This window comes from Lonchura striata, chromosome 4A (genome assembly GCF_050655825.1).
Source record: "Lonchura striata isolate lonStrDom1 chromosome 4A, ASM5065582v1, whole genome shotgun sequence".
NCBI lineage: Eukaryota > Metazoa > Chordata > Aves > Passeriformes > Estrildidae > Lonchura > Lonchura striata.
The window spans coordinates 6,418,647-6,544,184 of record NC_140742.1 but is presented as its reverse complement, the minus strand read 5'-3'; the positions used below and the strand labels follow the sequence as shown (position 1 = coordinate 6,544,184).

Here is a 125,538-nt window from a genome sequence, read left to right as displayed (position 1 = left end):
AACAGCCCTCGGAGACTGGCCCGAGTTCCTGCTGCGCTCCTTTTCTGGCGCTGCCTAGAGTGGGGTCTGCCCGGGCGGCTGTCTGCGATGTCGGCTGCTAGTACCTGTTATCATAGAGAAGGCAGGAAAAGCAATAGGGACCCGAGTGCATTCCCTTTCTGCCCCCTCGTTCCACCCCCAAACCCATTTGTGGGTTTTAGTTGTTGTTGTGTAGGAAGTTTCCTTTAGAAAGTTTCCTATTCTGCACTGCAGGGAAATTTTCTGTCTGTGAAGAAGTCTGTGTTGAGAAAGAAGCCTCTTGAGAGACTATTCCAAGATAAACACATACTAAGGGCACACACTTTCACAGTTCTGTCACTTCAAGAAATATCTGTGTTATAAAACCCTCTCTGGAGATGTGCTGGAAGGGATATATTACATGAGAAAAATGTACTCTAATTCACGTGAAGCTATTTTGATCTCTTTCATGTCACAGGTTCAGTCCTGCAAACAGCTACTTAAAGAGTTAAATAAATTGAAGTCTTTAGAAAGCGAGAGCGCAGCGCATCTCAATCACACAGACTATCTTGGAAGGTCAAAAGATTTTTAAAAACTATGAAGAAATATGAGGAATACTGTATTTGTCACCTGGTACTCTGTGGTCTGATCTTTGTTTTCTCTTTGCATACAAGATTTGACAAGTTGTGAAATTTTGGGAATGACATCTCCTCTGTCTCTAAACAACCCGAACAAGTACTTTTGAATGTAAGATATATAAAAGACATTTTCGGAAAATGAAAGAGTATCGCCCTCCCCCCCCCCCAGAAATCCGATTTGCCTTTAAAAAGACAAAATAAAGCAGCCAGTCCCCTCCTTCCCTTCCTTCTTCCCGCCTGCCCTCCTGCCCCCCTTGCCTCTCCACACACATTCGTGGAGTATTCCAAACTATGCAGTCCCTCCCCATCAGCTCTTGTTCTCCTAGGAAATACCTCAGGAGGCATTTCCTGTAAGCAAAAGGTACCACTGGGACAGACTAATTTAAGGCTGCAGTCAAGACTAGTGCTTGTTAGTGCTTTTCAACCATATTTTTCCATGCCTAGTGTCCACAGTCTCAATATGGCTCTGCTTACTGTTGTAGCAACAATACAATAATTTAAATGGCACAGCCTTTTCCAATGGGTTCCCATGGATAATATTTCTTGATCTTTTCTTTCCGAAGTACCTCTTTCCTAATCTGTGAGCAGAAAATGTTTCATCTGCAGCTGTAATTTCCTCTGAATTCTGAGTTTAACAACACTCATTATACTAGATAAAAATGCTTTAGAGCCTCTAACCTTATTACATGCCCACTGGTAGTTGAGTGGACTTCAGCTGTGTTCCTTTATTTCCACTGCATGGGCAAGTGGAGTCAGGGTGTCTGTGTGCCAGAGATCAGAAAAATATCAGGAACAATGCTAAAAACTTTCTCCTAAAGTTTTTAGCAAACTTAAACAGAGAATCATCTTCCCTCCTCTTTGCCTCCTGCCCAAGAAACATCCATGAATGATCAGTTTCTGAAGAACAGCGAGTCTTCATAAAAAAAGAATCATAAATAGCCCAGTGTGTTTTCAAGTTATTTTTTATGGTATCACAGCAGCCATGTAGGGAATCAGATATGGGGAAAGGAAATAGTTGTATCGGGCTGGGGTACAAATACTCAGGCACTCTTTCCAAGGGGCAGAATTAGTGCTGTGGAATTTAGAAAGGTCATCTCTGCTTATGTTGGCTTTGCCTGCTCGTGTTTGACTTTGTTGCTCCACTCCATCATCTGTGTATCTTTCTGAATCACTGCAATGCTGGGTTTGTTTGTTGTTTTTTTTTTTTTTCTTTTTGAAATCTGAATACACATCAAGCATGTTTTAAAGCTACAACTGCTCCTAGCCAGCTAAATTGGCTGCAAGCCTGGATATTATAGGGAGGAATTCAGTCTTGGAAATCTGACAGCATCAGTGGTCTTTAGGTCCCTGGTGTCTTTCAAAGGGGCCCTGAATATCACTGCTCCACTGAAACAGCCTTTTCTAGCAGGTAAGCCCATTAGTAAACAGATCAAAACCAATTTGTTACAACTCTTAGAATTAAAAACTCTTAGAGTTATAGCTCTTAGACTTAAAAAAACCTTATTAAAAAAAGTACTCAGCACCCTCCAAAAAAATAAAACCCCAACAGTTTGGAATTTGTTTTCAAAAGGGCATTAAAAATAAATTCCTTGACAACTGTTATTCCAAATCCCTAGCTTTGGAGAAATGCAAACTGTTCATTATCCCATGGGAGGCCTCATAGAGGGACCCAATTCCACACCTCTGGCTCCATCTACATTAGAAAATGAAGAACAAGCCAAGGGATTCCGTTCCATTGCAATTGTTTCCTTTGCTAGTTATGGATTTGTTTCAGAACATAGTGCAAGCAGGGAATGGCTTGGAAAGCTCTGCTTGTTTATGGGACAGGGCTGGAAACTTTGCTGCTGTCAGATCTCCATGACGCTGCTGTGAAAGCAGCAGTGATGAGGTCTCTGTCTGACAGAGCCACTCAGACAGAGCAGGGCTGAACAGAAGGAAAACATTTATAACCAATAGGAATATCTTGTTTTATTTTTTGGACTTATTACTTGATAGTGAAGAGAAACTATTTGAAAGAGACTGCCAACGCACAGGATCAACAAATAATTTCCCCATGCTTCTGGTTTGTTTTGCACACTACAGTGCTGCAAACACATAGTGTGACTCAGGGTTTGCCATGCTGCTGACACTGCTACCTGTGCATGTAATGCTCTGATGTCCAGTGGCCCTAATTACAGGAACAAATGTGGGAACTAGCTAAGACACTTCATCAAGTCTGGCCTTGCACTGTCAGTGAGGTGAAACCAGGGAGGACCCTCCTTTTCTAACCCTAACCCTAACACCCTAATCCTAATGCTTCAAGCACTACATCATGGGCTGCATCTGACAGCAGGGGATTGGGTTACTGGGGCATGGGTTAGACCTGTAAAAAAAAAATCTGTGTTCCTGTGCCATGACTTGGATGGTAACTTTGATATGTGAAGGCCAGCCCATGACATCCTCCCTACACAATGTCATTTAACACAGTTGTCCAGGCTTAATCTTGTTCTCAAGCCAAAGGTTGAGCTGGCCCCTTCTATAGAAGTAATACATTCTATAGTCATTGTGACCTCCTCTCCCTGATTTACATGGTGTTTCCTTTTGCAAGGCTTGCTGGCATCCTGTTTGCCTGGTTCTTTTGTGTGTTGTAGCTTCATTCTGGGCTGAAAATGTCATCAGCTTCTACACAATGATCAGGCATGTCTGAAGAGCATGAAGGCTACTAAAAGGAATATGTTTCTAAATGGCAGATACTAAGTTTTCTTTCCTCCTTCATAGCAAAAAGTCAGTTTTATGACAGGATTTCTTGCCACAGTCCTCTGAACCCCCATATCAGGTATGCATTTCCCAGGACACTGTTGCCAGTCATTGCCCTTTCTTACCCTCAGCCTTAGGACCCTTACCTCTCATGGCTGACTTGCTGCTTTGTGAAAGGTTTTTTTCCCAATTAGCAATATGTTCCCTCACTGCCTGCCTAGTATTCATTTGAGTGGGGTGACACATAGTTTTGCTGCTAGGTCAGGCAAAAAATGTATTTACAACACACACAGGTTGTCCCACAGGTACAGCCTTCCTCTCCCCCCCAGCTCGGGGCTGTGCTCCTGTTTGCAATACAAACACACAGCGTGTCTTGTTGCAGGATTAGAAAACACCTCACTCCTGTTTTGGTCAAAGTTATTTGGCCAAAGTGTTGCTGCTTTTGTGAGCTCATCTTTTGCATTTCCATGCGCACAAGGCCAGCCAGTTCCAGTGGGGTTAAACCATCATTTAGTTGTAAATACCCATGCAAAAATCCACAATCCACTGAAATTGGTGGGTTAACTCCTTGGTTGCCCCCTGTTCTCCTATATCAATGGAACTTTAATCACATGAATAAACCCAGTGAGACTGGGCCATGATTTAATCAATGTGATAATTAGGTTTTGTCTTGCTTCTGTTTCAAAGTCATGCAGACTCAGAGGAGAAAGCCTCTGGATTAGCAAAGCTGTATTTTCCAAACAGTTTTGCGGAGATGTGGGAGGGACCGGAAAGGGAAAGAGCTGGAGAACAGGTCTTTAGATCTTTAATAGTAATGGCATGAGGAAGGCTCTCTTCCCGTGCCTGTTCTTGTCATTGCCTGCCTGGAAATATCTTGACACAAAGCTGGTTTGAAAGGGCAGGAATGTCTATTTGCATTGGGACTGCTTAATCATAGGTAGAATAGAAGATTAGAACTCAGGGCTTGATTCCCAGCTGAAAAGAGCACCTTCCCAGCTCTCTGCTCTCATACAATGGGTCTTGTTGAGGCAGATGAAAGGCTGGAGTTCCCTGGATGCTGCTGGGAGACCTGTGACTTCCTTTTTTTCCTTGAACAAAGGCCAGGTCACCTGAGAATTCTGCTTTGTGACGCTGATGTTGAAGTCTTCTTCATGCAAACTACCCCAGCAGAAACACTGAAGCAGCAATGACTTGTCCCATATAGTGATGGAGAAGTCTTGGTAAGATCCATTACAAAATTCTAACAGAGCACACTCAGGGGAAACTTTCAAGCACTGGTAATAATTTCCCTCCAGGTTCCACCCTCCTGTCTACTGCAATATAACATCATTGCAGCTGGAGATTTAGTGCTGTTGGATTAAGTCCAGGTTTCAGACCTGGTCCTGAACTCTGTCTTTCATCTCTCCTTGGTAGAGGCCTGTTGAAAAAAGCACAGCCTCAGTATTGCTGCAGATGGGAGGATTGCACAGTGGGGGCTTGGGCTTGTTTCTTTTCACTTTCCTTGAACTTGAAAATACCTATTGGAATTCCATACCAACAAAACAACTTTTCTTAAGAGGGACCAAGCATGGGAAATATGAGGTCAAATACTCGATGGAAGCAAACTCAGGATGACAGCAAATGTTCCAGTGTGACCTGACCTTGGTGGTGTCTGGCATCTGCTGTAACAGTACACTGAAACAGGGTCACTTCAAGAGAAAACACCCTAAATTTTGGCAGGCTCAGGGAGCCTTTTCTATGGCCCTATGTGACAAAGCTTTTGAAATATAGTTTAAACAGGTGATTAAAGCTGTGTATTTTCTGAAGTAGTTTAAAAGGAGTTGCTGTGGTTGTTAGAGTACACTGTATCTCCTCAAAGACAGTTTGTTTAGCTCCCATCAGATGCTGTCAGTGCCCAAGAGAGGCTGGAATCAAAGGTGTGGATGTTCAGCAGCTGCTGAAAACCCGAGTTTGCTAAAAAGGGGCTTTTGTTGCTCTGTGTCTGTCCTTCAAGGGCTGGGGGGCAGGTGAAAGTCCCAAGCCCTAAGTGCTCGCTGAGGGCCCCAGCTACCATCAGTGCACATTGCACTGGCTGTGAAGTCACCCACAATTTTATCTTGCAGTTCAGTCATGTCACAGAGCTGCTCCTCATCATTAATGGACATTAGAGCTCCTCCCTATGCCCACATCAGCTTGTGGTTGCTGGTTCTTTGTGACTGGCCATTTATGGGAAAATATGTGCTTTTGAGAGTATGAGTTTTTGCCATCTGCCTATGCAGACAAGGTTGTTCTTCTTGCCAGCTTCCAGCCTTAGTCCTGTGTACATGATTTAACCTTTGGAGAAGGAGGTAATCAGTGCATCCAACGTGTGTTTGGAGAGGAATGCACAGCAGCTTGTGAAAATGATCTACTGCATGTGTTGAGCATCAAGAATGTCAGCAGGCAGAGCACGGAAAGCTCTGCAGGGGCAGCCCACAGCTCTTTGCAGTCATTGCTGAGAGCAGCTCTGAGCAACAACCATCAAACAGCCACGGCTGTGAGGAGCACAATGTTCATCCTGGAAAACTGGACCCCCAGGAGCACCTTCCTTCCTGTTTTAAATGGATTAACTATGAGGAACACAGCAAAGTTCAGATGGCTTACCTAAAAATTATTTTAACCTGAAATAAGAGAAATAAGACCTGGGAATAATCCCCCAGTCTGGGATCCAAGATCAGGAACTCCACAGGAGACATCTGTACTGCACGGCACAGGTTACAGCTGATGGGTTGAGTTCACTGCCTGTGAACTCACAGGGCTGGGGCACCTGTGAGCTAAACTGAGCTGTGAGATAGACTGACGTGTGAGATAGACTGAGCTGTGAGATAGACTGAGCTGTGAGCTAAACTGAGCTGTGAGATAGACTGAACTGTGAGATAAAGAACACCAAGAGGTTGACCATGGCTGCAGACCCCGCATCTCCCAAGTGCAGCACAAATGAGTTAATGTGAGACACATCATGTGTGTTTGTAACTGCATGGCTGCAGCATGTGTTTTTGGATGGGTGTGTTTACAGATGTTTTTGGCCCACTTAAAATATCCTTGGCAAGAGGCAGTTCCGTGAATCTGAACCAAGCCAAACACACCTCTGAGGTCATTACTGCCATGAGATCACCACCTAGGCACAGTGCTCAGGTCTTCTGAAGGCTCCTTTTGTCTTTTTTTTAAACATTTTGTTCTCCTATTTGAAGCTGATCCAGGGCAATTACTATCCACCAAAGGAACAAACTGAAGCCCTTTACAAACCAGAGCCCAACAGCAGGGCGTGGAGATGGCATGCAGGGGCTAAGACAAAGTGTCTGTGGCTGTGGTCTGATTCTTCAGAAGGACTCAAACTCATGAAATCAGTGTACATATCAGATTACTATGATCCTCTGGAATTTTTGAGCACAGCCTCCCATTAGGTCACTATTTCTATGTTTTCACTTTCTGAAGGATATTTATGAACAAGCTTGATTTTTTTTTCCCCTCTACTTTGTCTTCAAACCTGTTAATTTTATTTATCAACCTCTTTGGCCCATGCTTTTCAGAAACATGGCTTAGAGAGGGGTCTGATTTCAAATGTCACTGGCTAACACCTAAGGGTGTTGGGGGTCAGCTGCATCTTGGTCTAAGCCATGTGGGTCAGGCAGTCTCCAAACAAAGCCTTTTTTTTTTTTTTTTTTTTTTTTAAAGAAGAAGCAAAAACTTGAACTGCAAAATGTTGAAAGTATAGGGAGGAGTATAGTTGGAAGGCTACTGCAATGAAGGATGAAGCTTTTGTTTTCCCTGTGGTAACACTGATATGAGTGAATACTTTTTGTAAGAAGAAGATGGCTCAGTGACTCAAAAATCAGGAGAAACATTTCTGGAGAGGTTGTTCTCTAATGACCCCCAGACCCAACACTACAGCAACTCTGAAACCTCTCTGTGTGCTCAAGGGAGCTTTGAAAAGATGCTGTTTGTTTGCTTGATGGGATGGACAGCTCTTGCTGAACCTTAGCAAGATACCTTACCCAGACCCTTCTACCACAGTTTTTCTTCCTCAGACAAGGACATTAGATATAGAGGATTAACAGGGTGAAATAAGGGTGTAATTGATGGGGTTGAAAAGGTGGTCAGAGCATCTGGGATGGAGCATTCAGTTTGGCAGCATGGAGCAGGCGCTGCATCCTTCTCCATGCCACCCACAGCCGTTCTGCCTCTCGTCTCATCTTTGCAATCCTCTCACACACAGCCATACACAGCCTCTTTTGTCTCCTTCCCTCTCCCTCGACACCACCCACACACCCACACATCCACTCTCTCTCAAATACTTTCTTCTGCTCTGGTTTTCATGCAGATGCCTCTCCTCTGGACCCTGTCTTGCACAACATCCCCTCCTGCCTGGCACTAACACCCTCCCTCTCCAGACCATATGCAGAGCAGAGGCATTTCCTTCCATTGTCATTGCAGCCCCTGCAGCCCCACCCAGCTCCCGTCTATTCCCTGCAATAACACATTTGGAGTGGAAGTAATCCTGCTCAGAGCAGCCACACAGACAACACAGGAGGGCTGTCTTCACCCCAGATTGCTTCTACTTGTAGACTACTACTTCCTGCCTGTGGTCCCAGAGGAAGAGGCTAACTCAGGCTTGGATACGTGGTGGTGAGATGCTCAAAGGCTGTTCAAAGGCTGTGAGAATGTTTGCAAAGCACCTCTGTGCTCTGCTCTGAAAGAACAAACCTGGCACAGGCCTCTTCAACAAGGAGTTCTCCAGCAGATCCTGGGATATCCACCCGGTCTGCAAAAATGTGTGAGCATGATGGGGATCAGAATGACATGGCAATGTCTTTATGGGTGGTAAAAACACTTTATCTCCTTGTTGAGAGTGTTGGCAAAAGGGCTGGAGAGGACCAGTGATGACCATCTGAGATCAGCAGATAATGTGTTTTTCATGCTCAAAATAAGCAAAACTATCTCTTTACAGCCCCTCCCATCTCATATAAAGATATATTTAGGTTCAATTGTAAAATGCTTCACAACTCTTGGGTGAAAATTTTAAAGTGCCAAGTACCACACTGCTGCAATTATCAGTTTGGCTCGCTGTTAAAGATGCTGTGATGTGCATTCTTATTAGAGAGGGGAACCTTATCATGAGGATGAACTCATGTCAATCTTTTCTTTTGGTGTGCTGGGTTCCAGACTTTCCTTCCATCTGACATATGGGTTTTATTGTTCAGCTGGCTTTCTTCTTGCACAAACATCCTGGCTGAAGCACATGGAAAGGGAGAAGGGCAGACTTTCCTCTCTGTATATGTCTGAGCTTTTCTGTCTTCTTGCTATGTGGTCCCAGGAACACAGGGAGGTCCCTGCATACTTGGAAGCTCTTTATTTCCCAGCTTCCAAGGCCAGATGACACATTCTGGTGTCTTGTGGCTCTTTTACCTCTAGGCTCTGAATTAGTTACAAACAGAGCTGAGATGCCCTCACCAAGGCACTGTGCACTAAGGAACATCTTATTGGTAACCACCGTGGGAGTAGAGCAAGTTGCAGCAGGAAAAAAGGCAGAGGCAAGGCACTTTTCTTGCACTGATCTTGGCAGAGGGTGCTGTGCTCATCACCTGTGCACGAGACCTGGTACCCTGCACCTTGGCACAGCACAAGTCATGGGTTTGTTGGCCACACCCAAGTTCATTGCACTGCATCTAAGTGCACAGGTGCCTTCCACTGGGCTTTGGACTTGGTGCTTTGTGCTTTTGTTAGAAAAACAAATAGTCAGATGATCTTAGCTGGTTTTAGCATCACCTTTATTATTAAACAGTTTATTATTGTCTGGATTTATATTGACTGTTATACTTTACATAAGCACAAGTCACAAGTGGTCCCTCATAATCTCATGTAAAGAGAGGAGTAGAAGAGTCAATAGAAGAGTCAGGAGTAGAAGACCCAGAGTTCACTCATGGACATGCCTCCTCTCATTAGTTTTGGGAAAAATGCTGCAAACCATGTATGACTGAGAAAGTGAACTTGTAGTGTATATGTGGATTAGGTTTCTGCTAAAGTGCAGGAAGTAGAAGAAGGTATCCACTTGTCAGCACAAGATCTTGTCTGAGATTGTGAAGTTATAAATGATTTTTTTTAGATGACAATAAGATACATGATCTACAGGGAACAAAAATTCTTATCTTTCAGTCAAACCCTGCAATGTTTTATGATTATGTTTATGTTCATTTTCCTGAAATGAAAACAGCAGGATGGCCAAGGCCCAGGGAGATGAAATGCTGGAGAATGGGAGCAAAGGAGCCAGGATGCACTGCTGGGGTAGCACTGCTCCCCCTGGGCTGTGGGGAGGGCACCCTGGGCTGTGCTTGGCCATGGGTACAGCACGCATGTGCCCCTGCCTGCCCACAGTGACTCCAGTGGCCAGTCCTCCCTGAAAGAGCTTATTGAACATCTAGGTGGGAGAGCACAAAGGAGGCATGGAAGTGAGTGCAGTGAAGCCAGGCTTTCAGTTTTCCACCTTTTAAAGGATGAAAACATCAGGGAAGGTGTCACAAGTCAATTTGCTTTGGCAGAGAAAGGGGGAAAGAAACCCTGTGGGCTGGCTGGGGGCCAGAGGATTTGTGCTGGCCACAGCCAGGGTGATGCTGTGCCCAGGAACAGAGCAAGGTCTGTGTGTGGGGCTGCTGACCCAGCTCTGAGCACTGGGGAGGGCTGAAGGTTCTGTGGGGTGAGGGCAAGGATGCACCAGCTGAAGGCATCATCTGAGGTCCTGGCCTGTGTCCTGCTGTCCTGCAGGGAATTCCTTTCCATACTCCAGGATGTGTGTGTGCCAGCCCCTGTGTGTTTGTGTGTGTATGTGTTGGAATAGGCGTGGAGGAGAAAAAAAAAGCCACCATTCAACTAAATAACCAAAAATAAAATAAATAGCATTAACCTTTACCTTCCTAGCTTCTTCTGCCCATCTGGACAAAGGAACGCTCTGAGGGATGAGCAAAGGAAGATCCCATCCCTCCAAGCAGGGAAGCACACAGGCTTCTTTGCATGGAAGTTTTTCGGGACACCTCAGTTTGTGTCTGTCTCACTCTATTAATTTCCACACTCTGGACAGTCCTGAAGGAGCCTGAACACCAAACTTGCTGACCTGGAGGAGAGTCAAGGTTTTAATCTAAACTGGAAGTGAAAGGTGCATCTGTTCAGGCTCTTTAATCAGTAAAGTATGATCATGGTGTTGAGAGTTCAGTCCATGTCAAACCCTCCCCACCTCACACCTCCAGCAATAATTCCGCCTCTGCTCACTGACACATCTGTTTGCAGCTGATTTTATTTTGGTAGGGTGATGGAGACCAAAACAGAAAACAGGACAGATCTTATTTTAAAAGGACATGGAAATCCTGCTGTCATCTAACAAGCTGTATCTATCTCCTAACCTGTAGTTCTTGTTTTTGAGTCCTACATATGGAAATTGTTACTCGGAGTTATTACAAATAATTACTTTGTGACACTGGAATTCCTGGGCCGGGTATCACGCCCATGCTGGGCTCCCTCTGACATGCTGGACTGTGCTGGCTGGACTGGGGCAGGAGCAGGCTGCTGGCTGCAGCCCGTGCTTGCTGCTCTGAGAAATGGGCTGTGTGCAGGAGAGTTATTCACAGCGCTCTGAACTGGGTGGAGGAGCTTTGCAAAACTGTCTCGCCCTTAGAAGAATCACCAGGACCAGATCAGCCAAAGTGCCATCAAAGTGTTTCCCTCAACTGCGCCCTGCCTTGGACAGCTGCTTATTGAGGAGGCAAAAATCCCTTGTAGGAAAATGACAAATGTTTAGAAACAGTCCCAGTCTCCTTCCAACAACTAAGTAATTTTCCTGTGACCTCACTCCTTCTGTAAAAGTGCATGTAAAAGTTCCAAGATTTTAATCTTACTCTCTAACACCATTGTCCTGTGCTTCCAAAGGTGGAGGAGCTTAGAGAGCTCTCCAGGAAGTCAGAAATCCTCAAAATATTTCTACTAAGATGCAGCAATGCCCACATACAAAAGTTTGCCATCATTCCTCCTTGGTCCTGATGGGAAATAAAAACCCATCCTTGTGTGAGCCCTGGGACACCGTGGGGCACAGGTTGTGTGCTCAGAGAATGAGGCTCGTGAGCCACATCACAGAGTTGGTGATGTGACACTCGTGTGACACCCTCCCTCAACACACTGGCATTTGGACAGAATGAGCAGCTCTTCTGCTGTCCGTGTTCCCAAGGATTTTATGGGATCATTGTGAGACACTGTATAGTTAATAGACATAGTTAGGAATAAAACAATCTCAGAAATTGATTTTTGTGACTCTCATGACATATAAACAAAGAAAACAACATAATTGTTTCTGTTTTCTTGTTTGCACAAAGGCCAAAGCATTTCGGAAATTAAACAAAATGAAAACAAAACAAAAAGTTAAAAACCAACAAATGAAACCTATTGTATGTTTCTTTTTCTTTTTCTATTTTTTTTTTCTAATTAACCTTGGGTAGCTTGAAATTAAGTTCTTAAAACATATGAAGCTACTGTCTTTTGACTTCTTGCATTTTTTCAGGTTTTCTGGACAAATAAACGGGGTACAGGGGCTTTGCTTGCTGGAAATATTGGGGGCATTTGGTCTGAACAAATGTTCCTAGTTTGCTCAATATTGCTGATTCTTTCTGCCCATTTTCACCAGGAAACCGTTGCTTGCTGATAAAGGAGGGAAACAGGAGAAAAGAGAAATAAACTCCAGGGACTTTGGCTTCCTTTGGCCTTTAGGACTTTGGCTGGAGATGCTCATCACCTCGGCAAGGAGAGCTCACACAGAATTCTGGGGAAGAAATGGCAAGGAGGGGACAGCAGAGCCCAGGAGCTCTGTCAGGAGCAAGGCTGGTCCAAGGGACGAGGTGATGTGAGGATCTCTCTGAAACTCTCAATCCCTGAGTCGTGTCAGGAGAAAGACCTGATGGCAGCAAGTGTGGGGTGTGGGGGCACTGGCAAAGGGGAAACTGCTGAGAAGAAGCAGTTTTTATTGTTTTGCTGGTTAAAGCTCATCAATTGGCTCACGCTGGCAGCCAAGGCTGGGAAGGGCCAATATTGCCTGAGGAGCTGCTGGGGAACACTGGAAGGAAACTGTGATGAGAGAACGACAGGAACAGGGGGTGGTGGTGAGCAGGTGTGAGCAGGATGGTGTGAGCAGTGGGTGTGAGCAGTGGGTGTGAGGAACTGCACACTGCTGCTGGACTCAGCTCTCTGCCTTCTGGCCTTGCTCTCAGCAATGTCTACAAGGACTGTGAGAGCCATATCCAGTCCCTCTTCCAGCAGGAAGGAGCTGGGGGGGAAATGTGGCTTGTGAGGATGTGCAAAAGTTTCAAAAGACAAAATATATTGAGTTTTGTGCCTTCTCTCTATGGGGCAGTTTAATCCATCAGGGGCTCATTGAAGGGAGCAAAATTAAGATGAGATCTCATCTGCTCAAGGAATGAAGAAAGTGGAATTTCTCCTGAGCTTTACCCAGTACTTTACCAACCTCCTGCTTCACCACAGCCCTCATTAATATTCTGGTCTCAGCTCGAAGGCCTGGACACAGAGGACAGCTCTGCATGGGCAGAGGTGTCCCTCATCCTTGTAGGACCAGGGCTCAACTGCACATTTTGCCAGACAGCATTTCTCTGAACCCTTGGACTGCTGGCACTTCCTGACCTGTGAAACAAGAGCTGGGAGATGTTGTGTAACTCCTGCCTTTGACTTACACGAAACATCCCCTGCAGTCAGGCTCCCACCCACAGCTGGAGGTGCAGGCACACCCTCCCGACACCATCAGCCAACAGGTCGGAAAATCACACCCCCAGGCTTTTAAAATGTTTTTAATTTTTTGTGGGTTTCCCCCCTTCCTTCTTTGCAGTAGTGCCACACGCTTCCTAGGATAGGAATTAGTTGGAGAAAAAACGATGGTGGAGACAGGCAAGCAGAAACATCTGTCAGCCAAATGGTTACCCAGAACCAAAGTTCCAATTTTCAGACCATGAATGGCACTTTTTGTCTCTGCCAGAGGGTGAGTCTGGGTGAGTGCCCAGCAGCCAAACAAGAACTGAACAGAGAAAGCATCAGCCCAGTCAGTAATACAGGAAAAGGAGGAATTTTTGTGGAATCTTCACTCTTTCCTGCTGGTTTCCTGCTTGCTACATGTGAGCCACAGAGACATCTTTTGTATTGCAAAGTAAAGCACAGCAGTGATTCTGGGATGACCAGACTAGGAAAAATAGCCCATGGATAACCCACTGCCATTAACCTGACTTCAACTTTTGTTGTGATGTGCAAGTCAGCTAAAAACTGCTCGGATTTCTCAGGTGTATTCATTGGTCAAAGTTCTCATTCTCTTTATTTTCTCATTCCTTTGGTAGGAGCCTGGCAGCCACCCAGCATCAGGGAAGATGGTCACACTGGAAGACACTGCTGTGACCAGACCTATCAATGTCACACACGCACCAAGCAGCTCCAAGCTCCACACCTGCAAAGGTTTTCCCTCTCATGGTCATAAGAGTTTCTATTTATTGATGTATGCTAACCTATGTGTCTATTAATTCAGGAAAATGTTTATCTGGAGATCTCCCAAACCTTTTTTTTTTTTTTTTTTTTTTTTTTTTTTTGGTGCAAGGACTAGTAGAAACCTTTCACATGAGTTTCCTGCTGTTGAGGATAGAAATAAATCTGGACATTCACTAAGAAGTTTCTTTCATTTTGTTTTAGACTTGGTTTGGCAGTGAGGTGGTGTGATTTATGGTGAACACCACATCCAGCACAAGGCTGCTGTAAGCTATGTGAGTGTGTGTTTTTATAAAGAGATTATATTTATCTCAAAACCAGAAGGCTGGTGGGGGAAACTTTCCCAGGGTCCTTAACAGTATCTTGCACAGAAAGAAGGGAAAAACCCAACATAAAACCTTACAAAAAATATCATACTGCAGTTTTGGAATTGCTTCTGCTACCAAAGCTTGACCTACCCAAGAATAAAACTCAGAATAAATGACTCTGCTTTTGAAAGAAATGTTTGCTTTCTTTTGAAAAAAAAAACCAAAAAAAACAGTCCATGCCCCATCCCAAGGCAACTGGCTTAAAAGCAAGTGCCAGAGAGATGGGAGCCTCAGAGATAATACACTAACCAACCCTCTGTTATCATGGCTCAAACATGATTAATTAATGTGGAACTTCTTGTAATAATATTAGTCTGGTGACCTCATTTGTTATACATGTTGCTGCCATTAGAATTCCAATACATCACCTAAAAGATACAGAGCTCACAGCCATCTGTGCTGTACCTGCTTGTGAGGTTCTCTGCATCTCCTCCTCTGCAATTGCTGCCCAGTTCTTTTCCCCTGGTAGCTGAAGCTTTCAAAAGAAATCTGCTGGCAGTAATTTGGGTGGTTTAGGTTTCAGGACCAGTCCAATGTCCCAGCATGTTCAGACTTTGTTTTGGTGCTGCTCCACTCACTAAGAAATCCTCACTTTGTTCAATTTGTCGTTATTGAGTTTCAGTATTAACTTTTATTTGTCCTCTTTCCCATCACCCTCATCGAGTCTTTCCTCTTTATCCATCTTCTTCACTTAATTCTCTCACCTGACAGACACTGGGGTTCTGCTGACCTTCCTTCTGCCACAGCATGGCTCCCATCTTAGCCTGATTATTAGAAAAAGCTGGAAGTATTAAATCAGTTTAAAACTCTTTTTACTTCACCAAATGTATGTGGACAAATCACAGCTCAGTCAGATGTTGCTGAGCTTGGATCTTCTGCTCAGGGGTTTAGGCTAACAATCAATTTTCAGCGCAGGAGTCACTAAAATTCCCTCCATGCTGTTCAGCTCTCATACAATCAAAGTTTGTCAGGTACTTAGAGTCAGATTAATGCTCTTTCCTTGAGTTTGAGCCTTGCTCCTAGAAGCTCCCCACTTGCCTGTGCATTGCCCAAGCCAGCAGGTGCAGAAGATCCCTGTGGGGATGGATGCCCAGCACTGGAGATGAGCCAGCCTGGTGGGGGCAGGCACAGGGCTGCTTGATAACTCATGAGATCCAAATGCAGACTCTGCAATCCCCTACCTGAGCTACCCTGATCACTTTGCAGGTCTGCACTATGAGGTTAACACATGGGGACTTCAGAGCAGTTACAAAACTTCTTTGGTGTCTGCACAATTAAATGTGTTATTAACAATCCATTTCTTTGTTCTCCCAAGGACATTTTGTCCCCTTCTATCAATGTACTTTGCAAACATCACTTAATACATTTCCCTTGGCTTCATTTTATGTCATTCTTCTTCATATTAACTTGTATCTGAAACTAGTGGGATGCAACTGTGCAAAAGGATACTTAAGATTGAAACCTAGTAAGAAAAATGCCCTAACAGCAAGATTTGTAAAACCTTGGCAGCACTTCCCAGCATGAAGGGATGGAAGCCCTACCACTTAAATCATGTTAGTCTGGGCTTGGTCTGCAGCTCAGGAATGTGCTGCAGAGAACCAACTTCTGCTAGGCCAAAGTACCTTTCCATGCATACTACTACTCCCACTTCAGATGTGAGGCTTGGAAGAGGTGCCATGGAGTACAGGCAGCACTTTGTAGCCTTCCAGTTTGATTTTCTTCTGCTCTCGCTTTTCATCAAAAGTCTCTGGAATAACTGATAGGTAGAAACATCTAAGAAATCATGAAATAATGTAAAGCTCACTGAGAACAAATAATAATTCAGGGAAGGACAGCAGAAAAGGCAGTCTCTTGGCAGTGGCCATCTCATTGGAACAGTCTCAGCCTAGCTGAGCCAGGTGTGTTCATTAGGAAGGTCAGGTGCTGATTAGTGCACCCGAGCTGGGAGCTGCCTGTGGCAGAGGATGTGATCTCAGGCTGGAAACACAAATAGTTTTAAACAGAGAGTAAATAACAAAAATGGTGGGGAGGACTGTCAGAACAGAAAACTTGCAGAGGGTGAAGTGTGTTGGATCAATTACTGACTATGAGCAATATCTGCTGTGCCCAAGAGAAGAAAATGAGCTGTTTAAGAGATTCTAATGTACTTCAGAACACATTAGAAGTCTTTATTCTCAAATGCTTTTCTTTTAACTTAAAGACCTTGAGATGTTTTTGACTACTTTTCCATGGAAAGGTGGACCACCTTGATTTTAGGACTAATCCACACTGATTCCTTCCTGATCCCAGTACTGCTCCCATAGTATTTGTATTCTGTACAAATAGCAGGAGCAAAGAAGCTTGCTGGGCATTTGAAGAACAACCAAGGCAGCTCTTCAAAACCATATTATCAGTGCATGCAGCCCTGATCCCAGTTGCTTTAGTACTCACAATCTCTAAGAGTGGTACCAAATGCTATCTGTGATGCTGTCACTCTCCTTGGAGAAAAGCCTCCTCCTGTTGTCCAGGTGCCAATCCTCTGCTTGCTACAGAGCCAGCACATCCATTGCATCCCATTTCTGCCTGAACGCCTACATAGTGTGCAACACTTTGTTCATGTTCCTCTTTAGAACACAACCTTCATAGTAGAACTGATTTTGTGATTATTTATATAAAAATAGAAATATTACAGAGCTCGAATTATGGTATTCCAGCTGGTGGTCACTGAATAAGAAGAAATAGGGCAGTGTTGGAAGGACCAAGGTTTCCTGATGCTATGGGATATCCCCATTGGCAGAGCAGTGTATAAACTGCATATCTCCCAAATCACAGCCCTCCAGCTTCCATTGATTCTCAAGCTGTGGCTATGCTATGAACAAAACATTCTCAGCTTAAGAGCTTCAGCACTGGACCAGTGCTATCCTACTTAACTGTTAGCTCACACCCTGGTACTATTTTAGCCTTTGCTAAATGGCTCATAAATGATGCCTGAACACTGTTTGGACAACATCATAAATCAGGAACAATTGCCAATAGGTAGCATGGGCAAGAGTACTGTTCCACACTATGCAAACACTGCTCAGATGAACTGCAGCACAGGATGTGTTTTCTTTCATGTGTTTGTGCTGATTGGCACCGGCTGGACCATGGCCAACGGAGGGCACCAGGCTGTGGGGCTGACTCTGTGATCCAGGCTCCTCAGGGCACAGCTGCGGGCTGCAGGTTAGGAGGGAAGAAGCTTTTCTGTTGGAAGAAAAGCACTCCTTTAAAGACAGGAATGAAAGAAAATGGGAAGCAGTCCCACTGTGCCACTTTAGCCTTTATTGCACCTTGTCGAACTTTGTTCCAAATGCATTTAAATTTGGTGTAGAGCTGAAATGCAGAAGGTTTTAGGGTGTTTGTGTTTTTCAAGTTCTTCCTGAGACAAAGAGTTTTCACTGCAGTGGACTCACTAGGACCTCTCTTCTCACCAGACAGGCAGCTTGCCTGGTGCCACTGCTGGCAAGGTCTGGGACAGGCATGGTCTAATCAGATGCTGTCAGTGTGTGGCAAGCTCAAGAGAGTCTAAAGCCAGGACTTTGAGAGAAGTGAAATGCTCCCAATCTTTTTTTATGAGCTAAAAAAAAATTGAAGAAAACAAACTTGCTTTCAAGCTATTGTCACACTGTACATGTGGGGAACTGTGTGTGTGTGTCTGTGTAAACTGAGAAAAGGTTTAAGAGACAGAAAACCCCAAATTCTCAGGTCACATGAAATAAGAAATACTTTTTATCTTTCCCATGGGCACATGATGCAAAAGGTTAAGAACTGAGGGCTGAAAGGAAAAAGTATCTGAAATATGCATTTACTTTATTCTTCCCATGTTTTTGCAAGTGAAAAATGTTACATATGTAAAACTGGAGAGCCCTCTCACTTCATCAAATAAATGAAAGGAAATGTGAAAAGGAACATGCCACACTCAGTATGCATATATACTTTTATTTATCTCCCAAAGATGGATTAAAGCAAAAAAATGTGTCCTTGAGTAAAGAAACAAAATGTTTCATTCCCTAAGAAAATGACATTGCAAACCACATTTTCATAAACAAATTGCACCAGTAACAGTGTGACTTGGGAGCTGCTCAAAGGGGAAGAATGACCTCTGTGTAGCTGTGAGCAGGAACACTGGTGGGAGCCAGAGCCCTGCAGAGATGCACAGGGAGCTCTGCCTCTGCTGGAGGAGTGAAGCACACTGGCATGGCCACACTGCTAGAGAGCAGGCACTGATATTTTGTCTGCATCAGCCTTGGCTCTCCCCACCACATGGTCATAGGAACTCCAACTCCCACTGCAAAGTGCAGGTACTCCTGATGATTCAACTCAGGTGTTCTTGAAAAGCAATAATGTCTCCTTTTTGGCCCCTGCTCCACTGTGCTTCTCAATTGCCATCACTCTTCCCAGCGCATGCAAACCTGGTATCTCTGCTCTTCCTGAGGCTGGTTCCCCTTCCTCAGGATGTGAGCTGCCTGCGGGTCAGCTCAGTTCCTCATCTCCTTTCGCATCCTCTCGGGCCTGGCACAGGCCCCTTTCCTGTAGGACATTCCAGTGGTGAGTACTCACTTGCACCCTGAACAATGCCACATGCACACACCCAGTGCTGGTGGTGAGATGCAGTCTTGTCACTCACCCATCCCTTTTGTTCCTCAAGTTTCCTCTCTCAAGGCATTAGTAGCACGAAACTCATTACAACGCTCATCCCAACTGGAAACACCTGCAAAACCTGAGGGACCGTAACTGCTCGATAGCAAGGAAGAACTTCGCTGGGTCAGGCTGAAGGATGCAAAGTTAGACCAGTGGGGGAAAGATGGTCATTGTGATCCTGTGCAGAGGCATGAGGCGCCCTGTGCCCAGGAATCAGCTCATGGCGGGTGTTTGCCATCAGCTGTGTGCACACATACCCAGAAACGCTTAGGGACAGTCTCTGAGCACACACAGCTTGGCAGCAGTGCTGGGACAGTGATGGAGATGGCCGGCAGAGCAGTGGGAGCTTGGTTACAGTCTGGGGCTGACAAGAACCAGGTTCTTGCCATTACTGACAATCGCAAGCCCTGCAGATTTTTTTTTTTGTTGTTGTTGTTTTTCAACCGGGTCCCAGCAGAAAGCTGTGGCTGACACAGCGATATCGAGGGTCACAGCAGGGCTGTCAAGAAGGCAATTCCCAAGGAATTCTGCGGCGCCGCAGCTCTCCGCAGTAACTGAGCGGGACTGCCCGGCGCTGACTGCGAATGAGCCTCCGGGCCCGTCAGCCGGCTTGGGCTTTATTTGCAGCATTTTTACACGGATTTTAAAAATAAAACCCGTCCCCCCCCACACCCCGGCTGAAAGTCGTCCTTGTCCCTTTCTGACCAGGAGCCCTCTCCCTGGAGAGCCCAGGACCGCCAAGAATGTTCCCACGCAGCCGCCACGGCACCGCCCGCCGCGGAACGCGGGGCTCTGCGGCCGCCGGGGCGCGGCTCCTTCGGGGCGGCCGCAGCGAGGGGCCGGGGCCGGACTGGGCCGGGCCGGGGCCGGAGCCGAGGACGGGCCGGGGCCGGACTGCGCCGGGCCGGGGCTGGAGCCGAGGAGGGGCCGGGGCCGGACTGGGCCGGGGCGGGGCTGGAGCCGAGGAGGGGCCGGGGCCGGACCGGGCCGGGGCGGGGCTGGAGCCGAGGAGGGGCCGGGGCCGGACTGGGCCGGGCCGGGGCTGGAGCCGAAGCTGGAGCCGGGCCGGGCGGGGAGCGGGCGGCAGCGACACCTGACGGCCGCGGGTGGCGGCGCGGGCGGCGGGGCCGCTCCGCAGCCCCGGCCCCTCCGCAGCCCCGGCCGCTCCGCAGCTCTGGGCCCCTCCGCAGCCCCGGCCCCTCCGCAGCCCCGGCCGCTCCGCAGCTCTGGGCCCCTCCGCAGCCCCGGCCGCTCCGCAGCCCCGGCCCCTCCGCAGCCCCGGCCCCTCCGCAGCCCCGGCCGCTCCGCAGCCCCGGCCCCTCCGCAGCCCCGGCCCCTCCGCAGCCCCGGCCCCTCCGCAGCCCCGGCCGCTCCGCAGCCCCGGCCCCTCCGCAGCCCCGGCCGCTCCGCAGCCCCGGCCCCTCCGCAGCCCCGGCCCCTCCGCAGCCCCGGCCGCTCCGCAGCTCCGGGCCCCTCCGCAGCTCCGGGCCCCTCGGCCCCTGCGGGCCTTGCCCCGAGCAAAAGCCGCTCCGTGCTGGGGGAGCCCGGCCCGGTGTGGTCCCGAGAGGAGGCTCTGCGAGGGGCAGTTCATTCTTCCCTGCAACCTCCCGGGACAGCGCCGCTGTACCCAGTGCGCCGGTCGCTTTGGGAGCGTCTCTCACTGTGTGTCTCTTTGCACTAGTCACGCTAAAATTGACTTTGTATCTACTAAAAAGTTTTAAATCCTTAATATAACACATACTTCTGATACACAACAGGACAGCTTTTAAACGCCACGTGTCTTTGTAGCCTGCCCAAATCCCGGCTGAGGCTATCCCAACAGGACACTGCTGGGACAGCTGTGTCCCTGCCCAGCCTGCCCATCGGGCTGGGTGTTTACCTGCCTCGAGTTATCCTGTCTGCTCCAGGTTTAAGATTCAACCTTCACATTTGCTCAGCCTTTGACAGAAAGCCACGAGAACAGCTGTGTCCCTGCCAGCCCATCCGACCAGCCCTGCAGGCAGATGGATGGCCTGACTCCTTGCCTGTGGGCATTTCAGCGGATAATCAGTGCTCTGACAGTAACACCTCACGCAGGCCATGTGCTCTGATGGGCAATTTCTTGTCTTTCTTGGTGCCAAGTGTAAGTTCACTGTCTGGATATAGGTGGGGTGCTGCTTAAAATAGACCTTATATGCCTTGTTGTATTAGTGCAATGTTCCATAAGCTGCTTTGGAAAGACACATTCGTGTCTACATTTGAACTTTTCAGTCTGAGTGTTGTTAAAGCTCATTCACATCCTGGGATAAGATTAAGCCATCAGGGTCAATAAAACCTCTTTCCTTCCATGCATTTCCATGCTCTTGCCTGAAGGGATCTCTGATTCATACCTGAGTGAGCAAAGGATGTGAAGCAACTCAGCTGCTTTGGGAAGGGGGAGAAATTCCCAACTGCTACAGGCTGGCCTTTCAGCCTGCATCACTGCTCTAGGCTGTCACATGAGGCACTTCAGAGGAAAGAGGTGTGCTGGTAGAATTTCACTGGAGTGGAAAACACCCTGAAATGTCTCAAAAGCTCCAACACAGGAGGGAAGATGTGATGAAAATAGATAATGGGTGTTGGAGAGAGCCCTGGTCTGTTTGGTGTCTCTATCCCAGTTCAGCTATAGTGTGAAGGCGTATGACTTAATGAATAATCTCTTAAGAGTCCAAAAGAAAAGAAAAGGCCGCCCAAGTTATGAGGGCTGTGGCCTTCTCTCAAACTACAGTTTTCCTCTTGGGAAGGGTGAGCAGCCTTGCAGCAGCCACAGCAATGCTTATGAAAATCAGGGTTCCCACTTTTGCAAACTTGTTGGCAGTTGTACCAACCCACACAATTCTGTTTTGACTTTTCTTGTGCCACTCTGAAGAGGTCTAATGAAGCAGGCCATCCTGCTGTGAAAGATGTTTTTTCACATTGTCTGTGAACCTCTTCTGTGTCCCAAATGGGGAGGCTTGATGTAATGATTACGAGGTGGCCTAGCAGCATGATACCTCATGTACTGAGAGACAGAGATGTGTTGTACAGAAACCCACTTTTGTTCTGTTATGATGGCTTTTGAGAAGCACTTCATTGCCACAGAGAAAGTGGCTAATGCAAACCCAACTGTCACTGTTGAGCAACACAGCAGGCGAGCTGGGAGCCGGAGCCCCGCGGTCACGTACTTCCCTTTGACAGTGACTCTGCAAGCAGAGGCAGCGGTGTCGAAATGCCCTCTGTGCTCTAAAAGGGGGGTGAGCGATAACTGCACATCTGCCTCCTCCCAGAAGTCCAGACTGAAGGGTCTGACAGTGGTCATTGCTCAAGGGACATCTCTGTGACAATGCAGCAGTTGCCTGTAGAGTGGAGGACAGATAAACACATCAGCTTGGCATTTAGGTGCTCTTGGTATGTTGGCCCCATGCTGTTCCTGCAGTCAGCTCTGAGGCTTGAAGAGCAGAACATGTGGCTAGGATCAGAGTAGGGGCTGGCTGACCCAGCACTCTATCACTTGGGGTTCTCCAGCAGCAAATGCTAAAGAAAGAATGGAAAGACTGGGAAACTGCTATCTCTCTAGCTGCAGTCCCAGTTTCCAGTTATCTGTGACTTAGGAGCCTTTAGAAGTGGTATCTCCAAACATGGAAGGCCTGATGTGGTTTTCTTTCCTGACTGCCAATTGCTTTTGCCAGCACTGCCACTTCAGCATTGGGAGGGCAGTCTGAGAGCACCACTGCAGCTTTTCCTGCTGTATTCCCATGTGGGAGAGAGCCTGGCATGGCACAGACACTGTGGTTGCAGAGCAGGAGCATGCAGGTTCACCATAGGCCTTTGCCTGCCATGCCTTGTAGCCATCACCAGTGGTTTGGGCCCAAGATATTAATTTGGTAGGATCTCCAGAAAGTGGCAGCAGAGAAACTTCAGGTTTCTGAAAGTAATATGCAGAGAAAAAAAAAAAATTAGTAACTGCATATTCAGTAAAAGACAGTGATGCGTGTCAGAAGCACAGTTGCTCTCTCTGCCTTCATTGTCTGTGAAAAAGAATTGGCACAATCCTGTCTTTGACAACTTAAATGCTTGTTAAGTTTTTTTAATGAAAAAAGCCTCAATACATACATGAATCCATGGTTGTCTTTTTAGAATTCTAGGGTTGGATTTTGTTCTCAGAAGTAACTGTATTGATACCAGCAGTGAATAAAGCAGCTCCATAGCTCATGATTTCTTTAAGAGAGAAAGTCTATCAATCTTTCAGACCTAGAATAAGACTTTACTCATTATCTAGCCATGTAATAAAATTACTGCAAGAAAAAAGATAGTCCTTTGAGGAGGAAATATAGAAAATATAGCTTTATTTTTCGATGATGCACTAGAATTAAGGAAATCAGGGAATTAAGGTGGCTGCAATAGAACTTTATTTTGAAGCAAAATCTCTAGACAAGGTTACTTAGCACCTATAAACAGAGATCTGGTCTCAACTGAACAGGTATGCCAGATCTCGGGGAAAAAAAAGAAAGTCTGTTTTTCCTCCACTCATATAGAAATCCAAGTGTACTCATTAAAATTAAATAAGAATAAATTGAAGCTACCTAAAATTACTTGACTTCTGGCTGGTGCTATTTTTCTACTTCTTAAGGATTAAATATCAACACTACTACTCTTCCTTGAATGCTATTCTTAACAGTGTATGAGGTACAGGATGTCTTCTGGGTCATTCAGTAGCTGTGACAGTTAGTGGGGTTTTCTTATCTCTCACTGTCCATCTGAAAACCAGCTTTGAACCTCTTGATTGGTGTCTGCCTTTCCCCCCACTCCCCGCCTCTGTCTCTCTTTCTCATTCTTTCCCCCCTTAACCCAAGGTCTAAAACAAATGTGCCAAACACATAATCAGGCATGAACAGAAATATCCGCTGTTTGCTGGAGCTCAGCCTCTGACTCTTGTTGCTGTGCACCTGCCAGAAAAGAGGGCAGGAAGGGAGGATGGCACTGACAGCAAAACTTGGAGGTCCCCATACTGTGTTGATTTGTTTTTCTTTCTGAACGAGGTGAAGAATGGAAATGGGAACAAGATGCTCACACAACTCAAAGCTCAGGCTGGCCAACAAGGCATGGTTCAGTGAGTTTTGTTGACAAGACGGACTTAATTCTGGATGCTGCTGGCTAGCAGAACTGGATTGACTGAGCAAACGGAAGTGGAACACAGTCGTTGATGACTGGAGTTGGGCCTAACTTGGTAACACACAGCTTTAATTCCCTCATCAAAAAGAGTATATTGGCTTTGAAGATGTTTCTGCAAGGAGCTGTTCAAATGTAAAGTTTCCTGGTGTGCTGTGAAGGCATGCTGACCAGGGGCCAGATTCTCCAATCACCTAGCCTTGGCTAAGTCAATTTGGATCACAGAAACATAGAAAATGAAGAGTTGAAAGGAACCTTAAAGATCATCCAGTCCCAACTCCCCCTGCCATGAGCAGGGACACCTTCCATTAGACCAGCTCGCTAAAGGCCTTCTCCAGCCTGGCCTTGAACTGTGACAGGGTTGGGGCTTTCACAACTTCCCTAGGCAATTTTTTCCAGTATCTCCCCACCTTTACAGTAAATAATTTCTTCCTAATATCCAGCCTAAATTTCCTCTCTTTCAATTTGCACCCATTACTCCTTGTCCTGACACTACAGTTCCTAATGAAGAGTCTTTCTCCAGCTTCTGGTATTTGTAGGCTCTTCAAATACTGAAGTTGCTATAAGGTCTTCACAAACCTTCTCTTCTGTGGGCTGAACAGTCTGAATTATTTTCCCTGTCTTTGTCAAGGTGGTGCTCCAGTCCTCTTATCAACTTTGTGGATCTGCTCTGCACTTGCTCCAAGAATTCCATGTCCTTTTTTGTTTCATGTCTGCGTGGATTGATCTGCACAGAGCAGCACAGGAATTAAATGAGTCTCAGTTTTTCCATGTCCAGTACAAACCTGCTAATCCTTCATGTTCTACTTTATGGCAGGTAAAAAGTACAAGAATTTGAGGCTGAAGTGTGAGAGAATTTGCTGCATGCTAATCAAATGGATGCATATTTTTTCAAGTGATTTTCCAAGAAAATTTGGGGACCAGTATGCAGAAGCCTCTGAAACATTATTTGATGGATATCTGTGATGCCCACAGCTTCTCTACCTCCTTTCTTCCTCTTCCCAGAGCAAGCTACAGAGCTGCATGCACTGCAAGTGCACTGAAAACAGTCCTTCATTGGGAAATGAGTGTGATTTCAAGGCTGTTGCACAGAGTGGGGCAGTGTGGTGACATCTGCAAAGTATAGAAGAAATCAGCTTCGCTGAGAGCCTTTCACCTTGGATATTACTGTGGGCCCACAGGACTGGGCTGGAGACAGGTGCAGGCAAAGCAGTGTGGCCTGGCTGGGGCAAGATGCTTGGTCTCCCACTGCCCCAGCTGATGAGTAGCAGGTTTCTGGTGCCATGTTGGCTAGAAGGCCTTCATGGACTCAAGCTCATGCTGGCTTGCATAAAAAACTACACAGACTACATGAACAGACCTATTTCTTGCAGCCAGTTAAAACCAAAGTAAAAACAGAACAAAACCACCCAGACCTGTCCATTCCTCTTTTACTGTATATTTTAAAACACAGGCAAATGAAAGAGGAACTGGACAGTAACTGTATTCCTCATTATCTGACTTTTCCTCAGGCACAAGGAATGGGTTTGACTGTTAGCAGGCTGGCTGGTCTTACTATGTCTGCACAGGGTCTCAGGAGTACCTCGTGTGTGCTCCCAGGGGGCTCAGTTACTTGGAGGCATAAATAAGTGCTTTCCAGATTAGGGGTTTGGTCAGAGCTGCAGAAACATGAAGTCTGTGGTTGCAGTCCTGGAATGCTGATAACGTAACTGAAAGCTGCTGGACTAGGGCAGGCCCAGCCACCAGCACTGGAGGGTGTCTGTGGGGTTTGGCTGAAGAGCCAGACAGCAGTGGGGAGGCAAAACTGGAAAGGAAGAGCTGCAGCTGAATGCTAGGAGTGAGAGGACCAATCCTACAAGAGGGATGTCCCTCAAATGTCCATCACACCATCAGGGCTAGCTGATGGTGCAGACACAAAACAATGTATTTTTAATGAATCCTGGCCTTACAAAATATACTGTGTATCATACTGGTCTAGAAAGATGAGGAATGCCTCTAAAATTCCTGGGTTTGCTTGAATTCATTTTGGTCTTGTGTGGCTAGCCTGTGCTGTTGGCATGGGCAAATGCAGCTTGCTGATCTCTGTCCCCACAGCTGTGCTGGCCAGCTGGGGTTCTGGCCAGGCTGGATGAAAACAGCACTGAGTCTAGGTGCCATCTCAGACTGCCCATACTGAGGGAGAGGAGAAACGGTTGGACTTGCTTTGGTTACAACTCTGAGCTATACACTGGTGTTTACTTTTATGTGCAGGCATTGTGGATGCCCCAGAGACCAGGACGGGACCTCAGGGGACACCAGAGGGTGTGTGGAGGGACCAGCAGCAGCTCCTTGGTCAGGTGCTGGAACTGGGAAATCAAAACCTGTCTGCTCGTGTGAGTGTGAGGGAACAGAAGAGCTGAGGCACAGCCATGAGTTCAAAAGCGAGGTGAGCCTTGTGGGGCAGCTTTTGGAACAAAACCTCCTGCAATGGCTGGAGCCCTGAGAACAGAACTCTGCTTCCCTGCGCCTCACTCAGACTCCTCTCAGGGTAAGAGATCCACCCTGGGCGTGAGCCTGTGTCCAGAGCTGGTTTGTTTGTGCCATTCTGTTCTGTTCTGTTTGTGCCCTCACAGCCTGGCTCCTCAGCAGCCAGGGCAAGTCAGGGGAGCCTGAGCACTGTGGGATGGAGGTGGCTGGACTGGGGACAGTTGGTGTGGCTGCTCACAGCTTTCCTGGGGCCCTTCCCTGTGCTGCCAGTGGCTGGCTCAGCTGCAGGTCTGTGTGCCCAGCCCTGTGTGCCCAGCCCTGTGTGCCCAGCCTTGTGTGCTCTGTGTGCCCAGCTATGTGTGCCCGGCTCTGTGTGCTCTGTGTGCCCGGCCCCTGAGGCGTCGTGGCCGCCCTGGGCACTCGCCCTCACCCCGCTCGTGAGCCTCGTGCCGCGCGGCAGGATGGGGAGAGCTGCTTTCACAACCTGGACGTGTTGTCACTCACATCCAGACATTTCCTGTTATCTAACCTCAGCCTTATCTTCCCCATTCGCAGCTTCCTCTTGAAGGAGGAGCAGCCCCTTCAAAACCGAGCTGTGTGCCCGGGCTGAGCCCCCACCGCGCTCCCGCGCCACCCCCGCTGCGGCCCCGGCCCGGCTGCCGTGGCTCTGGATGGCCCCACCATGGTAGGTGCCAGGTCCCCGTCCTGCCCACAGCAAGGGGGCTGGGGACAGGGGAGGATGTGTCCTTTGGGGTTCATCTGTTTCTCCCTCAGGAGGTCCCAAAGGCCTGTGGGTGTTGGACGCTGAAAGGTGTGGGGCAATTCCTGGCAATGAAGAAAGCTGTCCTCCCGCCGCATTTTACACCTCGAACTTCGAGGGGTTTTAATCCTCCTTGGGCTTGGGCTGCCTCCCTTCGGTACTGGGGTTGTGTCTGCCTAAGCCAGAGGGGCTTTTTGGTGCCTCCTTTCAGGGATGAGGTGGCATTTGGCTGGGTGTGCTTGGGGAAGGCAGGCTCGGGGATGGAATGCCACTGGTCCCAGCAAGGGAGCACTGCGCCCTGGATCATAGCTCCTTGATGAAGGTGAATTATGATTAGCAGTGATATGTAGCTCTACTCAGCAGCAGGGTGCATGTGTGTGTGCTCCCTCAGCTCACAGACACACACATGCTGCCCGTGAGCCGCTGGCATTTTGATCTAAATTAATCATAGATGAGGCAGCTCTCAATGAACAGAAGAGGGTGTGGGATGGAGGAGTGTGTAATCTGGGAGAGACCCTGTCCCAGTGGTGTGTGAGTGTGCTCGTCAGCTCCATTTCTCACTGTCCTTATGGTTTCAGTAGAGCAGATGAAAACTTACTGCACTTACCCTCTTCCCCTCTTTGTGTGTCTGGGGACGGGGACAGAGCTCAGTGTGCAGGGACAGGAGCTGTGGGGCTCAGGGGAGTGCAGGGACTGTGGGAGCATGTGAGGGTGACCTGAAGGTAATGGGGGCATTATCAGGCCCTTCCTGGGGGCTTTGAAGTGACCCAGCGTTTGTCTGGCAAAGCTCCTTGCAGTGTCTGCAGGGCTGGGAGCATAGGAAGGTCAAATATGGAGCAGAACAGCATCCGGTGGAAGCCTGCCATAGGCAAAGCCTTATTTGTATCTGTTATGACAAAGGCTTCCAGCTCCTAGCAGAAGCACAACCCAAGGTTTCAGCTGGCCAGGGGTTCAGCAGACCCTGTTGCCACCGATCTATGGGGACGCTTGCTTTCAATTCAGGCTATGATTTGTGTTTCACCAAGGGGAGAACAGAGATGACCTTGATTCCAGTTCAAATCCTGCATAATGAATGCATACCTTGAAATGTCTGCAGCCTGCATTCTAGGGCTCTGCTACTCAGCATGTGAAAACCACACAGTCACACTTCCATACATGCTGTTATTAGGTTTAGACTTGAATCTATGCAATAATCTTACTTTTCATTTATTTTCATTGCAAGTTGCAAAACAGTCTGAAGCCCTGTAAAAATACCTGAGCGATGACATGCAGCCTGGAGGGGACTTTTTGTGAATTTGGTAAGGGACTGACTTAAGAATGCAGCAAGAAAAATTTTTTTTTTTTGGCCTTCAGAGTATGCAGTAGATTGCTCAGTTTTATAACTGAGCTTTTACTTGGGACTACCCACTTCAGCTTGAAACCAGAAGCTCTGACAATGACAAATCCATTCACATCAGATATGATCTCTACGGGTAGAGTTGCAAGTTTCATTCCCATCTGCTGATAGAATTATCTCCATTGTGTCCCCATCCCTTATCTGTCCCTCACAGCAACATTTTATGTGGCTGTTTTTCCCCTCAGAAAGCCACAACAGGGGATTATTTTAAGCTTCAATTGCAGAAGCAGTGCTGCCTTGTTTTCTTCTTCCCCCTCCAAGGCCACATCTGTTAGACATCAGCACTGAAGCTGAAGGCAATAGAGTAATTGATACCTATTGAAGAGCCTGCTTAGTCTTTCTCTAGTGGCTTTCTCATATTTTGGTATGGCTTAGAGTCCTTTGGAGGATCACAGGTCCACACATACTCCAGCAGGCTGATCTTAAATCAGCTTATTGACATAGTTTTCTTATCTTCATGAAGTGCATATGCTGATTTTATCCACTGCCACATCATCTGCCATAGCTGAACTGCATTTGGAATGAGGAGGCAGAACACAGAACTGGTCACTATCTACATTGCACCCAAGGCGAAGGTGGAGACAGGGGAATGCCAGAATTGCAAAGCCTGGGTAGTCACTCAGTCTAGAAACAGATTTTACCTTTAAAGCTGTAGCTGTTATCTTGCTCTTAAGTCTTACTCCACTCTCTTCTGGGTTTGGAGACCTGTATTTGCTATGCTTTCATCTGAAAAAAACCTTTTCCTTTCCAGGTATGTTTCTGTATGTGATATTAGATGTAATTCTATGATCATCTGTGTAAAATAGAGTCATGGAAGTTAGAGGTAGAAATGGTTGATGAATTGCCCACTGTATGATATTCTTAATTTACTTAATTTAATTCTACTTTAGCGGCTTTGATGGTCTACCTTAAAAAATATAATTAAAAACATTTCAGTCTTTATTTTGATACTAAAAATAGCATTACTACTTTCTCACAAACTGGTGATACTGGTCATGTGAGATTAAAATCCATGGACTGGTAAGGAAGCTAAAACACCATGCTAAAAACTTAGCTATATCTGGACATGTCCACAGAGAGTATGAATGACATAAATAGTCTTGTGCAGAATGAGTGTGTAACTTAGGAGCCAGGATGGATTTTTTTTGGGAGGGTTGTACGGTATCAGAATTTCAAATCTGTTTTTAGACTGAATTTCTAAACAGTCAGCATCTGAGAAGGACACAGAACAGAGTAATACTGTACAATATCTTCACTTGTGTATGTTTTTTATTTCGTTTTCTTTAGGTGCATTTCTGCATTTCTTGTACACTCTTGTTAAAAGAACAAGGGAATAACACTATATTTTGTATTTGTGCAAGAATTGTGTGTGTGTGTGTGTGTGTGTGTGAATATGGTGTTCACCCTTAAAGGCTGGATTATGCCAGCGTTTGGAGGTGGAAAGCTCCACTTATTGCAGGAAAGGCTTTCTCTGCTAGAAATGAAGCAGAAGGGTTCATTTGTCAACAGAAGAGAAAGTTTCACTTCACTTCTGAAGAAGTTCATTGTTTCCCTATGTGGAGTTTGGTTTTCTTTCAGCATCATAATCTCTAGAGTATTCTGCCAAATGGAGGAGCCTCCAACAGAGTCAGTGATCAACCCCTGTGTGTATGCCCAGGGGCAGAGTTGTGCTTCTTTTCCTGACTCTTGAATTAATAGAGTGGATATTTTCCTCAGCAGAAGGCAGTGTCTGCTGGTGTGGTTCTCTGTCACCCCAAAAAGAGTGCAGGAGGGGGAAATATGGGAGGATAAATGATGCATTTTGCTAACTGGAAAAAGCCTTTGAAGTTAACAACAGCTGCTGTGCTTCTTTTCCCTGTGTGTGCCCAGGCTGGCGTCCAGCGAGGACTCTGTGACCCGGGAGCTGCAGTGTGGCACTGCGTGTATTTGACAAGCTGAGTCCGACACTCAGTGTGCAGAGTGTCAGTTTGTCAAATACCCCAAGTGAGGCACTGCTGAGCAACGCGACGCCGAGGGTGCAGCCCCTTCCTCCTGCTCTGGCAGGAGCCTTCCTCTGCAGGCTCAGCACTTCTCCAGAAACCCACCGAGGTGCTGAGCAGCCCATCCCATTGTTCCAGAACACCTGGCTGATGCTGTGCTGCCAGGTTTCCCTTCCACCCTGGTTTTGGAAGTATCTGTCGGGGTATCCCTCCCAACATTTAATCAGAGCAGAAGTGGTGCTGGTGCAACTTCTCTATCAGGGAATTGTGCCCTGGGTCCTTGTTATTTGCATCCAAATGCAATGCTGTTCTCTTACACAGCATTAACTAGCCAGCTGTGAATTAAGCTCAGTTAACAAGAATCCTGGCAACTATAATCACAACATCATGGGTGAAAGCAGCATTATCCATAATAAAGAATCTTGCATTTGGACATGTAGTAATCTTTTTTATATGGAGTACAAACTAATGAGGATGCTCATTAACTTTCCTCTGGCCCATTAGCCTGTGAAAAATGTATGTTTGCTCAATCTGTTTTAAATTAGGCCATGGAGTCCATTGCCCTTCCTGGGAGCCTTGCTGTTTGGAGAAGACTTCTTGTCTCTGCATGGTTATTCCTAGTCAGCACTTACAGCAAGGTTGCCTACTCTGCTATTTAATGAAAGTAATTCCCTCTAAATCATCCTGCTTGAAGATGTAATGATTGCTAAGTGTTTTCAGTAACTGACTTGTAGAATTTCAGATATGTCAGGGTAGGGAAATGAGAGGGGCAGCATTGAGCCCAATTTGACAAATCAAACTCTGAAAGCATTTGACATGGAAAACTCAAAAATAAAAAAAAAATCCCAAGACTCTACTGACTAGTTCTAGGACAGTAGCACCAGCAAATTTTGCAATATTTGAGAATATTAATAAACTGAAATATTTAACTTTTGGGCTTTTTGTTGCAACTATTTCTTAGCAAATATTTTGAAGAAGCTGGAGATTCTACAAAGCTGGAACCCATGAATGTGTATCATTGCCTAAGCAAATTGTGTTCTGCTTTTTGACTAGATTGTGCACTTCTGGACAAACATGATCCACAAGTGGTCCAGAAATGGCCCTACTCCGTATGACTCACACTCCCATGGTCTCTCTCAGGCACCTCCTCATGACTCACAGACATCACCATGATCTTTATCATGGAGGTTAGCTTCAAAAGAGAGCAAGGTCTATGATTTCAAGCTTTGCTTTGTCCCCAGTGGATCCTCCACGAAGCACACAGCCATGTCAGCCCCAAGCCTTGCTGTCACTCAAACCTCAAGGTTTCAACATACCCAAACTCCTTTGCACCACAGCTGGCCAAGGGTTTGTTTATGCCCTTCATTCTTGTTTTCTCACGCCTTTCCAATTTTTGCTTCCAGTAGTTTGCCCTCTGTTTTATAGATGACTCTCCCTTTCAGCTCCCAGATCCTTCCGGATGACTGCGGTGAAGGGGAAGAAAGTAAACCCCTTTCTCTCTTACAAAAACAAGCATCAAATGCAGTGGGACAAATTTCTCTGGGACTTCATCTCCCACCTCCCTGCTCCAAAGTATGGTACAAACCCAGCAGGTGTAAAAGCCATCAGGTCCCCTCCATGGGACAGGCACTGCAAGGGAAACTGTGAATCTCATGACACTCTGCTGGCCACTCAAGATGGTGTGTTTTTGGGAGGCAGTGTCCTTTCAGGGCAGAAGCTGAGCTTTTCCTTCCGTTCTGGAGCAGAGCTCAGCAGATGAGCACATTGCAAGCAAAGGAGAAGTTTTCTGGTTTGATGCAACAGAGCAGAACCCTCTGTGGCTTTCAGAAGAAAAATGTTCCGTTGCCAAGAGGTTTTACTAGAAACATGGAAAACATGCTAAAAGTAAAATAAAGAAATAATCACACACTTGTTACCCAGGGAAAAACACCTCAGCACTGGAGACAGGCTTCTAATGTCTTACTGTTCTGCTACTTGTGACCAAAGTCCTGTTGCTGCCCTAACTAGAGGAGTACATGGGGGCTGGTCCATCTGCTCTCCCCTTCTTAACTCCTGTTGCCTTCTTCCTCTGTAGTTTCTCCCAGGCTTCATTTCTTCCAAGGAAGGTGCCCAGACCTTGTCAGAGCAGATCAGTGCTGGGAGGAACCACAAGATGCAAAAACCATGGTGTTACATAGTCAATGAGTGAACCTGGAGCTCAGAATTTTTAACAGCAAGAAAACTTGCAGAAAAAAACAAAGCTAATTGAAAATTAATGAGGATTATATTTGGGAGGGGGGGGTCGGGAGAGGGGGAAGGAGAGTGCCATGTCATGTGTTTTGGGCCTAGATTTGCTGAGGTAAGGATGGGGAAGCTGAGAAATTTTCAGTTCTCTTCCCACCCAGCACTGACCTTGCACCATATGCTACTGCCCTGCGTGAGCATGGCTGCAGCTCTCCATTCCCCTCAACTCCTTTGTTCTGTACCACCCCTGGAACTGCTGATGCCAGCAGCTTCTGCAGCATGGTGTCTTCAGGGCTGGCTGCCATGAGTCCCACAGGGACAGACTGGATCCAGACTTTGCCTCCCTGGAGGGCAGCCTGACACCCAGCACAGCCCTCCCTGCATGGCTATCACAATGCTAGTGAAGCCCCCACAATACAGGCAGGAGATTTTTTTCTCTGATCTTTCCCACCTCACATCCTGCAATTCAGAGGTGTAAAGCTAAAAGTGGCTCTACAAAGCACTCAAGCACTCAAAGTGACCCTGCTGTTAGGCTGCTGACCCAAGAAGAGATGACCCATGGCAGCAGAGATGAGCCTTGTGGGTGAAGTCAGGGCCAAGCAGGAGGGTGTGTGTGACCTGAGCTCAGCTGCTTCCCCATGCTTTCCTTGCTGCACCCACTGATAGAAAAAAGCCAGTAATTCTTACCAATTTGGTTTGATAAAGCCAGGAGGCATTCCTCCTCCTCCCTGCCAAGCCTGCAGGACAAAAGGATGCTGGCTGGAGGCACAGAGAGGTCAGAACTGACAGCAGCACTGCAGTACAGGCAAGATACAAACAATTAACATTGATGAGGCAAATCAGACTGCTGAGTGACAGTGTACTGTAGGGAATGCACTGCAGCTGAAGGCAGGAATTGCATCCATGTTGCATGGCCAGCATTAGTAATCACACAGGTTCACTTACATCCCCCAGAGTAAACTGGTGTCCATCTGTTGTATTCAGAGAGGTTCCTTACTCAATCATTATCCAAATGCCTCAAAATTCTCTCTATTTTATCAAGCTTCTGGCCCCCATACCATAAAAATTAAATTCCAGCATTTCTTTTAACATCAGTTCTTATTTTCCAGGAGAAAACTAGTGGGTGATAGTTCAAAGACTCATTCCCTCTCTCTCTGAGCACTGAGCTCCAGTCTGATAGCAAAAATGGCATTCCTGGGACATCAACCTCCCCTCTGTGGTCCCTTTACCATGCTGTAGCAAAAAAAAGAGAAAGACTCAAGCACAGGCAGGATGTATAACCAGTATTTGCTGAGCTACAAAAGCCAGAGGATCTCCATTTCCAGCACAATCCTGGTTCCTTGCAGCCTGGGATGTCTTAACAGGAATACACATGGGAGAGTATCCCTTGCTAGTGTTCCTGACCGGCAGCATTGCACCAACTACTCCTGGATTTACAGGCTAAAGAATTTCATGTTCTCACTCCTTCAGATCCTCTCTTCCTGGGTCCTTCAGGTTGCTCAGAAACAACTTGCTCTGTAGAAGTGGGTAGACAAACTGTTGGCTGGGGGATCCTGCTCCTGCAGGCAGGGCCTGGTCTGCCAAAGACCAAAAGGTTTTGCAGCTCCTCTGGGCAAAAGCAAACAGTGAGAGCAGAACAGAGGGACAACAGGAGGAGGAGTTTCCTTCTGCTAAGTTCATCAGTACCTGCAGCCCTGCATGGCTGCTTATGTGGAAAAGCTGGTACCCTACTAAAATCCTCCTGCTTCATACTGAGATTCCATTGCAGTCACAAGGTTCTCATACTCAAGGCTTTTCCTGTCTTTCACGGTGATCTTTTCAGTGCTAGAGCACATTTCCTCCCGTAGGCACTTAACAGGGACTTCCACCTCAGGGTGCAGCAGGGCGACCTCTGCAGTGCTGCGGCTGGGACAAGAGAGACACGAGTGAGAGGGACGATTAAAGCAGATGGCACTTCATCTACATCTTACAGACAAGAGCTACCACACAGTCTGTGGAACAGCAAAATTCATACTATTCTAGTGAGGATATGTGGGGCTCTGAAAGACACTAGAAAGTGATGTTAAAAGAATTACACAAAAAGAAGCATTGGTTAATACTAGTCCTATAAACTCTCATGGCATTATCTTGTTATACTCTAAAATTACCAGCAGACAGTCCAGCCTTTAGAAAGTAAATACTAGGAATATTTGTGACAAATTGCTACAGATTGCTATGGTGTGTATCTGAGTAGGAAAGCAGTATGAAGGTGTTGAAGACTAAGATGAGTTCGGGGCAGATGTGTTTGTATAATCATATGCTAATATGATTACTTTGCAAAGTAATACTTGGCCAAGCACTAAGACATGTTTCTTATGGAGAAAGGCAAGTGTAGAGGGAACTTAAAGGAAGAGCTGAAAATTTCTGAATTTTGCTTTGCTAAATAATGGCAAGAATTTCCCACAGAGAACAGGTATCCCATAGCATGTGACAAGCACAGCAAAACACCCAGAGTATCTTTCTGTTTTTCTACCATATTAAAAAACAGTCTGGCTATCTCCTGTGATCAGGTCCTCATGTTGCTAACTAAACTGCCAAGGTGTTCAGATCCTCTCCCTATAAGGCAAATAAGTCTTTGCTTTTCACTGAGCAAAGAGGCTTTTTAGGAGCAGATACCAGTACAGTGCCCTCAGTCTTAGTACCCTAAGTAGAAAATTGCACTTACAAAGCAACTTCATAGAGAGGTTCTGAAAAGAAAAAGGAAAAATAATCTAAGATATGCAGTGACTTGTTTTACGTGTCACAGAGCAAAACCCAGCTTCCAGGTGTTCCCACGTTTAGGGAATAACCCTCCCACGGGTTTCTCTCTGAAAGGGATCAACCTGGGATGGAGTGATGGGGATGGGAGTGATGGGGATGGGAATGATGGGGATGAGAGTGACAGGGATGGGAATGATGGGGATGGGAGTGATGGGGATGAGAGTGACAGGGATGGGAATGATGGGGATGGGAGTGATGGGGATGGGAGTGACGGGGATGGGAGTGATGGGGATGGGAATGATGGGGATGGGAGTGACGGGGATGGGAGTGACGGGGATGGGAGTGACGAGGATGGGACTCTCCCCCGCCTGCCACCTCGGACCGGGCCCTCCACCGCCCGCCCTCCCGCCCCATCCCATCCCCTCCTCCTGGGCTGCCCCTGGGTTTGGGGCTGCTCACCGTCCTTCCGCCGCCGCCGCCGGCCCCAGCACAGCCCCGCCGCCAGCAGCGCGCCCAGCGCGGCGCCGCCCAGCGCGGCCGGCAGCCCCAGCAGCAGCGGGGACGGGGCGAGCCGCGGGGAACCTGCGGGGGGACAGCGCTGTCACTGCGGCCGGGGGACACGGCGCCAGTGCCCCGCTGCTTCGGACGGCCTTTAAGTCCTAACCGAGAAGGGGCCGAGGCCACCTGGGGGTTCAGCCGCTTCCCGGCAGTCACAGAATGCCGGGATGGTTTAGCTTGGAAGAGGTCGCAAAGCCCATCTCGTTCCACGCCCTGCCGTGGGCAGGGTCTCCTTCCACCAACCAGGCTGCTCCAAGCGCCGCCTAACCTGGCCTTGGACACTTCCAGGGGTGGGGCATCCCTGCGTGAAAACAAGCAGCAAACTTCAGGCTGCAAATGTCCCCGCCAACAGGCGTGTGGGCGGGAGTCAGGAGCGCAGCTCCTGCCTGGATAATGCCTAGTATTTGGCATGCCAAAGTTTGTTCCCTGCAGCCGTATCTGCCACAAGCACAGCCACCAGATATGGAGCTGGTCTGGGCTGATGTTTGCCACCCTGCCCTCGCCAGTGCAAATCTGGTATTTTCCAGCATGAGACTCCACTCACCTGTGCCTGTGAAAGGCCCCACTGGAGCAGTATCCCTCCTGGAGACCTGTGTCGTTGGGACTGGATCTGTTAGTGGAGAATGGTGGATGCATTGCAGTCCCACTGGGAAAATGGGGTCTGCTCTGCCAGCCTAGACTCACCCATTATCCTGTGTGTGTCTTGCCATCAGGCCTGGGGCAGCATTTGGCACTCATGCTCCCCTCCCTGACCTTCACCCCACAGGTTCCTGGCAGCCCTGGCTGATACAATGCATCATTCCCAGCACAGCCTGGGAATGCTTTGGCTTTGCCCTCCTAGCACTTCCCTAGATTTCCAGAGGACACCTTCACTCTCTCTTTCCTATGGTGACTCCCTGGCTGGCCTGGGGGGCTTTGCCATCAGCAGCACCATAAACTTCATGAGGTGTGGAGGCCTGTGCCAGGTCTCTTGCCCCAGAAAACCTCCCTTTGAAGCTCTGCAGCCTCAACAGTTCAGGTCCCAGATGGACACAGACAATATTTTCTTGTCCCATCATCTGGCAAATTCTCAAGCAGGGGGGTTACCAGCCTCTGGTGTTGCCTCTGGGTAACAATCCAGACACAATTCATACACAGCATAGGTGCTTGATCTGGCTGTGGAAGAGCAAACTCCCTGCCTCTGTCTCCTCCTGCCACAGAGGTGAATAACCCTGGCCTGGGCACTCACCTGTCACTGTGTGCTCCATGTCACCACTGTCTTCCTGATCGGTGGTTGAGAGGTGTCCATCCGTGGTTCCCCTGCTCGTCTGCAAGGCCGCTGTTGTGGCGGGCAGACCTGCAAGGTTAGAGGGAGGGAGAGGCTTACACAGGGGTTTGACCACCATGGTGATGCTGCTGTGGTCCAGAATTCCCCACAGGTGGGAGCAGGAGGAAGCAGCCCCCTCCCAGCTGACAGCAGGGGGATGCTGTGCCAGCAGAGTCAGGCAGCACCTGCAGCACTGAGCCCTGTTCCCCTGCTGCTCCCTCCCGTGTGGGACTGCTGGGAAAAGCACCACAGGGCTTCAGCCAGAGCTCTGTCCTGGGAGCTCAGCGAGCTCTGCCTCTTTCACAGGCCACTGTGTGGTGCCTGTGCTTGGCTCTGCCCTCAGGGGCATCACAGCTGTGCTGAGCCAGTAACCAGGCAAGGAGAGCTGCAAGTTTTCCACCAGGCACCCCTCCTGGAATTGTTTAGACTGAAAAATACCCGTGAGGCCTTTGAGTCCAACCTGTCACACACCAGTGCTGCAGAGCCTGGCGGTGTCAGAGCCTGGCGGTGTCAGAGCCTGGCGTGTGTGGGCTGCAGTGTGTCTCAGTGTGTCTCCTGAGACACGCAGCTGGTGGTGGGGAGCAAAGGCCAGTCTGGTTTGTTCTGCCACTGAATTACCACTCACTTGTTCCTTGTTCTCAAAATAAAGCCCCGACCGACTCCTTGTCTAAACTTGCTGACCTGCGGCAGGCAGCCTTACAGGGAGAACTTCAGAAAACCCACAGAGGAATAAATAAAAAGGAATGTTTGAAGTAGAAATCCTCTTTTGCATCAGAAAAGAGCAGTTCCTGAAAGAGGACGAAACGGACCGGAGGAAATAGAGAAGGACACAGAGCGGAGCCAGCGGGGAGGGCTGTGTGCGAGTGCTGAAGGCGTTTGGCATTTCCTTCTTCGCGGGCAGGGAAGGAGGATGCTGCTGTTTGCCCTGCAGAGGGATTTCTCCGGGGGCCGTGCCGCGGCTCTCACCTGTCACCGTCAGCTGCACAGCATCGCTGCGCTGCACGGCGCCGGCCCCGGCCCTGTTCTGCGCCTCGCAGAAGTACGTGCCGCTGTCCGAGGGCCGCAGGCTGGGCCAGGCCAGCTCAGCCCCGCTGCTCAGGAGCTCGGCCGTGCCCGCCGCGGCGCCGCGGAACCAGCGGTAGCTGATGGGAGGGGACCCGCCGGCCTCGCAGGTCAGGCTGGCGCTGGCCCCGGCCGGCAGCGTCAGCCCCGGCTCCGCAGCTCGGATGATGGGCTTGGTGGCTGCCACTGGAAGACAAAGCACAGGGGCCCAGGTCACGGAGGGCTGGCTCTGCTGGGGACGGTCCCCCCGGCACAGCAGTTCTCGCTCTTGCTGTCGGTGCCTTCCCGGAGGAAGGAGCTCGGCTCCCACATCACCTCCCTGCGCAGGCTGAGCTCAGGTAACCTGCGTGTTAATCCCGGTTACACCAGCTGTGCCACCATTGCTGCCGCCCTTTCACAAAATCCTGCTCTCTGGGGTGGGTGGCTCCTTGCAGAAAGAGTTTTTTCTAGCACACAATGAGGATGCTCGGGAAGGGGAGAAGGCAGACTTGGCTCACACAGCCCCCACTTGCTGAACCACAGAGCTATTGGTTGCCTGCACAGAACCAGACCTGGGTATTATCTCAAACATCATGGGTTCAACTAGCCCATCAATAGATCCAGCTTGAGGTTTACATTAACTGGCTCCCTTCCCCAGTTCATTCCTACCCCTCCATGTGTTGAGAAGGTTAACCAACACAGCAAGGGAGGCAGATGCTTCAACCCCCAGCCTAGTGTGGTGTGAAAGACTATTCGCACCAACACTGGTCCCCCCTACCTTGTTGTGGTTTAACCTGGCTGCGCAAGAGCAGGACTTTACTGCTGGATTTACCTTTGACAACTTTAACTGTAGTGGTCACCTCTTTTGTTATCAAGCTGTTATCTGTAGACCTCCAGGTGATTTGACAAGTGTAGTGTCCACTGTCAAGCATTTCGAGGTTCTGAATGAGGAGTGAGGCATCCCCTGGGCTGTGCTTTGGGACACTGACTCGGCCTCGGAATTTAGACAGCAAGATGTGGTCACCAGAGCTGTCCCTCCGGAAGACAGTAGCGATGCTGGAGTCCCGCTCCACGCTCCATCGGAGCGTTTGCTGCGTGAAACCTTCTGAAGGCACATAGGTACATGGTAGAGTGGCGGATCCCATCCATGTGCCCGTGACCTGGTGGACACTGGACAGATCCAGGTGGGCTGTGGGGAACAGCAGTGGAAGGGAAGAAATCAGAATGCAGCAGAGGAGGGAAACCCCCTCTGGATAGACAGGACTCACCGGGCAGTAGGTGCCAGCATGAGGCCAGGTCTCAGATGTGCTGTAACCACAGCACTAAGCCAGCCCACATCATCAAGCATGGGGAAGTGAACAGCTGCCTTGACCTCATGTCTATTTTTATTGTGTTTCTCTCTGGGCACTTGCCAATTCTTAATTCTTTCTCAGTACAAACAGTCTCCTTGTGAGCAGGAACGTTTAGGGATTTTCCCTGCAGTACTGAACCTGAAATAGGAATGGTGGACCAAAGCCTATCCTTTTGTTTTAGCCTTGGGAAACTTCAGACCTGACCCAGATCAGCACCCTGCCAAGTGTCCAAGTAGGCACAGGAGAAGAGTGGGAAGATTTTCTCCACACATTCTTCCAGTTTCTCCAGCTGCCTGCCCATGGTTCCCACATCTCCTCTGGGAAGAGCCTCTTGTAAGTAACAAATCACCTGAATTTCATTTTACTCGGCTCATCTCTCCCAATACCCCTTATTCTTCCCCCCCTTCCATCCCTGGAAAGACACTGGTTATATTCAGCAGCTTTAGCTCACAAGAAGTTGGTTGAAAGGCAGATCCCTGTAATCTGCAAAGCCATGACAAAATGGGGAATATACTTCAACCCAATTTTCTAAATGTCAGGAACAATCCTGTGCTTTTGTATACAACTTGTAAGAACAGTTTTCTCTTATTTCCCAAAACTATCCTCTGCTGCTGCCAGTGTCCTACATGCCCTGAGAAAGGCTATATTCACTCAAGGGAATAGAAATTGAAGCCAAGGTTCCAGTCCCAGCTTTCCTGATGCAACCATAGATTCACTAAGTAAGAGAGACCAAGAGGAATCAAATGTGCCGGCACCTGGTCTCACAACTCTTCTTCTTCCCAGGGCCATGCTAACAGAACAATGAGGATAAGTTATTAAATTTAGAATGCATATTCCATCTTCACCAAGACTGTTTTCAGAGCTGGACACCACAGTGAGTCCCAAAAAACTGTATTCTGCCCTTGCCGTGGGGCAGTGAAGCTGACTCTCCCAATACTGCCCCATTTGCTGCACTCTTGAAACCCACCTCGTTGTATCTGATGCCAAAGGAAATTCTCACGAATTCTCAGGCTCTGTGGTTAATACAATAAGCTAAAGACTTTCTAATTGACTTGTCAATTAACAAAAAAAAGATGCTATTAATTCAAAAGATTTTTGCTATCCTCTTAGTACTCTAATTTTTTCTTATACATTGAAGCATTTACTCACCGTTGCAGCTGATGAAAGTCATCACAAACACCACTATCCGCTCAACTTCTCCCATTCTCCCAGAAGTGCAGGTTTGTCCTTTCCCCAAGAGACTCCCACCCTCCTGAGACCAGATTGCAAGTGAAGAACACTTCCCTTTATTCTGTCCTTTGTCATCAAGGATCCTCTTTCTGAAACATCACGAGTCCATTTCACTGCTGAGTTAGGTGAAGGGTGAAGGAAGGAGAAAGGCTGTATGGATCTTTCCAGTCCCATTCGCCATCCCCATCCACTTCTCTTGATGCAGCCCAGGACCCAGCTGCCTTTTTGAACTGCAAGTATCCATTGCCAGGTCATGTTGAGCATCACAGACTCTCTCAGCTCACATTTCTGCTGCAATAGTCCAGTTCATGGGCAAAAGTCATGTTCTGAAGGCACACGCTGTGTTTGCCAAGGAGGTGACTTCTGACTGGCAGCCAAGGGACATTCAGAGTGTGCACTATAGGGTATCTTTAAAAGTACTTCCAAGAATTATCTAGGTGTGATACACAGGAGTAGTGCTTACAATTATTACCAGAAAGAGAAGGATTTACAGAAATATAAGAAACATGTATAAAAGCAAATCTACTGATCTAGTGAATTCTGTTACAGGGGTTGAATGGTAGAGCAACTTTTTGGGATTTATTCAATAGCCATGCCTTAGTATATGGTTCTGCTGCACCAGGAAAACAGAATCTTTTGCAGATGTGTCTGAGGGGCAGGGAGTTGTTTTCTACTGGGACTGGGAGAGAAAGGTAAATGGGATGGTTTTGCCACAGCCTTGTCCCATCACAACAAATACCTGTCTGCATGGGCTGAAACATTCACCTTGCAGCTGAACCCATCTCTGGAAGTGCTGCTCCATGTCAGTGACAGTTTATTCCCTCTCTGCTAGGGTAAGGAGAGCTGGAAATTATCTTCATTTTCCCAGAGTCAGTAAGCTATGAGAAGTCATAGATCTCATTTCAATCCCAGGTAGAGGCATGCCCACCCGTGGGGCCCTTGCTGACTGTGATTCCAAGTTCCACCCTGCTGATCGCTGTGGTGGAACTTGTCTGGAGCAAAAAATAAATGTTGTGCTGCAAGACCTGTTGCAACAAATTCATCCAGGACTCTGAGAGCCCTGTACCAGCTGCCATCCTGCTGAGGAAGATGATGGAGGCAGCCACACCCATTCTTGCAAAGCATATCTATGTAAGACATTGAAACTTGATTTTTTGCTGCCTTTTCTTCTTGACATCTTTGCTGCAGCTGCCAATGGGGTATCAGTGCACATGGCCTGTATCCATCTGCCCATGCTGCCCCTGAGAAGATTTTGGCAATGTTGAGTCTTGCCTAAAAGCAAGCAAGCAAACAGAAAAGTGCTTGTCAAAGTTGCTAGCTGTGTCACTCAAAGTGGGAAATGTGTCCACTTTCACAGAGGTGATTAAAACCCAACCCTTTCCACACCCTGATCCATGACTGGCAGTAAAGCCTTGTCCCAAACAGTCTCCTACACAAAAGAGTTTAAGAGAAGCTGGGTTTTGGGGAACACACCCTGAAAGAAGTTGAAAACCCAAACGAAAACTGCTGATAGGATTATTTTTTGAACCGGACATGCAAGACTTCCTGAGGCTCTAATTATGCAGGATTAAAAAAAAAAAAAAAAAAAAGCAGCACTATTTAACTAAAGCAGACATGAATAACTGTAGTTCCCCAAATGTGATGTACATGACATCTTTCTCTCCCTGGACACAGACACAGCTCCCTGAGTCACACAGCCCATTTCTTCCTTACTGAAAGGACTTCTCATAGTTTTGTATCTGAACAAAAGAAGAAAAATCCTTCGAAGTCTCAGACATGTTGGCTAGTGACCTGGTTTATTAAAATGCAGTATTTTATTCCAGTATCTCTGCTCTGGGTTGAACTTGCTGCTCTCTCCCATGCTGCACACTGCAGCCTGTCTCCCCAGGTACCCACCTTCCTCCCACACACAGGACAGGACCCTCTCTCAAGTGTAATTTCTTCAGGTACCACAGCTCAGGCGCTCTTTGTTTTGCCATTTCTGCTACTCATCTTGGGCTAACTACAGGTGCAGAGTAAAGTCCCCATGTCCCCAAACCTGAGCACAGATGGTCACTCAGACCCTGTTCATAGGGACCAGCTTTGCTGAGCCTACATCTTACATTCATCTTCTGACAAAGTTTGCCAGTGGCCAGAGAAGTTGCTACCATTTTTTCTGGTGATAAATAAGATCCTCAGCATTCAAGGATATGAAATTCAGTACCCAACTATGAGCAAATGACCAAAAAGTAGATAACATAAGAAGAAAGGCCTTAAAGTGCTCTTTTTCAAACATATGCACTCAAAAAAACCCCAATTTTTACTTGAGACTTTATTGTTTAGTCCAGCCATAGCTAACTCATGGATCTGACTCAACAGAGTGTATTTTACTAAGTACTTTTTGGATGTCCCTCAGAAACTGATTGTGTGACCTCCCCCCAGCCATTCACACCACAGTGCTGTCACATCAGATAGTCACTCATCAAAACATAATCTTGTTCCACTTAGAGAAATTAGTGTAAATCAGCATTTTCCCTTAAAGCATGTGTGACAGAAACATGATGTACAAGTGCTCTCTCTGAAACACTCACTTCCCTTCCCAGGATTTTCCAGGTCAATGACATTAGTTCTGGGTTGCTCTTATCTTGGCCAAATCCCTGTAAACAGCTCCTGATTCCAAGAAAGTGACCCATGTGTACGATGTCTTCTGAGTTCCTGTTTCTTTCCTGGTGCTGCAGGTGGGCTGCAAGCCCCCAGGCCATCAGAGCAGTACAGATGTCCCTTACCTGCAGCCACCACACACATCACTGCTGGTGCCCTCTGGAGTCTCAGCACCATCTGATGCTGGCTTTTTCCAGACTGCCCAGTTCCTCCTCTCAGTGCTCTGCAGAGGCTGACTGAGCTCTGGGTTTGCTAAACAAAACTGCTGGTCCGAGATGATCTGCTGTGACTTCAGCTCATCCTCTGCCACTGCCCAGGGTGCACAGCAGCTGCTCTTCTGCCCAGGTACACCCTAGACCAAGTCAGGACCTGGACCTTGTCCAGCTGTCCCACAGTGCAAGCAGACACAAAACACATGGAGAACGTAATTCATGGATTTATTTTGAGTTTCATGAGCTTGCCTTACAACAGCTGTATTTAATATCATCAGCTCCTGGTGCTGGCTGTCCAGCCAGGATAACATTGCTGTTTAACCACATTGGGAGGGCTGCACTGCCCATGACTTTGTAGTGCAGCTGGTACTGAGTGGTTTTGGGGCAAGCTGTGGGATTCCTTGCAGCCCTTACCCATGGGGTTTCAGCAGTGAGAGCTCAGACCCCAGGGTGACTGACCACCCTGTCCCTCAGTGGGGCACCCTTTGTATCTCTGCCTTCTCTCAGTGTTCCTCTGGTCACATCAGACCTCTTGGATGAGGAGCACTGCAGGTCATTCCAGGTGGCCATATTCGCCCTTCAGTGGCCACAGCAGTCAGGCTGAGCTCAGTTGGATGGGCTGTGCTCCAGCACCTGCAGCGTTTCCTTCCTGCCTCCTCTGACCCCACACATGCAGAAACACTCACACCTGTTTTCTCCACATCTGCAATAAGCTGCATGTACATGTTGGCAGTTTTCTCCATGACAGCACCAGTAGCTGCCATGTATTCCCATTTCGTTCAGAAATCAAGATGTCCCAGCCCTTGATTTTTAAGTACATTCTTAACAAAGAGAAATAGAACTTGTAGCACAGGAGAAACTATAAGGTCACTGATAAGTGCCTGGACAGTGTGCCTGGTAGTTTGTGCATTCTGATTAACTTTTTAGTCATTAATTCCTATAATTTCCATTAGACCTCTGGCTCTCAGCCCTGGGTGAGCAGCACAGTGTTCCACATTTATTTCTGTGTTGCATACAAAGAAGTACTCTTCCTTGCCCTTTGAAAGTGCTACCAGATAATTATCACTAATTTCTGCATCCTTTTCAGAGAAACTGAAACAAATAGCCCCTTCACCTTTTCAGCCCTGACCCCCATAGGCACTCTGCTCATTTGTTTCTTCTTTTTCCAAGAGATGGTTTGCACAGATGTGGTTTTGTACTGATAATTATTCTTTACAATGTTTCTCAGTAACTTTTCTTGCTCTGCTAAACCCAAGATGAGGCCAACATGCACACATAAGGTAGCAACATTCCATGGGCTTTACAGTACCACAGTCATGTTTTTTGACTGGAATATCTTTCCATGAGCACCTTGCACTCCCTATGAATTCTGGTGAGTTTTGAGCTGATGCTCAGAGACCTGCAGAGGCAGAGCTGTCCTGAGTGTGAGCAGCACAGCTGGGGGCCCATTAATCCTGTGCCTATGATACCAGTGTCTTGCTCATCTCTTGGGTCACTCCCTCTGTTTTACATCTGCCTGCATGGCCTTTAGTGGGATACAGAGGATTGCCCTGTTCATTATAAAAAGGTCCCTCCATAACTCTGCTTAATGGATTTACTCAGGCCAGTAGAAATTATTCATAACTTACTCTTCAGGCCTTTTAAGCTGGGAGGAAAGTACTTCTTGAGTATCTAGTGAGGGGCTGTGAGTGGCTTGCTGGCATTCCAAAATGAGCCAGTTGTGCAGAAATGCACACCAGAAAATATATGAGGCATGTGTAAACAATCCTACCCCAAACTTATGGAAAAGTACCTAATTCCTTTTAAATATCCATCATTCATGTGAAGAGAGGATAGAGATCACAAGCTCAGAAAGAATGTGCCGGGTTGCAGTACCAGAAGCAGCCAGAGCTGTGGCCAGTGTACCCAGACCTTGCTGCAGTGCTGTGGAGAGGGATGAAGGGCACCACAAGGACAGCAGGGGACATTTCTGCTTCCTCTAGTGTGGCAGGTTCCTGAGTTTCTCTTGGCTTTAATCTGCCTTTCAGTGTTTCTGTAAAATCTCTCTTAAATCTGTGCAGCATCAGGTGGGCAGGAGAGGAGCCATCGATGCCCAAGTCAACCACATCCTGCCCTGCTCACCCACAGGGATGGGGATGCTGAGCAGCCCTCCGTGCTGGCTCTCCTCCCACCACACAAAGGAAACACTGGTTCTTTTGGCCAGATAAAGCAGTAAGTTCAGTGCACTGCTCCTAGCCTGGGACCTGCCTGCTGCAGCATTCAAAGGGCTTTCTTGGATAGAGGTGGTGAAAGGGAATCAAGGAAAACAAAATCAGAAATTCTACACAGCAGTCTGTAACTGAAGTTCCTGCATTTTCACTGCAGGGACTGTCAAGAGAGAGCAACCACTGCTTGTCCAACCCAGGGTCAAAAAGGAAAATAAATATGTATTTTGTCTGGGTAAAGGTGCTCCTCAGGACTGGTATCCGCAGAGCATTGTTGGTTTTCAGGAAGTGTCCCCTACTTCATACTCAGACTCCTGGGGGTTTGCAACAGAGTCAGACACATTATTTACTTCTTCAGGGACTTTGTTTTCTCCAAGCTCTATCACATAGCTGTTTTCAGTGGCAGAGATGGGTTCCTCATAATGACCTGTGCTTGAAGAAGCTGCTGCTTTCATGTTATGGCTGAAATAATAATAATAAAAAAAGAATAGCAACTAGAGTAAACAAAGCATCTCCAACCATCAGAATTTTGACAGTATTATGGTCTGACTCAAACCCATGTAAACTTGGGCCACTGGACTATGACAATATTCTGAAGGAGAGGATTTTGTCCTTTGCCTTCTGGTGGCAGAAAAACCTTGGGCATTGTAGCAGCATCACTTCCAGCCCTGAGGAATTTTCCAGGGAGAGGCAGCAAAGGGCATACAAGCAATTAAAAGATTACCACAATTTCTTGCACTGGCACAGTGAGATAAGTGCTGAAGAGAAATATTTATAAAAAGTATTGGAGGAAGGGTAAATTGAGAACTGAAAGCAGTCCACATCCACTGTCTGGCTTATGGTATCTAATATTTTTTAAAGGAAGATAGGTCCTCTGAGGATAAATGTCATCATAGCATTTGTTCCCTTGCTCAAGAGTTCAAATGTTACTTAAACTGCTGCCTTACACAGTGCTGGGGAAGCCTAGCACTGGGATGCTGGCACATCCCACTGCAATACTCAAGTCAGCAGCACTTTGCACCTAGAGAAGTGGCTCTCCTTCTATGTTTTGACCAGATTATCAGGCTTTCCAGTAAAACTTCCACAGGTTACAGTTAGATCAGGATGTGAAACCTGAGTTTAGAAATAGCTATAACTTCCTTCCTAGCTATGGTTAGAAGCAAATTCAGCCAGGGATGTTTTGAGGATAAATCAGAGTATAATTAATGGTCTCTAGAAGGGGAGTTCCTTCCCTTTGCACTTGAAGAAACACTGGGAATTTAGCCTATAAAAAACACAGAGAATTTAGCCTTGGCAATCATCTTCAGTAGCCCACCCTGGGCTTAGGAGTCAAATAAGCAATGCTTGCTCACTTCTACAATTCTGACATTGCCATGAAAAAGATCTTCCTTCCCACATTCTTTTTTGCCATGGAACGCCCAAAAGCCATCCTACAATGTGATGCTGAGCTAACTGTGAACCTCTTCACCCAGACTGCTTAAGGGGGTTTTCATTATGACAGCTAATAGCAGTGCCTTTTATTTTTGCTCTGATACATCCCCCCAGGAGTCATCAATGTGCCAGATAAAGGATTATACTCACAATTTTACATCATAGACTTGAGCTGGAAAAGAAAAAAGATATTTGTATCAATAACTTGCATTTAAATTCTTAAAAAAAAGAAATTCTTTATCTTCTTGGTTTAAGAAAATGACCTCTGAAGAGAGAACAAAAATAACAGCCTTGGATATCATGTCAGGTGGGTGATGACTCAGTTTCCCAGGATTCAGTCCAAGAAAACAAAACCAACCCAGCTATCACACAACTGGGTTATTTTGACCCAATGTCAAAGATAAAGTTGAAGCTAGAAACTAGAACTCCCCAGTTTCCCTATTCATTAGAAGTTCAATAAAGAACAGTTTTGAAAGTGACTATTCTGGATGCCTTTAAAAAAATAAGGATAAAAATAAGAAAAATGGCAAAAGAACTATTTGACAATTTTATTATTAATCGGTAGCATGGAGTCATAAGAAGCTCATTAGGATAACAAAGGAGAAAATGAAGTTCTGTGGGATCTCAAACCCCACAGCACGCCTGTGTGCTCCCTGCACTGCCAGTGAGGAGGGGCCTCCCAGGAACTCTTGGTCAAGGGGATTTCTGGCGGCAGTGCAGGAGAGACAGAGGCATTCAGTGAATGGATCCTGTGACCAAAGACCAGAGAGGAAACAAATTCATATGGAATAGGGAGAACTGACAACGACCTCTTCCCTTCTGGGTGCCAACTACAGGAACTACTGAACAGCAACTGGTGCCAAAGGCACTTCCCAGCAGCAGGACAGGATGAACCCTCTGCCAGAGACTTTAAAGATTTGGAACAATGAGCCTGGCCAAGCAGGAGAGTCTGAGCCCTGGGATGTCTGTGAGGAACAGTGAGAAACAACCATCCCAAAACTCTTTGGCAGAGCAAGCCACACACCTTGGGATGGGCTGCAGGGCAGGGGCTGAGCTGAGCTGCCCCAGGAGCCAGTAGAGGGATGAGAGGGGGCAGCTGAGGAGCACCAGGGCCACTGCTGCCCCAACCCCATGGCTGGTACCTGGAAGACCCTCCTGACTGCAAGGACTTCTCTGCCTCTTTGGACCTCCCACCATCTGTGTCATCTACTGCCTGCACAATGCAGGTGCCAGAGCTGCAGCTGGGGGCTGCAAGCTCTGCTCCAGGCCCCAAAACCCATCAAAGGAAAAGCCATGCTGGGCAAGTGCAAAACATTCAGGTTCTCCAGAACATTCTACTCACCGTCTTTGGGCTTTCTAAGGCAAGTGATAAGAGAGATGACAAGGAAAACCACAGCACCACACACCACAGCAATCAGGATGACCATGTACAGGGACAATCCAGTCCTCTGGGAATCTAAAGCAATACAAGAGAGGATTTTCAGACAGAGGAGTCCTCCTGGGCAACAGCAACAGCAGGAACATGACATTTACCATGTCACTGAGGACAGTAACAGCCAGCCCTGCCTGAGCATGTGGGGCTGTGTCCCCACAGAGCCTTGGTCCTGTGGCTCTGAGTGGGTGTTGTGTGACCCAGCACTGTGTACACCTCACCAAGGGACCACAGCTGTGCAGACAGTGTCCATCTCATGCTGAGGTGACTAGGGATGTGAGCTAGGCAGGGTAATTGCACTGCATATCAGGAAATGAAGCTTTCCATTCCGGGGTGCTGCTCAGTTCTGTTTGGAAAGTGTCTAAACCTGTCCCAATGCTGCAAAGCTGGAGAATGTGTAGATCTGCTTGAGGCACACACTGAGGCTTTTCTGCTGTTTCACTTTTGACAGTCAAAGATAAAAATGGACCGACTGCTCAGGAACACAGCAACACATTAATGTGTGCCCCATATATCAACTTTTCTTTGTCATTCTTCCATAAAAACATCCAGAGCCTTTTGAAGCGTCACCAGGAATTGTATGGGTCCTTTGAGAACAGATCTTAATGCAATTTGCAGCTAAAAAGGCAGAATACTCATTTTTACTACAGAGCATCTGGTTTGAGTCCTTAACCTTCTTCTCAGCTTGGTTTTGCTCTTACTTACCACGAATTGTTTCATTCTTCCCTGGACGTCCAACACCACTCTCAGGAGTTGTTGCTGTTATGAGCAGATCTGGAAAACAAACATAAGTTAAAGTCTGACAGTGTATTTCCAGCCCTCATTTTAGCACTAGGAGATCTGGGATTCGAGCTGCAGGATCAGAAGAGAACGCCTCCAGCCCCTCTACAAAGCAGTGAAAACAGGAAAACTGCAGAAATGAGCACTATATATATGCTATATTATAGGGAGAGTCCATGTAGTACCATATAGTTACTGGCTGGATACTATATATAGTATAAATACATACAAACAAACTACATAGACACACAGCAGGTACCTGTGTGCATTTGTATGTCTGTGCACACACACCTGCAGTAGTGGTGGGGCCCCATGGAGTCCAGGAGATTCCTGAGGTACCTCCAGACACCAGCTCTGTTTGAAGCTTTTCTGCAAGAACAATCAACACCTGTCAGCATCTTCCCTCAGCTTCCAGTGACTGACACCAGCTTCCACAATACCCATGTGATTGCTGGGGCACCATAAATCCAAAAGAGGTATAATCCAACCATAGAAAGTTTCTGCATGCAGACCTGCTCTAGTCCAGGCAAAAATCCCCACATCCCACAAAAAACAAATGGGAAACCACAAGCCCTCCCTCAAAACTGCTGTTCCTGGTCAAGTATGTGTTTTCAGTAGGGTCTGAGGAAGCTTTTGCATCCCTTGTGTCTGCTACAGGAGACACCAGATCTGCCTCCCCTAAGCAGCCTCCACTCAGGATCAGATAACAAGCAAAAAAACCCTTTAGAGAAGAACCAAACCCAGAACATCCCATCACATATGAACTGCAATTTAGGAAATAGCAATTTCAGCAGTCCTAAGACATGTACGATTCTCTTCTACAAAGAGCAACATATAAACCCTCTGTTGACTGGAAACTGAGGGAAGGAAGATGTTTCAGAACCATCTGAGTTAAAACCTGAGGCATATGGTCTGAAGTTCAGTAATGTTAAAACTCTGTTCCCCAGCAATAAAACCACTTCCAAGCACAGGCATCACACGGCCCCAACACCCCATCCTTGCCAGCAGCTGTCACAGCTCTTACACTGACCAGTGGTTGAGTGGTGTCCCTCTGTGGTTCCCCTGCTCATCTGCAAGGCCGCTGTTGTGGCGGGCAGATCTGCAAGGTTAGAGGGAGGAGAGGCTTACACAGGGGTTTGACCACCATGGTGATGCTGCTGTGGTCCAGAATTCCCCACAGGTGGGAGCAGGAGGAAGCAGCCCCCTCCCAGCTGACAGCAGGGGGATGCTGTGCCAGCAGAGTCAGGCAGCACCTGCAGCACTGAGCCCTGTTCCCCTGCTGCTCCCTCCCGTGTGGGACTGCTGGGAAAAGCACCACAGGGCTTCAGCCAGAGCTCTGTCCTGGGAGCTCAGCGAGCTCTGCCTCTTTCACAGGCCACTGTGTGGTGCCTGTGCTTGGCTCTGCCCTCAGGGGCATCACAGCTGTGCTGAGCCAGTAACCAGGCAAGGAGAGATGCAAGTTTTCCACCAGGCACCCCTCATGGAATTGTTTAGACTGAAAAATACCCGTGAGGCCTTTGAGTCCAACCTGTCCCACACCAGTGCTGCAGAGCCTGGTGGTGTCAGAGCCTGGCGGTGTCAGAGGTGCAGTGTGTCTCAGTGTGTCTCCTGAGACACGCAGCTGGTGGTGGGGAGCAAAGGCCAGTCTGGTTTGTTCTGCCACTGAATTACCACTCACTTGTTCCCTGTTCTCAAAATAAAGCCCCGACTCCTTGTCTAAACTTGCTGACCTGCGGCAGGCAGCCTTACAGGGAGAACTTCAGAAAACCCACAGAGGAATAAATAAAAAGGAATGTTTGAAGTAGAAATCCTCTTTTGCATCAGAAAAGAGCAGTTCCTGAAAGAGGAGGAAACGGACCGGAGGAAATAGAGAAGGACACAGAGCGGAGCCAGCGGGGAGGGCTGTGTGCGAGTGCTGAAGGCGTTTGGCATTTCCTTCTTCGCGGGCAGGGAAGGAGGATGCTGCTGTTTGCCCTGCAGAGGGATTTCTCCGGGGGCCGTGCCGCGGCTCTCACCTGTCACCGTCAGCTGCACAGCATCGCTGCGCTGCACGGCGCCGGCCCCGGCCCTGTTCTGCGCCTCGCAGAAGTACGTGCCGCTGTCCGAGGGCCGCAGGCTGGGCCAGGCCAGCTCAGCCCCGCTGCTCAGGAGCTCGGCCGTGCCCGCCGCGGCGCCGCGGAACCAGCGGTAGCTGATGGGAGGGGACCCGCCGGCCTCGCAGGTCAGGCTGGCGCTGGCCCCGGCCGGCAGCGTCAGCCCCGGCTCCGCAGCTCGGATGATGGGCTTGGTGGCTGCCACTGGAAGACAAAGCACAGGGGCCCAGGTCACGGAGGGCTGGCTCTGCTGGGGACGGTCCCCCCGGCACAGCAGTTCTCGCTCTTGCTGTCGGTGCCTTCCCGGAGGAAGGAGCTCGTCTCCCACATCACCTCCCTGCACAGGCTGAGCTGAGCTGCGCCGCACATGGGTCCTGCAGCCTCTGTAAACCTCCCACACCGGGCAGACAGAGTGCAAACACGTGCTGGTGAGGTTTAGTCAAAGAACAGCAATGCAGTATCCCCACTGTTGCCTGCCACTGGGAAACACTGACCCTTTGGCTACAGATGGAGCCTGGGGTGAACTGGTCCTTGAGGAGCCACAGGTCCTCCCCGAGCTGCAGGGTGCTGTGTCCTGGGTAGAATTTCTCTCTGACCTATTTGCTGTTTCTTGCTGGAGGCTGAAATTGTTCAGAAAAAAGCTTCTGCGTGCAAGCACACAGTCACTGCCTACCTGCTCTAATTCCCAAAAGCCTTCCCTTCCTGAACAGCCTCCTTCATCGATTTACCTTTAACAACCTCCAAACTGGTGGTGATCTCCTTTGCTATCAAGCTGTTGTTGCTGTCTCTCCAGGTGACCTGGCAGGTGTAGGTCCCTCTGTCAGAGATCTCCAGGCTCAGGATGAGGAGAGACACATTTCCTGGGGCATCCTTTGGGATGCTGACTCTGTTCCTGTACTCAGACAGGAGAACATGGTCCCCGGCGTCATCCCTCCGAAAGATGGTGCCTGAACCCTTGTTATGTACCACAGTCCAGGTGAGGGTTTGCTGCACAAGGTCCTCCACTGGCACATAGGCACAAGGCAGAGTGATAGACTCCTTCCAGACCCCCTTGACCTCACTGGGGCCACTCAGGTCCAGAAAAGCTGCAGAAAGAAAGGAAGATGAAAGTTAAGCCACAGAACAGCCAGGGTGAAGGCAGGTCACAGGTGGTGAAGCCATGGCAAGAGCATTGGCAAAGAGAACCCACCAGGTGAGAAACACAGCAGTGGGGAGTGTGAGGGTTGGGCTGCTCAGGGGTGGGTTATCCAAAAATCAGTGTGGCATGAAGACGGGAGGTGGCTGATGGCCAGGGTGCAGCCTGATGCTTTCCTGCCACCACCAGCACTGAGTAGAGCACAGGATCAGAGTTATTGGATAACTTAGGCTTGATGCAGCCAATGTCTGCTCCAGACATCCCCTTGGGGCTTCTGAGGAACAGCAAAGACTTCCCTCCTCCACTGCCAATTTTGTTTTTCTGAAACACACCATTCTCTCAGCCTAAGCCAAACACGAAAAACTTAAACCACTGGGTAAAGAAACTGAAAACTCTTTTCCTGTAAAAATTGCCATTGTCCCAGTACATTTCTCTCACTCTGAGGACTAAACACTTCCCAAAACAGAGTCACCCCTGCCAAGCACACGCAGACACTGCAGGGCAGGGGCTGTGCCCAGCCCAGACTCACCGCTGCAGTGGAGAAGGGAACCCAGGAGCACGGCTGCTCGCAGCACCTTTCCCATCCTTCCTTCACGGCTGCCCCCTCTCCAGCCGGACTGACCCGCTTTTCCCAAGCTGGGGTAAATCAGGAACACTTCCCTGCCTGGGTTCACTCTGTCACCAAGCATCCGGGACAACGGCTGGTGGTTTTTCCTTCCTCTTTATCAGAAAACAAGTCTCTCAGAGACCACTGGCAGAGGCGTGGGCAGACCGGAAATCCTAAGGAAGGGTGCAAAGAGGAAAGTGTAAAAATTACTTCTGTGTTATTTGGTATTTTCTGCTGAGTACGTTTGTCCCCCTTCTGTTTTTTAATTTTTTTTCCTTTATTTCTTTTGATTCCTAGGCAACCATTTCTTCATCTTTTCAGCCTCGTGTTGCTTGCTGACAAATGAGCTTTACCATGCAATTACACACACACAGGTCTGAGAGAAAACTCACAAGGAGTTGAACCGCTTAGGTCCTCATAATTCACTTTCTCACTGGCTTCTATGAAACCCACCACTTTGCTTTAAGTTAAGGTTCATGAAACCCCTTAAATCTTTACATTACCAGTGCAAGACTGGTGATTGTTGTAGGCCTCTTCCAACTGAAATATTCTATATCACTCTATCATATCTAAGAGAGGATGAATTCAAGTATACAAACCTAAAGTAAAAAATTTCCCAAGAGTCGCAGATACCTACAACCCTCCTTTATCTCACAGACAGATCCTCCCTTCTCACAAAGCAATTTAGCTGCTTGGTTTAATTGATTAATTGTTTTCAATTACAAGCCCTAATTGGGGCCATACATTCCTCTGGTGCCTTCAGACTACTTGGGAACAGGTGAACATGGAAATGCCCAGAGAGAAAAAGAGAAACTTGTCACAGTAGAAAATCTTTGAGACCATGAAATAATGGTTTCTTTACTGTAATGATATATTACTATTCATTTAATGTGATAGTTAATCTCCATAATTCAATAACTGAGCACTAGTTTTGTCTAAGAGAAGTATCTGTTTTCTACTGAAATATCCCTTTCAAGGGATTTTACTGCCTTTTGCTGTTTTCTTCTGCTCCAGTAAAAGAATCTCTTCTGCTTCCTTGCATCCAGTTGAACTGAAATGAGCCTTTGCTGTTGTTACACTCAAATTCAACATCCTGTCCTCAAATACAAGTAATCAGACTAATTCAATGCAGCCAACCAAATCCCAGTCCCTGGTGTGGACACAGCCCTCCTGTAGTGCCAGTGAGACATGGTTTGGGTCTGTAGTGGCACAGCGGGATCCTCCCTTGTGGACCTGTATTCCTCCATCAGACATTTCCCATGAGATGCCACTCCAGCCTGCAGCCACTGGACAGGGAGAAGCAGCAGAAGCTGCTGTGGGCTGCAGTGTTCAGGCACTTCTTGGTTTTATGAAGGAAAAGGCCACGTTAAGTAAGGTCAAATAATTTGAACTCCTTTGCTGGGAACAGAGCTTGCTGGAGGAGGGTAGAAGCCTATGTTGTCTGGAACTAAGTAGAAGACACTGGTTTGGCTGGGGTAGGGTTGTCTTCACAGTAGCTAATATGGGGTTATGTTTTGCATTTGTGCTGAGCACAAGGTTGACAATATAGAGATGTTTTTGTTATTGTTGATCAGTGTTTACATGGAGCCAAGGCCACACTGGTGAGGGGGCTGGGGGTACAGGGGAGATGGAGAGGGGACACAGCAAGGACAGGTGACCCCAACTGACCCTGCCACATGACATCACACTCGGTGTAGAAAGCTGGGGGGGGAGGAGGAGGGAGATTTGGAGTGATGGTGTTCATCTTCCCAAGTCACCATTACCCATGATGGGCTCTGCTCTCCCGGAGGTGGCTGAACACCTGCCTGCCCCTGGGAAGCAATGAATGAATCCTTTGTTTTTCCTTGCTTGTGTGCCAGCTTTTGCTTTCACGATTAATGTGTCTTTATCTCAACCCAAGAATTTTCCAGCTTTTACCTTTCCAATTCTCTCCACAGTCCCACTGATGGGAGAGTGAGCGAGTGGCTGCGTGTGAAAACACAATAGGAACCAACCAGGAAGCTGAAACTCAAACTGTGTGACTAAAAAAGGTGTGTAGGTATTTTTCATGTATTTACATTTACCCTGTTGGCTGGGGGAACAGTGGCTGGATAAGCTTTACCCTTTAGAAAATGCAGTGCCAGGCACCTGTAGCTAAGGTGACTGTGGCAGCAACCCCTTGGTTCTGCTTTGGGCATCTGTGATACCATCATGCTGCTTTTCAAAACGAGAATCTTGTTTTAGGAGACAGCAAAACATTCTGAGCATGGATGGATGAGGTGGCATCACACAGCCCAGAAGAAAACAGAGCAAAATCAGTCTTTCTTGTATTCTGGAAAGCTGTTAGCAAGTATAGAGTAGGTATGAACTGATGGCAAGGCTCCCACGGTTGGTGTGAGGAGGGCTGGGCTGGAACAGTGCAAAAGATCTGAAAGGAGCATGCAAGAGGAACTTGGCACTTTCTCAGTCTGCACTCGCCGTGCCTGGGAGCGTTCTGTGGATTCCTTGCACACAAATGATAAGGGAGAGCAATCTTTCCTCCCCAGACACAGAGTGATAAAGCTGAGGAGCCAGGCAGCAGCCATGTGTGCTGATGCTGAAGGAAGGAAGCTGCTGCTACAGCGAGGCCCTGCGGTCATGGGTAACAAACTGGTGACAGTAGCCCCACCCAGGCTGGCACATGGGGGCTCAGTGCCTGGCCACTGGCCCTTGGGCACAGGCTGGGCAGGAGGTGCACTGGGCTGCAGATTCAGCCAGCTTGTCATAGTCTGTCCATAGCTCCACATGCCAACTCCACTGCCGTGGCCTTGTCCTTATCCTGAAGAGCAGCATGTTCTGTAGAAAGATCCTTTTTCTTGGCAGTGGAAATGATCAACAGTTCCTTACTTCTAGGAAAATCTCACAAAACCTGTAATGCTTGTGGTGCCAGTTACCCTGGGCACGGTCTGCACAGGGGTGCCAGATCTGGGGTCTGCCTGATGCTACAGATGATCTGGGCTGTTCCATTTCCTTATGTTATCTCCAGTGAATATTTTAATCCACACCTTATGGAGCCGAGGGCCTTTCCTACTGGGGGTCTATGGAGAACATGTGCACTACATCTGGTGTTATTTTTAGTATACATGGTATTTTGAGCTTTCACATCAACTCTTTTGAAAAACCAGTCCCAGGTGCTGTTCTCCCACGCTCTGGAAACAGACACCAGCTGCATCATGAGACCACACTCCAAGTGCATGAAAAAGTCTTAATTCTGCAAAAAATCGGTAAACAGGTTTGGGAAACATTGACACAGACAGGAACACACACAAAGAATGTACAAGAAACACAGTAATCTTTTTGCAATTCTTGAGTTTAATTACTTCAGCATGTGGGTTTTTTTGTTATTCAGTCTTCCCCTTTCCATTGCAATCTTTCTTAGGAAAGTTGCACAAATACTTTTCCCGGACCTGTACATAAATCAGACACACAGCTATACAAACTTTTTTTTTTTTTTTTGCAATTTTTCTAAGCCTTGGTTTCTTAACTTCTTAAGAGAGAAAGTGTATTAAAAACCCATGATGCACTCAGACCCAATACCTGACAGTGAGCTGCGCTGAGGGGAGATGACTCTGAGACAGAGGAACATGACACTAATCCACCACAGAAATTACAGTCCAGCCAGCGTGGGGAGTCAGAGGCACAGAACTCACAAAGAACTCTGTTGTCTGCATGGTGCTGTCAACCAGCACACCAGAAAAGCCTGTTTTTCACCGATTCACTCTTGGCAAAACTGTAGCCTTTGGGAAGGAATTAACAAACCAAACCTGACCTGCGACAGATGCAACATGCTTACCTCCCCCTCTCCCTTCAGCTCATGAAAACTTGAGACTATTCAGCCCTTGACCTAAACAAGTCAGTGAAAGAGACTCTGAAGGCTTGAATAAGACAAACTTGGCAAAAAGCAATTCAAAAGATGGAAATGAGAAGGGTCATGTGGTAAGAACAGGTACAGAAGCACAGAAATAAAATGACTCTGAAGGTGTTACACACTCAGGAGCAGGACCTTCCTCTGCAACTCAGAGACTGGACAGTGAAGCACAAATCCAATGAAGTTGGGCCAGTACAGGTAACATGCATTATCTAGCAGGCTTCAGAATATCTACCTTGGATGCTCGAACATAAAAGAGCTCAGCACTTATTATTTCAGGAACGTAAGAGAGAACAAAGCCTGCAGGTAGCCTGAATTCCTAAAACTGGAAAAAATGTAAAGTAACTGTGCTGGCAGGAAATATCAGGTGGTATTATCCAAGGGGGTTTCTACCTGCATCCAAGCCTTTTGCAGCCCCAGCAGTTTGCTGTCACTTCAGCACATAGCAGGTTTGTGTGGGCTGGTGAAGCTGTGACATGCTTGGTACCAGCACACAACTTGCTGCTCCACTGGCACCAGGGCTGGGTTCCACAGTGCAGCTGTTCAGAGAACTTGGGAAACAGTGCCAAAAGAAACTTTGGGGAACAACTTTTTGGTGAAGTAGACACTTGTTTATGTAATTCATTGTCAAAAGACTCAGATGCATCTGGTTGATTTGGCTTTAAGATTCCACGGGCAGAAACTGCAGCGTGAAACCCGGTGTCCATAGAGGGGCAGGGAACAACAGCTGCTACCAGCTCAGAGACACCTTAATGTGAGTCAGTGCAAGGCACTCCAGGGCTCCCCTTCTCATTTTAGGGACAGCTGCTAGCCTTTGCTAAACATGAATCAGTCCTACTGACTATCTCCAAGGACACATGACCTGTGAACTGGGGGCAGGTTACCCCGGAACTGCCATGCAATGTGCATGAGAAATCAGCACTACACAGGAGGGCAAGCACTTCCTACCACAACTCCTACAATCCAGGGCAATGGATGTGTGCTAGCATGTTAAAAAATAATACTCCACAGTTAAATGTCATTTTCCATAGGAAAAATGTTCCCTAAACCTAGGAGCAAATCTAGGAGTATGAAAGTAATCTAAGCAGATGCAAACAATCGTAGCCAGTAACAATCAAAAAAGAAATCTCAAATTAAAAACAAAATGTAAAAACAATTTCAAAAAGTAGGCAAGCCACCTATTGAAGCAGACTCTCCAAAGAGTAAAACCCAGGTTTAAAATATTACACACCACATTACTATCCAGCTAATAAAAACAAACACCACCCCCCAACAAAAAAACCCAGCCAAACTTTACAAACAGGATACAAACGGATTTCCTCTTGCATTAAGAATATTGGATAAAAAGTTATGGAATACACTGTGGTATGTTTACAGGGTTGTTGTTCTTCCCCTCTGTCTGGTGCCTTCACTCCACCAGCTCTTGTTGTTGTTGAGCTTGTGTTCAGTTCTCCCTGCTTGCAGCAAGAGAACTTCCATTTGTCTGTGCAGAGCAGGGTCCCCAGGAAGCAGGTGAGGACCAAGCTCACATTTTTGCTGCTCCACTCCTTTGGTGATTATTCCATAGCACTAAGCTGGTTACAGATGTTCTATGAGTTCAAGAAATTTCTATCTCAGAGGCCTCATCTATGAAGTTAGCAACAGGACTGAGAAGCAGGAGTGGAAACAGTTTATACTCTCCATTTCCATCTTCTGGCAGGAGAGGTGGATCACCCATTCCCAAAGTGTCCAAAGGCTCGGCTTGGGCTGCTGGAGCTGCAAGTGGCACAACAGCTCCACTGGCTGATGGAGGCTGGAGAGCAGGTTTTTCCTCCAGGGCAGGCAGCAGAAAGTCTTTTGGATCATCTGCCTTCCCTGCAGCTTCACCTGAAGGCAGCTCTTCAAATAAGGAAAGCAGAGGGTTGGCCCTGTACTGGATCAGCTGCATATCTGAGGGAAAAACAAACAGTTCAAACTGCTTCACTGACTGAAGGCTCTTATTCAAGGCAAAGACACATGGAGATGTTGCTTCAAACTTGGTGCACTACAGGAAAGCCCAAGGTGGGCTGGGACAAACCCTACACCCCACAGCTGTCAGAGTGAAGCCAATGCCCCAGTGCCTGCAAATATCAGTGCCTGAAGCCCACTCCAAGCCCCTGACTCTCACAGCATGCAATAGCAGCACTGCATGGAAACCTGAGCAGCTCTGGGGGATCACAGCCTGTGTAGGAGGTAGTGCCACAAGGGCCTTTGCAGTTTTGCTTCCCACTGTGGCACTCATGTCACGTTTCCATGTGAAAAGGGACACAGGATGGGACCCGTGTTTTCTGTGTGAAGAACCTCAGGCCACAGGATAGGCCTTTAAAGACTGAGGCACAGCTTCAAGATCAGTGAAACATCACAGTCTTCACAAAAAGCTTAAGTCCAGACCAAACAAGGAGAGTTAGCTATAGGCTACAACAATTCCATTTCAATACACAGTTTTCAAAGAGAGTGGAGCTGCCACAGAGCTCAGTGTTCCTTCCTGCCCACCTTTGCTTCCTGCTGTTTCCCTCTCACTTGCTCCCAAACCTTCAGTGCTCTCTGCCAAGTTTGCCATCTGAAACAAAGCAGACAGAGTTAAGACAGAATGTTTAACAACAAAATGGAAATCTTTACTGACTGGTTAACAGAATTAGATGTGAAAGGAGGAGGAAAGAGAGATGGAGCAATTGAGCAGTGAGCCTGTCATTGTACATGAAGGCCTGCACACAGGAGCTTTCAGAAGGAGGCACAGTGAAATACAGACAACTTACTAAACAAAACAAACTTCTGACTAACAAATACTTGTTCTACCTTCCAAACCAAAAGCTTTATTATAATAGGTCTTGTTGGAATAACAGTTAAATATGATTTCATAATGTAATTGAATTCTGCAGGCACTGCTTAAACACAGATGCATTTTACATCAGTTGTAGTCAAAGCTCTTCTTACTGGGAAATCCTAGTTTAAATATTATTTCAGGACTACAACAAAAATAACACTTGCAAGAGTGTTTTTTTAATAGTATGAATCAATGTTAGGAACTGGACCAAGAGAATAAGTTTGTGCTGAACTTCTGTGTATCTTCTGAGGAAATCCCATAGAGACATGTTCAGAACAACTACAGTATATTGCACTACAATTTTCGTTTAGTACTTTTCCTTTAGTCTTCAGATAGGCATTCCAAGCGTATGACTGCACTAGGAATGTAGGACTGGAAATTATCTTGAGATCCCTCCTAAATTTTGACATGCCAACATTGATAACTGAAACCCTGGAGTCAGCTGGAGGAGATGAACCAGCAGTGTCACCCTGTGCCATCAACCCTGTTCCCACCCTTGAGCTGCATCAAGCAAGGTTCAACTCCCAGCATCACACTTGCCCTCCCCATCACAGAAGTAAATCTTACTCTTACATTTTCAATACCAGCAGGAGTTTCCATCAAGTTCATATCCAGGGCTGGCAGCTCCGGATTAAATGTCTGAAAATAAAACCAGATCATATGTGAACCAATAAAGTTCTTGAAATAAAACTGCAGAGGGCTCCTGAGAGGACTGCAGGCCCCAGTGAGCTGCTCCTTCCACTGAAGCATGGGGACAGTGGCACCTCCATGGGCTGTCAGCTGGGAGCTTCAAGCTGTGGCAGTAAACTGAGGTCACAGAAGGAGAAAAGGCTACCCTATTTCCCAGTGATTCCAGGAATACAGCTAAGTTTCACTCGGTATCATCCAGTTAAATCAAATACAAGGATGTATGTCAGGATGTGATGGTATGTGATTAGGCTTCAGGAGAAGTGAGGCAAATGTTTTCCTTTCCCCCCCCCCCACTTCTTCTCTGTACAACAGGAATCCTGTATGACCTAGAAAGACTCCCAGTACTACCCTGTACACTGAATACCTACAAATCATTCTATTTGTAACTACTTGCTTTCCAAGATGTTCCTGACTCTTACCCATTACAACATGAGATAAACTAGCAGCATTTCATGACACAGCCTGAGCAGTATTTCTCAGAAATAGTGAGAAGACACTCACGTCGCTGAATGCTTCGGCACCAAAGTTGTACTGCTTCCCTGACAGCATTGTTTGGAGCTCTTCAAGGCTGGCATCGATGCAGTTCAGAAAATCCTGAATTTCCTCTCTAAAAAGACAAAATTACATAGCACTGTAAGGTACAGTTGGCAGGCAGGGCCTCCTCTTGCCCCAAAGGGCAGGTTGCCTACAATGCAGTATAGCCACATGGATGAAATCACATTCCTGTATCACCTTTCACTCAAGTTCTTTGAGGTACAGGTACAAGAGAAAACTACCTGAACAGCAAGCACAACTACAGCTACCAGGTCAAAAAGCAATTCCTCCTTTCATACCTACTTCCTCCCTCATTTGAGTATCTGGTGAATGTTCTCAGATCTAAGCCTGTACACCAGTATCTGTTTAAACAAAGGTCTGATGGCTTTGCCCTGGGACAATGAATGATAAGCAAAGGGCTGGAAATAATCTGGGCCTGAAGGAACTCTACCTACTTTGAAACATCAGCTTGTTGCCAAACTGGACATGTTTCCAGGGAGAGTGGGAAGGACATGAGGGACAGTGAAGAACCTGAGAAGGCAGTGTGGGCAGGCACAGTGCCCACACTTCATGTCTTGCTGTGCCATGAGTCCCCAGCACTGAGGAGCAGGCAGTTCCCAGGCACTGCCCCACATCCTGCTGTGCAGGAGGGAAGATAGAGCAGGGCCTTCAGACCATGAGTGCTGGGACACCACCCCAGACCCTCCAACCTGCTGCTGACCACAGCAGAAGAGCTGTAGGAGCAAGCGTTAAAGCTTTGTCCTTGAAACAGCTCTCCTGTGCAGCCACAGTGGGGCAGGAACCCACAGCCTGCACCCCTGATCCAGGGCTGTGTGATCTGACAGAGCACACAAGAAACAGCTTTGTACAAATGAGGGGCAGAGAAGGGAAGAACAGTGAGATGACCACCAGGACAATACACATCCAGGTCCCAGGAACAAAGTGCCCACAATGCCAGCCCGAGCTCAGTGCCTGGCACCTGCTGCTTGGCAGCACCTGGCAGTGACAGCAGTGGGCTGATGGGGCACACTGACAGATGCACCAGCAGTCAGGCACACGTTACCATGAAGGTGACAGAGACCTTGCCCTTTTTCAATATGTGATGCCAACGCTTGACTTTTTTAAGCCCTGGTAACAGGTGCAGAGAATTTACTTCAATGATAATTCAAAAGCAGATTCCCTATGTTCTGCCAAACAACACAGAACTCTGACAGCATCCCACGAGGTGACAACAGTAAACACTTTTCAGAAACAAGTTAATACCTGTCCAGCAAAGGATCATTTTGGTTTCCAGGGTTGTTCTCATTCAAGATGGAGTCAATTACTGACACGGGGTCCTCTGGAGCATTTGGCTGTGCAGTGTGGAGCTCCACAGCAGCCGTGCCTATTTCGCTGGATTTGGTGACATCGTTTACAGCAACTGATGGGACAGGCTCTGCACAACTTAACTCACTTGGCTGTGATACTTGACAAAGAGGTAAGCCAGGATCTAGAGCTGCCTGTGGCTCTCTAAAATGTGACCCAAACAGAAACATCACATAGGAGAATTTATCAACTGCATTACTATTCATTTCAGGTTTAGTATCTCAAATCTTAATAAGATTAGGCCAGTCAAGGATTCAAGTAACAAACTGGTCTTTAGAAAAAGCAGCAAAGTGGCAGATGAAGAATCTCTTACTACAACTTGTACAGAAAGCATAAAAGCTGTATAACTCAACACCTTTTTCCTGGGCAAAAAGCAGCAATATAATATACAGGAACTAGGCAGGAGGGAAACTCTTAACAGATAGACTCTGGAAAGAAAAATATTCCTAATCAGTCCATATTTTACTCTGGGCATTAACAATTAAATGGGTTTTCAGTAAAATCTGTTGCCACACAGAGAATGCCTTCCCTAGGATATGCTTAGTGAGAGCAGTATTGAAACTGGAGATACAACTATACACTTTGATTTGTTAGCAATCTATATACATTTTGGATTATTAGAAACCTATGTATGCATTCAGGTCCCTGTTCAGTTGAAAAGTCAAGTATGTGTTCATTTGCTGAACAGACAGAAAAGCCTCAGCAAATTAAACCTGCAATGCCTATCAGCCTGTCAGGCCTCCAGGGACTCCAGAAGACACATGAGCTTTGACAATGACCAAAGCTACATGCTGCAGAAGGAAAGCCTACAACAGTCCTGTCATGCACAAATGGACATTCAGAGACACCTTCTGTTTCCCAGAATCCAGATGGATTGCCAACATTAACATAACTACCCAGTTATTAGCCCAGGGATAAATACTTCATATACTCTGGACATACCTGGCTCTGCCACTTGTGTGTGCCACAGCAAGGAGGCCATTGGTGGCATTTTCCAGGGTGTCAGTGATATCTCGGATTATCAGACCTGTACCATTTCCATCCTCTTCAGCTGCACTATGTTCAGAAAAAGCCATCTGCAGACACAGCACAGAATGAGTAAACCACAGGCTCCGACCTTTTCTCATACTGAAGCCCACTCTCCTTGCAGCTTCTCTTTCCTGTTCACATTTCATCTGAGACCAGTTGCACTGATTTGCATGATTTTACAGCCAGCGTGTTGCTCTTAAGCTGCCCATTACAAAAGGGAGAGCATTTGATTACCAGCTTAGGGTATTTGTAGCTGTAAGGAAGACTGATATCACTGTGTATCATCCTGTCCAACCCACTGCCTCTGTCCCTGGGAAGACTTACAGCTTGGCCACTCTCCACAGGGATGCGGACATACTGGCGACTGTACTTGGAGGGTGAAGCACCTGCAGCATCTGTGAGAGACCTGAGACAAAGCACAGCTTTAGTTCATCCTGCCTGCCAGAGGGAAGAGCTGCAGCAGTGCCAAGGACAGGCAGTAATGGTCATCATTCTTGCCCTCCCAAGAAGTCTGGCTTTTAGGGAAAAAAGTGTGTGTCAGGAAGGGTACTGCAGGCAGCCTGTCCTACACACATACTGTGGTTTGGAGGACACATGCACATTTTGAGATTTACCATTTCTGATAACTGTGCCCTCTGGAATTGAAAATTTATAGAATATTACCTTCCCACCCATTTTAGTGATAAGGAGGAAATACTTGTTTTGTGTTTGACTGACCTTCCATCAGCTTTCTCAAGTTTGAATATGCAAGTGATAAAAATACCTGTCACACAATAGAAACTGATTTATCCCTACAATTTACATCTGACTGGTCTGGGACCTATCAAATAATTACCTTTTTCTTTTGACCCCAACAATATAATTTCCTCGCATCAAACTTAGTATAAATTGAAGAATCTAAAAGGAAAGACAAGAGAAAGCCAAAACCAAATGGTCAGCATAGCAATCCTAATATTAAATTCTTAATTCAGATTTTACTATAAAATTATATAGTTACATGACAGAAATTAACAGAAGTTTAAAAAAACCATTTGCAATTGTATTTTAAAGAACAAAGCAAGAGTTACAAACTGCATAGAAAAATTAGCCCACTTGCACAGTTGTTTTTTTTTTTTTTTTAAATACAATATAGCAGCACAAATCACTAGAGGATTCCAGACCAGAAACAGCTGAGGAATAAACCAGAGAAAATTTTTTTCCAGTGTGCAGACTCCTACAGTTTATACATTCCAAATTCACTTCTCAAGTGATCTAAGTGTATCCTGGTCCAAGATCTTTCACAGACTCCATTCCATGTGCCTGCAATCTCTCAAGTTCTGGGCTCCTGTTACCATGCACTGTCTCCACACACTGACATCCTACTATGACTTTTCCTTAGTGCTTTGCTCGTGGTTCTTTACTGTGCTACTTCTGGGACACTCAGGAACTGTGAACATTTTCTTTATGCTGTATTAATACAGCCTGTTCAGCTCTGTGTCATTTGTCATTCTACATAAGCAAAGAATGCCATGAAGTATCACAGAGGCAGGAATAAGGATGGTAGCACTGAAGATGCTGCAATGGTACCTTAGACAGCAGCTTCTGTTGTTGACTGTGCTTCTGCCTTAGAACTGCCACTTCTTTCCACAGGGCCTTATTTTCTCTGCAATGCAGAATAAATCAGAAGACAGAGGATGAACAGAGTTTACTTTATATGCTCTAGATTTACAGCTTTCAAACCTTTAGAGTACCTCGCAGAACCAATGGCAACATTCCCTCTGTGGATAACTAACCCTCAGTTAATTCGATCTACTAACATTAACTCTGGGTTAACTTAACTCCATTTTACATCAGCAGCATGAAACACTCACTTAAAAAGGACACCCTCATCCTCTGCTGCTCCACCAATAATCTTGATCTGAGGTATTCCTTCAAAGCCTCAAAGCTGTTGAGTAAGGACTTTGTGTTACACTCAGCCTGTTTCCAAACACTGACAGTCTTGGGACAGATCTAAAGGTGCTGTTCAATGGGCTTGGTTGCTCTTTTTTTTTAAGGAACAGAAAGAGAAAGGTATTTCTTGGACTCTGGTTGGTATCTGCTGGCATACCAATGACCTGAATGAAATGCCAATACCTATATGAAGGGGATCTGAGAGAACAGAGATGAGGATGTGCAAAGTCCACTTTCAGTTAGAAAGAAAACAAAACACCAATTGTCCCTCATTGCATCTAACCCTGTCTCCATTCAAAAAATGAAATGCTTTTATTGACCTAAAAACTTACTAGAGGTGCTGGCAACCAGAGTGAAATCTCAAGGCAGCCAACACCCAGTCTAAATCTCCATCTGTAACTGAATTGCAAAACCAAACAAGATTCAGAATGTTGTGTGGGGTGGAATGGGCATTCTTAGGAAAAGATATAGCTTCACCTGTTTCCAGTTCAAATGAAACCCATATTTAGCCAATCTCCATCAGATACAAGCAACATTCAATGCATGAGTGCCCCGAAACAGCCGAGTCTACCTCTTCATGTTAGCCAGCCTGACATCCATGTTGTTCTGCTGCTCTCTCATCTCCTGCACCTCAGACAGGACTTTGTGCAAATCCTCTGTGCAGACCTTGAGATCCTCAGTTCTCACTGCAGACACCTGGAATAGGTACACACACTTTACTACAAACAGTACATGCTCCTTGTTGCAGGGAGAGTGCAGCCAGACTGCAGGGCAGGACCAAGCCCAATTAAAAGACCAAGTAAGACTGCAATTCTTACATGGCACAAAACACCACAACTGCTACAGGTGACAATCCTTAGGACCAGGCTGCACTGTATGAACAAAACAAGATGCCAATGAAAACATGAGATTAGCACTTTGTACCTGGAGACAGTAGATTCATGACTGTAATTCACAATAAAAACCACTGACTGCAAAGGGCTTTCCCTGGGGGTTCCCTGTCAGACCTGGTGACAGTTTGCCCTCTAGTGTCACAGACAGCACACCAGCCAAAAAAACCCCACAGCTGATTGTGGAAGAACAAGATGATCATATTCCTTCTAGGTATGGGTAAATCTGCCAGCAAAGGAGTAACACATTTCCAGTAAGTTACTGGGAGATGAAGGCATCCAGTTAGATGCATCCTACTCAATCTGAAAATTTATCATACACCAGGTTGAACTGATTCCCCCATTGGTGTTTCCTCTGCTACCTCTCTGCTCAGTGACATTCCAAGGTTATGGAGACTTGTCTGCAGAGAGTCCAAACCACTCTTCTGTTCACAGCACAATCTGTGACTGCTGCTGCTTCAAACGATGGTGGAAAAGCCATCAGAGAGCAAAAAGTTCACAATCTCCTTCCTGCACTTGTATATGAAACATTTTCCAGTTCCTTCAGCAACTCTCTCTGCAACAGAACCATTGTTGGCTGCAACACAATTCAAGACTTTGAAAAACACGGGTCTATAGTGCATCACATGCACATGTCTGAATGACACATTCAGCTTTTGTGGCCATAATTTTGAATATCATTTTGCCAAATACTGACTATAATTGAGCCACATGGAGTCATACCAGGTGTCCCTCCCAACCTACATCCTGCTGGGAGTTTTCTTGTTACTCTGCTAAATTCCAAGGAGGATGGGAAAGCATCTTGTGTGGATTCCGTGGGGCAGGTGAAAGCACCAATGTGGGTATTGCCCTGCTGTGGAGTGTGGTAACTTCCGTGCAGGTTGGCTCACACATCTTGTCTTCCGAGTGGAATGGTCAGTAAATGAACCAATGGTGTTATAAATCAACATCCCATCCCTTTGTGCTGGAACAGAACACAGCTGTTGTGCAATCACTTCTCAGACATGACTAACTACTTTCTTGACACAGTCCCATGGTGCAAAGGATGCACTGAAGGGTCTGACAGTTCTCCTCCCTGTCTGCAGTCTACATGCTTTGCTGTTTGCTGCAGCTAATAAATTATGCGGATGTACACAGGGTGCATCCCAAATGGAATTCAAGGCTGTCTTATTTCTCTTCAGCACACCATCCTTCTGTGGGAAGACAACCAAAAGTTTTAGGAAGTGGGTGGAAATTCCAAATGCAGCCAGCTAGCCTCTAAAAAAAAACAAGGGCCAATATAAACTCTGCCCAAGTTCAAGGAACTGCTCTTCAGAGTCCCCAACTGGCTAATCAGGGCACACAGTCCTTGGGTGCTGAGGCACTGGCACAGATTGCCCAGGGAAACTTGGCCTGTTCCCATTCCTGGCTGGATGGGGCTTGGAGCAACCTGGTCTAGTGAGAGGTGTCCCGGCCCATGGCAGTGGCTGGAATGAGATGAGCTCTAAGGTGCCTTCCAACTCAAACCATTCTGGTATTCTATGACGACACACAGGGTATCTGCACACCAGCAGAACTAAAAGCGAAAGTAAGTAAAGTAAGTCCTGCATTCAAACGTGCATTCCAGACAGAGGCCTGAAATACAGATTATAGACAATACTGGAATATACTGGCTGCATTCCAGGCAGTAGAAGAGCAAGGAAATTAATGACTGCTTTACAAAAAAAAAAAAAAATCAAAAACATTTCCTGTGCAACAAAGAGTATCTTTCACCAACGTATTCAACACTTCACACCAATGTCCTTGGCACTGAGCAGAGCTTTTGTCTCTCCATCTAGAACACTCCACCCAGTGCACCACCCCTGGGACACATGGTGCCACACCTGACGTCAGCGTGCACCTGCCCTGCCAGGCGTGCAGGCTGGGACACGCTGGTCACAGCAGGGGGGGCACAGGCCCGAGCCAGCGCCACGCCATCGATCCTGGCTCCAAGCAGGGGCAGCTCAGTGGAGAATCAATCCAAACACAATTGCAGCTCTCCAGCCTACGCTGGGCTTTTATTACCCTGGGCAATGCAGCCACACCTGACGACAGCCTAAAGAAAAGATTCTGCTGTTCAAATGTCAACGTGATGGATCATGATACTCTCTTCCTCAGGATATTATGGGCTGTAATGTGCCAATAGAGAATAAATATCTGTGCAGATACAGGTCAGACAAGGCCTGAACGTACAAAAGAAAAGCAGAAAGTGATCTTAAGGATGTAGCTTAGTGGCAACACGGTTTTGGAGGAGCAATATACTTTAAGCAAACTCATCCAAATGAAATGGTTACTGATGTTCTTGCAAATTTTTAATGAGTGGCGAATGGGAATGCATTTTATTTTGTTTCTTTTGCTTTGTGATTTTCTCAGAGTTGGAGATGCTGACAAAAATGCGGATCATGCTAAGCTGCAATCAGGGATATGAACTCTGTGGAGAAGGGCTGTGGTTTGATGATTATGCAGAACATGGTCCTATCCCAGTTCACAACCAAGAGCAGACCAGGTTTTGTCTAAGCACTGGCCTGGCATCATGAGGGAGCTACCTTGGTTCCCATAGTATTTGCTGTCTTGTGTTTGAAACGCCCATATGAACTCCTGATAAGCCACTTTTCGTAACTAAGTGAAGTAAGTATGTGCTCAGACTATACCTTGCGCTTGATGTTTTCCAGTAAATGTGCCTTCCCTTGCTTGAAGAAAGGGTGCTGGAACTCAATGACTGAGCTTTTCTCTGCTGTAATGATACCATTCTCCAGAGCAATCACCTTCCTGAAACCATCTGTGGAGAGAAAATCAACAAAGCCATTTCTTCTAGTTGAAAGCTGACTCGGAATACATACAGCTTAAGAAATGTCCAGTGCTACCAAAACACCCACTGCACTACAGTTACTGGGAGAAAAAACTATAAAAAAAAAACAGCCAAGGTAGCCTTTCTTGGTGCTCAATGATTTCATTGCTCTGATCTTCACAGCTAGAGGACATGTCCACAGTAGCACTGCCCGTCCTTGGCAGGCTGCACATGCAACTGCACAGCAGAGGCCAGTGTGTGTCTGTGGGCAAGACAGCCATGACCAAATCATCACAGCCATGTACAAACCTTCACAACAGTTAGTCAGAAATTAGATTTATTATGGTATCTTGAATAGAATCATGTCCAAGTGGATGCAGAGGAATGGCACACTTTCCCTTTTATCCCTGACAACTACAAATCAAAACAAATGCTGTCATGTACCACCAAGGTCTGCAGAATAAAGCAAAGCAGAGAAGTTAATTCCTTGCCTGCCTGTAGCAGACACCTGCAGCACAGCACCTTCTACATACTAGACTGCCTGCACAAAGTAAGATATTGCCAGTTCTATTTCCATCACTGCTCAAACACCACAGGGTAGATGCATGATTCAGCTGACAGGCCAATCCACGTCTCTCCTCAGTCAAGGTTTTAACACAATTAATGCACTCCAACTATTATTAGAAAGCCAGGATAGATCCAGCAGGAAAAGGAGGCTGCCACTACATTGTATAGCTACACAGGAATATTTGCTTTTTTTTTTTTAAATTTATCCTACAAGGGAGGAGATAATTGTTTCTTTGGATTATCCTCTGTCACTCAAGTGATGGAGCTTACAAAAACAAGCACATAACACAAACAGAAGCATCTACCCTCTGTCCAGAGACAAAACAGATGTGCTATATGTTACAAAACCTATACAGGCATCAGCTAGAGAGATCAGGCAAACCTGCTGGGCAAGGACAGAGAGCTTCTCCCTGTCAGTCTGAAATCCTCACTAAGGCAGCATCTCCTGGGCTGTTTGTCCCTCCAGGTTCCAGAAGCTTCTGCAGTTATTCTTGCTGGTTGTTGCAGCCCTGCATGCTGCACTGTGCCCTTGAACCACCCTCACTGCACCCCTCTGCCTGGCCACACTGCACATGTGCTATGCAACACTGCCACATGATGCTCACAAGTTGAGCAGAGAAAACACAGCGAGAAATGTAGTGCAGCTCAGCCCATCAGTGGGACTGATCTGGTTCCAACACAGCAAAGTGGGCAAGAGTAGTGGTAGCCCCAAAACCCAGGCAATTTTTCTCACATTCTAGGTGTTCTCTACTCCCCTGGGTACACACCTGCTTGCTGCAAGAGCAACACTGGAGCTGAGGGAACCTCAGGCTACCTCTAAGCACCACCACATATTCTAACAGCTGTTACTCAAATGGAACTAAAACACAAAACACAAACACTAAACCATGCTCTACCATCAGTCTTTTCTTTTGCAAAACAAACCTAAGGTCAGGGCTCAGGTTTTTAAGGATGAAAGACTTGCCAAGTTCATTTGCTTGTTTAAGAAATCCAGACCAAAGCCAAATAGCTATGAACTTGGCAGACAGAGTGTGTAGGAAGCGCTGATGCTTACACATGTTCAGTTGCCGTATGAAGCTGGAGATATTGTTGTGTTTGAAGTACTTGGGGAGGAGCTCCTTGGCAAACCTCTGCTCATCCAGAATGCAGAAATTCTCGCCATTCTAGGAAACAAGCAGAAGTAACAGTTAGTAAATAAGCACAGCTTTTCTAAAGTGTTGCTCTTAAGTGAAGATCATAAAACAGCAGCAACCGTTCCGACAGGAGAGAAGGGCAAAAGACTTCACCAAGTGAACAGTCTGTGGCAACACCCAAGACTGGACTAAAAGGTTTGAATTCAGAGACACAAGTACATAGAAAGCTTCTACTGAACAGGGAATTTTCTTACAGCCCTGACATACTGATCTTAATCCAAGGTAAAATTTTTCTAAAAACCTGCTCCCTCTGTCCCCAGGAAACACAAGCGTTGCATAAGCCAAATGGAATTCATGCCACTAAAGAGATTTCATCTCCCTTCATCAGCCTGCCCAGCTCCTGACAAGATTATTCCATTGTATGTGCTATGTCATCACTAAAAATAACTACGTAACGTTGCTCAGTTACCGAAGTTCAGACAACACAACCCAGCGGTGACCAGGGGTAAGTGTGACACCAGCAGTGCCAGATTTATCGTATGCTCAAGACCAAACTTCCTGGAAACAGAAAGAGCTTTTTGCATCACTTTTATGTGATAAAGAATAAAATATTGTGTTTATTTTAATCTTTGCCTTTGTAAAGGGCGAATGGCTGGGAAAAAAGCGGAGAAAAACCCTACAGATTTAAAAATGACAGGGAACAAAAGTAAACACAGTGCTTGTCTGGCCAGTGTGTCCATGCCCTATGCCCGCGGGGCACATCCGTCCCCGCGCCAGAAGGAAAATGGACATTTAATGGCTCCTGCCAGCGTCCTTTCGCCCCTGGGAGCTGCCGAGCGGGGATCCGGGACTGCCCCCGGGGATGTCCCGCTGCGCCAGCGCCGCCGCCGCGGGCCGCACGCGGGGCCGCCAGCGCGGGAGGGCCCGGGCACGGCCCCGGCACGGCCCCGGCCCGCCGGGCCGCCAGCAGCGCCAAAAGCGGGGCGGGGAAGCGCGCTCGGCTCGCTGCGGGCAGCCGGGGACCCTCGGCCACCGCAGCCCCGGCCCGGCGCCCCCGCCACCCTCGAGTCCTTCGCGCGGGCCTCCCCGGGCCGGGCCCGAGCGGCCGCCTCACCCTGCTCCAGCAGATGACGTCGTCGCTGTCCGGATCCTCCAGCAAGGCCCAGAGCTTGGCGAGGAAGCCGGGCACGGGCCCGGGGCCGGGCGCGCCGGGGGCGGCGGGGCCGCGGGGCAGCGCGGGCGCCTCCCGCATCCTCGGAGCGCCACGGGCCGCGCCAGCGGGGACGGGCCGCGCGGCGCCGCGCGACGCACCGCGGGGCGGGGCCCGGCGGCTCCCGCCAATCAGCGGCGGCCCCGCGCGCCGGCCCCGCCCCCGCTCGCCCCGGCGGCCGCGAGCGTGACTCTTGTTGTGCTCCCGGGGGAGCGCGCGGCCGCGTGACGTCACCGCGGGCATTTAAAGGGGCCGCGGCCGCGGCCGCCGCCCCGGGAGGCCCCTGGGGAGCTCTCGGCCGGTGCCGCCGGTGCCGCCCCGCAGGTGGGTGCCGCCGCCCGCCGGTCCTGCCCCGAAGGTGGGTGCCGCCGCCCTCAGCTCTGCCTCCGCCTGCCCTCCCGGCGCTCCTCGCAGCGGGGTCGAGCCCTGGGCGGGGCGAGCAGGTGCGCGGCGCGGGCCGGGCTCCGCGCTCCCTCAGGTGCGAGGCGGAGCAGCCCGGCCCGCCCTGCCCGGTGGGCGGGAGCGGGCGCGGTCGGCGCTGCGGGGCCGGGCTCGGGCTGGGTCGGCCCGCGGAGGCAGAGCCCCTTTGTCCCTCCGGGCTGGTCCCCGCCGGCGCTCCCGCGTCCCGCACCGCAGCCGCGCCGCCTCCCGCTCCGCACGTAAGGGATGAGCCGTCCGTCCTCCTGCCTTCCTCTGTGCTTTCCCCTCGCTCTCGGGCTGTGCTTTCCCTGCAGTCAGGTGTCGGGAAATATCCCTGAATCGTCCGCTTGGATCACATAGAATTTGGATCCCACCAACCCGCCTGAAATCTGATTTCCGTTCATTCGCGATTCTCTGTGCTGTCGGGGACTCGGTAAAGGGCAGTCCTAGGGGAGGATTCTGCTTTAAACTACTAAGATTTAGGGATGGTTGTAATATAAAACTTGGGTTGGTTTTGGTTTTCTTTCTTTTTCTTTCCTTAATCAAGGTAAATATTAATATCAATGAAAAATTAAAACCAAAAACTTTTGAAACTAATTTAGCTACTCCCACCTTGCACTAGTTGAGTAAATAAATGGTGATTAGTTACTGTGATGGGTATGTGAGCAAAGATGTTGTGACATCTGCTACATCTCCATTCAGGGATAATTTTTGCTGTTCCCTAGAATTACCCCAGAGGTGTGTGTGATGTGATCGAACACCAAGCAGAGTCCAGGTGGGACTCTGGTAAAGCGTTGGGAAAGCTGTGCCAAAGACTTGTCCTTGACTCATCCATGTAGGGCACAGCACGGAGCACCCAGGACAGGCTGGTGGCTGTGTGTGACACCCCAATGGGTGCCCAGGACAGGCTGGTGGCTGTGTGTGACACCCCGATGGGTGCTCAGGCTGGTGGCTGTGTGTGACACCCCGATGGGCAGCCAGGACAGGCTGGTGGCTGTGTGCAACACCCGATGGGTGCCCAGGACAGGCTGGTGGCTGTGTGTGACACCCCGATGGGCAGCCAGGACAGGCTGGTGGCCGTGTGCGACACCCGATGGGTGCCTAGGACAGGCTGGTGGCTGTGTGTGACACCCGATGGGTGCCGTGTGGAGGCTTGGGGCGCCGAGCCGGGCTCTGGCACGGTGGGTTTGTCTCCATGGGAAGTTTTCACAGCCAGCCTCTAGAGCCGCTGTTCTCCCGAGCTGTGGTTCTCCCGAGCTGTGGTTCTCCCGTGCTGTGGTGCTGCCGGCACAAGGCAGAGGGATGAGAGCACACAAAGAGCAGCCTGCCCCGGCTGCCTGGGCTCGGTGGCTCCCGGGCCTTGAGGAGGCCTCCCTGTGTGCCGGAAGCTCCCGCGAACTTTGCCCTGAGTTGACACGAAGGCCACAGCTTGGGCTGAGTCAGGAGCATCCCGCTGCCCTTCCCTCGGGGTGGGTGCTGGCAGGGTGGCAGCTTCAGGCTGAGGAGTGGTGCTGCTGTTTCTTTCCACGTTGCTGTCACCATTGCCTTTTGGTGGTCTGCTGTGTGAAACGGCACAGGTATGGCTTTCCAGACTCCTTCCTTGGAGTCCACGTTGGCACAGTGAGTCAAAAATGGTATTTTACCTCCCTGTGAGCAGCAGCAGGGAGTAGGTCAGTGACTGAGTGGTGTGTAGGGGTGAGCATGAACCAGTGTGCTGCTGTTGTTCCCACACTGCTGAAGCTGCTCTGAAGGGGCTGTTCTGTATCTGAGTTTTATCAGATGTATGACCAGGAGCTTCTGAGGGGGACTGGCTGGTGGAGCCACTGGAGCAGAGCTATACTGTGTTGATGGATCCAAAGCTTCTCAGATTTAGAGATCCCTACAGCTCCCTTCTGAGAAAGGAGGGAAAGAAGGTGTCTCTAAACTTTGTCCAATTTATTGACTATTTGGAAACAGCAATACTTGATTATCATTAGCTTCTGAGAATAGCACAGCATGTTTGAAAATCAAAAGGTGAAGCTTTGAATATGTTTGTTGCCATGTGCTGGGATTGAATCATGTCTGTTGGGTATCAGATGTTAGAAGATGTTTCAGAGCAGCTCTGTGTGATTGTGCTGACTGAAAGCTTAGAGAATACCCAGCTTTGCTGCAGACAAACCTTAATACATTCATGTTGCTGTTACAAAGACAGTAAGAATAAGTAATGACAGTCTCTTTATGAAAAACCTTTGCCATGGTGCTGTGTCACCATCCTTTTCTGTATGAAAAGGAGAACTGATTCTTCTGAGTTTTCTTGCTAGGTCATGTGTCTCATTCTCTTGCTTTCTGTTTCTCTCTGCTATTCTGAGTTGCTGTTGCATGTCTCAAGAGCTGTATCTCAACAGCTTGTTTAGGTGCAGTTTGTTTGCTGGCTATATCCAGCTTTGTTAAGGGTCTCATTGTGTGAGAACTTTTGTAGTCATTTTCACGTGATTTTTAAATGCAGTTTAATCCTTCCTTATCTTTTGGTGTAATTCTACTGCTCCGTATTGCATCAGGTTCTCCTTTCATGCAGGCAGTTCTTTGAGCCTTTATTCACATAACTTCTTTTAATGATTTCAGACAGTTTCCCCAACTTTTTCTGAACTCTCTTAAGAGTACTTTGGATGTTGGCTTATTGCCAACAAGCTTGGCATCAATTGGAAGTTTTATGAGTAAGCTACTTATTGATCAAAATCATGGGGAAAATAACAGAACAGAAAGGAAAAACCTTGTGCAGCCTGTTTGAGATGTACTCCTGGATTACAGATAGCTGCTCCTTAAGAGCCATCTTTAAAGAAGTTAAAATTAACAATTACTTCACAGTAACTAAACTGTACTTCCTCGGGTGACTTAAAATAGAGAGGTCTTGGTGACGGTTTAAAATATACATGTACTTGCTCAAGACTATTTCTTTGAGCTTTGTATGTGGACCTGTAAGATGATTTGGAATGTGAGCAGCAGTGAAAAAAGGGTTAATGAAACTATTATGAGAGCAGCCCATTTGGTATTGGGGACTCATTACCAAGGCATGATCACCATCTGCCTTGTATGTCAATTTTGTTAGAGTGATTTCCTTCTTCAATATTTGAGTGATGATCCAAATAATACTTACACTTGATTTCTTCCTACCCTCTCAAAATGTCCAGCACCTTCAAACCAAGTGGTCATATTCTGTTTCATTCTTTTTGTGTTTCCCAAATAGGTGTAACTTCCAAAAACGCCTTCCCTTCAGGCTGAGATGGGATCAGTCTGGTGGCTGCTGCTCTGCATCCCCATGCTGTCACCCACATTTGCTGGGGGTGTGATCCGAGTTTATTACCTGGGGATCCACGAAGTGGACTGGAACTATGCTCCCACGGGGAGGAATGTGCTCGCTAACCAGAGTATTGCACGTAACAGGTACGTTCCCTTCGAGCAGAATTTATTCTGGGGCTGGCTTGGAGCTGTCGTTTGATGTGTCATTTAATGCAAGTATTGTGGGGCATCTGAGCAAGCAAGAGACAACACTCCCATAGGTTCTGATATTTATGAGCTTAATGTTTAACTTGTTTTATGCTCCTGTGGTAAAACCTGTGTCAGTGGGAAAAGGGATGGTTAGTCTGGAGAGTCCAGAGCCCATACACTAGGGAGAAGTGTATGGAAAACAAACACAGAACAGAAAATAGAGCAGACGCAGAACAGATTGTTCTAAAATCACCCAGGTTTTGCAATGCTCTACCCTGCAGTTTCATTTTGCTTAGTTCCAGCTGGTGATCAGCTTGTTTATCCTGAAGCATGATGACTTTTCATCTTTTTATAAATGACTTCACAGAGCCAGCTTGTTTTCGTTTCAGTGGAATTTTGAGCCTTAGACTTAATGGGACTTCCTGCATGGGATTTTAGGGGCTGTTTGAAAAACAGTTTTGTTTTTCTTGCGAAATTAAATTTGGAAACTGCAATAATTGGTTCGAATTACTACTACAAACAGTGTTTTGGGTTTAGCTTTCAAAACATCTAGCCTTTTTCTTTGGTTGGTGATTTTTTGTGTACGTGGTTTGTTTTGTTTTTCAAAGGTTTCCATATTATTTTAAAGGCATTTGTACTTTTTTCCTTGCTCTCATTTTCTGTGGGAAATAGCTGGTGTTTTTTGATCTGCTCTCAGTCTTTTACTCCTCCAAAATAGCTAACACTCAGGTTCAGACACCTCCTTCAGAAACAGCACAGCAGGAGCAGGAAGGGTATGCAGAAACATCAAGGTCTGTCAGTTTAGCATGGAAAAGTCTCTGTTATCTGGAGATGCTGTGTAGATGTAAATAAGTCCACAGGAAACACCCCAAAATTCAGTGTGAATAAAGATGTTAACACTGACTCCAGAAGTAGTAATGAATGCAGTGGATTTTGTTTGGTTTCTCTCATAATACATGAAAAGAAGGAAATTAAATTTGGGGCCATTGGACTTAAAAGCAATTTAAAAGCTGTTGTCACTGCAAACAATTAGTTAATGGGACTTATTTGTACAATGATTGCAGAAATGAAACTGGCAATTAGAGAAGGATGAGATTTTGATATGATTGATAGAAGTAGCAAATTATTTCAATTATTTCAGGTTTTTTTTTTTGGGAAGAAATGGACTGTGTAGAGAAGGAGGCACATCTGTAAAACAAAGTGTGAATGATCTAATAATGGCTGCACAGATGACTTGGCAAAGGGCTGAACTCTGGCTTGTATAGCCAGAGCCAAGCCCTGTCTGTTCTTGAATGATGAGGCCAATGCTTAATATTTGGGTCTCCATTGTTCATTCTTTGAGATGCATATTAGGGTTTGCCTCCCTTCCAGGGCTGCTTGTGCTGTGGGTGATCAATCCGAAGGGAGAAGTGAGGGGAGTGACCTTGTCTCTCATTTAGGCCACTTCCAGTAATACCTGGACTGTGATTCATTTCTTATCTATTAAGAATTTCCCATAACAAGCAAATATGCTTGTGAGTTAAACTTTAGTACCTGTATGAGGTTTTAACTCTGGAAACTGGTTACGTGCTGGGTATGTACCTGCCTGACTCGTCTGCCCCTCTGGAAGGAATTTGGAAACTGTGAAGTAGAAAGTCATCTTTCAGACTTCAAAATTTGGCCAGAGGGTCAAGACTCCACTCTGCCTACTGCCTTGTGATTTAGCTGGAAATGTCACAGAGGAATCTAAATGAGTTTTGAAGAGCCCAGTGAAGGCTGAAGGAGGAATGAAAAGGGTTCTCCCTGCAACACACACATGGGATTGTCTGGGAAGCACTGTCCTTCCCATTTCTTGTTTGCAGGGCACAGTTCAGGGTGCACTTTGTGTCTCTTGGTGAAGAGCTGGGGTTGAAGTTGTGGCCATGCATGGGTGGCTTAGAGTATCCTCTAATGCCAAAGCTTTCTGCTGTACTCCGGAAAGTGGAGTGTGACCACGACTCTGCTGCAGCATTGACCAGCTGTTGTTATAATGATGACTCATTAAAGTGCCTTTCCCTTTGAATTCTACAGCCAGGCCTCAGCATTCCTACAGGCTGGGAAAGACAGGGTGGGAAGCACCTACAAGAAATCTGTCTATAAGCAGTTCACGGACTCCACGTACACCACTGAGATCCCCAAACCTGTCTGGCTGGGGTTCCTCGGGCCTGTCATCCGAGCAGAAGTGGGGGATACCATTCAAGTGCACCTAAAAAATTTTGCTACTCGACCATATACAATCCATCCTCATGGTGTTTTCTACAAAAAGGACTCTGAAGGTAAATGAGCTACTGCCATCATGGAGACAGATTTTTCTCACTGGGAATTTAAGAGTATTCATGGAGGAGAGCTGTCCATAAAGCCCCAGCTGGAAAGCAACTACATTTGGGTGTTTGGTGAAGATATCAGGTGTTGAGTTAGTAGTGTCATGGGGCTAAGAGACCTGACCTGGGCCCAGGTTTCTTGATTTTAGAACCTCCAAAACACTGATCAACTCTAGAGATTGTAGAGAGACTGACTGTGGGGCACAGTGCAGAATTGAATGCAAAGCAGCACTAGGCAGAATGGAAATAGTCCTGCTGACTCTGTGCTGACCCATTTACTGGGCAAATTGCCTTACAGTGGCTCTGTGCCTCAGTGCCTCTTTAAGGAAGTGATGATTAAACACTATTTCAGCCTTGGGATGGTGAGTCTCAGCTCAGTATAAGGTTACATGTGTGGGCATCTTGGCTCTTCTTGAATGGATGTTGTGATTGCTCAATTGTTCTAGGATCCCTGTATCCTGATATGTCCCCCCAGGATCAGAAGAAGGATGATGCTGTTTTCCCAGGAAAGAATTACACCTATACTTGGACTGTCCCTGAAGATCACAGTCCAACTGATGATGACCCAAACTGCTTGACCTGGATCTATCACTCTCATATTGATGCACCAAGGGACATTGCATCTGGCTTAATTGGGCCTTTACTTACATGTAAAGCAGGTAAAAACACTGAGAGAAAGCAGCTGAGGCCTGCAGTTCCATAATGTAAAGGTCTTGTAGTGACATGAATAGGGATAGGATGTGAAGATACTCTGGTGTGCAGCTCCCAGCTTCAGAGGGAAATGTAGCTTGGTTAGAGTGGACAGTACCTGGGCTCTAGCTGGATCCTGGTCATTGCATTGTCATTATCCTGTAGTGGTTGGGCAGGTAAGCTTGCAGGCCTCTTGATCCACGAGAGCTGCTTGAATCCATGTTAAGAGCAAGGCTCTTGTCCAAGTTCGTGTATGAAAATCATGGTGACTGGTTGGTTTCAGCAGGACTGAGAAGACTGGAAGTGTTGTAGTTGAGGCACATGGTGGCAGAGCTGCTTGGGAGAGAGAGCTGTATTGGCAGGGATATACTGGAAAAGGTGATCTCGCTGCTCTGTGGTGAGCTGTGGGGATGGTGGGAAAGCATCTGTCTCCAACTCATGTGACAAGACTCTCTGCTACTGTGGTTCTAATCTCTTGCCTGATGTGTGATTTTCTGCATGAGTGATTTTCTGCATTCATTCCTCTCTCCTTTCACCTCAGGAACACTGACTGGCAGCTCTCAAAGACGCTGGGATGTGGATGTTGATTTTTTTCTGATGTTCAGTGTGGTGGATGAGAACCTAAGCTGGTACCTGGATGAGAACATTGCATCATTCTGCACAGATCCTGGCTCTGTGGACAAAGAAGATGAGGAATTTCAGGAGAGCAACAAAATGCATGGTCAGTGTCACCTCTGTGAGGCCACTGTGTCTGCTGAGACACTCAGGAGTGTCAGTGCTCCAAGATCTGCTCTGAGATCATGTGCTTAGCAAATAATATCTCAGGGACAGGGCAACAACTCCAGAAAATTGAAGTATTGTTTTGGTTTTATTTTTGGCTTGAGTGAGCTTTTATGCTCATTGTTTTAGGAGTGAGCTGTGGAGCTGGGCTCTCCAAAGCAGAAGAAGAGTAGGAGTTCTGGTTAGGTCCATCCTCCTACTGTGTCTGTGCTGTCACCTGCTGGCAGGAGCTCTGGAGGTTCCTTTTCTGCTCTCTAATTTTGGCTTGCTTTGTTTTGCAGCTATTAATGGTTATGTGTTTGGCAACCTCCCTGAGCTGAAGATGTGTGCTGGGGATTCTGTTTCATGGTACCTCTTTGGGATGGGCAATGAAATTGATGTTCACACAGCCTACTTCCATGGAGAGACAATCACAATCCGGGGCCACAGGACAGATGTGGCCAGCCTCTTCCCAGCCACTTTTGTTACAGCAGATATGATCCCCAGGAACCCTGGGAGATGGCTGCTGAGCTGCCAGGTCAATGATCACATACAAGGTAAGGCAGAGGGTGGAATATGTCATGGACTCTGTGTCCTCTGTTTTTGATGTACATGATGTACAGTGTGGTAGGGAGCAGTCTTGGGCATGGAAAAATGTCCCTAGATGAGTGGGTGATGCCTTGTCTTGTAAAATTGGAGTGGGCTGATTACTAATTGGAGTGGGCTGGTCACTAATGTGCAGGGCAGCTTTGGTGGGGGTGACTTGTACCATGGTGTGGTGTTTGATGTTTGGTACAGCTGAAAACTGAGATGAGGCAGTGCCTTAAGAGCTCTGCTCGCTATAAGAGACACTTGCATGATAGATCTGAGGACAGCAGAAGGCTTTAGTCACTCTCAGTCCATACTTCCATAGCATCCATTATCTAAGGTTGGAGGTTCTGCTCACAGAACTCCTTGCTGTGGAGTTACTCACCTTCTCCCATCCATGTGCCCTTTGGGATGGCAGAGGGAGGGTGGGACTGCCCATTAGGCTGGCTGGAGGGGCTGAGTGTCCACCTTCATGTCTTGGGCAGCTGGGATGGGGGCACTCTATGAAGTCCGGCCCTGCTCTCGGCAAGCTGCAGCACCCAGCCTGGAGGGGAGAGTTCGGAAATACTACATAGCTGCCAAGGAGCTGCAGTGGGACTACGGCCCCTCGGCGTTCGACCGGCTCAGTGGGAAACAGCTCACTGACACTGGCAGGTGAGTGAGAGGCTGCTGGGCTTGAACAGTGTTGGGAAACAGCTCACTGACACTGGCAGGTGAGTGAGAGGCTGCTGGGCTTGGGCAGTGTTGGGAAACAGCTCACTGACACTGGCAGGTGAGTGAGAGGCTGCTGGGCTTGAACAGTGTTGGGAAACAGCTCACTGACACTGGCAGGTGAGTGAGAGGCTGCTGGGCTTGAGCAGTGTTTGGGGAGTCTGGTCTGTATCAGGAACACTGCTCAAGGAAATGTGGAATTTCGTTCTTTTCAAAACATGTGCCTATTGCTCACATGGGGTGCATTTCCTAAGAAGGCCAATCAGCCCATCTAGAAAAGGAGGGTGCTGTAGCTGGACTGTGAGCAGTACAGGTACCTTGGGGCCTTCCCACGAGAGTGCTGTGTGACACAGCTGTACTCACAAGCAGCAGAAGTCCCAGCAGATGAAAAATGTGAGCTGCCACATTTGTCTCTGGGCTTTATTTCTGCTTGCTGTGTCTAATCTAAAAAGAGATTGATCTATATGAGAAATGATTAAAAAAGCCCCTGGTGCAGCAGACACAGGGTGGCATTGCTGGCCTGCAGATGGGTCTCAGGCTGGTGCTGCTGCAGGATGCAATTTCTAGGAAATTAGATGCCAGCACTTGGGTAGCAGCCCTCCATCCCATGGTCAGGTGACTGGGATAGCAGTTGAGAGACTTCCCGTTCAGTCTTTGGCTAACTGAAAGAGATTCTTCTCGTTCTACAGAGATTATGTCCCTTCCCTAGTAATCTGTTGGAGAGGATATATCTTATTCAGATGGAAAAGAGGAAATGTAAAGTGGTTAATTATTTACCCAATGCCATGCAGCAAGCCTTGCAGACCTTAGACCTGTGAGCTGGCCTTGTAGCTGCACTGCCTCTCCTGCAAGGCTTGTTACTTATATTTGGTGAGGGTGGTAGTGGAGGAAATAAATACCTTTACAGCTGTTTATTTTAGTTGGGAATGGGGTTGTCCCCAGCTTCTGAAGAGGTTGGAATTCTAGCACTGCCTTCCCACTGACTGCACTGCAGTTTTGTTCATTCTTTCACACATCTTGTGTAGTGATGCTGATCACACCTGGCAGGTTCAGCTGGTATAGGGCTGTGTGCTACAGGTGCTCCCTGAACACACAAGTGGATGGCTCTATAAGGGCAAAAAAGCTTTGCAGAATCAAAGCTGTGCTTATTCCAAACTAGAGGTGCTGTTCTTGTCTGAAATACTGCTTGATTTGGAGATGCTGATGGCCTTGCCAACGGGAGCAGGGGAACAGGGCTCATTTTTCTATGACATGACCTGACATTTGCTTTTTGCATTTAGTCCTGCTGAGCAGTATTTCAAGCGTAGCCTCCACCGCATTGGGGGTGTCTATTGGAAGGCAAAGTATGTGGAATATACTGATGAGAGCTTTCGTGAGGAAAAGCAGCAATCAGAAGAAGAGAAACACCTTGGAATACTTGGTGAGAATCATCCAGGAACACAAATCCTCTGTCAGTGTCTGTGAGAAGGATGCTGATGCTGGGAGTGCCAGGTGGCTGTACCTGCCTGCTCATTTTGAGGGGTAGGGAGGGCACAAGAGGTGCTGCACAACAGTCACATCTGAGCAGGCCAAAGTGCAGGGTGGTAGAGTGGGCAGAATCACTTCAGGGGTCATTCTGAAGGTGTTCCTAGAGGGAAGAGCTGAGGGATGCAGTATAGTATGTGTGACTAGAGCTAAACAGGTCATAGCAATAGCTCCTGGTTTTGTGCTTTACACTGAGCCCCTTCAAGGCATGCTGCAAACCCCATGTTCTCACAGAGATCTTTCTCTCCTGATTGGGTGCTTGGGCACAGGCGTGGTAAAGGCTCATAGCTCCTCTCTGGCTGGCTGGGTCGTGGGCTTACAGACTCTGGTGGGCTTGGAGCATCTCACACCTCTGAGGCACATGTTTTGGGTGGCTGAGGGGGCTTTATGTAGGTGGGGGAGAGACAGGGTCTATCCTGAGGGCATTCCAGCACATTTGGCTGTTCTGTTACTTCCTTGTATGAGGGTATAATGCCTCTCTTGAGTTCTCCTGCGCACCCAAACTGCTTTCACACAGTCCTTGCCAGCCCCTGCTCCCACTGAGCCCCCTTCAGCAGCAACAAGGCCAGACCATCTGTTGCCTCTTATCTTTGGCCCTGCAGCTTGGAGGAAGGTGCCCCCTCTGCTTTGGTTTGCCTGATGGCCTGGGGAAATGCTGTGTTGCTGATGTGCTCTCCCTGCTATATCCTAGGTCCGGTGATCAAAGCTGAAGTCGGAGACACCATCCTGGTGACATTTCTTAACAAAGCCTCCTGGCCCTTCAGCATCCAGCCACATGGAGTGTCCTATGGGAAGGCATCAGAAGGGATGTGGTACCATGATGGTTGGTGGATCCCCTTTCTTGAGTACATCCCCATCACCCTTCAGAGGTGCTGGGTATTTGGTTGACACGAGTGAAGTAAAGCCTGCTCTGAAAGTACCTGGTGAGAAGGTGTAACAGAGTTTGTGCAGGGACTCAGGATTAACTCTGTAATCCCTGTTTTAAAGGCCTGTCCCAGAGTGGGGTTTCTGTGGCACCCCTGCACAACTTCACGTACCGCTGGACTGTGCCAAGGCACGTGGGGCCCACGTCCAGTGACCCTCCCTGCCTCACCTGGCTGTACAGCTCAGCTGCAAATCCTGTCAGAGACTCCAGCTCAGGCTTAGTGGGGCCTCTGCTCATCTGCAAGTCAGGCACTTTGGATGACAACAACAAGCAGGTAAAGGAGTTTTCCTGCCACATTCCTAAAGGTTTTTGCTTTCATGTAGAGAAAGGAAGCATCAGAAAAACATTAGGGAGCAAATATGCAGTAGTGTGAGTCCAGAAGAGTCTCAAATCAAAGCCTTGTTGTTGGCCAAGTTAATGCTGGTACAGCTGGTACCCAGGTCTTGCCTGGGAAAGGCCAGTAGTGTTCTGGGCTCTCAAGAGCTGCCCTCAAAACAGTTTTCTGCTTTTAATTCACAGACAAACTTGGCTGAACAACTGTACCTTGGAATACTTACCTTATAGGTAACTTGTCCTGAGGCTTGTGTAGCAGACTGCTTTCAGAGAGGCATGTGGAATAGTCCTTACAGTCCCAGAAACATTGAAAAAACATTTTTGCTTACAGGTGTTCTGCTTGGGTGATACAATGCTTTGAGGTTTGGGTGAGCCTCATTTTTTCTGCCAGATAAGTTAATTTTCAAGCAGAGCTGGCTACAAAAAAGTATGTGAAAAGCCATGACAGGTCTTATGCTTTTGATGGAGAGTTGAAACCTGAAGGGCAGCCAGAACTTCTTGGAATTTCACTCAGAAGTAGTCTATTCCTGGCAGTAAATCTAGGGAAGAATTGATATCCCTGGGGAGGTACCAGACAGAGGAGCAGAGCCTTGTTGTGAGAGACAGCAGATGGCAAATCAAGCCCTGACTGGTGTCCTGCAGCGTGGCTCGGGGAGCGGTGACAGATCTGGAGATTGCTGTCCTCAGAGCCTTCCTGGGGGAGCTGACAGTCAGTGGGGGCACCATGTGACTAAATTGGGAGTGCAGAAGAAATCAATGAGCACCCAGGGTGGAAATGTGGATCTGCTGAGCAAAGAGGATTGGGAATACAGCCCTGGAGGTGAAGGAGCTGTGATAATGATAAACATGGGTAGGTATTGGAAACGTGAGCAAAAGAGACAGACCTTTGGAAATGTAAGACAGGGAAAAATCACCTGGGATGGCAATTCTGGCTCCACAATCTCTGTCAAACATTTAACGAATGTTTAATTGTGGAAGGTGCATGGCCACTCTGCTGTACCCATGTGCTGCAGCCTGGGACTTGCTCCCCTTCTCAGCAGGCTGGCAGTGTGTGTGCTGCTGGGGACAGTGACAACAGTCACTGGTGAGAGTCTGGACACCATCACAATGTTCTTTTAGTGGGGAAACACCATGCTTTGAAATGCATTTCTTAGGAGAATTAACTCTCTGAAGGATTTTGGGTAATTTAAAAGTCCCCAATCCAGGCCTGTGACAGGAGGCAGGAGGACTGTGGTGTGTTCATCAGCCTGCCTTGTGTCTGGCTCTGGTCTTGGATCTGGTTTTGACAGACAGTTTAGGTGTGGGGGAGGAAGGAGGCACTAACTTTATGGCCTTGGCTGAGTTTTTGTTCATTTTATTCATGTGAAATGTAATGGAAAATGCATAAGTGGTGCTGTTTATGAAATAAAAGAGGAATGTTCAACATCAGTAAAAGAATAGAGTCCTGTCCCTCAATGAGCCATGTTTTAAAATAAAGGGGAATACAAGAGCCCAGCAAAAGAGTTTTAACTCTAAGAATACTTAATTGTTGCATTTTAAAAGTTAACAACCATAATTGTAATTATAGAAAGGGATCGACAAAGAATTTTATCTTCTCTTCAACGTGTTTGATGAGAACCTCAGCTGGTATTTGAATGCCAACATAAAGTACTACTTGAGGATGGAAGAGACATCTGTGAAAAAGGATGATGACTTTGAGGAATCCAACAGGATGCATGGTATGGTTGGATGCTGCTCTGTGACAGCAGGGATGAACCTGCCAAGCATGGGCTGATGGTCACCTAAAGGCTGAGCTGGGGGCTGGAAGGGGCTGTGTGGTGTTGGCCTGGAATCAAGCCAGGCTGGAGGCACCAGGTGGGACATGGACAAGCAGCACGGCTGTCTGGAGAAGTGTGCTCTCAGCATATCCAGGGGTGAATTACAAACAAGTTACCCTTCTTCTGACTGGCAGGCCTGTCCTACAAGGTGTATGCTCAAAATCTCCTGGCTGACACCTGCCTGCAGAGAGTTAATTGCTTTCTCCTTTCCAGCCATCAATGGATTTATGTTTGGTAACTTGCCTGGGCTGGATGTGTGTGAAGGAGACAAAGTGTCCTGGCACCTCCTGGGCTTGGGCAGCGAAACGGACGTACACAGAGCTGTGTTTCAGGGAAACACCTTGCAGATGAACGGGATGCGGAGAGATTCAGCCAGTCTGTTCCCCCACACGTTTGCCACTGCTTTCATGCAGCCTGATAACAGCGGTGAGTGCCTGCACTGCTGACTGGGCAGATGGAAGTCTCCCATTGTGATATTTGCTCCTGTGGTCGATTCTCTAGTGTGGTATGAACTCTTACAGGGTGAGCTGTGCTATGGGGGAGTCCAGGGGATCCCTCTGGCTGACCTGGAAGGTCTGGGACCCTGGCAGGGGGTCAGGAACCCCCCTGTACAGAGTCCCCAGAGACACTGTCTGTGATCTCTGTCCATGGAAAAGAGTTTTCAATCTTACAGGATGAATTACAAGCTCTGAGTGTTTGATATAAGTAATAATTAAGTGTGCCACGGGTGCAAAAGTAAAATTTTAGGATTCTAGATCAGGGGTTCAAAGGGCACAAGATGGAGGAAATTGGGTGTGCCTTGTCCTTTTTCTTCTTCATGCCCTCCATGTGTCACTGTGGTGTTGGCATTTTTCTGTTGGTTCAGGCTGGGGACACACTGTCCAACGTAGGTGACAGATATTGGCACGTCATTGTAAATCCAGCACAGGGAGTTTCTGGTATTTAATGTTTGGAACATCCCACTGAGGGCAGAGCCCCACACGCTGCCCTGCAGGACAGAGCTGGGCAGGGCAGCAGAACATGTTAGAGATAAACAGAATAAACAACCTTGAAACCAGCACAGACGAATTATGGCTTCTTTGTCAGTGGGGCTGAGAGACAAAGACTTTCTACAATCTCGGAATCATCAATAGCACAGATTCTGACAGTGCTATAGGTGCTTATTGTGTAAGAAAGCTTCCCGAGATGATTTATGTGTGCTTGATTTTTCCAATGACTCCTTTTAACCTTGGCCTGTGGCAACCAAGCTCTGTAAGCACCACAGAGATACACCAAGCACATACTGACACCGGTCTCCTGGAATCTTCAAAAGCAACTGATTTCTTTGTTCATCCTGCCTCCCTCAGGGACTTTTGAGATCTACTGCCAGACGAGCAATCACTACCAGTCTGGGATGAGGCAGCAGTACAAGGTTTCCAAGTGTGGAAGGATGGGCAGTGCCTCTGCCCGTCGCTACAGGGGAGTGCGGACGTTCTACGTGGCGGCCGAGGAGCTGCTGTGGGACTACGCACCCGACCGCAGCTGGGAGAGGCAGCGGCACAACCACTCTGCTGAGAGGTAGAGCCCACCTGGGGAAACCCACAGCAGTGTCCCAGCAGACCCTGCTGGAGCCAGTTGGGTGTCTTGGCCACCCTGTGACCTGGTGCATATGCTGGTGGCGCTGCTGGTGGGAGTGCAGCTCTCCACGCCATTATGCTCTCCTTTGATGGCTCTGGGAAGCCCCTTCAGCTTGTGAACCCCCTGACACAAGTTAGTTGTTTGTTCCCCATGAGGTTTTGGTTTATCTTAGCACTCATTCTGCATTTCTCAGCTATGCTGACGTGTTTCTGAGCAATGAGGATGGACTGCTCGGCTCCAGGTACAAGAAAGCAGTTTACAGGGAATACACGGATGGCACTTTCCAAACCCCCAAGGCCAGGATAAGTGGTGACGAGCACCTGGGGATACTGGGTAAGGATGTGTGCATTGGGTTCACCTTCCTCTCACACAGAAATGGGACTGGGGTTCTGAAGCTGCAGTGACTCACAGCTGTAATCTGAAGGTTCACTGGATATTTAGGCATCTGCTGTGTCAGTGCAGAGAAATTGGGACTGTCTTCTACTCACATCTGCCACCTTGGAGACAGTAGTTAGGAGAGTCCTGTGCACAGCTTGTAGGAAAGCCTGGGCTTTTCCACTTGCCTTTGCACCAGTGTTCTGTCATGGCTTGGGCAAAGCGTGTTTCACAGCTGCATTTCTCTGACTGTGGGACAGAAACAACCACTGACTTCTTGAGAGGGGTCTGAGAAGTAGAGGGGAAAATCTGTAACTGAGAGAAATGCTACTGGGGCAAGAGCAGGCAGCCTTGGGACATGGAGGAGCATTTTGCACTGACTAGTGGAGGTCTGTGGAGACAGAGCTCTGTGTTATGAGCCCAAGACTGTAAGTGGTGTCAGGGTAGCCAGGCTGAGGCAGCATCTGCTTCTCAAAATAAGCTGTAGCTCTGATTTGTGACACTGTCAGTCTCAGTTGACTATTTTTTGAAACCAATAGCAAGGGGTGATCAACATGTGACATTTAGCATAGCAGTATTCAGAAATCAAGCCTTAGCTGTGCTGGGCCCAGTTAAGATGTGTGTAACCACCTTCATTGTCCTCATTGTGAAAATCAGTTTAGTTTCCTAAGACTTGGATTGGGACTGACATCCAATTCTCTTTTTGGGAGGTAAAGAAGAGAAAGGGGAACATCATAAATATGATGTTATAATGTAATATTTATGCAGAGAAGATGTTGAGAGAAGGGTGGGAATATCCCAGGGGATGTGCTGATGGATTTTGCTGGTCTCAGAGTACACTCTTCCTGTCCCAAGGCCCTTTTCTGTGGGCGGAAGTGGGCGATATTCTCAACATCGTGTTCAAGAACAACGCCTCGCGACCCTACTCCATCCACGCCCACGGGGTGCTGGAGCAGCAGCCTGGGCATCCCCAAGTGGCAAACCCTGGTAGGTCCCTGTCTCTAGCTGCATTCCTGTGTGGGCTCACTCACACAGCTGATTTTATCTCAGAGCCAGACTGGTTTCCTTAAGCAGCCTCAGATGTCCTGGTGTTGCTAGAGTAGAGTGCTGGAACTGGACAGTAACTGGTCTTTCAGGTGCAGCACAGTTTCAGTGATACCATTTGTGTGGGGATGGCAGCCATCTGGAACATGTGTAGGACATTCTGTGTGCAGCCTTATCTCCCCCACACTGAGTGTGGTCTCTCTGTGGGAAGGGGAAGTTGATGGCAGGTGACAGCTCAGCCAGTCCTGGGACGTGGGAGTCTCTTCTTTGGGATGCATGTGCACAAAAATATGAAAATAGTATGAAATGGGAGAAATGCACAGTTGCTTGCTGGGATCTGACTGAAATGGCCACTTTGTCTCATGATCCAGATACTAGTGTATTTAATTTTTGGTCCCCTCGCCCAGACTATCCAAGCCACAGTCAGGCTGTCAGCCAGATCCTGTCTTTGTGAAATGGGCTGCTAATATGAAAAAAGGGTGATTTTAAACCCCAATTTGAATCAGCATAATGAATTCATTTCAAAGAGAAAAAAGATTATATTAAGCTTCATCTGGATGAGCTTCCATGGTCAGGTCCAGCCTCAAAAGCAGCAGATAAACCTGCATTGTGCTGGTACCAGACAGTGTTTACACCCTGTGACCCCTCCGTCTTGCTCTGAGAGGGGAGCTTCCACCCTGCTTTGTGTTTGGGTAAGGCAGATGCAATATCTGGCAGATACAGAATTGAATTTGGGCTTTGGAGACAGGATTTTATTTTTCCATTTGGTTTTGCTGCTGCTTAGTGAGTGGGTGTGTCACCTGGTGTATGGTGCTGTTCTGTCCCTCAGGTGACATTGTGACATACCGGTGGGAAGTTCCTGAGAGATCTGGTCCAGGGCCAAATGATTCAGCCTGTGTTCCTTGGATCTACTACTCTGCAGTGGACCCAGTAAAGGTAAAATAAAAGTTACAACCAGAAAAGCCTAATTAAACCAATTTTTTATGCCATTTAGAAAACAATTGAGTTGGGTACAATTTTGAGATTGGCCCAGCCAAGAGGTGGAAGAATCACCTGGTAACATATTCAGCATTCTCTGTGGAGAGGAAATAATCTGAATTTTCCTGATGTCTGCCCTTATTTTTTCCTAAAAAACCTTCATAAAACAATTCCACCGTCTCTCCTTGATACTAACCTTCCTCCAGTTATTTGTAGGCTTTTAGAACATCTCCCAGTTAGTCATGGTTTGTACTGGTGAGAGCCATAGGACTAACCTACAAAAGGCAGAAATTGTCCAAAATAAACCTCATGAATAAAGCAGGCAGATTGGACCATTGCTAGAAGTGTCATAGCACTAATTTCACAGGGCAACCACCTGGAGGATCCTGCAATAAACCATTGCATTCAACCCAGAAATAATGGCCTTTTTATCTCAAGTTGCAGATGTTTTTGCAGTCACCAAGTGGAAAATACTTTGATACCATCCATATTTATGACTTTTGGATTTGCATTTATAAGAGCACATACAGTTCCTATTCCTTCAGCGGCTGATGCTCTCCAACAAGAATACTTGTACAGCAGCACTGGTTGTTTTTAGTTGGTTGATGGGGGAATGGAAAATGATTGCTGAAAGGCAAAGAACTGCATAGAAAAGGGTGAGAAGGTCCTTGCCTCAGAGCTCTCCTTCCTTCTGCTCAGGATATGTACAGTGGGCTGATTGGGCCCCTGAAGGTCTGCCGGAGAGGAGCCCTGCAGTCCAGTGGGACCAGGAAGGATGTAAAGAGGGAGTTTGCTCTGCTCTTCCTGGTTTTTGATGAAAATCAGTCTTGGTACTTGGAGGAGAATGTGGAACGTTTCAGTAAGGGAAATCACAAGGAGATCAACCTGCTGGATGAGAAATTTGTGGAAAGCAACAAAATGCACGGTAACATTGGAGTTGATTCTGCAACCTCTCTCAGTAGGGAGCTTGACTTGTGGTGAAATGTCCCCATCCTTTCCCATTATCAATAGCACAGACATAACTAAACTGTCTGTTCTCAATATTGCAGCAAACCTACAGCCAAATCTTTGATCTGCAGTGAAGGCTGATCCTTGTGGCTGTCCCTGTAAGGAGGAATAGCAACATCCAGGCCAGAGAGGTTAATCTTGGATGTGTCTGAGTGACTCAGAAAAGGGAATAAAATCAAATGTGAAATTAACTTGTCAGATGAATTTAATTCCATTTGTCTCAGGGATCATCAGAGTATGTTAGGCTTCAGATTAATTTTCTGAGCTGTGTGTGGCTGCAAGATGTGGCTCAGTTGTTTTAGCTGTTTTAGGTTATTTCTACCATAGAAGGATGAGCACATTTGTTTAATTAATATGTTGTTTATGTTAATCTCCATATTATATCTAAGATAACCTCAGCCAAACAGGTCCCTTGACAGTTGTGGAGATAAGAATACTGAGGAGTTGCATTTTCTGTACTATCATTACTACTGGTTTTGTATGGGTGAGATAAAGACTCTCCAAATACACGTCCATGAAGGTGTAGTTGTTAACCCAGTATTACAGCTAGCAGAACCAGCATGCTGAAGTAGGATACATGTTTTAGGCTACACAAAGTGCCCAGGGCAGACCTGGGAGTAAAAACCTGGTGCTCTGCCCTCAGATCCTGCCTCTTTCCCATTTCATTCCCTCTGTTGTCATCTGAGCACAAGAGTCTCCATGTGTGTGCCATAGCAGTCAGCTCACTCACTGTTTTGATCCCTTGCCTGTTTTGATCCCTATGTGCAGTCACAGCAGGGTTCCTTCCATCTGTGCTACTTGAGAGGTAAAGTCCTGCCATGCAGGATTTTACAAATGGTTGGAATGTGATGTGTGAGGCAGAGCACCACAGGGCTGCCCACTAGCAGGATTTACCTCATCTCAATGTTCATTGAGGAAATTGTTCAGGCATTTATGTGTATGTAGGTATATACATGTTTGTCCATCATTGGGCTGGAAATGCCATTTTAATGCATTTTGACTTCTAGAGGCATCCACTTCTGTTGGCTGACTGCAGGTTTTCAGCAAAGGTAGTTCTTGAGGTTTATTTGAGCTGAGCTACAGCATGGCCTTGGGTGCAAGTCAGTGTCCTGGCTGTGAGCAGAGTGGATAATTAGCTGAGCTGTGGGACTGTCCTGTGGGGGACACTAGCTGCTGATACACTGGGTGCTGTATGAGCTTTGTAGCTTTGAATTTACTGCCTTCCTCTGTGGAGGTGCAGCACCCATACAGTTTCACTGACAGCTAACAGCCTTTTCCTCTCTGTGTTACTCCCTGAACAGCAATCAATGGCAGGCTCTATGCCACCTTGCCTGGGCTGACCATGTACCAGGGAGAGAGGGTGAGCTGGTACCTGCTGGGAATGGGTCACGAGGTTGATGTCCACACGGTTCATTTTCATGCTGAGACCTTCATATACAAGGTAAGAATATCTTCTGATGGTAAGGGAGATACCACTGATACCACATTTTTACTTGACTCAGTGTTTGAATGGTTTTTAATCACTCTGCAGAAGCTTCACCCAGCTAGGAAAAGGATGTGGTTTTACACATCCCAGTCTGACTCCCTGAGCCTGTGTTGTGCTGAGATGTCCAGCTTAATCCTTGTTAGGGTTAGGCATTACCAGATAATAATTTGCTTCCCAAGCTGCTTTTTGAAAGCTTTGGCTTTTTTGAGCATTAAAAGCTGACGTGGTCCCCAGCAACACTGGCAGACCTTTCTTCCTGAGAAGATGCATTGAGTGCTACAGCTGTTGGCCTCCCTTTTCTAACAGAATGGCAAAAGCTACAGAGCAGATGTTGTGGATCTGTTCCCTGGGACCTTTGAAATGGTGGAGATGCTGGTTGGGAACCCTGGGACATGGCTGCTTCACTGTCATGTGTCCGACCATATCCATGCTGGGATGGAGATCCTCTTCACTGTCCTGCCTAGAGAAGGTAGGGAGCTGTCACTGTAAAACATCCAGCAGCACTTCCTGCTACTGCTGTGAAATTCTGAGTGTTTGTATCTCAGCTCTCACATACTATAAAAAGCCAGTTAATGGATCAGATAATTACCGAAGTGTTATTAAATTATGATGTTCCCTTTAAATACGGTAATGTCTGTAGCTGGAGTTAAAAACAAATTGTTTTCTGGAGTTTACATTGCCTATGTTGTTATTCTGAGTTTGATTTTTAGCTCGTGTCTGAACTGGTATGTTCAGCTCTCAGCCAGTAATTGCTCTTACTGAGAACTGGAAGGTGCTCAGAGGTGAGTGACTCTCAGTACTGGGTTGGCTGCAATGGAGCCCACATGGTGATGTGGTTTTAGATGTATTACCAAGACAGTGAATGCCCCAGTGTTTCAGCTGTGGGTGACCACTGCCTGCCCAGTGTCAGGGCCATCTCTGTTTCTCCCTCAGCACTTTTCCTTCTTAAGGATGGGAAGGGTTATGCACTGGAACTGGGGCTGCCTTTGAAGCAGCTGACACAAAAATTCTTATGTCATGTAGAGAGGGAAAACATGGACAGGACAAAGGACAGCCTGCTAGTCCTGGAAAACCATGCTGCCTCTGGATCTGATCCTTGCCAGATGTTCCTTGTTCTGGGCTTTGCCTGCTTAGCCCAACTCCTTCTGATACTCCTTTTTGTTTTCTTTCAGAGTCAGAGCTGGAAGACTTGACTGTCACCCCAGGTATGGTGTGTACAGCACTGCCAAAGCCTGTCTGTGGGAAGGGGAGAGGGCAGATCCCTGAACAATAGGGAAGTTTGGATCTGTGTAAGGGGAGGGAGGAGCACAACAGCACCCACAGCCTCTCCTCTTCCAGCCTGGCAGTTCCTTGGTGCGAGGCCTTGCTTAAGTAGATAACAGGGAGGTCACCAGTCTGTCCTCTGGTGATAGAAATAAGGAAGTTGGGCTGGTTAGGTTTGTTTGCCTGTGTTAAGTGGAAAAGGTCAGTGGCCTCACACCCTGTTGTGCCTGCTTTGTATGGATTCGGATTCAGAGTATGAGCTTGGGTACTGGCAGAGATTTGGAGGAGGTTGCCTGGGATGGGTTGTCTTCCCTCTTAGGACTGTCAGTGACCCTGTGGTTTAGGGAAGTTTCACAATCATCTCTGCAAGCTGAAGGAATGGAGTCAGCATGCAAACACGCACATCTGTCTTCTGCTCTGATGTTCCCCTGAGAAAAGAGTCCAAGCACATGCCTGGAGTTTTTTGGGCATTGTGAAGAACAGATGTGAGAAAGCCTTTGGTTGAGCAGCACAGGGAGAAGGGGAGTAGTAGATATGATCCCTTTGAAATTTTCTGTAGTAGAATTCTGAGTGGTGTACACTGGTGGTATATTTTTGTGATTTTTCATCTTTCTTCACAAGTCCATTTTTCAGCTGCTGTGAGGAAATTCAGCTGAGCTGATTTGAGAGCCAGTTCAAGCCAGCTACAAATGCAGCCACCTACCTACAACTCAGCAGACTTTCTCCACTGTTACTTCAGTCATTTTCTCCCCAACATTTTCCTCATTCAAAATGGACAAACCAGAAGAGGAAATATGTGAGAGCAGTAGTGTCAATATTAAATAACTTGGTTTCATACCATATGCAGATATCAGCTTGTGTGTGCTCGCAGTTAGGGAAGGAACCATCCATCTCAAATCTCTGTGTGGGCTCAGGGATTTGGGTCTGACAGAGCCACTGGGGCCTCCTTTGAATCACTGAATCATTAAGATTGGAAAAGACCTCTAAGGTCATTGAGTACAAGCATGAACTCAGCACTGCCATGTCTACCACTGAAACATGTCTCTAAGCTCCATATCTGCACATCTTTTGAACATTTCCAGGGTTGGTGATTCCACAACTTTGCATCATGTTTTTCTTAATCCTCCTTTGTTGCATTTCTTGCAACCTTTCAGTTCTGGTCTTGCTGGCTGTTGTTGAAAATACCTTTCTGTTTGTCTCTCAGGGTTGCTGCTTGAGGATGAGGATGAGTCCCAGAAGGTGATACTTTTTGGATCTAAGGTGACCCAAGAGCAGATAGAGGCCACAGTCATCTCTCTGGCTGTTGTAGGAGTCCTGCTGCTCCTGGCTGCTGGTGTGCTCCTGGGAGCAGTCATCCATCTTGAGAGGCAAAGGAGGTTACGACGCAATCGGAGATCCATCCTGGATGACGGATTCAAACTCATGTCTCAAAAGAATTCTGGTCTCTGAAAACCATGTACAAACACTGGGCTGTGTGCTTGGAGCAGGGGCTGGATCCTTGTCCACAGCAAAGATTTTGGGGCATCATTTCAACTGTGCACTGTATTTCTAGAAGCTGAGGAGGGAAAGCTGGAACCCTGACCTCTTCATATATTCTTCTCAGCCCACTGTAAAGAAAATCCAGGAGAGATACAAGGACCATTTGAACTGACTGAAGACAATTAATGATTAAAAAAGGTCCTTCTGGAATACTCTCCTTCCCTAGGGAAGAGAGGGGACATTTTCTTCTGTCCAGAACAGCTCCAATTGGTCTTTCCTATCAGAATAGCTTAGGCCAGATTCCAGTCTTGCTCCATTGCCAGAACCAAGTTGGGAACTGTCTCCTGAGAAACTGTGAACCATTAATGTAATTAATTTGAAGGAGAGAAAAATAATATTTTCAGTTTTGTGAATCAATGAAGAATACAGAAAAAAGATGGTTAATTTAGAGTTGGATTGCTGTTTTTGATGAATAAGTGAGCAGACACAAATTCAGGGCACTGCATGCCACTGTGAGAACTTCATCAGGGCCATGTCAAGCTATGCCTCACTGTCAGCCTTGCTGTGACACATCCTTTTGCTCTTTGCTGGGGGTGGGTGGTGGAACCAGAGTTCTGTAGCTCACCTGTGGGCTGTGGTGGCCATCTTCCAGCATCACTGTGCCCACACACATCACCAGAACATCATCCAGTGTGTACCCACAAATCCCAGTCCTCTTGCCCTGTGGGTCAAGTACTGAGCCCTTCCCTATGAAATACCTGTCCAGCTCCCTCCCCTCAATCCCCATTGCCCAAATGGATGCAGGTTAGTGCTTCTGTATTTCTGTGCCTGGTTTTAAAATGGGAAGAGCATAAAAGCAATCTGTTCTGGGTGGCTTTCAGAGGCAATTAAAGCAGCTAAGTGGCTCTAATTACAAGAGCCTGCTGAGGGCTCCTTAGGTATAACAGCACCATTTTCTTCAGAACAGTGGTTATCACATACATAATCATGTTCAATTCATATCAAGCCCCTGCATAATTCCAGCTGCCTTTTCCTGTGGCAGTGAGGACAAAGCTCATTCTTTTTCTTTCATTACACTTCATTAAGCCTGGTGAGGGGCTGGAGGGCTGTTGAATACTCTGAATATGGATGAACTTTGCTCAGATTCAAGGCTGGATCAGTTGCTACTGCAGACCAGAGGTTTCTAAACCCATCAGTTGCAGGAAATTTTAGAAGCTATGGCATGAAAAATAAGAATGAAGAAAGAAGTCTTTATTTTATTTTTCCCCCTTGACTTGTTAAAAAATAAATCAAAAATGTTTTGGGCCTGCACTGAGACAAAGGGAGTTCTCTTTGTGTTTAAATGTGTTCCCTTGCTTCAGGGCAGCAGAACAGGGAAATTGTCCTTCCTGAAGCTTTGCAGCCTGGTCTCAGACTGGGCTTTGGGTGCTGGCCCCAAGCAGGGCAGCAGGGGGGTTAGGAGCTGGATTTCTCACATTCCATAAACAGCAAGCTGCCAAAATTCCTACAATGCAGTGTTTTTTGGGCCAAGTGGAGTGTCAGTGGCAGAGGTCTCCTCCAGCAGGGGTTGTGAGGAACACTGAGGGTGGGCTCTGGAGAAGCCTGTGATGTGAGGGCTGTGTCCTGTGAGCACCAATTCCTCCTCAACCTGAGAAAACTCAAGGGAAAACTTTGGACAAAACAGCAACAGATCATTTTTCTAGAATCTTCTGTTGCAGCAAACTGACAAAGCACAGTTTATCAGCAAGGTCACAACTGCTTCTAAGATTCAGCTCTCCCAGCCAGTGTGCGTGTGAGGAGGAGGAGAGATCAGAGAATATTCTGAGTTGGAAGGGACCTACAAGGATCACAGAGTCTGGTCCTTAGGTGAATGGCCCACACAGGGATTGAAGCCTCAACCCTGGCATTGTTAGCACCATGCTTTAACCATCTGAGCTAGTCCAATAAACCTCCACCATAAACCCACCCCACTTTAACCCATACTGCCAGTATGAGTTCAGAACAGGTTTACTGCCATGGGAGAATGGGTGCTGCAGCTTTTGTGTGGGATAAATGTAAGGAGCAGTTAATACTGCCTGTTGTAGTTGCTTTAGGTAGTGCTTTCTGTCTGCAGTTTTAACACCATCCTTTCTAGACTCCATTAGCTGCAATGACATTTTCAAAAGTTGACCCAGATGATCACCCACCTCTTTGAAGCCTTCCAGGCTCTCTCGGGTGACTGCAAAGCAGAGGTAGTTACTTGTTGCATTGCAGCATCTGGCTGTTTGCAGCAGGGCTGGGGTGGGATCCCTGTGCTGTCACCTTGCTCAGTGATGGGCAGGCAGCCATGGCCGTGTGGTTCATCCTCCTCTGACTCCCCCTCCGACTGTGCATGGGAGACGTGTGAGTCAAAAGCCTTTTGGCTGTGCACATGTCTTTGTACTTTTCTCTCAAAACACAGAAGTTAATGTGGAATTAACCTGTGGCACTCCATGAAAAAACTGAGATTGGTAATTGTCAGCAAAAGGGTTTGCTGGGCTCTCAGCTGTTGTACAGCCTCTAATTCTGAACTAAATTGCTTGGTGATCCAGACTGGCCGTGCATCCTGTTTGCAATTTTGTTGGCATAGCAAATTATAGGAGTGGTGGCAAGTCTGGAGTGATGTGTTAACAGGCTGCCTGGAGAGAAGAATTTTGGCGCAACAGCTGCCAAAACAAGGGGATCTGCAAGGTAAAATCAGAGGATGGATCTGAGCGGAAGAGAAAGCCACATCTGGCCTATTTGTGTATGGAGTCTGGGATATGGGATGTAGGAATAAGGCAGTGTGCACACATGAGGTATCAGACTGCTGCACTTGTCTTGGAAACAATCAATAAATTCAGTCACTGATTGTTCTGGGATGTAAGAAGAGCAGGACTGGGCATGTTGCTGAAATTAGCATTTATGGTGTTAAAGACAGCCTGTCTTGGAAATCAATTTGTTTGATAATTTGCTCTTGTTTTGGGGAAGTAAATATGTTGCTCACCATGTGCTTTATAAACCGAATGTCCTTTGGTGTTCTTGAGAGACAGGCTTCATTCTGCATTCTGTAGCTGTGGGACTGACAGGCTTCTGTATTCTGCATTCTGTAGCTGTGGGAAGGATGGGTGAGATGAAACAGTCACCTCTCCCTGAAGAGACACAAGGAAACAGTAAAGGAGGAGTTCAGCCTGTTGGGAGAAGGTGTGGGCAAGGAACTTGCTGCATAAGAGACAGTTCAATACGTGCTGTGCATGTCTGGTAGGCACAGGAGAGACAAATACTCTCTTATTCAGTGTCATCAAGTTTAACAAAGAAGTTATGTCTTACTTTGTGTATGTTGATATGGGAAGCTTTGCATTCTGTCACTGTAAGGAGCTGACAGAAAATCCTACCTGTAGGACCTTCTTAGTGGATTCTTATTTCTCATACTTAGGGGGTTTTCTTCCAAGGAAAGCTTTCCTTTTTAGAGACAAGTGAAGAGCAGCCGTCTTCTTTGGGTCAGGCTGACCTGCTTTGTCAGGTCAAGCCCAAAGCAAAGCTGAGGATGGCAGTGAGCACAGTGTGTCCCTGCCTGCCCGTGGGCTCCTGCTGCTGGAGGCTGTGTGAGGGAATGGGGTTAGCAGTGAGACAGTTCTATTCCCCATGTCACTGCCAAATGCAGGAAGCTCTTAAGCAAACCATAACATGTGGGAGAGGTCACTGGTGTGGGTGCTTTTGTAGTGTCAATCCCTCCAGGTTTGGTGTTTGCTCCCATCCTTTTGGAAACTTGTGCTTTGGAACCAGTGGGGTGAGGCATGTACAGCCAGATTTGGATGGGCTTATCAAAACTGGGCCTCCTGTACAAGACTGAACACGAGAATTGTGACTAGTCCAATTTGCAGACTCTCAGTTTGTTAAACATTAGAAGAACCCAGGGAGTGAGAGCAGCGTGGGTATGAGGAGGTGGCCGGGCAGCTGGTGAGCACTGCAGCACTCCAGCAGGGCCAGAAGAGCTTGTTAGTGCTGCACTGAGCTGAAACAATCTTCAACCTCCTTTCATCAATACTCTGTGAATATACAACTCAGTAGGTTACAGCTGGCATGTGACCCCAGAAAACTTCCTTCCTGCTTCATTTTCTCAATGCAAAAGAAATAATTTTTCTTGGGAAGAGCTGCTGTTTGATTTATCTGCTCAATGGCCCAGATGTTCAAGATTATGCTGCTATTAGCCTGTCTACAGATGTTCCTGGATGCATGCACATTTTCCCACCAGCCCAGTGTACAATAGCTTATTCCAAGGGCTGTACAGCCACAAGAGAGGGGCCTCATAGGTTGTACAGCTGCACTGGAGGGACCCTTTGCCCACTGCCAGCCCTGGAGACAGTGTCTGGTTCCTGTCCTGTACCAGGGTCTGGCCACACTTTTAGAAATGTAGCTCTTTGCAAAGCTGAGCATTTAAAACTGTTTCTCACTGCTGAAGGGATGTCATGCCCTGAAGTTGTAATCTCTTGTTTCACAAAAAAAAAAAAAAAATCAATGCACATTTCCTGACTGAAAGATTTTGCTTCAATAAAGCTGGAACAGGCATTCCAGCTCTACTTTCTCAATATCTGAGGGAGATTTATGTCAAAACTACCCCTTTCTTTAGAAAAGTCTTCACAATGGAAATGGAAATTATCCTTTCAGTTCACAAAGCTGTTTTGATGTGACCAGAATGATTATTCACAAGGTACGACTGAAACTATAAAAAAAATATATTGACCTTTTAGGCTGGGACCAGAGCCTACACTAACTGAAGTTTGAGTTTGTCCCTTTCTCCAGTCATTGGCACAGACCCAAGGCAGCTGCCTGGGAAGGGCCAGAGATGGTCCTTAAGTGAAGCTGCCACCCAAGTCCAAGCTGCCCTTTCCTTGGGAGCTCCTCCCTTCCCATCCGTGCTCCTCTGAAGGTCTGGCTGCAAGTCTTGTGTCAGAATGGATTGTGGCTCATGGTTTTCTCTCTACAGCCTTTAGAGATTTTTAGCTTGGGGGTGTTTTGTGAGTTAGCCTGGAAGAACTGACCAGGATCCCTTGATGTTGCTAATTGCCAGTCTGAGAAGCCCAGTGGGTGAGGAACCATGACTTTTATGCCTTTGTTAATATTCCAGATGCACAGCTCAGAAATGGATCCTCTTGGGTCCTGTTCTGATCCTCAGTGAGTGGAACCCACAGACTTATGGCAGAATTGCAAATTTTAGGTGTAAAAATACCAGGTTTCACAGTTGCTTTATGAGCACCCTCCTGGGAAATTGATTGCTGGTGCTGTGGCTGAGTTATATGATTTCCCTTGGGTGAAGCTCTACAAAGATTTGATAAAACTGACAGCAGTGTTTCATTAGCCAGCAAATTCCCGAAAGGCTGATAATCCAGCAGAGCATCAAATTACTGTCTGCAGTGATACAAGATGGGAGACTAGGCCACAGCTTTTAATGCTTTGAGAAATTCAGATAAATCACTGTCAGGGTAAGTTATCATCTTCAGTTAAGTTGAGAGCCTGAAGACTGATTACAAGTGGAGAGGCTGTGGGGAAGGGTCTGGAATCATCAAGCTGAGCCACAGTAACACAGTGCTTGAAGTGCCCAGGGGCATCACTTAGCATAATGGTTGATGCCTACCATGCTGTGGCCTCAGTTCTTACCCAGGGGGATATCAGTATTGCTGAAACACAAACTGTATCCTAATTTAGGGGATTTTGAATAGTCAAATGAAATGGAACCAAGATTTAAAATTCTTCTCATTTCAGTTTGCCCAAATATTGCCCAATCAAGCCAAACACCTCCACAGACTTTGCCCATATTTAATCAATATAATCAAATTCTTGTATCCTGAGCCATGTGGCTCCTGCACTTGATATGTGACCTCTGACACTCTTTAGCCGTGGATATTCTCAGTTCAGTCAAAGAGAAAAAGAGAAAGATTTCTGCCAGGCTAAGCCTGGGAAAAAGTCTGCGAGGAATGCAAACAACCTATTATCTTGTTTTCTGTTCATATTGTTTATAGATATGTTCTACCACACTAAGTCCAATCAGGTGAAATGGTTTTACTTTAAGACCAATGGAATTAATGTTCACGATGTTCTCTATAAAAAATAGAGGTGCTTTTGAATAAAGATCATTCTTTATCTTCCTTATCTTAGATAGATTCTTTACCTTCTAAAGATAGATCTTCATTCCTGTCCCTGCCTCAACAGCAACATTTAGCTACACAGTCATGCTCTGTTAGGGCTTTCCTGTGGATCCTTTTCCCCAGGTTGCTTTGTGCTGCTTTATTTATCTGCCCTTCTATGACCTCACTGCCTCAGTAGTGCTTCATGACATGCAGGGTTCCACCCCTGCCCACCCACCAGGATTTGTCCCACTGACCACCTCTCCCAGGGTCTCCTGGTGCTGCTCTGCACAATCCATTGAACAGTTCTTTGAGACACCTGCAGCTTTACTGCTGCTTCTCTCTAAATGGTGAATCTCAGAAAAACAGCACATTGGTTTTACAAGTGTGTTGCCATGGCAATGCCACATCTGGATCTTGTGCCTGTTTGTACCTGGACGTGTGCAGGTACGCGCTGTAAGCGAGAGTCTGGGGTCAGAGAGCAGATGATGATTTCCATGGAACAAGGCAATAAGTTGTAAAGCACATTCTGAACATGTCCTGCACCTTTCTGGGTCTGTCCTTGTCCTGCCAGCTGACAGTCGTGAGCCAGCTTTCTGTAGGCTAAAGATACATATATTACTAAACAAAATGGAGGAGAGTCAGTAAATCCCTGGATTTCTTAAGGTGATGGCAAATAAATGTCACAGTGTGGACTGGAAGGGCAACAAACCTTAATTGGATTCATACCTAGCACAACAAATTCCTGACTGCAGGGCACAAACCACACGTGACAGAACTCAGCTGGGCTTCTCTAAGATTCTGGCTTGTTTTGTATGATAAGAAAGCATCTTTTCAGCAGGTTGTCTACCTGTTCCATTTGACATTTCCATGCCAAACCTCTGTGAAGACAGAAGTAATTTGTTCTGTTCCTGCTGAGTGAGCCCCTCTCTGGCTCCTGGGTGTGTGTCACAGTGATACTGGCTGTGGCAAACGTGACCAGCCCAGACTGTGGGGCACAGCACAGAGAGGAAATGTGAGAATTGATTGAGGGAAATCAGGGCTTTGCAAGGAAGGAGGGTCCCGACGGAGCCTCAGTCAGAAATATGAATTGTAGTTTTGTGGCTGCTGCCCTGGCAGCATCAATCTCCTCTGTTTATGTGGGGTTTGTGGCTGGTGGCCCCAGCCCAGTGCAGTGGATTCCAGTCCTGGGTCACCACCCCCAGCCCTTGCCAACACACTCTCAAAACATCTCTGTTTGTGCTGATGCTCCTCACAAAAGCCTGAGATGTTTTCATTGCTGTCAGAGCATTTAGCAGAGGCATTAGCACACCTTCCATGTCCTGTGTGTAAGCTCTGGGAATTTGGCTGCACAGAAAACAGGAAAAAAGTCATATTGTCCTAGATGCTGATTAGTAACAGATGGAGCAAGGTGGTGGCCAGCGATTAAGGCTGCTTTTGCCTGCTTTTCTGTGGCAAAAAGACACTACAACAAACAAAACATCCTAGACCAGATGCTTATGCAGAAGTATTTTCTTTGATTTTTGTTTCACACACATGGGGATGTTTTCAATGTTCTTGCAAATTTGGCTGGCTGCTTATGCTTACAACTGCTTCACCCTCCAGCTGCTCAGTAGTGGCTCCAGAATTCCCTGCCCAGCATGGGTCGAAGCAGCACTATGGATCAGGGGGCAGAAAAGCATCCTTTTTGTGCAGGGCTGGTTGTTTTGCTTCAGGTTGACTCATGCAAATGTTCCAGTGATTCAGCAAGAAATGATATTTGGTTATGGAGACGTGCTGAGCTGGGCCTGAGGTTCAGCAATTCAGGTGCTGTCGTTGATAATTGAACCTTCATAATTAATAGCCACTGCCACTCAGGGCTCTCAAGGTTTTTGAGTGTTATCCTGTTAAGTTGGCAGCAGAAGTGGTTTGTAAGACTGCCAGGCACAAAATCCTCTGCTCAGCATGGGAGAAGTTTGGATTTAATTCAGGGCCACTTTGCTTCAGATGGACTATAATTAAAATTTCATAGTACCTTCTGGAGGTGAGATTTCTGTGCAAATCAGGCACACAGGTTCATAAAACCTTTTTGGCCAGTGTTAGAGGCACTGAAAGGAGACAGCCTGTTCCCAAACAGTTTATTATTTTTGAACATTCATGGGGCTAAGTTCTGGGAAATTTTAGGAAAACACAAACAATAAGAATACCATTCATTTCAAAGGGATCAGGATTAGAGTGAAAGACAAGAATAGCTGTGTAAACTTCCAAGCTGCTTTTATAAAATTAAGTGCATTTCTCTGAGTTTTGGATCAGTCCCCAGCACCTTTGGAGCTTCTGGGGTGTCAGGGGTTTTTTTCTGCCTTGTTTCTTTTTTTCCTCCTGTATTTCGCCCTTGTTACGCAGTGTACCCATTCCAGAGTGATGTGTAATCACCCAAACCAAATCACTAAGACGTGATTGGAGAGAAACACTTCTAAATTAGATTATTTGGCTCCCAGATTGCATCCTCCCCCTCTTCCCCCACAGCTGATTTCAGGGCAGATGCAATTGCAGCCATGACTTATTGATGACCAGTGGAGATGTAAGCCCTCAGAGAAGCTGCCCGTGTTTGATTAATGCCCAAATCTGTCCAGCCTAAGGAGAAGGTCCTTAATTTAAGTAAACAGCAGAGAAAATTTAGGAAAATGTAGGAATTTGTAATCTGTGTTGAAAACCTCTCACAGAAGAAACCTCTCATCGACTTTTGTATTTCTTTTCAAATGCTGACTGTTAGAAAAGAGGTGATACAGTCTCAAGCTTTATTTCTTTCTCTTTTTCACTTACCTTCTTTCAGGCATTCTTCCAAGATGAGAGCCCAGATACAATGGCAGTCTCTGAAGGAAAATAGTTATGATGATGACTGCAGCCCTGGTAGCATTGTTCCTTCTTAAGATTCTCCAGCATTAAAGAAATGAATGACATTACCTTAAAAAATATGTTCTGGAAGCAGGTGAGGTCTCATCAGGCTGATTCATCAAGCAAAGCCTTTAGGGTAGTTTGACTCAGACACTTTTCTTACCCTAGCACATACTTCCCTGCACCAAGGAACTCCCATTCTCAGTGATTCAGTCCTTTGGAATGGCTTTATCTGTCCTTCAGAACATTTTTTCCTTTTCTTTCTTTATTATTACTTCCAGGACAGTGAATGGTTCAGCATTGCCAGTGGGTCTGGCTGAGCTGTGTTCCTTCTGCTCAACAGGGAACACATTAACATGTTCTTGTCTCTTGCTTATTTTAGCTGGGTGAGGTTGACCTTTTTTTTCTTTTTTTTTTTTTCCCACTCACTCCTGTCACTCATGTTGCAGAGAAATAAAGAAGAACAAAGGCTATCTCATTACACTTTCACTTCCAAGTTATTCTTCAGGAATGTGTTAGTGTTTCTGCAATGTGGACTGTTGTGTGCTGGGGAGAGAACAAGACCAAATAATTTCAACTCTGCTGATCAACGGCAATTTACAGTATGGATAAGAACATTAAAATACCAGTAACTTGGAGTTAAAAAAGTTTCAGGAAAGGTTTCAAAGGAGAAAGTGGTTTACTGGAGAAGAGTTTGAGACTGCAGAGGTGCCTGGTGCTGTCACTGACCTGAGGGTCAGCAGAGCAGGGAGGTGCTGGCCATGTGCTCAGGCCGAGCTGCAGGAGGGGTCAGTGCCCCCCATTCCTTGCAAGTATCCTGCTGGCCATGGCTCTCAGATGCCCAGGTGGGGAGTGGGGAGTTCAGGCTCTGGTGTCCCACTCTCCCCTGGCTGCCCTGGGCAGGTGGTGGGCAGAGAGCAGGGTTCTACCTGGATCTTCAGTCTTCTGTCTTAAAAATACTTCTATACAGTAATTTTTATAAACACCTCCTGTAATCCCCCACACCTTTGCCAAGTCACCTCATCAAATTACTGGTGGTACTTTGAAAAAAGTGCAGTCCCCCCTCACAGGGGGCTGTGCCAAGGCAGGGGATAGTGCCACAGCCCTGTATCCTGGTGCCAGCCTCAGACCTCTACAGTAGAAGACACACTGAGGCCAGAAGCCTCAGACTGAAGAGAAAAATGGATACTTTCAAAGGATTTTGTGGTTTTTTTCTAATATCTCTTCATCTTTAGGACCAGCTCAAACAAACATCTCTTTCTGGGCACACATTCAGCTTCTTCCCAGCTTTCTGTCAGATCCAAGTGTCACATGGAGTCCCTCAAGACCAAGCTGCTGCCACCTGCACTCTGCTGGAGCAGCAGCTCCAGGGCAGCCCACTCACTTTGGGATGGAGCTGCTGGTGGGAGCTGTGGGACCACCTGGTGCCTCAGAGGGAGTGTGGTGGGTTTCTGGCACCTGTCCCCAGCTTCTGCTCTCAGCTGGGAAGAACTGCTCTGAGACCACCTCCTGCTACATTACCCAAAGCCAGACCCAAGGAACAGTTTGGGCTCTGATTTTTACTCCTCCCAAAGCTGTTTCCCTGAACTGACTGCTGATACCACCCACCTGGCTTCCCCCAGCACCAGGAAACAGGCAAAGAGAAGAAAGGTTGGGATGTTATGGAGAGAGGGTAGCAGCTGTGTAATTTTACATAACAGCACAATTTTGGGAGGTTTCAGGTGATTGTACCATAATAGCTGGTTTTGTGCCTGATGGAGCTGCAGTTGGTCTGTGCTCAGACATGGGTCAGTGAGAGGAAAGAGCTGCCAGGGCCATCACCCTTCCCTGGGGCAGCAGTGGAGCTGTGCATTCCACTTGGACTCCTGCAGTTGGTTTCCACCTCTGTGAAGAGGTGCTGAGGCACGGGGTGGTGGGGTTTAGCTGGAAATGGTCAAAACTCCTGTAACACCAGCTCTGGCCCTGCTGCACTTAGCAGACATCCTGCCAAGCTTTCCTCCAGCTACAGCCCTTGTTTGGAACTCACTTCTGAGCACTGACATCACTCCTGCAGCTTGCCAAGGAGCCTTTTGGAGCCCAGAGAGTCAGGAGGGCTCTCAGGAGGGGTGCTGATGTGTCGGTGTGCCAGAGAGAAGTTTGTCTTTGGGGTGTGTGGCGCCTTTGTCTCTGAAATTTTGAACATTGAAAAGGGATTTGGGCATTCACAGATCATCTGGGAACGTGGCATGTGGCATCTAAAGGAAAAAGTATATGTAAATTTTTTTTCCTTTGCAAGCCAGGAATTGTAGTGAGTGCAGCTGGGGCTGTGAGGAGAGAAAACAAAGCAGTGGCTAATTCTGCTCTTCCTGAGCAGTCAGATAAAGGGCAGTTGAAAAGAGAGAAGGGAATGAATGCAAGATATGTTTTTCATACTAGGAATGCAAACTAACCCAAGCTGAAATCATCATCAGTGTTTCCAAAACTTAGCCCCTGAAATATCTGAAGAAATGAAAAAGAAAAAACAAAATCCAAGAACGAATAAGAGGCACTGAAAAAGGCTGTGAATGCTTTAAGAGCAGAAGAATCCCAGTGGGAGATGCCCAGACTGTCAAGGATGTGAGAGGCACTCTGGAGTAGATGAGTGATGGCAGGAGGGGCTGAGGAGTGATCTTTTGCCTGAGCTGCTTCCAGAGCTGACCTCCCCACACCTGAGACGAGGCCATTTTCTGCTTCTCACTGTCAATCGACCACCACTGCCCTCCCTGAGGGATCCCTGCACGGGGCCACGTCCCCTGGAGTCATTTGCCTCCTCCAGCTCTGTACCAAGACCCCAAACTCAGCAATTGAACTCTGGGTTGAGAGACTGAAGTTGGAAATTTTAGTATTTTAGAGAAGTGTTTGCTTCTGAAGTATAGCAAAATATATATATTTTTTTAATTGAATGAGGTAAAATGTATTGTCCATAGCTAAAAACTCAGATTGTTGGTGATGGCATTTATGTCCCAGCTTTCATTCAGGTTTTCAGTGAACAAACAGCATTTTCAGAGTACAACCTGCAGAACACCACCTTTTCTCCAGTCATTCCCTGAAAAAGAAAGCTGCTGCTCATGGGTGGGTTTTGGGACTGTATGTTCAAGGGTCATGGCATTCCTGTCTTCAGAAATGTTTCCTTTCAAATCATACTTTATCTTCTGCATCACTTATTCAAGGGCCCTGGCTCTTGATTCCTATCTGAACATTTGTAGCTTCCTTTGTAGTTCCTGTCTAAACTTTGCTAGCAAAGTCAGACTGGGCTTTTTTGGGTTTTTTTTGGGTTTTTTTTTTTTTTTTTGGTTATTTTTTGAAACTTCAAAGCAGTTTTCTTTCCAGAGGAGTTCCCTTCAAACTAAGGAAAAAAAGGCTTGACAGAGGCTTCCAGAGCAACTCCCCACCCTTTGCCAGTGTCAGCTGGCTCTGGAACAACTCATCTGCTTTTTCTCCTTGTACTGAATCCTCTAAAAAGTTAAAACCCCCAGCATTTCCTGAACCTGGCAGTGCTCACTTCTGTCTCCTGAGGGACCATGAGGGACAGTTGCCATGTCAGCTCCCCTGCACGACCTCTCTCCTTTGCATCTGCTGAGCCTTCTTTGCCAAGAGCCAATCTTCTGCATTAGTGCATGTCAAATTCCATGTCCTGAGCTGATAGAAACTCCCTTGCCTTTCCTTCACAGCCATTTGATTGTCACAGGGAATAGCTTGAAGTTTTAGAATAGAACTTTGTCCTTTCAGCTCAGAACAACATCCTCTACCCTCCTTTGCTGGGTGTGCTACAGCTGGTCCTGTCTGTGTCTCTGGCACATGGGATTAGAAATAATTGCAGCTATGGTAGAGAAGTCATGGCAAACCTGTCAGGTACCTTGTACTGAGCAAGAGCTGACTCTTCCTCTGGCTCTGGGCAGTTCTTCCTCGCCAGCTGAGGGACACTCAGCTAACCCAGGCTGCTCTCTAGGATGGAAAGGATGTGCTCCATTGCAGTTCAGCAGTTGGCTCCAAGGCCATGCAGCTCCTCCCCAGCGTTCCAGTTCACTGTGAATAATTTAGATGTCAGGCTTCACTGCAGAAAGGCTGGTCTAGCATATTTAAAGATGTTATTTCGAGCTCCTAAGCCAAGCATCAGCACCCTGGTACCCCCACACGTGTCCTCCATTGTTTGTTCCTTCTCTCTGTCTGAAGCATGAGAATCCAATTACACTGCCTCCAAGGAAGCTCTGACAATAAAAGCTCAAGTACTCTTTCAAGGGGATGTAATTCAGTATCTGGCAGAGACAGTTTGTGCCTAGTGCTTTCCTTCTGCATTTTTCACCACAAAGAGGGATTTTTCTCAGGGAAAAACAAAAGCCATTGGTAAATTGGTAAATTTACCACATTAAGAGTGGTAAGTGTTATGATTTTGCCCAAAAGTCTGCCCTTAGTAAGTAAAAATATGTAGTAAAAGCTAGATTATAGCTGCAATGGCTCTCATATATCAAGAGGGAGCACTCAGTGAATGATGTGAGTGGGATGGAGGAGCACATACGTGATCCTCATGTTGCTGTGAGCTGAGCACATCTTTCCCTCCCCAGGAGACAAACCTTGGCTCACCTGCACAGAAAGGCATCAAGTATAGTGTGGTTTTGAATGGTTAACAACTGTCTGAATTACAGAACTGCTTTATTTAATGTATTACTGGGGTATTCACTCTGTTATCACCAAATGTGGGTTATTTATTATGGTCAAGTCCATGAAATGTCCTGGAAAATTCCTGTGCCTGTTTGTCCCACATTTTACAAGTCATAAAAGCAGGACTAATCTTTGCAAACGAAGAAGGATATGGTGTCCCAAGTGCATTAAAAGCAAATATGAAAAAATAAAATGTTGCCGATTCATGGTATATGAGGAATGTCCAGACCCTTACATCTAACACACCTTTTTAGTGAAATAAAACTTCAGGGGTAGTTCTATAGCTCTTGTTGTTTCTGTTATTTATCAAACTTTTATTTAATGTAGAAAAGAGTAAACTATGAAACTCTCTAGGGCAGAGAAATCTTGCAAGGAGCTGCATGGTGCAACAAACACATTGAATTGGATTTTTCTCATTTGGACTTGACAATTTCAGCTGTTGAATTTTCTCCCTTTGGACGAGTCTCAGGCACTGAAATGTCTTGTCTGCTTCCAACTGCCTTCAGCTCTGAATGGCAGAGCAGAGACACTTCCTTTTTGCTTCCAGAAATCTGATTCTTGTGCCAGCAGACCTTGGTTTAGGCTTTGCCAGGATCCCTGCTTCCTGTGGCCCAGCTCCCAGCTGGTAGGAGAGGGGATTCTCTCAGAGGCTGGACACTCCTGCGGGGTGCTCTGGGCATCAGCTCTGTGTCCTGAGAGCAGACCCAAAGTGGAGTAGCACTTTACCTCCAGCAGCTCTCACCTCCTTTCCTGATGACATGGGAAGCCCACATCAGCATCAGGAGTGGAGTTCAGGGAAGGATGGATGGAAAAGACCAAGGCAAGAAACCAAAAAATCCACAGCTGGAGCACAGTGGGAATACCTGCATTAGGAAATGTTTTAATGCAGTGGTTTCTCAGGATTTCTCATCTGCCCTCTTATGAAGTCTTTAGATACCTCATAAATATGAAATATAACAATCTGCAGGGACCAGTGGGGACAATTTTATTCAGTTTTTGAGCTCAATACTCCAGTCATGAAAGCATTTTCTGTACATCTTTGTGGGAGCAGACAGGGACAAGCATTTGAATGCATGTACCCACTGAGCCTATAGTAACAGCCTGTGGAGAAAATCTCCATTGCTATTATGATTTGCCTCATCATTAAATTTTGTCCAGTAGTGGAGATGAATCATGTCTTTAGAATTCATTTCCTTAAAATTAGCTTAAATTCAGGTGCAAGTGCAAGCAACCTCAACCCTGGATGCTTTTACATGCTGTACAATGAGTGTGACTGCTGAATTATCTCACTTCTCTCTTTCAAGCAGGAAAAAGTCCCTGGAGAGAAGTATAGGAAAGATTCCATGAACCCCCCCAAGCACAGGGACTTGTTCCCAACAGCCCCCTTGACCTCTATGAGCAAAGGCAATGAACCATGGTAATGACCTGTGAAAATGCTTGAAATCTGGTGTTTTCATATTCCCAAGGATCTGAATTTTTATAGTATAGCTCTGATTTCTCTGGCTCTCAGCAACATTGATCTGCTGATGAGATTACATTAGATCACATTAGGTCTGTTCAGAGATGGATATGCATCTCAACTGACATTTCAGCAATCTGACATTTATTTTCAAGAGAGCACTAACCAAAAGAATAGTAAATAATCTCACAAAAATGAACATTTCCAATAATTTGTGTCTCAAGTAGTGTCAACATGTGAAAGCCAAAAATCTTCTACAGAAACAAAGGGTGGCACAATTCACCTGGATGGCTTGGCAAAAGTACATTTCTCCTTGCTTTGTCTGTCTGACTGAGAGGAGCTAGCACCAATACATGATGAACCCCAAAGCCTGCTTTGAGCAGCTCAGAAGGTTTGCAAGTGAATAATTACCACAGCAAACCAGCATGTGACTGCTGAAGTGTTTGTACCTGCAAGAGAATAAATCTATTCTGCAGGAATATGGGATGAGAGCCATCCTCTGGCACCTGGGACATCTCACTGCTGTTGGGTTTGTGCATATACAACCAGTGCTGCTCTGCCCCCTCACCCTCCTGATGCACAGCAGGGAAATGGCAGGGACCATGGCCCAGGGATGGAGCCCTGTGTGTTCCTGCAGCCTCTGCCAGGCTGCTGCACAGCTGCCAGCAGTGCCTGAAAGCCCCGGGGCTCAGCACAGACCCCAGCCCAGCCGGATGCAGAGAGTGCAGCTGGCCATCCTGGTGCCCCCCGTGCATGCTGGGCTGCTGCTCTTCTTGCCAGATTGCATTTCACTTTTCACTCTATCCTCTGCGCCACATGAGAGCAGGAAGGGGCTGGGGCCAAGCACAAGGCCCTCAGATGTTCTCTGCTAAAACTCTGGGATGAAGAGAAAGAGAGGTGCCACAAAGTAGTGAAGGTGCTTCACTCCCATGTAGCTGCTGTGCTGGGTGTCCAGAGAAGAGCAGAGAGCAGACGGGGGAGATCATATCACATCCACCCTCCATCTGTGTTTTGCTGCTCTCTGGATCTGCACATGTCAGGCTGTGCTGTTGCCCACGTGTGGGTTGTGATACACCTCAGGAAAAACTGGGAAGAGATCTGCCATTGGCTCCTTCCTGTGCTGTGTGTCATCTGGCAGCTGTGTATATCACAGGGAACACAGGGACCATTCTGCTGCTCAGCAAAGCTGCTTCACTGAGTAGCCAGAGATACTTGGAGAGGGAAAAGCAAAGCGAAAGACAGCCCCTGCTTTTTTTTTTTTTTCTGTCAAGCTCTGAAAAGTCTTGGGAAACAAAAACCTGATGGATTAAGGACTGTGTGGAGAACCAGTAAAGCAGATTTCCAAGGATAAATTGCAGATTGAAGAAGAACAGTGCCCAAAAGGAATTATTCACTAAGATTTCTTCCTTGGTGCAGAGAGAAAGTGTTTGGGGATCTCTGATATTTCAGCCTCTGAATCAGCTTCTCTGTGGGGAATATATGGGACTTTAAGAAGGACAGCTGTCAGGGAGCCTCTGAGGTGAAGCTGATGTGTCCCCAGCACAGGCACAAGGACCCATTTATCAACTCTTTCCTCTAGTTTGCAACCATGGGGCAGATTTTTAAAAGGCAAGTGTGTGTGTTCCCTCCTGCAACCACCGACTTTAGCAGCTGAGCTGGCAGAAGGTGCTGACGAGTGTGGCTGCAGGGTTCTGCTGCCCCAGCCATGAGACAACACACCTGGTTCCCCTTGCAGTACATGCACAAGCCCTTCTGGAGAGCGGAGAACCACAACACAACCAGCTTCTTCTCTGCACTCTACGGCTTCCCTAACCAGTCCTTCTTCCACAGTGACTTGAACCTGGAGGACCTGGGGGACTTTGATAGTGGAGCCAAGTATGAGGGCGAGTCCCAGAGCCGGACAGTGAAGGCGCTGCTGATTGTCGCCTACTCTGTGATCATCTGCATCTCTCTCTTTGGCAACATCCTGGTGTGCCACGTGGTCATCAAGAACAAGAGGATGCACTCTGCCACCAACCTCTTCATCGTCAATCTGGCTGTTGCTGATGTGATGATCACCACCCTGAACACCCCCTTCACACTGGTGAGCCCCGTCCAGCCGTGCCTGCTGTGTCTGTGTGTGCTGTCAGCTGTGTGCACTAGGATTGAAGGGCTGGGACCAGCCTGCTATCCTGACTTACTTTTGCCCCCCTTCCCTTTCTGCCTTTTGGAGAGGCCCCCATGGCCCCATCCCAAACACCCCTGGGCAACAGGAGCTGGGGGCTCATGACCCCACCCCGCAGTCCATTGCAGGGGTCACTCTGCTGCAGCTTTTCCCCTCTGCCTGGGCAAGGCACAGATCTGGGAGCCCTTTTTGCCTGTAGATGGGCAAGGAAGTGGGGACAAGTTTGACAAGAGAAAATCCAACTAATGGCTGGTTTCCTATGGAAACAACATGAATCAGGTCAGTCTCTGTGCGACATCTCAGGGAAGTGCTCAGGCTGCACTGAACAGTGTGGTGGCATGTCCCTCCCTTGGCCACTACAGACAGTGTTTCCTGGGGCTAGTAGTCCTTTTTTTTATTTTCAGTGACTAAAAATATATGTATTATATAAAAGAATATTAAATGAATGAGGCGGAAAAAAATTAAAGATTAATTTCTTGCCCCACTGTCAGAGTCTATACATGCCATGTACACAGGACTCTGCTCCTGGATTTGACCCAGCAGTCCTGTTCAAAGTCCTGCTTCATCCCTGCCCAGAGTGCTCTTCAGCCTTTCGAAAGCAGGTCTTGAATTAGCGATGGGAATTCACCCTTTCTCAAACTGATACTGTTTCTTTAGTGGGACTTCCCTGCCTTGCTCTGATGGGATTTGCATCCCTTAATTTGTTCAGGGAGAGCCTGGTGCCCTCTTGTGTGTTCACTCACAAACAACCACACACTAGGCACGTGTAAATAAATTTTTATCAGCTCTCTCAGGAACGAGCTTTACACCAGCTCCAGAGATCCAGCACACTGCTCTAGTTCAGTCACAGTCAGTGCTGCAAGAGTCACCCCTACAGGGAAATTAATTAGACTAATTGAAAAGAGATTAGCTAGTCTTGACTAATTTTCTGTGGACAGATGCTTTGTAGTAAATGTACTTTACTTCAAATTAGCTTAATCTGCAGCAAAATGAGCGACATTAAATTGTAATTAATATTACACAGTCAGGAACAACGAGGGAATGAGGCAATTTGGCACATTCTCCTCTGCAGAAAAGCCATCATCCCTAAGACCTCTGGGAACAGGTGAGATAGATTCCATGGATTTCTTTCACTAAGTTTGGAGAGCATGCAGCTTTCAGCATCCACACGTCCAAAGGTATAATGTTTTCTGGGAGGCACCTAGTGTGCCCTGCAGAGCCTTGAGGAGCAGAGCTAAGATTTCTTTATGTGTTCCAGAAGGGCCATGGTAAATGTAAAAGTGTACTCATGTACTCAACATACACAGAGCACTGCTCAAGCCATTGGTTTGCACGGTGCAGTAAATCTCACCTCACTTTGAGACCCTCTTGCACAGTCACTGTTTCCCTAGGAAAAACTAAGGATAAAGCACCTCCAAAGCCTCAGGAAGCTGTATTAAAGCGTTTGTTCCATGCTGTGTGTCTGGGAAGCCAATTTGTTTCTCTTCAGGTACTGTTCCTCTTTATCTGATGTTGTCTGTTCTTCAGGTGAGGTTTGTGAGCAGCACCTGGGTTTTTGGAAAGCTGATGTGTCACATCAGCCGGTTTGTTCAGTACTGCTCTGTCCACGTGTCTGTGCTGACCCTCGCTGCCATTGCACTGGACCGGCACCAGGTATGTTGAAGACACCATCCCCGTGTTTCTTAGAGAATAATGTGCTAAATAAATAGTTGTTTCCTCCTTAAATCCCAGTGCCTGGAATTCTGCACTGTCTTGAGATGCAGGGAATAGAGGGGAGAGCTCCAGCTTTCATGGCAGTGGACAAAACTGTAAATGTTTTTTTACAGTGAGGGTGATGAAATTCTGCAACAGGCTGTCCAGAGAGGTTGTGGTCAGTGGGAATCTCTGTCCTTGGAGATACTGAAAACCTCAGATCAGTGCCAGACATCCTGATCCAGCCCTGCTCTGCCTGGGCCATTGGGCTCGTGGGCTCCCTGCCCTCCTCAGCCCTGCCTCAGAGCACAGCCCCACAAGCAGGGTGGGGATGAGTGCTGAATTCAAACACCAGCCAGCCCACACGATCTTCCACACTGATTTATGAGAGTCTGTCTGTTCTGACACCTGCCTAAGGCTGGAAACATTAACAACTATGTTAACTCATCCAGTTCGAGGTAAGAAATGCTCTCCTCCTTCAGCCCTGATACTTAACAGCCAGGAAAACCTTTCAAAACGAGCAATTAGTACATACTGAAGGGTTTCCTTAAGTGAAACAGAGTTTGTAATTTATTCTTTAGCTGATCAGTGCTGAGTGCTGGGAGGCGAGATCCAGCAAGGTGAGCTCTCAGGCAGACTGCATTTCTTGCAGTGCTGGAGTCACTGAAACAGTTGCTACAGAAAAACAACTTCACGTGATAAATACCGTGGCTGGATGAACTTCAAAACAAGAACTGGCTCCACCTGCTGTCGGAGAATCACTGGGACTGCCACTTCTGACTTCTTTACCACAAAGAGTTTGACAGTCTGCCCATTTCATGTGCAATATTACAGCTCCTGAAATCAAAGCACTTTGACAGTGATTAATTTTAATCAGTAGATTATGGGTTGATTGCAAGGCATGGCTAGGTATCAATCATGTTTAATTAAGGGCAAACAATACACACCCTTAAATTCAGTGGAGTGGGTTCCTCAGGGCTGGAATGAACTAGTATGGCCCAAGGAGATAAAGACAGAAGTGAGGAGATGTCCCGGATAAAAGAGGAACCAACATTTGCCTCTATAAATATTGCTAATCCTGAGAAATACCACAGCAGACAGATACTCAGGGAGAGCTGTACAACTTGATTAAGTAGGTATTTATAATGGGACTAGAAGCAACATGCATAAAATACCAAAGGCTTCATCAGCCAAGAGATCATCTGGATGACATGATAGGTCTATTTTTAATTACTGTTTCACTGCCCAAGGTAATCCTCTACAGCACATACAGCTCAACAGAGATCTCACTATCCTGGTCTCTGGAGTCCTGTTGATGGGTCACACAGAATGTGTTTCTCTGCTCAGGCTCTGGGCCAGCAGTAACATCCAATATGTGCACAGCTCCATGCATTTCCCAGCCCTTATGCTCCCTGAAGTCCTGTAAAGTGAGTCTCTCTGCCTTTTAACACTGAAGAGATGTGGAGCTGCTGCTGCATGTCACATGCAACATGGGGCTTAAAGAGTGACCAAGGCACTGTAAATCCTCAGGAGTCGTTGTTCTCTGCAGGTGATCATGCACCCTCTCAAGCCACGCATGTCCATGGTGAAAGGAGGGATTTGCATCATCATCATCTGGGTTATGGCCAGCTGCTTCTCTCTGCCACACGCCATTTATCAGACTCTGACGAGGTTTTATATTGGGTAAGACATTTACATATTTTTTGTTGTATGAAATTTGCAAAGCCCCAGAGAAGCCAAGGCCACACGCCTTCATCCATGTTATTAGAGCAGAAAGGGTGGTGAAAACAGAGAAGTTTTCGTTCCCTTTGCATGGGTGCTGTCTGTTACAAAGGGACAATGACAATTGATGGAATTGCTTCCAAGCTGGTTCATTAGTTGTTTTGGGCTCAGAGGTTTGGGGGAGGCACAGGGGAGAGGGCTTCCTCATCAGCAGAGGACACAATATGGATGATTTCTTTCTTTTCCTGGGGATGTGTTTAAGATAACCTTCCTTGGAGCCAAAAGTTAAATCTAGAGTAAAATTTTCCATTGAAAGTGGCACCTGCCAATGACACCAAATGAATTCTGCTACATGTACCTGTACTAAAACTTGTCTGAATGTCTGAGCTGTTTGTCCTCAGATGTGTGCAGCTGGTAGTGGAATTGAGAGCTCTTTCTCTTTGATCTTCAGAAACAGAACCATCCGAATGGTCTGCCTCCCCAGCTTCCCTCCTCCTGCTGATCTTTTCTGGAAGTACTTGGACCTGACTACTTTTGTTCTCTTGTATGTTCTGCCCTTGCTTGTGATCTCCATCACATATGCCATAGTGGCCAAAAAGCTCTGGCTGAGGAATGCCATTGGGGACCTCACCATGGAGCAATACTATGCCCATCAGCGGAAGAAGAAGATGACGCTGAAGATGCTGATGGTGGTGGTGGTCGTGTTTGCCGTGTGCTGGTTTCCCCTGAACTGCTACGTGGTGCTGATCTCCTGCAGGGCCATCCACAGCAGCAACGCTCTGTATTTTGCTTTTCATTGGTTCGCCATGAGCAGCACCTGCTACAACCCCTTCATCTACTGCTGGCTGAACGAGAGCTTCCGCGCGGAGCTGCGCTCCCTGCTGTGCGTGTGCCGGCGCGGGAGCGCGGCTCCGGGCCACGCTCTGCAGCCCGTCTCCCCCCTGCTCCGGCATGCCAAGGCCGAGAGCTGCCGCTGCAAAAGAAGCAGCACGTGCCAGCAGGCACAGACACCCTCTCAGAGGAACTCTGCAAGGACGGACATATCCAGCGTGCAGCCGATCGTGGCAGAAAGCTGAACCTTTCATCTGACAGCTGGGCAGCTTCGCATGGGGATTGCAAAATCATGGGCAAAATGAGTTTGGAAAGGCCTCTGGAGACCATCGGGTCAACCTTCTGCCCACAGCACGCAAACTTCAACCTTTGACTGGGTCATTCAGGACCTTGTTCTCTCAGGTATCAAAATTCTCTAGGGATGAATTGCCCACTTGTGAGCTGCAGAACGGGGAGTGTTGAGTAAATTTTTAATTGGAACAGTCAGCAAAAATGAAAAGAATTATTTAACAGCACACAAAGCCTTTCATGATCTAAATAAACATGGGGAAGCTACACTGGATATACACACACCAGCTGCCCACTGTGGCTTGATGTAAAGCTCTTAGGGCTTTAACTTTGTGAACTGACATTTCTTTGGCATCAAATCTAAATTATTTTCACTTTCAATAATATTTTATTTTTTACCAGTCCTCAAGAACTGTGTTCTTCGTGGCTTCCTTGCCAGCCTGGCAGCCCTTCCCCATTGGGCCAGCCTGTCTCCCTGTCCTGTAGTTATCCCGTGGGCATCATCAGCAGCAACCTTTAAGCAGCTATGGAACTGGGGGTTCCACCTTTGTCTGAGATGGAACCAGCATTGTGTTGGTTCTATCACAATGGAAGAAACAAGACCTGCAGGTCTTCAACCCAAAAGGCAGGAGATGGAAGAAGTTTAACCTGTAAGATGTAAACAGTCATGTATTCCCTGCTCAGTTAAACTGAGTATCTGACAATGTGTCACAGCATTCGCCTCAAGCACTGATCCTTGTATTCCAGCAACATTGCTGATGGCAGGGTGCACCAGCAGTGCTGGTCCTGGTCCAAATGGTGTCTCTGGAATTCAAGAGATAGCTGGGATTCCTGGGCATGTGTGTGCCTGACAGCTGGCACCAGCAGCTGCTGCTCTGGGGGCTCACAGGGGAGCCAGCCACCACGTTTCAGAGCTGGGTTTGGGTCACTAGAGAGAGATACCCAGTGGGAGCACATGGCCAACTTCAGCCTATGGCTATGAAAAGCCACCAAAGTTGTGTTCTCCTCTTTTTCAGAAAGAATAACCAGTTTCTTTGTGTCCATTCTGCACTGGCTCAGCCCTTGTGTTGGTAAAGGGTTGAGCTTTAAAAGACAGTGAAAAGGAAATGAGCTTCAGTCTGCCCATGAAAAATACTCTAAATTACACCTCTACAGCTGAGCATTTCCACCCAGACTGGCAGCATGTCACAGCTGCAGACCAGCGTGAAAGGCTGCCTCAATTTGGAAATCAAGATGCTTTAGTGGGTACAAGAATATATGACCCAAGAATGTATTTTTATTTCAAAAAGAAACTGTGAAGGGGAGGAAAGAGTAAGAGTAACACTAATCTTGCTTTTTCCTAAGCTTTTGTGGGAAGGAGGAAGACAACTACAGCTGGGACAGGGGCCTGGCATGGCTTGGGACACTCAAGTCCCCGTGGCATTGACAGTACTAAGGCTTCAGGTCTGTGCTCCCATCTGAGGCACAGTGATCTATTTTCCTTCACATCTGCAGGAATTACTTTGCAGAGGATATGCAATGGGGAGGAAATGGAATTAGAAACATCTCCTCAAAGAGCAAATACCCAAGGCTCAGGTATCAGCTCTGACCAGGTGAACCTTCTATGTGGTTCCACTGGAGTGGAGTCCTGCCTGGAGCTGGCACTACAGAGGCAGTACCAAAACCTTTAATTCTGTGTTAAAAGTAAATTACAGCATTAACCAGACATTACTCCTAAGCTGGGTGTTTTACTGTCTGGAAAACTGGGAATCCATGACACTGCCAATGGTATTTCCCTACTGTTACTATCTGGAAGTTTCCATAAACAAGATGTCTCTTCTTAAAAAAACAAACCAATCACAAATGCAAATAAACATGTAACTTAGTAAAACTTATTCAAATGCTCTTCTTTTTATATTGGAAAAAATCAACCAGAATAAATAATGCAATTTGCATGTGTATCCCAATCCAGTCCAAGAGAACTGTCAAACTCCTTACTCTGGGCTAAATAAATCAGAATCTGTTCTTGTCTCTCATCCTTCAGCAGGACAGCATGCTGGCTCAGCATCCCTCAGCCTTGTGTGAATGGAAGGATGGTGCAGGCCAAGGTCAAACCCACAGGCTGCCCATCTGACCATGGCAGTAGGCAGACATCATCCCTCACCTGGCAACAGCTCTCCAAGGGACAGTTTGCTCCCAGATGAAAAGCTGACATTGTTTCCTCAGAGCACATCCCATGCTGAGTCTTGCACAGCAGCGCTTTCCTCAGTAGGAGTGTGCAGTCTGGCAATGTTGAGCTGCCTTAAAAAACATTGTTTCATTGAGGTGATTGTTTTTGTAAGAGTCTGGCAAACTTCCTCCTGATTACTCACAATCTCCCACTGGATGCTCTTGCTTTAATATGTGCTCTGTTAAAATATCTGTGGTTGTAATACAGTAAGATTTGATCCACCTATGTTCTTTGCGGTCTAACAATCAAATAAAATACTGGTTCAGCACCTTCTCTCTCCTCTGGGTTTTGTGTAATTTTTGAGTTATGAAAATGAGATAATACTCCCTATTACAAGAGGATTAGCAAAAAAGCACAGACTGCTGCTCATGGCAGACATAAACCAAAACTTTTGTCTCCATGTGTCTTGACTTCTTTCAGCATGAAGAGCCCTTTGCACAAAGAGGTGCTGTGGTTACCCAGGTGAGGGGTCAGCCCTGGATATGCCCCAACTGCAGAAGATGTTTCATTGCATGTGCTTCCCTGCAGCTCGTGCAGTCAGTGGCTGGTCCCAGCAGCACTTTTTGCCTGGCACCTCCTTGCCAGGCAGGAGCATGGGCTACTATGAGGTCTCCTTGAATTTAATTGTTATTCTTCAGTAAACACTTCCATGAAGAGAAGCACAGCCTCCACAAGGTTGATTCCTTGTGCATTTCTCTCCGGTGCTCCTGCTGGCATGCTCAGCCATCCCCTGGCTCCTTTCCCCTTGCTGGGCAACTTGTGCTCTTTCTCACCTGGCTGCAAGCAAATGGTGCAGGAACCGTGCACAGCAAGTCTGCCACAGCTCTGCCACCCGTGAAAACTGGTCATCGAAGTCAGATTTGTTTAGAAATGCTCAGTAACAACACATGTGCTATGACTGTGCCAGACCCAGACTTGCTGGGCAAAGCTGCAATAGGGCAGCAAGAGCTCAGGCAGGTGACTGTTCACCAAAGATGATACATCAATTTCCAGCTGTACATCTACTGAAAACCAGCAATATGCCAAATACAGAGCCCTGCAGCTACATTAAAATTACCCTTTAGCATTCAAAGTGTTAAAATCTGGTGACTATACCAAAAGAAAAGAATATTTTATTGCCCTCTCAGAAGAGCTGTTTATCTCTCCTTTTGAAGAAACTTTCCAAGCAGAATAATGAACCTGCAGCTGTGAATCATTTAACCAGCCCTGATGAGCTTTGTGCAGCTCCTTTGTGTAGAGGGCTCACAGGCTTTTTGAGTCACTTCTGAGTGATTAAAAAGGAAGATGTTAACTGGATTCACTTCAACGTTGCCCAAAGCACTGTGGTACCCTCCAAACCCAGACCAACTGGCTTTAGTTCGAAAAATGGGGACATATAGGAATAGGAATGTGTAAGTCAGAGGAATGGGAAAGACATCCCTCCATGGAGGGTTCCTCATGTTTTGGCTTTAACTGTGGTAAGACAACACCTGTGGGTTTGCTCATAGGGTGCTCTGCCCCCCAACACACACAGTGTTGAACACACCAGAGGGGTCACCTGAACTGATATTCGGCTTGGGATTGCTGCTATTATCAAAGAGCCCAGTGCTCATTGCACAGGGGTTAAGCTTGCTACTGAAGTAATTATTAGCTAACTGAATAACTATTAAGCTGGTAAAACCAAGTTACTTGGTCTGACACTTTACTGCTACTGTGGACTTTGGTCATTTAAAATTTTTTTTATCCCTGACTCAGGTACAGGAATTGCTTCTTCTTGATGATTTTTCCATACAAGAGAAGTGTTAACTCACAGAGTGCAATTGTTTGCACAGAGACTTGTACCTCAAGTGGAGAAGAATGTGCCTGGTCTCCTACACATCAAAATGAGAAGGCACTTTTTTTTTTTCTTTTTCACAGGAGGAAAAAAAATTCAGCTTTCTTAGGTGGAAGTTCTGTGGCATCTGCACTGACCCGTAAATCATCCTGAATTAATTTTCATTTTTAATATTCCTCTGTCACTATGTGGACAAGAGTAAGGGGACGTTTGTCTGGACATTCACCTCACAGAAACTTGGTGTAAAGTGTCTCCCAGGATGTATGTGGGCAGTGGGCTGGGCATGGGTGGTTGCCACAGAGAGATGGGAGAGAGCCTTCAAGCACAGGGACACTGCCAGGGGAGGATGGAGCCCATAGGGGACCGAGCTACTGGCAGCTTTTGGGAAGGCTGAGGACCCAGAGGGTGGCACATGACACAGATTGTGTTTTGTCCCATCTCTCACCCACTGTAAATCCAAAGGCCAGAAAGAGCACAGTATTTTTCAGCTGCAATGTGTCACACTGAGGTCCTGTAATTGTTGAAGGTCTTATGATTCTTTATAAGATCTACATTACCAACAGGGCTTTATACAGGTACTTTATACACCTGCACTGGCTCAGCTGTTTCACCTGTGCCTCTCTACGAAATGCAGGGATCGATGTCACCAGTGCTTCCTTTATTCCTGGAGGTTCCAGAATGTGAGGCGTGGAGCTGACTTCTTACAGGAAAAAGTGCCCTCACCTCAGCCCACTCAAACAGCGCAGCCGGGATGTATCCTGCGGGCGTTCCCTGCAGAGCCCAGCTCGCTCGGCTGTGCCGAAGGAAGGTTTGAGTTCAACGAGCCGGAAAACACGCGCGGGTCCCATCGCCACAGGGGAGCCAGGGCTGGGGTGCCGCTGTCTAATGAGCGCTGCCGACAGAGAGCCACCGGGAAGGGCCGCAGCAGCCTCGTTAAACGGGGAAAATGACCCGGGAGAGGGCACGGGGGGAGCGGGAACGGCGGAAAGAGCCGGGAGAGGGCAGCGGGAGATCGGGAACGGCGGAAAGAGCCGGGAGAGGGCACCGGGAAATAGGGAACGGCGGAAAGAGCCGGGAGAGGGCACCGGGAGATCAGGAACGGCGGCGAGAGCCGGGAGAGGGCACCGGGAGATGGGGAACGGCGGAAAGAGCCGGGAGAGGGCAGCGGGAGATCGGGAACGGCGGAAAGAGCCGGGAGAGGGCAGCGGGAGCTCGGGAACGGCGGAAAGAGCCGGGAGAGGGCACCGGGAAATAGGGAACGGCGGAAAGAACCGGGAGAGGGCAGCGGGAGATGGGGAACGGCGGAAAGAGTCGGGAGAGGGCACCGGGAGATGGGGAACGGCGGAAAGAGTCGGGAGAGGGCACCGGGAGATGGGGAACGGCGGAAAGAGTCGGGAGAGGGCAGCGGGAGATGGGGAACGGCGGAAAGAGCCGGGAGAGGGCAGCGGGAGATCGGGAACGGCGGAAAGAACCGGGAGAGGGCACCGGGAGATCAGGAACGGCGGCGAGAGCCGGGAGAGGGCAGCGGGAGATGGGGAACGGCGGAAAGAGCCGGGAGAGGGCAGCGGGAGATGGGGAACGGCGGCGAGAGCCGGGAGAGGGCAGCGGGAGATGGGGAACGGCGGGAGCCGGGAGAGGGCAGCGGGAAATAGGGAACGGCGGCGGGAGCCAGCAGGGGGCGCTGTGTCTCCGCCCCGCCGTCAGGGCGCACACGGTGCCGCAGCGCCCCCTGGCGGGCCGCGGTTCCCGCCCTGCCCGGCCCCGGTGTCCTGAGGGCCCCGAGCGGGAAAAGCCCCGGGAGCGCCGGGAGCGGGCGGGGAGAGCCCGTGAGGGCTGCCCGTGACCCGGGGAGAGCCCGTGAGGGCTGCCCGTGACCCGGGGCGGGCCCGTGAGGGCTGCCCGTGACCCGGGGAGAGCCCGTGAGGGGTATTCGTGACCCGGGGCGGCCCGCCGGGCTCGTCCTCAGCCGCCCACCCAGGGAGCACCCGCGCCTCACTGGCTGCCGAGCTCGGCAGTGCTGGCGCGCTCCGAGTGAGCGTGGGGTTCTCGGAGAATTAAAAATGTCGTATCAAAATGGAATCCAGGGTTTGCGAAACACCGTCCAGACGTGGGCACCGGTCTGAGCTTCTTGCTCATCTGCTGCAAGAGAGAAGAATGTGATATGTGATAAAAAGTGTGGGCATGTGCCTGCCTGTCCTTGGGGGTTCACCTGCTATTCCAGAGGCCCCAGGCCCCGATAAACCAGGCACCCTAAACCAGGCACCCTGCTCGTTTGTAATGTGGCACGGTGACACTGCACCTTTCTCTCTTAGGATGTGCCACGGTGACACTGTACCTTGCTCTTTTGGGATGTGCCACAGTGACACTACACCTTTGGGATGTGCGGCAGTTACACTGCACCTTTCTCTCTTGGGATGTGGCACAGTGACTGCGCCCTGCTCATTTAGGATGTGCCACAGTAACAGTGCAGGATGTGCCACAGTGACTGCACCCTGTTTATTTGGGATGTGCCACGGTGACACTGCTTGTGCCAGTGCTGGTGGTCTGGAGCTGTGCTGGTGCCTTGGCAGGGACCCTTTGAACCTCGGACACAGCAGTGGAGTTTGGTGTCTCAGCTGACAGAACACAAACAAGACAAGCCAGCCTGAGCTGGAGCTCCAGTCACTGTCCTGAGCCCTGGGCTGCCGAGAGTGGTGGCACAGACCAGCCAAGGAAGGGCAGCAGTTGTGTCCCCAGTGCCTCCCTGACAGACCCGAGCTGCCAGCCTGGCAGGGGGCTTGGGGGGCTGCAGGGGGACTGTGCCATGGCTGTGACCCTCACAGCCACATCAGTAGAAGGTGGAACTGCCTGGACGCTGGCTGAGCCCCAAGTAAGCGCAGACCCCCCCAGCTGGAACCAATTCCACAAGGAGAGGCAGAGGGATGTGACTCACAGCTCACGCTGGGATGGAGAGCTCAGAGCTAATGAACAAATCAAACACTTGCAAACAAGCCCCTTTGAGTGCCACTGCCACATTCCTGTTGAGGCTCAGGACATTTCAGGATCCACTCCAAAATCCTTCATTATTCATGTGTCTAAAAATAGATCTTGATGGCTTGCAGTGGTCAGCCAGAGCAGAGTAGCCAAATACCTCTGGTACATTGAACTTAAATTTTCAGACTCTTCCAAAAACGACCAGGGAGGTGACAGATTTTCAGTGAAGCTGAACCAAATGTTGGGGGTGTCAGTTTTCCTCCTCTGACATAATGTCTCTCCAGCTGATGATTTGTAAGTAATAATATTGCGCCTTATATACATGAAAGCCCACAGCTAAAAAGCACTTGCACTGGAAAGTTAAAACAAACAGATGAATCCCAGAGATACTTCTCCCAGTCATTAATGTCTCCCAGAATATCATCACTGCTCTGAAGTCTAGTTTGAGCAACATGTCATCTCTTTTCTCCACTTCTGCTCATGAGTCAGTATCCTGTCTTTTGTTACCTCTACTCCTGAGTCTCCTGAGGCAGCAGAATCAGACCATCAATAAACCACTATAAATCATTACTTGCTCCCATGGCATTCAATGAAGCAATAAAACTTTCCTTGGCTGTGTAATTGAGTTCTTCGAGCCAGTGGTCCTGCAGCCAAGCACACGTTTTCTGGAGATGCCCCAGAGGCTCACACAGCAGGTCAGCCTGGTGGGATCAGGCACGTGAGGACCCAGACAGACCTGCAGGTGTCCCTCAGTCTGAGCAGTTTTAACCTAATCCTGTAGGACATCACGCACTGAGTACCCCTGGCTGTGAACTAAAGGTTATTTATTGGCTGTGTTACTGCCTACAGCACATCACCCAGACACTGCAAAGTGTGAGTCCAGCAACAATTGGCTAAGTGAAATTCAAGGGCCATTTGCCTTTCCCCATGTCCTCAAGAACCAGGATTGGCCATGTTCTGGGAGCCTCTTCCTGGGATTAGAAATGGTGCTTTGGTGTTTTGCGTCCAGCTGAGGAGAGCTGGCTGCTATCCCAGGGCCTGCTGGTGGGATGGTAACCTGATAATTTTGCTTCAATTGTCAAATTGTCATACTTCTTTTGAGCAGAATCCCCCTTCAGTCTTGCCCCAGAATGTTTGTTATTTCCTGTGAGTTAATCTTCAGTCTGTTTTAGTCTTTGCTGTTTGAGTGCTGGCTGTGCCCTCAGTCTTATGCTGAAACACAGCTTTTCTTTAGTGAATCTCTTGGGCGGCAGCGCCCAAAGTCAGATACCCAGGACACCCAGCTTGTGACATCTTCAGCCTAGGGAACTCCTCTGATGTGCTCATGTCTCTGG

The 125,538-nt window shown here is 47.4% G+C and overlaps 5 protein-coding genes and 2 long non-coding RNA genes across 18 annotated transcripts; 3 read left to right on the top strand and 4 right to left on the bottom strand.

Annotated features, from left to right (window-relative positions):
• The first annotated feature begins 20,304 nt into the window (after positions 1 to 20,304).
• Positions 20,305 to 31,128, top strand: LOC146763270 (uncharacterized). The gene is made up of 2 exons (XR_014952485.1): positions 20,305 to 26,621; positions 27,116 to 31,128. It is a non-coding gene; the product is annotated as an uncharacterized LOC146763270 (long non-coding RNA).
• Positions 31,129 to 32,532: 1,404 nt separating this feature from the next.
• Positions 32,533 to 41,313, bottom strand: VSIG4 (V-set and immunoglobulin domain containing 4). 3 transcript variants are annotated; one of them, XM_085570932.1, is made up of 8 exons: positions 41,064 to 41,193; positions 39,395 to 39,751; positions 38,488 to 38,769; positions 37,444 to 37,551; positions 36,760 to 36,825; positions 36,117 to 36,239; positions 35,623 to 35,644; positions 34,509 to 34,823 (listed from the first exon to the last, which is right to left on the bottom strand). In XM_085570932.1, the coding sequence occupies exons 1-8, from the start codon at positions 41,116 to 41,118 to the stop codon at positions 34,649 to 34,651; spliced, it is 1,188 nt and encodes a 395-aa protein (XP_085427058.1). In that variant the 5' UTR covers positions 41,119 to 41,193; the 3' UTR covers positions 34,509 to 34,648. The 3 variants fall into 3 exon arrangements, with proteins under 3 accessions (XP_085427059.1, XP_085427058.1, XP_085427060.1); XM_085570933.1 differs by lacking the exon at positions 35,623 to 35,644 and having other exon boundaries at positions 32,533 to 34,823; positions 41,064 to 41,313; XM_085570934.1 differs by lacking the exons at positions 35,623 to 35,644; positions 36,117 to 36,239 and having other exon boundaries at positions 34,580 to 34,823; positions 41,064 to 41,313.
• Positions 41,314 to 44,204: 2,891 nt separating this feature from the next.
• Positions 44,205 to 56,848, bottom strand: LOC110480483 (V-set and immunoglobulin domain-containing protein 4). 5 transcript variants are annotated; one of them, XM_077786500.2, is made up of 10 exons: positions 54,182 to 56,848; positions 53,601 to 53,851; positions 52,665 to 53,021; positions 51,859 to 52,140; positions 50,874 to 50,942; positions 50,135 to 50,212; positions 49,769 to 49,837; positions 48,974 to 49,087; positions 47,782 to 47,803; positions 44,205 to 46,662 (listed from the first exon to the last, which is right to left on the bottom strand). In XM_077786500.2, the coding sequence occupies exons 2-10, from the start codon at positions 53,758 to 53,760 to the stop codon at positions 46,482 to 46,484; spliced, it is 1,332 nt and encodes a 443-aa protein (XP_077642626.2). In that variant the 5' UTR covers positions 53,761 to 53,851; positions 54,182 to 56,848; the 3' UTR covers positions 44,205 to 46,481. The 5 variants fall into 5 exon arrangements, with proteins under 5 accessions (XP_077642626.2, XP_085427061.1, XP_085427062.1 ...); XM_085570935.1 differs by having other exon boundaries at positions 54,278 to 56,848; XM_085570936.1 differs by lacking the exon at positions 50,135 to 50,212.
• Positions 56,849 to 56,987: 139 nt separating this feature from the next.
• On the bottom strand, positions 56,988 to 72,817 carry LOC110480451 (heat shock factor protein 3). Its single transcript, XM_021548383.3, has 13 exons — positions 72,464 to 72,817; positions 71,271 to 71,379; positions 69,513 to 69,640; positions 66,525 to 66,649; positions 65,591 to 65,666; positions 64,860 to 64,921; positions 64,349 to 64,430; positions 63,938 to 64,071; positions 62,894 to 63,139; positions 61,598 to 61,703; positions 60,980 to 61,045; positions 60,076 to 60,142; positions 56,988 to 59,493 (listed from the first exon to the last, which is right to left on the bottom strand). The coding sequence occupies exons 1-13, from the start codon at positions 72,800 to 72,802 to the stop codon at positions 59,162 to 59,164; spliced, it is 1,872 nt and encodes a 623-aa protein (XP_021404058.3). The 5' UTR covers positions 72,803 to 72,817; the 3' UTR covers positions 56,988 to 59,161.
• HEPH (hephaestin) lies at positions 72,786 to 95,830 on the top strand. 5 transcript variants are annotated; one of them, XM_085570929.1, is made up of 21 exons: positions 72,786 to 72,883; positions 76,203 to 76,399; positions 78,494 to 78,738; positions 79,230 to 79,442; positions 80,015 to 80,194; positions 80,535 to 80,789; positions 81,306 to 81,474; positions 82,812 to 82,951; positions 83,747 to 83,878; positions 84,043 to 84,254; positions 85,881 to 86,031; positions 86,344 to 86,556; positions 87,477 to 87,687; positions 87,941 to 88,080; positions 88,978 to 89,109; positions 89,996 to 90,102; positions 90,844 to 91,069; positions 92,454 to 92,593; positions 92,945 to 93,107; positions 93,811 to 93,843; positions 95,106 to 95,830. In XM_085570929.1, the coding sequence occupies exons 2-21, from the start codon at positions 76,239 to 76,241 to the stop codon at positions 95,348 to 95,350; spliced, it is 3,468 nt and encodes a 1,155-aa protein (XP_085427055.1). In that variant the 5' UTR covers positions 72,786 to 72,883; positions 76,203 to 76,238; the 3' UTR covers positions 95,351 to 95,830. The 5 variants fall into 5 exon arrangements, with proteins under 5 accessions (XP_085427055.1, XP_085427054.1, XP_021404107.2 ...); XM_085570928.1 differs by having other exon boundaries at positions 72,786 to 72,917; XM_021548432.3 differs by lacking the exon at positions 72,786 to 72,883 and adding an exon at positions 73,070 to 73,218.
• On the bottom strand, positions 84,150 to 105,766 carry LOC146763269 (uncharacterized). Its single transcript, XR_014952486.1, has 2 exons — positions 104,305 to 105,766; positions 84,150 to 98,529 (listed from the first exon to the last, which is right to left on the bottom strand). It is a non-coding gene; the product is annotated as an uncharacterized LOC146763269 (long non-coding RNA).
• Positions 105,767 to 112,217: 6,451 nt separating this feature from the next.
• On the top strand, positions 112,218 to 119,697 carry LOC110480452 (G protein-coupled receptor 83). Of its 2 annotated transcripts, none has more exons than XM_085570939.1 (4): positions 112,218 to 112,595; positions 114,204 to 114,329; positions 115,918 to 116,051; positions 116,679 to 119,697. In XM_085570939.1, the coding sequence occupies exons 1-4, from the start codon at positions 112,218 to 112,220 to the stop codon at positions 117,292 to 117,294; spliced, it is 1,254 nt and encodes a 417-aa protein (XP_085427065.1). In that variant the 3' UTR covers positions 117,295 to 119,697. The 2 variants fall into 2 exon arrangements, with proteins under 2 accessions (XP_085427065.1, XP_021404059.2); XM_021548384.3 differs by having other exon boundaries at positions 116,542 to 119,697.
• The last annotated feature ends 5,841 nt before the right edge of the window (positions 119,698 to 125,538 follow it).

Excerpts from the sequence above, each read along its gene's own strand:
- LOC110480451 (XM_021548383.3), bottom strand. The coding sequence starts at position 72,802 with ATGCCCGCGGTGACGTCACGCGGCCGCGCGCTCCCCCGGGAGCACAAC. Across the intron at positions 64,431-64,859 it reads GTTGGGGTCAAAAGAAAAAG|GTCTCTCACAGATGCTGCAG; the intron begins GTAATTATTTGA and ends GCTTTGTCTCAG. Across the intron at positions 63,140-63,937 it reads CACACAAGTGGCAGAGCCAG|AGAGCCACAGGCAGCTCTAG; the intron begins GTATGTCCAGAG and ends GTCACATTTTAG.
- VSIG4 (XM_085570932.1), bottom strand. The coding sequence starts at position 41,118 with ATGGGAGAAGTTGAGCGGATAGTGGTGTTTGTGATGACTTTCATCAGC. Across the intron at positions 39,752-41,063 it reads GACTTTCATCAGCTGCAACG|CCCACCTGGATCTGTCCAGT; the intron begins GTGAGTAAATGC and ends TGTTCCCCACAG. Across the intron at positions 35,645-36,116 it reads GCGGCGGCGGCGGAAGGACG|AACCTCTCTATGAAGTTGCT; the intron begins GTGAGCAGCCCC and ends TTTTCTTTTCAG.
- LOC110480483 (XM_077786500.2), bottom strand. The coding sequence starts at position 53,760 with ATGCTTGGTGACAGAGTGAACCCAGGCAGGGAAGTGTTCCTGATTTAC. Across the intron at positions 53,022-53,600 it reads TTCCCTTCTCCACTGCAGCG|CTTTTCTGGACCTGAGTGGC; the intron begins GTGAGTCTGGGC and ends TTCTTTCTGCAG. Across the intron at positions 46,663-47,781 it reads CAAGTCTATGATGTAAAATT|CCATAACATGAAAGCAGCAG; the intron begins GTGAGTATAATC and ends TTATTATTTCAG.
- HEPH (XM_085570929.1), top strand. The coding sequence starts at position 76,239 with ATGGGATCAGTCTGGTGGCTGCTGCTCTGCATCCCCATGCTGTCACCC. Across the intron at positions 89,110-89,995 it reads TCCCCAAGTGGCAAACCCTG|GTGACATTGTGACATACCGG; the intron begins GTAGGTCCCTGT and ends TCTGTCCCTCAG. Across the intron at positions 92,594-92,944 it reads CTGAGACCTTCATATACAAG|AATGGCAAAAGCTACAGAGC; the intron begins GTAAGAATATCT and ends CTTTTCTAACAG.
- LOC110480452 (XM_021548384.3), top strand. The coding sequence starts at position 112,218 with ATGAGACAACACACCTGGTTCCCCTTGCAGTACATGCACAAGCCCTTC. Across the intron at positions 112,596-114,203 it reads TGAACACCCCCTTCACACTG|GTGAGGTTTGTGAGCAGCAC; the intron begins GTGAGCCCCGTC and ends TCTGTTCTTCAG. Across the intron at positions 114,330-115,917 it reads TTGCACTGGACCGGCACCAG|GTGATCATGCACCCTCTCAA; the intron begins GTATGTTGAAGA and ends TGTTCTCTGCAG.